This window comes from Rhinoderma darwinii, chromosome 3 (assembly GCF_050947455.1).
Source record: "Rhinoderma darwinii isolate aRhiDar2 chromosome 3, aRhiDar2.hap1, whole genome shotgun sequence".
NCBI classification, from domain to species: domain Eukaryota; kingdom Metazoa; phylum Chordata; class Amphibia; order Anura; family Rhinodermatidae; genus Rhinoderma; species Rhinoderma darwinii.
In genome coordinates this window covers 374,616,997-374,738,892 of record NC_134689.1, presented here as the reverse complement: position 1 = coordinate 374,738,892, position 121,896 = coordinate 374,616,997, and the positions used below count along the sequence as shown (strand labels likewise).

General features: G+C 44.6%; 2 protein-coding genes across 8 annotated transcripts; both read right to left on the bottom strand.

Annotated features, from left to right (window-relative positions):
- Positions 1–13,259: 13,259 nt before the first annotated feature.
- On the bottom strand, positions 13,260–64,889 carry LOC142750030 (cAMP-dependent protein kinase catalytic subunit alpha). Of its 5 annotated transcripts, none has more exons than XM_075858745.1 (11): positions 64,612–64,889; positions 59,521–59,628; positions 40,670–40,731; positions 40,058–40,186; positions 24,652–24,750; positions 24,221–24,303; positions 23,964–24,090; positions 21,105–21,200; positions 19,013–19,135; positions 16,718–16,882; positions 13,260–15,643 (listed from the first exon to the last, which is right to left on the bottom strand). In XM_075858745.1, exons 2-11 carry the CDS (start codon positions 59,564–59,566, stop codon positions 15,518–15,520), a joined length of 1,056 nt encoding a protein of 351 aa, XP_075714860.1. In that variant the 5' UTR covers positions 59,567–59,628; positions 64,612–64,889; the 3' UTR covers positions 13,260–15,517. The 5 variants fall into 5 exon arrangements, with proteins under 5 accessions (XP_075714860.1, XP_075714862.1, XP_075714863.1 ...); XM_075858747.1 differs by having other exon boundaries at positions 64,631–64,889; XM_075858748.1 differs by having other exon boundaries at positions 64,758–64,889.
- Positions 64,890–79,063: 14,174 nt separating this feature from the next.
- LOC142750029 (histone chaperone asf1b) lies at positions 79,064–112,447 on the bottom strand. 3 transcript variants are annotated; one of them, XM_075858743.1, is made up of 5 exons: positions 112,259–112,447; positions 104,255–104,399; positions 100,546–100,661; positions 82,631–82,807; positions 79,064–80,355 (listed from the first exon to the last, which is right to left on the bottom strand). In XM_075858743.1, exons 2-5 carry the CDS (start codon positions 104,361–104,363, stop codon positions 80,155–80,157), a joined length of 603 nt encoding a protein of 200 aa, XP_075714858.1. In that variant the 5' UTR covers positions 104,364–104,399; positions 112,259–112,447; the 3' UTR covers positions 79,064–80,154. The 3 variants fall into 3 exon arrangements, with proteins under 3 accessions (XP_075714858.1, XP_075714859.1, XP_075714857.1); XM_075858744.1 differs by having other exon boundaries at positions 112,268–112,447; XM_075858742.1 differs by having other exon boundaries at positions 112,126–112,261.
- Between the last annotated feature and the right edge of the window lie 9,449 nt (positions 112,448–121,896).

The following is a 121,896-nucleotide window of genomic DNA, read 5'->3' as shown; positions in this document are numbered from 1 at the left end:
CGACTTTTTGATCACTTGTTATCCTTTTTTTGGGAGGCAAGGTAACAACAAAAAAACAGCAATTCTGCCATAGTTTTTTAGTTGTTTTTTTTTTTTTTATACAGCGTCCACCATGCGTTATAAACTACACGTTACCTTTATTCTGCGAGTCAGTACGATTCCGGCGATACCAAATTTATAGAACTTTTTTATAACTTTTTGCACAATAAAATTACTTTTGGAAAGAGAATGTATTTTTTCTGTTGCCATGTTGTGAGAGCCATAACTTTTACATTTTTTCGTCGATGGAGCTGTGTGAGGGCTTGTTTTTTGCGAGACGAGGTATAGATTTTATAGGTACCATTTTTGGATACATGCGACTTTTTGATCACTTTTTATTTCAATTTTTGGAAGACCGTGACCAAAAAAACAGTAATTATGGCAGTGTTTTTGAGGTTTTTTTTTTACGGCGTTCACTGCACTGGATAAATAACATATTTTTATAGTTCAGGTCGTTACGGTCGCAGCGATACCAAATATGTATGGCTATTATTTTTTTCTATAATAAATGACTTGATAAGTGAAAAAGGGCGATTGTTTTATTTTATTACTTGAAACTTTTATTGTATGTTTTACAACTTTTACTTTTACTTTTTTTACACTTTTCTTTAGTCCCACTAGGGGACTTGAATGTCCAACTGTTTGTTTGATGTTCTAATACATTGCACTACCTATGTAGTGCAATGTATTGGAACGGTCAGTTGTTCACTGACAGCAAGCCGATCAGGCTCTGCCTCTGGGCGGGGCCTAATCAGCTTACGTAATGGCAGACAGGAGTCCATTGTTAGGGCTCCTGTTGCCATAGTAACAGTCGCCAGCCTGCCGATTTTCTACAAACCTCTAGGATGCAGCGATCACAATGGATCGCTGCATCGAAGGGGTTAATGCCAGGAATCGGAGCTAGCTCAGGTTACTGGCGATAGATCGGGGTGTCCGCTGTAACATACAGCGGACACCCACTGCTGATGACGCCGGCTCAGCTTCTGAGACGGCGCCATCTTGCCGATGGTACCGGAAGCCTCCTGGGCCCCGCCGACGACGGGGCATAGGATTCCGTTACTGGCGGACCGCGAGGTAAGCATTAGCCCTCCGATCGCCTTTGCAGCCACTGGCAACCCAGCGATCACGTTGCTGGGGTGCTGGTGGCTATAAACTCCTCACATGCTGCGATCTCTATTGAACGCAGCATGTGAGGGGTTAATCGGTCGGATCGGAGGCTAGCTCCGGCCCTGGCCGATACCTCAGGGTGCTAGCTGTAACATACAGCTGTCACCCGGCGGTGATGTCGCTGGCTCAGCTCCTGAGCCAGCTTCATCTCCATCACGTACAGTAACGTGAAAATGCGGTAAGACACCAGTTTTAATGACGTTACTGTACATGATCCGGCGGGAAGGGGTTAAGATAATAACAGAAAAACATCTCTCGTTTATTTTTTTGCAGTACAGCTAGAGGTTAAAGTTGTTACCAGTGGCTGTACACACAGGTACAGCACAAACCCACCTATAATACACACAGGTACAGTACAAACCCATGTATAATACGCACAGGTACAGCACAAACCCATGTATAATACGCACAGGTACAGCACAAACCCATATATAATACGCACAGGTACAGCACAAACCCACCTATAATACACACAGGTACAGCACAAACCCATCTATAATATGCACAGGTACAGCACAAACCCATCTATAATACACACAGGTACAGCACAAACCCATATATAATACGCACAGGTATAGCACAAACCCATCTATAATACGCACAGGTATAGCACAAACCCATATATAATACGCACAGGTACAGCACAAACCCATATATAATACACTCAGGTATAGCACAAACCCACCTATAATACACACAGGTACAGCACAAACCCATATATAATACACTCAGGTATAGCACAAACCCACCTATAATACACACAGGTACAGCACAAACCCATATATAATACGCACAGGTACAGCACAAACCCATATATAATACACTCAGGTATAGCACAAACCCACCTATAATACACACAGGTACAGCACAAACCCATATATAATACGCACAGGTACAGCACAAACCCATATATAATACGCACAGGTACAGCACAAACCCACCTATAATACACACAGGTACAGCACAAACCCATCTATAATACACACAGGTATAGCACAAACCCATATATAATACACACAGGTATAGCACAAACCCATCTATAATACACACAGGTACAGCACAAACCCATATATAATACACACAGGTATAGCACAAACCCATCTATAATACACACAGGTACAGCACAAACCCATATATAATACACACAGGTATAGCACAAACCCATCTATAATACGCACAGGTACAGCACAAACCCATATATAATACGCACAGGTACAGCACAAACCCATATATAATACACACAGGTATAGCACAAACCCATCTATAATACACACAGGTATAGCACAAACCCATCTATAATACACACAGGTACAGCACAAACCCATATATAATACACAGATCTCAGTGCTGAAGACCTGGCCACTTATTTTAAAGTTAAAATTGACAACATCCGGCATGATATTATCTCCCAGTCCCCTAGTAACATCGATCCCCTTCCCTCCCGCACTCTCTCTTCTTCACTTCATAATATGACCCAATAATAGAAGAAGTCTCTAGGCTCCTCTCTTCTTCTCGTCCTACTACCTGCCCCAGTGATCCTGTCCCCTCACACCTCCTCCGGTCTCTCTCCCCGGCTGTCACTGGTCACCTGACTAAAATATTTAACCTCTCTCTTTCCTCTGGTATCTTTCCCTCCGCTTTTAAACATGCCATTATAAACCCATTACTGAAAAAAAACAACTCTTGACCCATCCAGCGCTGCCAACTACCGACCAGTCTCTAATCTGCCCTTTATCTCCAAACTCCTGGAACGCTTGGTCTACTCTCGCCTTATCCGCTATCTCTCTGCTAACTCCATTCTAGACCCCTTGCAATCTGGTTTCCGCACACTCCACTCCACAGAGACGGTCCTTACTAAAGTCTGAAATGATCTCTTGGCGGCTAAATTGGACGGTAAATCCTCTCTCCTGATTCTTCTAGACCCCTCTACAGCCTTTGACACTGTAGACCACAAACTCCTACTTAACATGCTCCACTCTATTGGCCTCCAGGACGCGGCTCTCTCTTGGTTTTCTTACTATCTCTCTGACCGCTCATTCAGTGTGTCATTTGCTGGTTCCACTTCTCCTCTTCCTCTTGCTATCGGGGTTCCTCAGGGATCAGTCCTAGGTCCGCTCCTCTTTTCTCTCTACACAGCCCCTATTGGACAAACCATCAGCAGATTTGGCTTCCAGTACAATCTCTATGCTAATGACACCCAATTATATACCTCTTCCCGTGACATCACCCCTGCTCTAATACAGAACACCAGTGATTGTCTGTCCGCTGTCTCTAACATCATGTCCTCTCTCTATCTGAAACTGAATCTTTCTAAAACTGAGCTCCTTGTGTTCCCACCATCTACTAACCTACCTAAACCTGATGTCTCCATCTCTGTGTGTGGCACTATCATAACTCCTAGGCAGCAAGCCCGCTGACTCGGGGTTAGTTTGGACTCTGAACGTGAGGAGTAAAAGGTAAGATCGCTTACACGCTCCTGTCATTTTCACCTCAAAAACATCTCCAGAATCCGCTCTTTTCTTACTGTGGAAACAGCAAAACTCTCATTGTTGCTCTGATTCACTCTCGTCTTGACTACTGTAACTCATTACTAATCGGTCTTCCCCTCACTAAACTCTCCCCTCTCCAATCTATCCTCTATGCAGCAGCCAGGCTCATATTTATGACCAACCGCTACACCAACGCCTCTACCCTGTGCCAGTCACTACACTGGTTGCCCATCCCCTTCAGAATTAAATTGAAACTTATTAGTCTCACCCACAAAGCTCTCCACAGTGCTGCACCTCCTTACATCTCCTCCCTCATCTCTGTCTACCACCCTACCCGCGCTCTACATTCTGCCAGCGACCTTAGAATAACATCCCCAATAATCCGAACCTCCCACTCCTGTCTCCAAGATTTCTCTCATGCTGCACCCGTCCTCTGGAATGCGCTACCCCAGACAATCAGATTAATTCCCAATATCCACAGTTCTAAACGTGCCCTGAAAACACATCTATTTAGACAGGCCTATAACATTCCCTAATCTGACTCCTTTCCATGGCCCTCCATTTACATTAGTCATCAGAATAAGATTCCCTCACACTCCTTCTCTTCATGTCCGTCATACACGGATACTGGCTGGTGACCGGCTCATGCAGCTTTATGTTACCACCGCATGTGTATAAAAATGGCCGGACCATTGTACAGAACAAACACTGTTACACTTTGTGTCTCCCTTATGTCCTCATAGATTGTAAGCTCTTGCGAGCAGGGTCCTCACTCCCCAGGTTTGAATTGTAAATTAGCTTTGTCACTATGTAATGTCTGATATTGTTTGTTTCATGTCCCCTCTAAATTGTAAAGTGCTACGTAATGTGTTATTATTACACACAGGTACAGTATATACCCATATATAATACACACAGGCACAACATATACCCATATATAATACACACAGGTACAGTATATACCCATATATAATACACACAGGTACAGTATATACCCATATATAATACACACAGGTACAGTATATACCCATATATAATACACACAGGCACAACATATACCCATATATAATACACACAGGTACAACATATACCCATATATAATACACACAGGTACAACATATACCCATATATAATACGCACAGGTACAACATCTACCCATATATAATACACACAGGCACAACATATACCCATATATAATACACACAGGTACAGTATATACCCATATATAATACACACAGGCACAACATATACCCATATATAATACACACAGGTACAACATATACCCATATATAATACACACAGGTACAACATATACCCATATATAATACACACAGGTACAACATATACCCATATATAATACGCACAGGTACAACATCTACCCATATATAATACACACAGGCACAACATATACCCATATATAATACACACAGGTACAGTATATACCCATATATAATACACACAGGCACAACATATACCCATATATAATACGCACAGGTACAACATCTACCCATATATAATACACACAGGCACAACATATACCCATATTTAATACACACAGGCACATTACAAACCTATATATAATAGGCACAGGTACAATATATATATATACACACACACACACACACACACACACACTAGTCCTTCTCAATGAATTAGAATATCAAAAACTTAATTTATTTCAGTAATTCAATTCAAAAAGTGAAACTCATATTCTATAGATTCATTACACACAGAATGATCTATTTCCAGCATTTTTTTTCTTTTAATGTTGAAGATTATGGCTAACGGTTAATGAAAACCCAAAATTTAGTGTCTGAGAAAGTTAGAATATTCTATAAGCCCAATTTCAAAAATGATTTTTAATACCGAAATGTTGGCCTACTGAAAAGTATGTACAGTATCTGCCCTCAATAATTGGTCGGGGCTCCAACTCTGCATGAATTACTGCATCAATGCTGCGTGGCATGGAGGCGATCAGCCTGTGGCACTGCTGAGGTATTATCAATGCGTGGCATGGAGGCGATCAGCCTGTGGCACTGCTGAGGTGTCATCAATGCTGCGTGGCATGGAGGCGATCAGCCTGTGGCACTGCTGAGGTATTATCAATGCGTGGCATGGAGCGATCAGCCTGTGGCATTGCTGAGGTGTTATCAATGCGGCGTGGCATGGGGGTGATCAGCCTGTGGCACTGCTGAGGTGTTATGGATGCCCAGGTTGCTTTGATAGTGGCATTCAGCTCGTCTGCATTGTTGGGTCTGGTGCCTCTCATCTTCTTCTGGACAATACCCCATAGATTCTCTATGGGGTTTAGGTCAGGCGAGTTTGCTGGCCATCAAGCGCAGTGATACTGTGGTTATTACACCAGGTATTAGTACTTTGGCAGTGTGGGCCGGTGCCAAGTCCTGCTGGAAAATGAAATCAGCCTCTCCATAAAGCTTGTCCGCAGAGGGAAGCATGAAGTGCTGGGAAAGGTCCTGCTAGACCCTGCGCTGACTCTGGACTTGATATAACACAGTGGACCAACACTGCTGCTCCGTGTCCAAAGTCCTGTTTTCAGATGAAAGTAAATTTAGCATTTAATTTGGAAATCTCGGTCCCAGAGTCTGGAGGAAGAGTGGAGAGGCGTCAATCCAAGTGTCTTGCGGTCCAGTGTGAGGTTTCCACAGTCAGTGATGGTTTGGGGGCCATGTCATCTGCTGGTGTTGGTCCACTGTGTTATATCAGGTCCAGAGTCAGCGCAGCGTCTACCAGGACATTTTCGAGCACTTCATGCTTCCCTCTGCTGACAAGCTTTATGGAGATGCTTACTTTGTTTTCCAGCAGGACTTGGCACCTGCCCACACTGCCAAAAGTACCAATACCTGGTGTAATAACCACAGTATCACTGCGCTTGATTAGCCAGCAAACCCGCCTGACCTAAACCCCATAGAGAATCTACCAGGTATTGTCAAGAGGAAGATGAGGCACCAGACCCAACAATGCAGACGAGCTGAAGGCCGATATCAAAGCAACCTGGGCTTCCATAACACCTCAGCAGTGCCACAGGCTGATCGCCTCCATGCCACGCCACATTGATAACACCTCAGCAGTGCCACAGGCTGATCGCCTCCATGCCACGCCACATTGATAACACCTCAGCAGTGCCACAGGCTGATCGCCTCCATGCCACGCCGCATTTGTAACACCTCAGCAGTGCCACCGGCTGTTCGCCTCCATGCCACGCCGCATTGACAACACCTCAGCAGTGCCACAGGCTGATCGCCTCCATGCCACGCCGCATTGATGCAGTAATTCATGCAGTCGGAGCCCCGACCAAGTATTGAGGGCATATACTGAACATGCTTCTCAGTAGACCTACATTTCGGTATTAAAAATCATTTTTGAAATTGGGCTTATATCATATTCTAATTTTCTGAGACACTAAATTTGGGGTTTTCATTAACTGTTACCATAATCATCAACATTAAAAGAAAAACATGCTGGAAATAGATCACTCTGTGTGTAATGAATCTATAGAATATGTGAGTTTCACTTTTTGAATTGAATTACTGAAATTAACTTTTTGATATTCTAATTCATTGAGAAGGACTAGTATAATACATACAGGCACAACATATACCCATATATAATACACACAGGCACAACATATACCCATATATAATACACACAGGCACAACATATACCCATATATAATACACACAGGTACAACATATACCCATATATAATACACACAGGCACAACATATACCCATATATAATACGCACAGGCACAACATATACCCATATATAATACACACAGGCACAACATATACCCATATATAATACGCACAGGCACAACATATACCCATATATAATACACACAGGCACAACATATACCCATATATAATACACACAGGCACAACATATACCCATATATCAAATACACACAGGCACAACATCTACCCATATATAATACATACAGGTACAACATCTACCCATATATAATACACACAGGTACAACATATACCCATATATAATACACACAGGCACAACATATACCCATATATAATACACACAGACACAACATATACCCATATATAATACGCACAGGCACAACATCTACCCATATATAATACACACAGGTACAACATCTACCCATATATAATACGCACAGGCACAACACATACCCATATATAATACACACAGGTACAACATATACCCATATATAATACGCACAGGCACAACATCTACCCATATATAATACGCACAGGTACAACATCTACCCATATATAATACGCACAGGCACAACACATACCCATATATAATACACACAGGCACAACATATACCCATATATAATACGCACAGGCACAACATCTACCCATATATAATACGCACAGGTACAACATCTACCCATATATAATACGCACAGGCACAACATCTACCCATATATAATACGCACAGGTACAACATCTACCCATATATAATACACACCGGTACAACATATACCCATATATAATACGCACAGGTACAACATATACCCATATATAATACGCACCGGTACAACATATACCCATATATAATACGCACAGGTACAACATCTACCCATATATAATACGCACCGGTACAACATATACCCATATATAATACGCACAGGTACAACATCTACCCATATATAATACACACAGGTACAACATATACCCATATATAATACGCACAGGCACAACATATACCCATATATAATACGCACCGGTACAACATATACCCATATATAATACACAGAGGCACAACATCTACCCATATATAATACGCACAGGCACAACATATACCCATATATAATACGCACAGGCACAACATATACCCATATATAATACGCACAGGCACAACATCTACCCATATATAATACGCACAGGCACAACACATACCCATATATAATACGCACAGGCACAACATATACCCATATATAATACGCACAGGTACAACATATACCCATATATAATACACACCGGTACAACATATACCCATATATAATACGCACAGGTACAACATATACCCATATATAATACACACCGGTACAACATATACCCATATATAATACGCACAGGTACAACATCTACCCATATATAATACGCACCGGTACAACATATACCCATATATAATACGCACAGGTACAACATCTACCCATATATAATACGCACAGGTACAACATCTACCCATATATAATACGCACAGGCACAACATCTACCCATATATAATACGCACAGGCACAACATATACCCATATATAATACGCACAGGCACAACACATACCCATATATAATACGCACAGGCACAACATATACCCATATATAATACGCACAGGTACAACATATACCCATATATAATACGCACAGGTACAACATATACCCATATATAATACACACCGGTACAACATCTACCCATATATAATACACACAGGTACAACATATACCCATATATAATACACACCGGTACAACATCTACCCATATATAATACACACAGGCACAACATATACCCATATATAATACACACAGGCACAACATATACCCATATATAATACACACAGGCACAACATATACCCATATATAATACACACAGGTACAACATATACCCATATATAATACACACAGGTACAACATATACCCATATATAATACACACAGGCACAACATATACCCATATATAATACACACAGGCACAACATATACCCATATATAATACACACAGGTACAACATATACCCATATATAATACACACAGGCACAACATATACCCATATATAATACACACAGGTACAACATCTACCCATATATAATACACACAGGTACAACATCTACCCATATATAATACACACAGGTACAACATATACCCATATATATAATACGCACAGGCACAACATATACCCATATATAATACACACCGGTACAACATATACCCATATATAATACACACAGGCACAACATATACCCATATATAATACACACAGGTACAGTATATACCCATATATAATACACACAGGCACAACATATACCCATATATAATACACACAGGTACAACATATACCCATATATAATACATACAGGTACAACATATACCCATATATAATACGCACAGGTACAGTATATACCCATATATAATACACACAGGTACAACATATACCCATATATAATACACAGAGGCACAACATATACCCATATATAATACATACAGGTACAACATATACCCATATATAATACGCACAGGTACAACATCTACCCATATATAATACACACAGGCACAACATATACCCATATATAATACACACAGGTACAGTATATACCCATATATAATACACACAGGCACAACATATACCCATATATAATACACACAGGTACAACATATACCCATATATAATACGCACAGGCACAACATATACCCATATATAATACACACAGGTACAACATATACCCATATATAATACGCACAGGCACAACATATACCCATATATAATACACACAGGTACAACATATACCCATATATAATACGCACAGGCACAACATATACCCATATATAATACATACAGGTACAACATATACCCATATATAATACGCACAGGTACAACATCTACCCATATATAATACACACAGGCACAACATATACCCATATATAATACACACAGGTACAGTATATACCCATATATAATACACACAGGCACAACATATACCCATATATAATACACACAGGTACAACATATACCCATATATAATACGCACAGGCACAACATATACCCATATATAATACACACAGGTACAACATATACCCATATATAATACGCACAGGCACAACATATACCCATATATAATACACACAGGTACAACATATACCCATATATAATACGCACAGGCACAACATATACCCATATATAATACACACAGGTACAACATATACCCATATATAATACGCACAGGTACAACATATACCCATATATAATACGCACAGGCACAACATATACCCATATATAATACATACAGGTACAACATATACCCATATATAATACGCACAGGTACAACATATACCCATATATAATACGCACAGGTACAACATATACCCATATATAATACACACAGGTACAACATATACCCATATATAATACACACAGGTACAACATCTACCCATATATAATACACACAGGTACAACATATACCCATATATAATACACACAGGCACAACATCTACCCATATATAATACACACAGGTACATTGATGGCCTATCTCTAGATAACCCTTTTAAATATTAAAACTAATGTTCCGTGTTTGCATAGGTCACATGTGCGTATTTGTTCCATATTTTTTTTTTTTTTAACATCTATTTCTCCAACCACATTACAAAAGCAGCCAAAAGATCATTCATCCTTTAGAGTATGTTCACACGCAAAACAAGGAGCTGTTTTCAAGGGAAACCAGCCTCTGCTTTGCAGCTATTTTTTAAGTATCAAACGTTTTTTTAAGGCTGTTTTTGGAGCGGTTTTTCTATTTACACAATGAAAAACGGCTCCAAAAACGGCTCAAGAAGTGACATGCACTTCCTTTTATGGGGCGTTTTTTCAAACGGACGCATAAAAAATAAATTTAAAAAAAATAAAAAATCGCCCCATCTGAATGAAACGCCGTTTTTCCCATTGTAATCAATGGCCAGATGTTTGGAGGTGTTTAGCTTCTGGTTTTTTTCAGCCATTTTTCGAGGAGTTTATGGCCCAAAATACAGCTGAAAATAAGATGTGTGAATATACCCTGAACTAAAAAAAAAAGAATCTCAAATATGGATGACAAACAGACAACTCGCAAAACAATATACTGTAAACTATCGCATCGCGCAAACAAAAATGGGAAAAAAAAAATAGTAAAAAAAAAATAAAAAATGAAAACCTATGATCTGTATTGCAAATCCATATATTTATACGTAGGTGTGAATGAGCCCTTAATGTGCACGCAAAAAAAAACGGTCGGTGCATTCTGCGGTTTAGCCTTGAATTTTATGCAATTCTTACTGTTCGTGTAGGTGGTTGTAGGTATAAATCAGGTCGTATTACAACACGCCGTGCGCTATCAACACATAACGTTGTTCTTTTTTTAGGTCGACGCTGGTGGTATATATGAACTTTGCACGCCTTGATTGTTTTTGTGTGTAAGCTTCTGCTTGGGTGCAAGTTATAGGCACAAATGTACGATATAATGCAATTAAAAAAAAATATATATATATACATTAAATCCTATTTGTCAAAGTTAAATGAAGGTGGACATCGGATCTAAAGAGAATGGTAAGACAACTGCAATCACTAGGTCTGCTTTCAGGAAATAGATTTGGTGCGGGGCTGCACTCACTTTTCAAGGTGCGTAATCCATGTTTTCTAGATTCTATTTTTAACTTTTTTAAATTTCCAGCTTAAAATCATTTGTGTGGTCTCTCCAGTTCTGGTGATAATTTCACGTAGACAATACATGAAACGCGTATGAAATCTAAACTTCTATTTTTAGGAGGTGCGGTGCCTAATTTTTTTTTTTTATACTTGGGTCCCACTTTTAGCCACAAACAATTACATTTTTTGACTAAGTAATTACACGGACTCAAAATTGCAGGAAGGCACCTGTGCGCATAAAGCGTTGAAAGTTGTCCCAACTTAACAGAGGTGCAAAATGTGCAGAAATCCCTGGCAGCGAGAGAGTTTACTTTCTATGGGCCTGACGGAGATAACCCAATACAGCACTCGGAAAAACCTAAGGGTCTTTATATCCTGATACAAGTGGATGAGATACATGATAAAGTTATGTCATGACAGGAGTAGAATCTCACTAATATCGGGCGCGTAAAAAAACACGCGCAAAATAGTACATGTCACTTCTTGAGCCATTTTTCATTGACGCTCTAGAAAAACGGCCACGAAAAAAGGCTGAAAATCAGATGCTTTCTATTGAAAACCGCTCTGTATTTTCAGAAGTTTCTGATTTTGTGTGTGCACATAGCCTTACACTAGCAGAGTAGTAGAGAGCGAATGAATCTCTGCAAACCATGAAGTTATATATACCATTCAGGGTCAGTGGAAAGTTGGGGACACACATTTTTTAGGACTGTGCTCCAGGAAGGTCAATCTACTTTTGCTCCATCATTACCTTTCATCAGCGCTGACGGTTTCGTTACCCGTGGACCTAAGTGAATCCATCCTCAGGAGAATGTTGCACTACATGTGCTTTTTTCTATACACAATCAGGACTCCCCCTTGTGGTCAAATCAGAAAATCAATGTTGCTGTGAAATGTTCTTGGACCACTGAACCACTATACGTGTGCTAGAGAATTTCAGGATTAAGTGTAAATAACCATTTTCTTGTAATACACTCACCCCAAACAGTTTTATGCATTTCTGAATATTTCTTCTAAAATCTTGTCTAAAGCCATATTTCTAGCCCTGGATAAAATACAGAGAAATGATATCAGATTATATTCCATTTCTTCAAACACGAGCAGGGACTGAATGAAAAATGGACGTACGGCTTTTGATATCACTTTCATGCGGAACTTTTTTTTTTTAAACAAAACTTTATTGGTAATTGTCTCAAATGTTTACAGTATAACATGTAAGAAGTGAATGTGTGTGTATATATATATATATATATATATATATATATATATATATATATATATATATATATAAAGTTTATTTAAGTGAAAACGTAATAGAAATTCACAGATCTGCCCCCAAATGATCCCACTTCCCTCACCATCAACGAATTCTCAAAAGCCAAAACCCCCATGATGTCATAACATCACAGGTCAGAAGAGGAGCGGCCCATCGTTCGGGCCTCAACCAACATTATGATGGATAAACAAAAAAAAACACAAAAAAACACCACACTTGGGTGCCAACTAGCTATGTACTGCCCCATGACTCTAGTCTACTGGCCATGGGGGACCCACTTGAGAGCCAGAGTGGATTCATAACATTTCAAGATTTGCCATTTTAGTCTACAATACTCAAGGGTCTCCCGTGTCTACTAAAATTCTCAACCAAGGAGGTTTCTAGCTGTAGGGTCCCCATATCCACATCTTAATACTTTGAGCTGGCTCAGAAACTTAAAAGTGGCTGCACGAGATATGAAATACATGGCTTCTTTCTTCCAGAAACACTACCACTCTCATCATTGGGCTGTGTCGGGTATTGCAGCTCCAATCTTTTCTTCATGTAACTGCAATATCAGACACAACCAAAGGGCAAGGGTGGCGCCGTTTCTGTAAGAAACCAGTCTTGTTTTTCGAATCTCAAACAACCCATTCCAACATCTACTTAGAAAGAAAGAGCAAATGAACAAGCCTTCACCTCCACGAAGGAAATGGTGTCCTGTACACATTTTCAAGGCCATAAAGCCGACGTTTCTAGAGCTGCCCCAGACATAGATATCAAATAAATGCATATCTACTGTGATCTTCCCACTAAAAAGGTGACTACACATAGAAAACATGTAACTATGTCCACTAAATTGTCATCTAAGACTGTACTGCTAGCTTGTGTGATGGGCTGAAGGGACCTTCACCAAGGTATGGCCTGTATTACAATTGCAAGAGCCTATGGGGCGTGGTGGTGGTGGGGGGGGATTGCCGGAAGAAAAAAAAACGGAGCCCACTCGGACACCGTTCACTTCATTCGTGGCCTAGTACTTATAATAAATAGAAATGGGCAACCGTGTATAAACCTAGTCTACACTGGAAGACGCTAGAAGATGCCCTTTGTTGCATCTTCTGGTCTCAATTGATGGCATTAGACCAATAATTAATCTCTCAATGCTGTCTAAATTGTGAGCAAATCACCAAAACAGATGACAACCAGGCAGCTCTTGAAAACATTAGTGCCTCATTGCCTCCAGTCCAGAGTCGTGGCAAGTAGTAAGAACGTTAACCCTGTGTAAATATTAATCGCTCAGGACCTTCGCAATATTACCAACTCACTCAACAGATGGCCTTCAGGTCAACCAAAGCCTCAAAAACACTAACAACCTGCTCCATTTAAAAATATAACAAATGGCGTCATCCTGACCAGAAAAGTTTGGTTCCTCTCCTATAACCACTCCTTCCACACCAGATAAAAGTTATCCTTGTAGGAAGCCAATAAATATATGATTGGACCTACCAGAAGAAGGTTATGGCATCAATGATGGGAGAAGGGGTTAACTCAGAGGCAAAAATGTGGGTACGTGAACTTAACAGTTGTGTAAGGTGGGGGACAATGGTGGGGAATACGGGCGGGGAAAAGGGGTAAAAACTGGCACTTCAGTTTAAAAGTCATTCTAGGACAAGGAAAGCTGGGCAACAGGACAGTGATTGGCAGGGAGAAGAATTCAGATTAAAACAGTTCACAATTTATAAACTATGTAAACTAAATGATTAAAAACCAGTAGCCAAGCTCTTCGGATGAAAATGGTTAAAAAAAAAAACAAAAAAACATAGGCCGCATCCTGAAGGACATAGGCCCTGCCCCTAAGGTTCTGACTCCACCCTAGAGGAACCAGTCACATTTAAATAACTTCCTTGGCCCCTCTGATCTGTCAAGGAGAGAAGCAAAAGTGTGAGGGAAGTGGGGATGACAGACTGGGGATCTCCAGGACCAATCGAAACCAGCACCACCAGATCCAGGATAAAATAAGATGGCCGCCAAGTCGATTCTGCACCACTAATAAAAGCTAGAGAGGTGGGAACTGTGAAAGGGGAGGAGAAGTTTGTGTGCCGGTCAGCGGCATTCTCTCCATCGGTCTCGCTTGATCTTGGGAGGTCTTGAGTAAGGATTCCTCCTCTCAATGCGCTCTTCAGAACTCAGAGAATTCTTTGGCGCACTTATCTGTAATGGAGACTCTGATCTCCTCTTCTTCATAATCATCAAAATTACTGGTGTCACCTGGGCCCTTGCACTTCGGTATGAAGGGAGCCTCCACCTGAGAGAGACCGAAAAATAAGAGCGAATTGGTGAAAAATGAAGACACGAATAGTGCAGTTACCAGGATCTTCAGTGAGAACATTAAAGTACACGACACTCAGAAGACGTTCAGTTAAAAAATTTTTTAGAGGGGTTATCCACGAATTTATATTGGACTAATTGGACAGTTATGACACACACAGTGGTGCTTCTGTACATGCATTTGTATCTTGTACTGCAGGTCAGCAACTGAACATCTAAAAAAATCCTGCTGTGCCAGGGTTCTCCAGCAAGTGCCATGTCCACTTGGTTCTGCTGATCAAAAGGGTTGGACCCCCACGATCACACATTCATGATCTATCCCAAGAATAGGCCATCAAGGTCATGTTTGGAAAACCCATTTAACAGATCACATCTTTGATTACATGCCGGAACTAGTCCAAAGGGACGACACATGTGGCCAATCACAGCCTGTTTCAGTGATGTTTCATGAATAGTAAAGTCACTAAAGTGGGCTGTGATTGGCCAGTCAGCTCATGTGACATTATCATGCCAACGTGTAAACATCGATAAGTGACTGAGCCTAGCATGTTTTAATATCGCTTTAACAAATGTCTGACTTGTTTACAGTCATGTTATACACTTTGATTGCTGGTACAAAGGGTCAGAAGTGCTTAGCGCTGTACTCCTTTGCCTATGATTGGCTGATCCTGTGAGAGGCGGGGTTAGTCTTGTAGGGGCCTTAGACTTTCTTTGAGCCCCTACACTGCTTTGCTCTCCCAGGATTAGCTGAACAAGTCCAAAAGTGCGCAGCGCTCAGTTCCAGGACCTTCAGTCCAGTAAGCGACAATCTCAGGAGCTGGACCCCCACTGACCAAAACATCGGACATGTAAAAAGTTTGTTGAAACAGAAGGCACCTTTTAAAAGTTCTCATTTCTGAAAGACCCCTTTAAAGCTGTCAGTTATATGTCTGGTGGGTCACTTCTTCCTGAGGGTTCTCGCTAGACTGCCCTTTATAGTTGTCCTTGTGGTCCCATTTTGGGAAAACTTGACATGATTGGATGGACAATTAGTTATGAGGCGAGACCGTACCTTCTTCTGATAAACTGCAATCCAATCTGTGGTGCTGAACCATTTATGACCCTTGATGTCTGTCACACCATTCTTTAGGTTCCCAAATCTCTTGGTAAGGTCAACCTGCAAGAGGTTTCTGAGAAGATCCTTCAAATCAGAACTGAAGTGTGAAGGGAAACGAACCTGTTAACGTAAGAATATCCATAAAATGTAAAAAAAAGTTTCCACAGAACACATTGTGGCAGATCTATAAAATGTACAAACGCTGTAAAAAAAGGGGTGCAGGAAACCGCTAAATGTGGCATCTATTCAACACTGGATACATTTTTTTAAGCTACTTTTTGTGTTATCTTAAACAATAAAAATAGTCAAATTATCATTTTTGACACTTTACTTTATAGTAAACCTGATCATACTAAGCAAAAAACTTATGTCAATCCCACCCGGGACTATTACTAGATAACCTATACCTATGTTCTACCAATAGGGGGGCACTTTATCCTTAGACCCAAAAGGTTATAGAGGAGATCTCAAGTTACAAGTGGGATTCCCTGTTAACACGAGCGCCACTACTACACCACAGAGAATGACTACTCTCTCAAACATCCCTCCAACTCTAGATTTACAGTGAATTTAGAAAGTCTTCAGACCCTTTCAATGTTTACATTTTGTTATGTTGAGGCCTTGTGCTAAAGTGAAGAAAAAAAACAAACAAAAAAAAACAAAAACACATTTTTCCCACATCATTCTTCATTGAATACCCCATAACGACAAGGAAGACAGAATTTTTGACACTTTTTAAAAACAAAAAGCTCAAATTTGCATGATAAACAGCGTTTGGATATCTAGACAGACAACCGATTACTTAGAGGCTCTGTCACTAGTTTAGTAATGCCCTATCTCCTAGCTAATCTAATAGGTGCTGTCACACCGAGAACGCTAGTGAAAATTGTGTCCCCAAAAATCTCTTATTTAAAAAAAAAGTTATGAGCTTTTTTTCCCTACATATGCAAATGAGGCTATACTAGACAAATGGGCGTCAACACCAGCGATTCTCCTGGGGTGGAGCCTCCTCACAGCCTCTGACGCTGTCCTATCAGCATGAAGCTGCTTCACACAGTGTGAGAGACTCAGGCTGGAGGGAGGGGGATCACTTCAAACAGCCATATCTCCGGCTGTGGACCACCTAGAATAGCGGTACTGGTGTCATATGAAAGATGAGATTCTAATCTAATCAATAAATTCTAGCTGTGAAATAACCGGCGGTATCACCAGTTAAAACCACATTTGGGAATGGAAGCTGTATACTATATGCATATACAGTTCCCATTCCGGACTGTGTCTTTAACTGAAGATACCTCAGGTTGCTTCACAGCTAGAACTCTGAACCTGGTGGCATATTAGAATAATTAGAAAATATTAGATTCTCATCTTTCATATGCCACCAGAACCACTGTCACTCGAGCCTCAGTCTCTCACACTGTGTGAAGCAGCTTCATGCTGATAGGACAGTGTCCGAGGCTGTGAGGAGGCTCCACCCCAGGAGAATCGCTGCTGTGGACACCCACTTGGCTAGTATAGCCTCATTTGCAAATTTAGAAAAAAAGCTCATAACTTAAAATAATGCTAGTGAAAATTGCACCCCAAAACGTTTATTATCAGTGTAGTAATGTCCAATCTGCTAAATTAGTTAGGAGATTGGGCATTACTAAACTAGTAACAGATCCTCATTAAATAGTCGTCCTGGCTTGCAGCCTTCGTTTTGAGCACCAATATTGCTCACGTTGACAACACTTCAAGAATTATCCCCTCCCCCCACTCTTCAAAGAAAAGCAACCATCGTACATTATCAATGGGAACAACTCTCAGCTCCCACTCACTTATGGCACACATTATATCCTAACACAGCAGTTTGTCACTTCATTGGTTACAAGGGGTTCTCCAGCCATTTTCTATTGATGGCCGACCCATGGCCTCTTCAGTGTTTACCTGGCAGAGCGCTGTACGCATTTGTAGCGGCTGTGCCAGATCGCAGCTTGGTCCCATTTACTTGATGGAACCAGAACCACAATCCCAGTCACAGCCGCTACGGATGTGTATGGCGCTGTGCCTATAAACTGGGAAAAGGCTGCGTCCCCTTCAGCCAGCTAACCTGCGGGGGTGTTGGGAGTCGGACTCCCACAGATCTGATATTGATGGCCTATACTAAGCGTAGGCAATCAATATAAAATCTCTGGAGTACCCCTTGACAATAGAAGTAAAAAGGAGCTATGGAAGTCAAGATGAGAAAGTCAGATGAACTTGGACACTAACCTTCCCAGATACGATCTTTTCATAGATCTGAATAGGCTGGTCAGCAAAGAAAGGGGGATAGCCTGCGGCCATTTCATAAATCAGGACCCCAAGAGCCCACCAGTCCACGGCTTTATTATACCCCTAGAAAGTGGGAAGAGAGGAATCATTAAACTGTATACAAAGATAGTCCTCTGCAGTTTACTAGGCAAAGACATCACCCCAAGAGCGTAGGCAAACACGGGGCACCGAATGCGGTGAGCGGCCCACCGTTAGAAACGACAGTATACCTATATAGGACACAATTGCTTCATGAGAGGGGAGATCTATGCAATTGTGGCCATATTGATTAGGGAGAAAGTGGTCGTTTTTTATTTTTTGGATACGTATACATTTGCATAGTATTTATAGTTCGGGGGAAATGGTAAACATTTCAGCAAAATGCAATTTGGACAATGATTTTCTGACATTTATCAAACTGTAAATGTATTCTATTATACCAAACCGGTTCATTACTTAAAAGGGGTTGTGCACTCTGGACAATCCCTTCCAGTTAAAAGGGCCACCTTGAAAATAAGCGGATCACAGGGTGTCCTGCTGCTGGGACCCCCTGAGATTAGCTGTAATGTGTAGGATCACCAGAAAACAAGTGTTCAATTTTCCTGCAGCGCCATCACAGGAGAAATTAAATATTACACAATTTATTTTGAAATAAATTGACTATCCACGTAATGTATGGCCATGCTGGCCATCAAAACATGCTTTTTGCCTCTTCTGGTAGAATAGGAGCCTATGGGTACATTTAATGTACACGCTGGCTGTTTTTCCTTTTAAACCTACAGGCAAAACGCAGTGTGGAAGGGGCTGAGGTCTGGTGAATGACCCGGCCATTGAAGAATATTCCATTTCTTTGCCTTAAGAAGCTCTTCGGTTGCTTTCGCGGCTTGTTTTGGGTCATTATCTATCTGTACTGTGAAACGCCGTCCTGTTTTGCAGCATTTGACTATAGAGCGAGACTTTCTGCTCATATTCAAACTTCAGTATTCATCCTGCTCCTTCTATCCATAGTCACATCAACAATACACACCAGTGACAGTTCCACTGGCAGCCATTCATGCTCATGCCATAACCCTGCCTGCAACGCGTGACAGATAAACGTGGCATGCTCTAGATCTTATTGATCTCTTTATACAATTCTGGTACAAGTTCATCTTGTTTTCATACGTCCAAAGTATATTATTCCAGAACTGGGCGGCTTTTTTTTTTCTTTTTATTAAGCAAAGTCTAATCCGGCTTTCTGTGTTGGAGTATTACCAGTGGTGCGCACCGGGTGATGAAACCGGTGTATTAACATTCATGAAGAGGTCTCCGGATTGTAGACTGACAGTGATACGCAGCCTCCTCCAGTGTTCTTGACTTGTCTAGATGTTGTGAAGGGGATTTTTAAAAAAAAGAAAACAATTCTGCGGTCTTCTTCAGTAGTGGTCTTCTGTGGTCCTCCAGGCTTCTTTGTGTCGCCGAGCTCGCCAGTGTATATCTTCTTTTTAAGAATGTGCCAAATTGTGGATATGTCCGCTAACGTTTCTCTTATCTCTCTGATCGGTTTGTTCTGTTTTTCCGTCTAATGAAGTGCCAAATTCTCTTGAATTGACACGCATATTGAGAGTTCCCATGAACAGCTACCAAATGTAAATTCAACACTTGGATTCAACTTCTCTCCATTCACTTCAAATGGAGCTCAGCTGCAATACCAGACAACCCATGGACAGGTGTGGTGCGGTTTTTGGAATAAAAGCAGCCATATTTTTTTAACCCTCTACAACCCCTTCAATTTGTCACGAAATAACGAAGGAAGATGCCGCGTCCGGCCATTAAACTGATCATCAGTCAATTATCAAATTACTTTGGAGCCTGTGAAAATGGAGGGACGAAGTTAAAAATGGCTGTAACTCCTTAATGACTAATAAACCCCTTTGAATTAAAGTTGAAAGTCTCCACTTCAATCACATCTACACTGCTTTGTTTCAGATCCATTGTGGTAGTGGACAGAGGCGAAATGATGAAAATGGTGTCACTGTCCAAATGAAAACATTTACTGGAATCTGCTTCTCACCTTGCTAAGAATAATCTCAGGGGCCAAGTACTCCGGGGTCCCACACAGAGTCCAAGTTCTTCCCTTTACTCTTTTGGCAAAGCCGAAGTCGGTCACCTTGGTAAAAAAAAAAAAAAAAAAAAGTCAAAGTCAGTGATGGGCAGAGACACTGAAGATAATTCACAATGCAGGTACTCTACTGGGCACCACATCCACTGTGGGGGTACTCTACTGGGCACCACATCCACTGTGGGGGTACTCTACTGGGCACCACATCCACTGTGGGGGTACTCTACTGGGCACCACATCCACTGTGGGGGTACTCTACTGGGCACCACATCCACTGTGGGGGTACTCTACTGGGCACCACATCCACTGTGGGGGTACTCTACTGGGCACCACATCCACTGTGGGGGTACTCTACTGGGCACCACATCCACTGTGGGGGTACTCTACTGGGCACCACATCCACTGTGGGGGTACTCTACTGGGCACCACATCCACTGTGGGGGTACTCTACTGGGCACCACATCCACTGTGGGGGTACTCTACTGGGCACCACATCCACTGTGGGGGTACTCTACTGGGCACCACATCCACTGTGGGGGTACTCTACTGGGCACCACATCCACTGTGGGGGTACTCTACTGGGCACCACATCCACTGTGGGGGTACTCTACTGGGCACCACATCCACTGTGGGGGTACTCTACTGGGCACCACATCCACTGTGGGGGTACTCTACTGGGCACCACATCCACTGTGGGGGTACTCTACTGGGCACCACATCCACTGTGGGGGTACTCTACTGGGCACCACATCCACTGTGGGGGTACTCTACTGGGCACCACATCCACTGTGGGGGTACTCTACTGGGCACCACATCCACTGTGGGGGTACTCTACTGGGCACCACATCCACTGTGGGGGTACTCTACTGGGCACCACATCCACTGTGGGGGTACTCTACTGGGCACCACATCCACTGTGGGGGTACTCTACTGGGCACCACATCCACTGTGGGGGTACTCTACTGGGCACCACATCCACTGTGGGGGTACTCTACTGGGCACCACATCCACTGTGGGGGTACTCTACTGGGCACCACATCCACTGTGGGGGTACTCTACTGGGCACCACATCCACTGTGGGGGTACTCTACTGGGCACCACATCCACTGTGGGGGTACTCTACTGGGCACCACATCCACTGTGGGGGTACTCTACTGGGCACCACATCCACTGTGGGGGTACTCTACTGGGCACCACATCCACTGTGGGGGTACTCTACTGGGCACCACATCCACTGTGGGGGTACTCTACTGGGCACCACATCCACTGTGGGGGTACTCTACTGGGCACCACATCCACTGTGGGGGTACTCTACTGGGCACCACATCCACTGTGGGGGTACTCTACTGGGCACCACATCCACTGTGGGGGTACTCTACTGGGCACCACATCCACTGTGGGGGTACTCTACTGGGCACCACATCCACTGTGGGGGTACTCTACTGGGCACCACATCCACTGTGGGGGTACTCTACTGGGCACCACATCCACTGTGGGGGTACTCTACTGGGCACCACATCCACTGTGGGGGTACTCTACTGGGCACCACATCCACTGTGGGGGTACTCTACTGGGCACCACATCCACTGTGGGGGTACTCTACTGGGCACCACATCCACTGTGGGGGTACTCTACTGGGCACCACATCCACTGTGGGGGTACTCTACTGGGCACCACATCCACTGTGGGGGTACTCTACTGGGCACCACATCCACTGTGGGGGTACTCTACTGGGCACCACATCCACTGTGGGGGTACTCTACTGGGCACCACATCCACTGTGGGGGTACTCTACTGGGCACCACATCCACTGTGGGGGTACTCTACTGGGCACCACATCCACTGTGGGGGTACTCTACTGGGCACCACATCCACTGTGGGGGTACTCTACTGGGCACCACATCCACTGTGGGGGTACTCTACTGGGCACCATATCCACATTGCGGGTACTCTACTGGGCACCATATCCACAATGCGGGTACTCTACTGGGCACCATATCCACAATGCGGGTACTCTACTGGGCACCATATCCACAATGCGGGTACTCTACTGGGCACCATATCCACTGTGGATGTACTCTACTGGGCACTATATCTACAATGCGGGTACTCTACTGGGCACCATATTCACTGTGGATGTACGTGTATTGTAATGGGCCTTTTGAGAGGACACCGTTACACTACGATGGATGGATCAGTTATTCAAAGACTAAAACCTGGGAAAATATGTTACGTAGAATCTATCACTGAAAATTCTTTCTAATGATTTGCATTATTACAGAGCATTAAAGGAGTTCTACTAGACATTTATATTGATGGCCTATCCTTAGGATAGGTCATCAATATCAGATCGGAGGGGTCAGACTCCCGACACGCACACCGATCAACTGTCTGAAGGGGCTGCGTCCTATACAATGTTTACGAAGCACAGCACTGTACACATCCGAAGCAGCCGTGCCAGGGATTGCAGCTCAGTTCCATTCACTTAAATGGTATGAAATTGCAATCCTAGGCGCATCTGCTATGAATGTGTACAGCGCTGTGTTGGGTAAACACTGAAGGGGGGGGGCAGCGTTTTTCGCCGCAGCCCCTTCAGTCAGCATATCGGCCAGGGTACCGATCCGATATTGATAACATATCCAAAGAATAGGCCAACAATATAAAATGCCTGAAGAAACCCTTTGATGTCCTTCAAACCAAAAGCTACCCCTTTTTAATCAGCTAGGGAACTTCAAGTACCACCATGCCCTGCCTGTTACTGGAGCAGTTTTGTCTAATTCCATATAGCGTACACAATGTAAAATAAAGTACCTGTATGTAACCCTGCTGGTCTATAAGCAGATTTTCTGGTTTCAGATCTCTGTATATAAGATCCAGGGAGTGCAGGTATTCAAAGGTTAACACAATCTGAGACGCGTAGAAGCGGGCGTGAGGTTCACTGCATTAAAAACATTTTATTTAGTTATTACGAACGAGCCAAATTAGGTTAAAAATAAACGCCTGCCCACCAAGATCAGAATAATAAGTGCCCCAATGCCAACATCCGTACATTAACACTGCGTTAGTACCTGAAGCGTCCAATCCTACGCAGGTGAGAGAACATCTCACCCCCCGCTACATACTCCATCACCATGTACAGATTAGTATTGTCCTAAGAAGAAAAAACGCAAGGCGTTAATGATGGCACCAAAATATCAGCGGCGGGAGGGACTGAGGGGCGAGCAGACAGCGGAGCGGCGGGAGGGACTGAGGGGCGAGCAGACAGCGGAGCGGTGAGAGGGACTGAGGGGCGAGCAGACAGCGGAGCGCGGGAGGGACTAGCAGACAGCGGAGCGGCGGGAGGGACTGAGGGGGCGAGCAGACAGCGGAGCGGCGGGAGGGACTGAGGGGGAGCAGACAGCGGAGCGGCAGGACATAGAGATTGTGGATATGGGTAGACTGGCATATTTTTATGGTCTTATCACCAAACAAGGAAGAAAGAGGAGGTCACCGCAATCACCTTAAATGAATACTCCAAGCGCACAAGGAAAGGAAAGTTAACAGCCTGTAGGATGCGCTTCTCATTCAGCGTGTGCTCTATCTGCTTCAACTTTACCACCTGAAAGAAAAAAAAAGCAGATTATTATACATTATATCATAAGAGATCAACACTCCTATAATATTCGGTAATAACGGAGTGCAACATGGACATGTCTGAACGTCCCCAGTAATAATAGGAGACGGCCTAAACCATCACAGAAAGTTCTTCATAACACGATGCTGTCACGCAATGTTCCTGGCTGCAGGGAACGAGTACACCCAAAAAATGACACATCATTCCTGGAACACCTCACATCCTACATGATGGAATGAGCCGAATAACCGTAGTGTACGATAACTAGATCAGCAGATAATACACTCAATTCCCCTGATAATCATGGCATCCTCCTGTTATTTCATCATGTTATGCCCCATATTGAAATCGAAAAGGAGCTGGGGGGATTCTATGTTTGCCCGGACACCTTACATAGGTCCTCCATTACCCAGTCTCCAATTTGCAGGGGGCTGGCAGGCCAAATTAAGGAGAAAAGTGGACTTAAAAGGAAGGCGTCATGAAATTTTTTATTTTATTTTTTATCATATTGCTTTTAATATGATAACATACATTTGATGCAATTTTTTTTTTCATCTCCGTATGTGTCGATTAACGACATACAGAAATGTAATACGGCACATACAACCCCATAGAGAATGCGAACGGGAGCCGTTCCAGTCACTACAGTGTACGCCGTCTGTGTGGGAACAGCGCAGGCGCCGCTCCAACACAGACCAAAACAAAGCTCGTTCGCAGAGCGAAATCCGGCGCAATTTTCATGTGGACCGGAAGCCGCGGCCGGACAGTAAGACGACGACTTCTGGCCGCGGCTTCCGGCCAGATGTTCAAGGAAGCGAAGGCGCCAGGAATAGGAGCGGGGGCGGCAGGAGCAGGTAAGTTATGTTCGTATATGTGATGTGTGTATTATATTTGTGTTCTACTGTCTGCTAAGCCCTGTATCTAATCCTCCTACACTGTGCAGTCGCTCAGAAAATGGCGGCACACAGTGTAGGAGGTTTGAACATTCAACCCCCTCCTTTCTCCTGGCACTAGCCAGAATAAGGGAGGGGGGATCGTGTGAGGACACTAGAGCGAGTGTGTCTACCCTAAATTTGCAGCATAAAGCAATGAGGTTGCTTTACCACATTGACCATGCTGCAATTTTGGGAACTGCTCCCTCTAGTGGCCAGCACATGGAAATGTTATAAATTAGAATCTAATTTATAATATTTCCTGACTTGCGAAAAAATTAAAACAATGTGTAATCACTTAATTAATAATTGTTTAACTAAAAAAATGCCATGCTATGCGATTATGTGGGCTCTGTTGCGCTAGCTTCCACATACCTTAAAGTGGATTGGTCTTTAGATTTAGTGCTGCAACCCCGTCTAAGTTTTCCCTGCACAGTGGCGCTCCCTGTGATCCGCTGTGCAAGGAACCACAGACGGCTATATTCACTTGAACAGGGTTGTTCTGCAATTACCTGCACAGTGCCAAAGCCCCTTCTTTCTCAGGATCGGTGGGGGTCCAAGAGATCGGACCCACACCAATTATAAAAAGTGATGGCATATCCTAGCAATATGCCGCTATATATATATATATATATATATATCACTTTACAAGATGGGAATATTCCTTTAGGAACCCTTTGCACCTGCCAACCTGCTGTAGAGTTAGACATTATCAGGACGGATTTTCAGCCTCAGGATGTAAACAAAAATGTTTAAAATCTTTAGGTTCTTTAGCTTTCTCTGCTAGACTATACAGGAATTCAAGAGCTTGTATAAATTCTCGCAGTGTGATAGAGGGGGGTTTGCTTTCTCTTTGATAGCACTCTTTTTTAGGTGTTATGTCCCTTTAAGTTCACGTATACTAGTCAAAAATAACCTAAAAGCACATAAAAAACAAAAGAAAAAAACGTATTAAAGAAACACCTACACAAATATGTAACTCATACTGACTCATCTGCCTTTTCAAGATGTATCGTTATGAACATAGACCGTTTTTAATTCGCGGCCATAGCAATTTCAGAAGGAGGGAATAATTAAACAGGTAAAGAAAATGAGAAGTAAAACTTTATTTCTGATCATTTTCTCAGGACCATCACAAACTTCCTTCCAAGCACAGTACATAATACAGTATTCCGGTCTGGTAATTATATCTTTCACAAAAAGGTGGCGCCACCTACTGGACACTATGAGCAAAACACTAACACCAATTCTATTACGTATGTAACTTACTGGTTTAATCCCGTTTCATGTTCTGCTCCTAAACAATTTTTGCAGTAAATGTCACGAAATAGCGTCATCATTGTAGAACCAATTGTTACAGGATACTGAAGACAATCCAACGCAGGCTTGAAATTTGGGCCATTATATCTGCTCTCTATAAACCTCCATGACAATTCCCATACAAGCAATCGTATTTCTTAATGGGTGTGGCCTGAGATGAACGAGACCACTCCCTATTTATTTCTTTCTTTTCAACAAATTTTTATTGAACATTTTTACATTTAGGTAAAAGACATATATCAAAAACAGATTAAAATAAAATTGAATATAAACCATTTCACTCAATGAATTATAATGTTGTTATAAAAAACAAAATGACAAGCATTCGTGAATGCAATGACAGTAAATGCAGGATCAATATATGAAGAGGAAACATCCTATACAACAAGAGACAGAGGAGGGGGGAATAGAAGGGTTGGGAAGAATATAGCGGAAAACTGGGATTGGTAAGGGGGGAGGAGCCGGTCAGAAATCTAGAATGAAAAGAAAAGTCACTGGACTTAATAATCAGTGATCATATTGGCAGGTAAGTGAGGGTATGCGTAGCTAATCCAGGGCGACCAAAGCGACTCAAACCCGGCAACCCTATCTAGTAAGATTCCTGTGAGTTTTTCGTTCACAAACATCTGGTCCATTCTAGTTTTAACCCCTGCAAAAGTTACTGTATGTTTTTTCCAAGAGTGGGCTATAGTTATTTTTGCAGCCAAAAGGATATAAGAGAATAACCGAAATTGTGCGTTCGTAAGCTCTGGGGGTTTGTGATGGAGAAGGCCTATCTTCGGATCTCTTCTTATAATAATGCCAAACAGACTTTGGGCGAGACCAAATACCCTACTCCAGAATCGGGTAAGCTTAGGGCAGGACCACCAAATATGGAGCATGTCACCGGGAGAGTGGCAACCACGAAAGCAAGAGGCAGGGTAGGTGGGAAAGGCACGTGCAAGTCTGCTAGGAACCAAATACCACCTCATCATGACTTTATAAGCCGATTCTAAAATATTTGTGTTAATGGAGCAGTGTGATACTATACTCCAGATATTATGCCAATCTGCTGGTTCGAGCGTCACCCCCAGATCCCGGTGCCATCTATCCACGTATGTGTGGGGAACAGGTGTGGGGTTGTTAAGGAGCCATTTATACAAGACTGATATGATCCCTTTAGTGTTAGGGTTGTTTTCGCAGATTCGCTCGAACTGTGAGTAAGAGTCTGAAGCAGTCTTGTTGTGGAGAAGAGAAGTAATCCAGTTCTTAAGTTGTAGATATCGGAACACTTCGCCGATGGGAATCTGCTGAGAGGTCTGAAGCTCACAGAACGAGAGAATCCGGGAATGGGTGGGCGTTAGAAGATGATGGACTCTGAGTATACCACTAGTCCACCACCATTTAAAGGCTTGGTAATTGTCTGTACCTGGGGAGAATAAAGGGTTGTGCCACAGGGAAAGGAGGGGAAGATGCGGCGAGATCAATCTGCTAGAATATTTAACTGAGTCCCATACCGATAAAATGTGCATGAGTGGGGGTGAGAGGTGGGAGGAGCGGAAAGAGGGAGGTAACCAGGGCACTGATTGGATCGGGGTTGGCGACATCTCCGGAATATCCAGGTACACCCATAGAGGCATATTTGCAGAAGCATGCAATTTAGTTAAGGGTGCTATCATAGCTGCCTGGTAATATTTGGAGACATTCGGAACCCCCAGTCCCCCATCTGCCTTTGGTGAACAGAGGGTGGACCTGGATACTCTAGGGCGTGCTCCCTTCCAAATAAAAGATGAGATCCGATTCTGGATGAGGCGCAGAATGTGTGCTGGGATTTTGATTGGCAGGGTTTGAAACAAATAAAGAAGCTTTGGAAGGATGGTCATTTTGACTGCAGAAATACGGCCTATCCAAGATAAATAGGTGGATTGCCAGGATGTCATCAAAGATGTTATTGAGCGAATAAGGGAGGGGTAGTTAGCGGAATACAGCTGCTCATAGGAGGGAGTCAACTGGATACCCAGGTAGTTCAATGAGTGTCCGGCCCACTGGAAGGGGAAATGGCTTTGTAGTGAGTGCAGGGTTTGTTGTGATAGATTAACATTTAAAGCGATAGATTTTGCGGGGTTTATAGTAAGTCCAGAAATAGCAGCGAAATCTGATAGAGTTTGCATTAAGTTAGGAAGGGAAATAAGGGGTTGGGAGAGCATGAGTAGCATATCATCTGCAAAGAGGGACAATTTATGTTGCACTCCCCCTAACTCCAGTCCCCTAATGTTCTGATTCTGGCGAATCATCATGGCTAGGGGTTCAAGTGCTAGGATAAATAGAATAGGGGATAGAGGGCATCCTTGTCTGGTGCCCCGTTCAATAGGAAAAGAAGCAGACTGGTAGCCCGCGTAGCAGACTTTAGCAGTAGGGTTGGAGTAGAGGGCGTGCACCCATGACATAAAGTGGCTACCAAAACCCCACTTCCCCAAGGCAAAATCCATGTAAGACCAAGATACTGTATCGAAGGCTTTTTGAATGTCGAGCGAGAGAAGCATTGACGCCACATTTCTCTTGCGTGCTAGGTGAACCAAGGATATAACTCTCTTGGTACAGTCGCTTGTTTGTCTTCCAGGGACAAAGCCTGCTTGGTCTCCATGTATAATCCCGTCAAGGAAGCGGTTTACTCTAACCGCCAGGATTTTAGCTAAAATTTTTATGTCAGTGTTCAGGAGGGATATTGGCCTATAATTGGTAATTTGAAGAGCATCCTTTTGAGGTTTGGGGATCATTGCAATATGGGCTGTCAGGGTTGGTGTCCTAAGGGTTGTGCCAGTTCTGATAGTGTTAAAGAGTTGGGTCAAATATGGGCTTAGGAGCGGAGAAAGTTTTTTGTAATATAATGGGGAGAAACCGTCTGGGCCAGGAGATTTGGAAGGTTTTAATTCCTTGATAGCTGCCTGAACTTCAGTCTCAGATATCTCAGCTTCCAATGCTTCGAGATTAGAGGAGGTAATATCTGGAAAAACCAAATTAGCTAGCAAGCCTTCAGCCTTCAAGGGATCAAAAGGTGGGGGGGATGAGTATAATTTGGAAAGGAAAGTTTGAAATTGGGAAACAATCTTATTAGGGTCTGCTGTTATTGTGCCGGAGGCTGTCCGCAATCTAATTGGTTCTTTTGGCGCAGCGGGAACTCGCAGCTGACGTGCTAAAAGTTTACCCGGTTTATTGCTTTGCGAGTAATAGCGCTGCTTGGACCATCGTAGCTTACGTTCAGCCTGTTCCGTCAATAAAAGGTCAAGCTCTAATCTGGTAGCCTCAACTGACGCTTTATTAGCATGCGAAGGCGTCTGTTTCCAAGCATTTTCTTTTTGTGCTAGTGTTTGGTATAAGTCTGTTATCTTCTTTTCTCTGTTTTTTTTTTTAATAGACCCCAACCTAATGAGAGTCCCCCGCAGGGTGGCTTTATGGGCTTCCCATAGTATGATCGGCGAAGACGTGGAACCTACATTTAAGTTAAAGTATTCCTTAACCGCTTCTTCAATCTGTGCGAATGAGTCTTTGGATGTCAAAAGGGAGTCGTTTAGTCGCCAATTAAAGGATAGCCCCCGTGGGATTAGAGAAGAGAAGGAGACCTCAACCGGGTTGTGGTCAGACCAGGGTGTGCTAAGTATCTTTGCGGCGGAGCATAGTGGTAATGAACGCTGAGACGTGAATATGTGATCAATGCGACTAAAAGAGGAGTGGGGGTTGGAGTAAAACGTAAAATCTTTTGTATTGGGATGTAATTCCCTCCACAGGTCATGTAGATCGTGAGCCTGTAGCATGTCACTAAACATAGACGAGGAAGTTTGAGGTGTGGATGATGTCAGGGTCGGGGATTTATCTAAAGCTGGATTAATTACCAGGTTTGAGTCGCCCATGACCACTAGCAAGCCCTTTCGATTGGCATCTATCTGTTTAAATAAGTGAGAAAAAAACTCTGTTTGAAACTCATTTGGTCCGTAATATCCCACTAGGGTCACCTCTACATCAAATAGAGTACCGACCAGAATCACATATCGACCAGTAGGGTCAAGAATTTCCTTGTTACAAAGAAAAGGGAGATTCTTTCTGAAGGCAATAACTACCCCGCGTCGCTTTTCATGGGCATAAGAACAATGGAAAACAGGAAAGTGTGCACTAAGATGTTGTGGTTTGGAGGCAACAGAGAACCTGGTTTCCTGGAGGCAGACAATGTCCGCATGACAGGCTTTGTAGAAATGAAATGCCTTTGATCGTTTATGTGGCGAATTGAAGCCTTGGACATTATGAGAGATTATTTTCAAGGCAGAAGTAGCCATATGTATGATCTGATGATTTTATAATGAGTTCTGACCGGCAGGGGGAAAGGGAAAGAAGGGCTGGAAAGAGAGGGGAGGGAGAAACAGAATAGGTAAAAAGGGGTGTAGAGACAAATATGCATTTGGAAAACTGAAGAGGGAAATTCGTCCGAAAATCGACCGAAAAGGGTGGACAGTAGCACAGGGGATACTACTGATAGAGTTCGGGTTCGCCAACACCTGGGCACAAAGGTGTGGTAATGGCAATCTGTTGAGGTGAACTTAAACACCATGTCATGACATATAGGGGAAAGCAATGACAGAGAGGGGAAAACTAGCAAGGGAGTATGGGCCAGGGGGAGAGAACATTAATTTCCAGAACATTCTGCCCCAAGTAAGATGGCGGACCAGGCACGCCGAGTCGCGTTCAATCATATAACCAAAATTAAACATTGCCATCAATCAAGGCAACAATTACTTAGAATTATCTTGCCGGTTGACCTCCTGCAGGCCATACACACAGTGCCGCCTAAAGGCAAGGCAAAGTATGTCTAGCCGGCAGGACAGCAAAGCGACAACCACGTTAATAGAAAAAATAAAAATAAATGGTTAGTGCCAAGTTAATAAGCATTGCATCTAGTTAAACAGCAAACTTATTCCAGATACAGAATTTCCAGAACATTCTGCCCCATGTAAGATGGCGGACCAGGCACGCCGAGTCGCGTTCAGTCATATAACCAAAATTAAACATAGCCATCAATCAAGGCAACAATTACTTGGAATTATCTTGCCGGTTGACCTCCTGCAGGCCACACACACAGTGCCGCCAAAAGGCAAGGCAAAGTATGTCTAGCCGGCAGGACAGCAAAACGACAACCACATTAATAGAAAAAATAAAAATAAATGGTTAGTGCCAAGTTAATAAACCTTGCATCTAGTTAAACAGCAAACTTATTCCAGATACAGCAAAACATGGCCTCCACTACCGCCCGCCACTCAGCAAATAGATCAGTCCCCGCCGCAAGAGAACCAATATACAGGGTGGAAACATGTTAAAAGTACTCATCCATCAGTCGGGGTCATCTCGAATATCATAAACGGATCCAGATCTCCCGGGTGGTCTGCGGGGGGGGACCTTGCTCCAAATAGGACGTAGCGGCGGCCCATCACGACGTTCCTGAGAAAGTTGACTTGATCGGGCGGCGTCTGTCGGTAGAAGCTGTAGGGTGACCAAAATTTGCCGAAGCTCATCTGCCGTGCTGGCCGAATAATATTTGTTGGCTAGAGAGAATTGGAGCTTGAAAGGATATCCCCATCGATATTTGATATGGCGGCTTTGTAGAACAGCCAGTAGGTTTCTCATATTTCGCCTTTTCTGTATAGTTATCGGAGAAAGGTCCGCAAATATTTGGTACTCGTGGCCCTGAAACTTTAGGGACGATGTGGCTCTAGCCTTTTGAGACAGGGTTTCTTTGGTGGCATAATAAGTGAGCTTCACCACTATGTCTCGTGGCTTGCCATCTTGTCGTTTAGGGCCTAGCGACCTATGAACCCGGTCCATCTCCAGCCTGTCCACCGGGAGATCCGGTGCCAGCTCTTGGAATAGGGCCGTAATGGAGGAGTTAAGGTCCTCGTATGTCTCGGGCAGACCTCTTATCCGGAGATTCCCCCGTCGTGCACGGTTCTCGAAGTCCTCCAGGCGTAGCATCGTTGAATCCAGGTCTGCTCTCAGTGAATCAAATTCGGCATCGTGCGCATTCAAAACTTCAATGGTGTCGTCCATCTTAGTTTCCAAGACGTTTGTCCTGGCTCCCAGTTCACGTATCTCTTTGGTAAGATCTCTCGACAGCTTAGAAGCGGTGAGCTGCAATTCTTGCTGCAGGAGCTGTTTAAATTTCTGCAGCAAAGAAGCGTCCCTGGTGGTGAACTGGGGTTCAGGTATCTGCGAGCCGTCTTCTTGGGAGCCTGCAATAAGTTCAGGCGAGGCCTGTATGTCGTCGTCCGAAACAGCCGACATGGCGGGCGAAGTTGCAGTCTCAGGCTGGGGGGCAGGGACGGAGGACTCCGGTTTCGAGTCCTTTCGGCCCACTGCGCTCTTCCGAACCATGAACAATCCGGGCAGAAGATCCTCCGGAGGAAGAAGAAGGGTAAAAGGGCGAGTGAATTCACCTCAAATGTTTGCTTTATATAGCTGTTGTGCCCAGGAGTCGCGGAGCTACCTCAGCATGCGGCCATCTTGGTTAGCAGCTCGCGAGCGCCCCCCCTATTTATTTCATCAGTGTGACAACTCCTGCATGGCCACCCTTGTAGTGAGAGCTGGAATTGGGATCCCTGAGTTCTTAAAGGGAAGATTTGGCAGCAGGTCAGGGGATCGTGTGAATCTCTGGCCTCATGGCAGCACCACCGCGGAGGTCAGCGATTGGCTGCAACAGCATGGGACCAATGAACACCACGTGACCGCCGCAGGAGCTTCCGGAGCCGTGGGCACTTTAGGAGGTAAGTATCTGTTAGATTATTTTACACCATCCCTGCTGCCAATTTTGAAACATTCTGGATAACACCTTGGAGTTTAGTGGATGTCCCAATTACCATACCCTTTATCTTGTAACTTCTGGCACTCTCTGGGTAAAATTGATATGCTGCATTATTCAAAAAGACACCAAAGAGAAAATCCCTGTGTCATGCAGCCACTCGGAGCGCTCCTCCAAGTCTGGCCACCAGTCTAATTCACTACAGAAAGCTTACTGCATACAGATTTATCATTGAAGTCAATGTATAGATAGTATGCAATAAGCTCACATGCTCCATCTAGTGGTGGATGAAGGCAGCCAGCATGTTATCTTCTACATCAATGTCTATGTAGGGGATTTGGAGCTCTGTATCAGGAAAAACAAACACTTGACCGCAATAAAAATATAAGCGGAAATCATCAAGCAGAGAATTTCAGACCTAAAATAACAACAGGATGATAAAGGTTGGATATTCACTTTGAAATGATCAATACAGCTCAATCAGGCTTAACCCCTTAAGGACGCAGCCTAGTTTCGGCCTTAAAGGAACAGTGTCATCACAAATTATTTTTTTATATGTTAAAGATGTTAGTGCTTTATTAAAAACGTTTATATTCATTTGTGTGTTTGTGTTTTACTTTTTCTTATTTTTACACTTTTTCTTCCCTATGGGGGCTGCCATTTTTTGTTCCATTTCTGTATGTGTCGATTAACGACACATACAGACATGGAATACGGCAGCCACAGTCCCATAGGGACTGCGAACGGCTCCCGTCCCATTGACTTCAGTGTACGGCGTCTGTGTGGGAACTGCGCATGCGCCGCTCCCACACAGTCCAATTCGAAATTGGCGCCGTCCGGCGCCATTTTCCTGTGGACCGGAAGTCGCGGCCGGACAGTAATATTACTACTTCCGGTCGCGGCTTCCGGATTTGTGCACTTGGACCAGCGGCAGCAAACGGAGCGGACGGGCCGGAGGGAGCCGCGGCGGCAGGAGCAGGTAAGAGATTTCAATGTATGTTCGTGTTTGTGTGTGTTTACTACTGTATGTAAACCTTCTACACTGTGTGTTAGCTCAAAAAATGGCGACACACAGTGTAGGAGGTTACACCGTTCAAACCCCTCGTTTATCCCGGCACTAGCCAGGATAAAGGAGGGGGGGATGCTGAGAGCTCACTAGAGCGAGGGCTTTTTACCCAATTTTGCAATGCTGCAATTTTGGGAATAGCTCCATCTAGTGACCAAAAATGGGTAGTATTATAAATTAGAATTAATTTATAATATTTCCTGACTCGTGAAAAAAATAAAAAAAATTTGAACAATGTTTAATCACCCACACACTAAATGTTTAATTTAAAAAAAAAACACATGTTTTTCTGGCAACACATTCCCTTTAAGGCTCAGAGCTCATTTTTCAAATCTGACATATTTCACTTTATGTGGTAATAACGTCGAAATGCTTAAACCTATCCAAGCGATTCTGAGATTGTTTTCTCGTGACACATTGGGCTTTATGTTAGTGGTAAAATTTGGTCGATATATTCAGTGTTTATTTGTGAAAAATTTCAAAATTTAGAAAAAAATAGCATTTTTCTGAATTTAAATGCATCTGCTTGTAAAACAGACGGTTATACCACCCAAAATAGTTACTAGCTCACATTTCCCATATGTCTACTTTAGATTGGCATCATTTTTTGAACATTCTTTTATTTTTCTTGGACGTTACAAGACTTAGAACATAAACAGCAATTTCTCATATTTTCAAGAACATTTCAAAAGCCTTTTTTTTTTAAGGTACCTCTTCAGTTCTGAAGTGGCTTTTAGGGGCCTATGTATTAGAAACCCCCCATAAAACACCCCATTTTAAAAACTAGACCCCTTAAAGTATTCAAAACAGCATTTAGAAAGTTTTTTTAACCCTTTATGCATTTCACAGGAATTAAATCAAAGTGGATGTGAAATTTGCAAATTTCATTTTTCTTTCTGAATTTCAATTTTATTCCATTTTTTTTGTGTAACAGAGAAGGTTTTACCAGAGAAACACTACTAAATATGTATTGTCCAGATTCTGCAGTTTTTAGAAATGTCCCACATGTGGCTCTACTGCGCTCGTGGACTAAAACACAAGCCCCAGAAGCAAAGAAGCACCTAGTGCATTTTGAGGCCTCTTTTTTATTAGAATATATTTTAGGCAGCATGCCAGGTTTGAAGAGGTGTTGAGGTGCCAAAACAGTAGGAATCCCCCAATAGTGACCCCATTTTGGAAACTACACCCCTCAAGGAATTCATTTATGGTTGTGGTTACCATTTTGACCCTACGGTTTTTACTCAGCACGTATTTGAATTGGGCTGTGAAATTAAAAAAAATGACTTTTTTCCAATAAGATGTCATTTTTCATCAACATTTCTTATTTTCACAGGGAACAAAATACCCCATTTTGTTGCCCAATTTCTCCTGAGTGCAGCAATACCCCATTTGTGGCGATAAACTGCCGTTTGGGCCCGTGGGAGAGCTCAGAAGGGAAGGAGCGCTGTGTGTTTGTTGGAGTCCAGATTTTGCTGGATTGGTTTTCGGTGCCATGTCGCATTTGCAAAACCCCAGAGGTATCAAAGCAATGGAAACCCACCAGAAGTGACCCCATTTTGGAAACTACACCCCTCAAGGAATTCATTTATGGGTGTTGTGACCATTTAGACCCCACAGTTGTTGCACAGAATTTATTTGAACTGGGCTGTAAATTGACAAAAATTTAATTTTTTCCAATGAGATGTCGTTTTGGCTAAATATTTCTTATTTTCACAAGGAATAAAATACCACATTTTGTTGCCCAATTTGTCCTTAGTGCGGCAATACCCCATTTATGGTGATAAACTGTGGATTGGGCCCATGGGAGGGCTCAGAAGGAAAGGACCACCATTTTGCCTACTGGGGATTTCATGGTGCTAAGTCATGTATGCAGAAGCCCCTGAGGTACCAGTACAGTTGAATCCCCCAAGAAGTGACCCCATTTTAAAAACTAAACCCTTAAGGCATTCATCTAGGAGGTGTAGTGAGCATTTTGACCAGAGACATACACCCCATAAACTGTAATGTGGGTTCTCCCGGGTATGGCAATACCCTACATGTGGCTGTTATCAGCTGCCTGGGCACACAGCAGGGCTCAGAAGGGAAAGATGAGGGGGATAAGCTGTGCGGAGTGCATCAGGGTAAGTAAAACTGGGGTAGATTAAAAATCAAGGGATTTATGATACATTTTAAAACACTCTTTCATACAGAGTCTTAGTTTTTCGGGACACCTGTCACATTGATATATTGTGTCCTTCCTTATCCCCCTCTTATAAAAGACTTTGCACCTCTTTTGACTTTTTCCCTTCTTGCCAGTTTGGGGAACTTCTCGGTATGATGTGCACGGCCAGCTTCTTATACCACACTGCATGGCGCTGTAGGGCTTCGGTACTTGATCTGACAAGTCCACCCATCCCATGTACCTATTGTAGTCCAGGATGCAGTCTGGTTTGGGGGTCTCTGTACTGGTACCTCGTCCTGGTACATGGGTACTGGTGTGGCATCTCTCTTATCTTGTACTTCACACACAATATGTTGCTGCTAGATTGTGCCCTGCTCTCACCCCTTCTTGTTTGCCCAAGCAGAGTCTTAGGGAGGCCTCTCAGATTTCTTCTAGCAGTGCGGCATGCCGCAGGACTTCTGGAAGCGAGGCACTTGAAGAGTGGGACGCTGGTATAACAATTATCCAGGTAGAGATGGTAACCCTGGTCCAGCAGTGGGTGCACCAAATCCCACACAATTTTTGCATTAACTCCCAGTAAGGGGGGGCATTCTGGGGGCTGAATACTGGTGTCCTTCCCTTCATATATCCTAAACCTGTAGGTATATCCTGATGCACTCTCGCAGCTTATACATGTTCACGCCATACCTTGCCCTCTTACCCGGCAGGTACTGGCGGAATTGAAGCCTCCGTTTAAAATGTACCAGGGACTCATCAATAGAAATACACTTCTCGGGGGTGTATGCTTGGGAAAACCGGGCACTGAAACGGTCTAATAGGGGTCTCAGTTAATACAAACGGTTAAAACTGGGGTCATCTCGGGGTGGGTGCTGCTCATTATCAGTATAATGTAAGAAGCGAAGTATTGCCTCATTTATTTATTTTAGGTTCCAGTTCAGTTCTGAAGTTGCTTTGAGGGGCCCATATATTAGAAACCCCTATCAAACACCCCATTTTAGAAACTAGACCCCTCAAAGTATTCACAACAGCATTTAGAAGGTTTATTAACCCTTTAGGTGTTAGACAGGAATTTAGAGCAAAGTAGAGGTGAAATGTACTTTTTTTTTGTCAGAAAATCCTTTTTATTACACTTTTTCCTGTAAAACAGAAGGTTTTACCAGAGAAAAACAACTTAATACTTATTGCCCAGATTCTGCAGTTTTGAGAAATATCCCACATGTGGCCCTCGGGCGGTAATGGACTGAAGCACCGGCCTCCGAAGCAAAGGAGCACCTAGAGGATTTTGAGGCCTCTTTTTTATTAGGCACCATGTCCGGTTTGAAGAGGTCTTGTGGTGCCAAAACAGTGAAAACCCCCCAAAAGTGACCCCATTTTGGAAACTGGACCCCTTGAGGAATCCATTGTAGTTTTCTTGGGGTGCATGCGGCTTTTTGATCAGTTTTTATTCTATTTTTAGGTGGCGCGGTGACTAAAAAACAGTAATTCTACTATTGTTTTTTTATTCTATTTTTTTTTACAGCGTTCACCGTGCGCTATAAATGATATATTAACTTTATTCTGCGGGGCGATACGATTATGGCGATATCAGATGTTTATAGTTTTTTTATGTCTTATGGCGTTTGCACAATAAAATACTTTTTGTAAAAAATCATTCACTTTTTGTGTTACCTTATTCTAAGAGCCAGAACTTTTTTATTTTTCCATCAATAAAGCCGTGCGAGGACTTATTTTTTGCGTAACGAACTGTATTTTCCATCAGTACCATTTTTAGGGACATGCGACTTTTTGATCTCTTTTTATTCCATTTTTTGGGAGGTGAAGTGACCAAACAATTGTGATTCTGGTACGGTTTATTATTATTTTCTTTTACGGCGTTCACCGCGCGGGATAAATAACGAAATCATTTTGTAGTTCAGGCCGTTACGGACGCGGCGATACCAATTATGTATAGTTTATTTGTTTGTTTATATATTTTCATTAATAATAAATGACTGATAAGGGAAAAAGGGGGATTTTTACTTTTAAAAACTTTTATTTTCTTATTTTTACACATCTTTTTTTAACTTTTTTTAAACTTTATTACTTTGTCCCACTAGGGGACTTGAGGGCAGGAGGCCCTGATCGCTATTCTAATACACTGAACTACATGCGTAGTGCAGTGTATTAGAACTGTCAGCTACTCACTGACAGCAAGCATAGTGGGTCCTGACTCTGTCAGGACCCACTAGGCTTTCGTCGATGGCATAGCCGGACGCCATTGTTTGGTGTCCGGTTGCCATAGTCACCATCGCCGGCCGCTATCGTGTAGCAGGCCGGCGATGGCAGCTCAACCCCTAAGAAGCCGCGATCGCTATTGAACGCGGCTTCTGAGGGGTTAATCTGCGGGGACCACCGCGATCAGTCCCTGCACATTGAGCTGTGATAGCTGCTGTTTCCAACAGCAGCTATCACAGCTCATGAACGCGCCACACGCGAACGGCGCCGTGTTTACTCCATGACACACTATTATGTCATGGAGCGCGAACGATGCACTCACCATGACATAATAGTATGTCCTGGAGCGTTAAGGGGTTAAAGTCCAAAATATATATTTGTTTTTATATTGGAAAATCTGCGCAAGGATCCAATCCATTCCTGGGTGACAGAAGCAGACGTCATCATTAAAAGGGGTATTCCCATCTCAGACAATTATGGCATACCCACAGGTTATGCTATAAATGTCAGGCAAATGCAGGGCCCCCTGACCCTCCCCCAAGGCAGAAAAGTTACGGAAACAACGAGCTACACTGTTTCTGGAACTCACGAGCTGGCAATATCCCTTTAAGATCCTATGTATGGACAGAGTCTGAAAAGGAGAAAAACCTATCCAACCTCCGAAACCTCAGCCACTACTGAGGGATAATTTTATATGGTACGTCCATGACAGCATAATACGGGGACCCCTGAACAATGTATTCTGGTGCAGCAGACCACTGGCATAGGAACAGCGCACTAACCTTCTGCTTATCCAAGATCTTCATAGCATAGTGATGGCCATTCTCCTTCTGTCTGACGAGCATCACGCGACCAAATGAACCTGTGCCCAGAGTCTTCATACGCTCAAACTGGTCCAGGTGAGCATTGTTCTGAGGAGTAAGAGTAGCAGAGGTGAGTGCGCTGCAGTGACGGAGGCTGGACAGAGTAAAATGACTAAACCTGCTGTCCTCACTAGTGACGGCAAGACAGAGAAACTATATTCTCCCTGTACGCTTGGTTATAGAAGCGGCACCATAACCACAGCAGGCTATCCACACCACGGGTCAGCAACGTCCGGGACACCAGCTGTTGTGAAACTACAACTCCCAGCACACCCTGACAGCCTTTGTCTGAAATAAAGCCTTTGGCTCTTGGAGCATGCTGGGAGTTGTAGTTTCACAACAGGTTGCTGACCCATGAACCGCAGGTTTAGGTTGCGGTGGTTTCACCATCTTTTGGGTTACCAGGTTATCCACACTGTCCCCTGCCAGCGCTATCACGATCTATCTTACCAGCGGTTGTACTCTGCCAGCTGCTTCACATTATATGATGCCAGTGGCACCATATTATCTGTGCAATGAATGCTTCAGTACCTGAGCTGGGTTTTCCCATTTCTTCAGGAAGTCTTCCTTCGCTTTAGCCAAAAATTCTTTCACTGTAAAAAGATGGATAGAGATTAGAGAAAGTTTGGGCACTGCGCGCGCGCACACACACACACAAACACAAAGTCCATCTGACACTTACAGGGTTAACATCCTACCTGCCAGACTCATTATCCTAGGAGGTAAGCAGATCCTCTGCCATACGCCCTGGGCACTACAGACGCCTGGCTGCACCACCACGGATGGATCTTTCCACTAATCTAACTAGTAGAACACCACAGCAGACACGTTACGTGCATCCACATGGTGGACTAGTCACTTGCTCCTCGGACCACGGAATTCCTGGACTTTTCCGCTGTGTTGATTCTCAGATGCTGGACAGTGTCATGGGGACTTTGGCCTCAGCAAAGAATAGATCAACCGGCATGACCCTACATAGAGGGCCCTCCTCTACCAGGACATAAGGATGCATTAGATGACAATGGCTCCCTCTGCAGGTGGCTGTTTAGAACAACATCCATGTGTTGCAGCTATTCCCACTAGCACCAGTAGAAGAAGTGAGGTCCGAAAGCCGGACAATACAACCCTTAGCAAGCACTAATGCACCAAAATGATGACAATCTGCAATAGACATTTATAAATACACACAAGTTTGGGGATACAGCCTAAGGAATAGGAGCTTTTTTTCCCCCTGCTGGTAACTATTGTAATTTGAACCAAAATTTGGCCCCCCCCCTAAATACATGAATTGCATTCACGGGCTGGCAGAAATTGCAAACCTGGCTGGTCACCGGCATACTCTGGTATCACGAGACTGGAGTGTAATGCCGACCTAACCCTTCTGTGTGGTGAACTCCATGTACACGAGACTCCACCAGTACCGGACAGGTTAGAAAGCCATAGTGAAGAGCAACCATTTACCTATATGGATGTATTCATGTCAGATTATATAAATCATACCAAAATCCATGCGCCAAGTGGGTGTCCTGTAACAGAGGAATCTGAGCTTAGGGTGGCAGCACAAGAGATAAAGGGCTTGTCCAGGATTAGAAGAAAGGCTTTTTTTCCCCCAGAAACAGCGCCACTTCTGTCCGTGGGCGGTTTCTGGTATAGCAGCTCATCGCCATTCAATTGAATAAAGATTACCTGCAATACCAGACACAATCCATGGAAACAAGTGGCGCTGTTTCTGGGGAAGAAAGAGGTAAATAAGAAAAAAAAAGGACACTTTCTTCTAATATTGGACAATCCCTTTAAAAAGGAGCTCGCTGTTCTGAGAAAAAGACAAAGTGTCAGTAAATTATAAGACTGTTGTCAAGTCTATATCATTAGCAGGACAGTGGCTCTCCCTCAGTATTACAGAACACAGGCTTTATCATCATTAATTCCCCAATGCATCGTTCTGGGTGACAAATCAGCGAAATGCAAAATCACGTAATAAAAATGTGTATCGCTTCAGCCAGGAGCCTTAACTTTACTTCACACAGAATATTGTCATTTATCAGCCATGTAATAAGATTTCCCTGTGTATTATGCAGCCCAGCTAGAGGAGTAGGATACAGCGGCTTGTAAAGGGTTAATCCAGTGGTCTGGGAGCCACACGTGGCTCGCAACCTCCAGCTGTGTGGCTCGCCATAGGAGCTCTGAGTTATCGCCATATGCACGGGTTACAATACGACATCCAGACTGAAAATATTGCAGACACAACAGTGAAAAAAACGGCCATTAAAAACTGAACTGTCCGTTTTTCATGGGCGGTTAGCATCAGTGTGTCTGCATCAAATTTTCATCCATTTCCGGTCCGTCTTTAAATGGCCGTTAAAAAAACAAAAAAAAACACTGATGAATTTCATTGGCCAGGCTTTTTTGTCCCAGTCCCCTGAAAATACCCAGAGGAAGGTCACATGTTCACCTAGACACTATTTACAGCCCCCCTATATAGGATGCCACACCAGCCTCCCCTGTATATGATGCCACACACACCTCCCCTGTATAGGATGGCACACACGCCTCCCTGTATAGGATGCCACACACGCTCCCCTGTATAGGATGCCACACACGCTCCCCTGTATAGGATGCCACACACGCTCCCCTGTATAGGATGCCACACACGCTCCCCTGTATAGGATGCCACACACGCTCCCCTGTATAGGATGCCACACACGCTCCCCTGTATAGGATGCCACACACGCCTCCCCTGTATAGGATGCCACACACGCCTCCCCTGTATAAGATGCCACACACGCCTCCCCTGTATAAGATGCCACACACGCCTCCCCTGTATAAGATGCCACACACGCCTCCCTGTATAGGATGCCACACACGCCTCCCTGTATAGGATGCCACACACGCCTCCCTGTATAGGATGCCACACACGCCTCCCTGTATAGGATGCCACACGCCTCCCCTGTATAAGATGCCACACACGCTCCCCTGTATAGGATGCCACACACGCTCACCTGTATAGGATGCCACACACGCTCACCTGTATAGGATGCCACACACGCTCACCTGTATAGGATGCCACACACGCTCCCCTGTATAGGATGCCACACACGCTCCCCTGTATAGGATGCCACACACGCTCCCCTGTATAGGATGCCACACACCTCCCCTGTATAGGATGCCACACACCTCCCCTGTATAGGATGCCACACACCTCCCCTGTATATGATGCCACACACCTCCCCTGTATAGGATGCCACACACCTCCCCTGTATAGGATGCCACACACCTCCCCTGTATATGATGCCACACACCTCCCCTGTACATGATGCCGCAAGCCAACCTGTATATGATGCCACACACCTCCCCTGTATATGATGCCACGCAGCCCGACATGAACGCCCTACATAGTCACCAATGCAGCACTGTCTTCTTCAGGTAAGGTCTCTCTTCTTCACGGGATCTGCAAAGGCGGTGCAATGGCGTCATGTCATCGCCTTCGCAGAACCCGTGAAGACGAGAGACCACACCTGAAGAGGTCAGCGCTGCATCGGTGAGTATGTCATCGAGCCGCCGATAGCCAGCAAGGGAACCAGTAGTTCCCTTGCCAATCCCCATGTCACAGATCCGTTTTTAACAGTTGTTACATGTATTGACAGCCGTTAAAAACGGATCCATTGACTTTGTATGGGACATGTCCTATTATTTGATGACCAATATTCACGGGACGGTAAAAAAAAAAAAAACGGCAGTCTGAATACACCCATAGAACAGCATTGTTCTGAAAACGGCCATGTGCCGGCCGTTTTTCACTGTCGTGTGAATGTAGCCTAACCCCTTAACAGTTTTACAAAACATTACATTTTACACTAAAATATCATGATTTATTATTTATAATTTGTTCCTGCTTCCTTTTTTTTAAATTAATGCGGCTCCCGACTACCACCACTCAAAGTTGAATGTGGCTCACAGGGTACAAAAGGTTGGGGACCTCTGGGTTAATCTATTACAGGAGACAGAAGAGAAAGCGGTGACAGGATTTACCTCTGCTGCTTCTTCCTCCTCTAGCTGCTCCCTATACAGGAAGGCATCTTACATTTCTACTTCTCGAACGACATCCAGCATGAAGAAAGATAGCAGCAGAGATCTCCCCTGTGTACACAGCTGCACACTAAGGGTATGTTCACACGTTCAATAATAAAAAAAACCTAAAAAACGGCTGAACATTACGGAGCTGTTTTTCAGAGAAAACAGTCTCAGATTTTGAGTCATTTTTTAAGCTAAAAACGGTTTGCTTTTTAAGGCTATGTTCACACGGAGTATTTTGGGGGAGGAATATCTGCCTCAAAGTTCCAAACGGAATTTTGAGGCAGATATTCCTCCCCCAAAATACTCCGTGTGAACAGCAATTATCGCGACGTTTTTCGCCCGCGGCCATTGAGCGCCGCGGGCATAAAACACGCTTTCTCCTGCCTCCCATTGAAGTCAATGGGAGGTCGGAGGCGGAAGCGCCCGAAGATAGGGCATGTCGCTTCTTTTTCCCGCGAGGCAGTTTTACTGCTCGCGGGAAAAAGACGCCGACGCCTCCCATTGAAATCAATGGGAGGCGTTCTTGGGCCGTTTCTGCCGAGTTTTGCGACGCGGTTTCCGCGTCAAAAAACTCGGCAAAAGACCCCGTGTGAACATAGCCTTAAGGTGTTTTTGGAGTGGTTTATCTATGGACTATGAAAAAACAGCTCAAGTGACATGCTCCTTTTTACACGCGTTTTTTTTTTTTAAAAACAGCAGTGAAAAAAAACCGCGGCGTCTGAACAGAACGCAGTCTTTCCCATTGAATTCAATTTGCAAACGTTTGTAGGCGTTCACCTATAGTTTCTTTTAGGCGTATTTCAGGGCGTTTACGACCCGAAATACGCCTGAAAACCATGCATGTGAACATACCCTAAGGTCTCATGCACACAACCGTAGTGGTGTGCACGACCCATGATTTGCGGCTCGGACGCCCGCAGAGTCACCCGCAGGCCGCCCGCAAATCACGGGACGTGCACATGGCCGTGTACATTCATTTCAATGAGCCTGGACCGTAATAAGACATGTCCTATCTTTTTGCGGTCCAGGCTCCCGGGCAATGAGTGGACCGTGGAAACCAGTCGTGTGCATGGGCCCATAGAAACGAACAGGACTGCAATTCACCCGCAGATTTGCGGGTGAATTGCGGCCGCAAAAACACATTTGTGTGCATGAGGCCTAAGTCTCCCCCGTCACGGTGGACTCTCCGAGCTCAGAAGCAGGAAATCACACAGAAGTCAAAATCTCTAGAGACGGACTGCTCACTGCGGCCTGTGGAGAGTCAAAGACGTCTTAAAGGGCCAGAGCTTTTATATTTTGGTTTTCTACTACTTCATGAGGGGATAAGTCCCCTAAATTACCCTTCAGGCTAGAGAGAACGGCAAATAATCTGAATGACAACGCATCTCCATTTGTTACACATTTGCCCCCCCCCCAGGTCTTCTTTGTTATACACAGATCGCACATTACTTTCAATCCCTCTCATTCTTGTACAATTTTTCCCTTGTGTAGTTTTATTCCTCGCGCCATGTTCTCATTCTTTCTGCCCAAGACGAGGGTAGGGGACGTTTACTATAGAGGCGCAGTAGAAATTCCTTCCGTTGACCATTTCATTATTTGCGGCATCAAGTACATAGTTAGTAGTCACCCGGACAGGACGTTAAATGTTGCTAGGCAACCAAACCACATACACTACTATGGGAGGGCTTAACAATAGAGATAAAAGCAGATTCTGCAAAAGATCCCAACCAATAGTCAAGAGGAATACAAAAACATCAAAGCAGCTGAAAATAAGACGCCGATGTCCGAAAACCATTATACCTGCAAACAATAAGGAGCTAAAGATTCAGCACATTCGCTTACAACTGGCGTCACACGTGGTGAATATGGGCACAGTCTGATCATACTAAGCGGTTTATCAGTTACATCCGTTTCTGGGAAAAAGTAGTAGACACCCAATATGGCCACCATTACATCTCCCACACGGGGTCTGGATCCCGATATGGAAAACGTATGGCCAGCCGCAGCGAGTGGAACTTGTGACCCTCGCGACGCCGGTACAAAAAAGGTACCATACCCTCTTAACTCCCCTATATTGCTCGGTCAGCAATTTCGAGGCCTCAAAACTGCTGACAGATTCCCCTTTAAGGGGCACGGACCGGCAGAGGTTTGTCAGTTTACCTCCACGACCAGCTGTTATTGCCTGATGCAGCTACTACAAAAATTTCTCCTTCAGCGACCATTGCAGGGAAAATGTAGTCTCTCGCCGACAATTTGTATAAAAACGCCAATCACGTAGAACATGCACAAGCCAGAAAACCTCTCCTCGTGTGTGTACTGGGGTAATTCGTGACTATATTGCAGGAACCCATCCCAACCCTGCGAGCACCACTCTTCACTACAGGAGTGCGCCCCCATTACTTTGACATACCTTGAAATATAGTAGAGTGACATAAGCCTTTATGCATCCTGTAGGAAATGGCGCGGAGACTGTACCCCAAAATTTTCAGCGTCCAGGGGCATTCTTATAAACCCACATTCACACGGCACGGATTCGCCATAGTCAAATCCGCCGTGGATTCAAGATGATCTGCGGCTGAAACGGTTTCGTTTGCAGATCCGCATGAGCATTAGCCGCATTGTAATTCTATAGTCAACCTGCGGCCTTTCAGCGCAAAACCCGCTGCCATAATGACCATGCGGATAATGTGGATTATTCCAGAGCGTGTGAAAGGGGCATAAAACGCCCATTGTGAACGGATTCGGTCAGGAATTAGGCGCAGAATCCTCACCGTGTAAACATGGCCACAATCGCCTTAAAAATTTCAGCCTGGCCACTAAAAAAAAAAGCTCCCTGTACCTGGAGATAAGAACTTTCTATAAATTCCTTCCACAAGGTCCTAACAAGGTGACGCTGGCAGTGTGGCCACTTAACCCCTGCAGGGTGCTGCGGAGCGTGCTGGCATGGGGAACACAGCTCGCTATTTTTAGCAATTTTATTATATAACCATAGACCCACCCTTACAGGCTATAGCCACACCTGGCGGCGGCATAGGCAAACCATTGAGGCAGCTATGCCCATCCAGTGTCCGGGAGTGAGGGGTTTTACTAGGTAAGGGCATTCACATTATACGACATCCAGTGTCGAGCGCTTCCCTCGCAGCGCAGGGTGACATTGTGACACTGAAAACACACTGATAAAACCCAGTGGAACAACACAGGAAGCTGCAAGGAAAGATTAAACTGCAGAGCATCGCAGAGCAGCGTGTGACACCACAGATTGCAGAGCATTGCACAAACAGAAAGTTATTTTAACCAAACATTAAGAGGGTGCGATAACAGCGGCATGCAGGGCATTGCGTATGGTAGCCGCAGGCATGCCAGAAAAAGTAAGGCAGAGCATTGCATGACAAGCGTACGACAAGCACTCCGCAGACTGTCTACAAAGTGATTAAAACAATGCTATACTACTAGCATGGACAGGAGCAGAACATCGTAACCGTTCAGAAGGCAAATAGCGCTCCAGGCAGAGCGTTGCACAATATTAACGATTTTATGTCGCAGAACATTACGTCTCTGCCCCATGGCATTTAGGCAAATCACTCAGAAGAGAAAAAAAAAACAAAAAACAAAAAACCACACACACTAGGCTCCAAAAACAAGCTCCGAAATAAGCGCACTGAGCAGTCAATCATGGCTCCCTACCCCGCAGAGCATCGCGCACACTCACTCTCCCGATCCCAGCTCAGTACATTGCTAGGCAGGCTGGGCGGCTGAGGACTGCTGGGGGGTACCGGTTCCCTTCCCGATGCTGGAGTGCGGGGTCCGCGGCTGAAGACGCGCGAGGCAAAGCTCTCCAACTTCTGCAGAGCCGACATCCTGGAGCCACAACTCAAGTGAGGACTAGTGAAGCTGCCGACATTCAGAGCAGGAGGAAAGGTGGACTGAAGGAATAGACAGGTGCTCAGGTAAAGTGTTAGTGGTAGAACAAGAAGACGTGTAAGGTAACGGGGTGCTGGAGGAGGATGGTGGGCAACAAGATGGGTCTACAGAGGGGGATATGGTGGGCAGGCATGGCAGAAAGAACTTGAGAGAAAAGGAGCAAGTGGAAGAGGACAGAGAGTAACACAGAAGACGGAGAGAAAGACCATGTCAAGAATTAGGGAGAGGTAGGGAGGGAGCGCACTTCAATGAAGAAGCTGCAGGGCAAAGTGAGTGGTATAGAAGCAATGTACTAAGCATGCGAGACAGGAGGAGGCAAGACAGGACACGGAGAGACAGATGCACCACCGCTGAGAGAGTGCCAGGCAAAAGAAGCAGAGAGAGAGAGCTTGCCCTCTTATCAGTTGGTTGCAGGACTCTCTTGTTGACAGGGGGTGGAGGGGCAGTCTTGATAAAAAAAAAAAAAAAAGGGAGGAGTGTGGGTAGACGAGACCGACCTGGAGAGGAGAGAGGAGGGAGAGACAACTTGAAGAAGCAATGTGGTGAGTGAAGACAAAGAGAAGGTGAGAGGCCGAGTACTGGACGGAGAAATGAGATTGTCGGGGGTGGGGTTAAAAAAAAAAAAAAGGAAGAGCAGGTCAAAGATGAAGGTGACGACAAACAATGAGGTCAGGGATTTAGGTAAAAAGCACACAGACTACAGATTATGAGAAGTTAGGACGGTGGGATGGGCCATGCTTGCAGAAAGATGGTAGCATTCACCTTTACAAAAAAGCACCCCAGAAAAAGGATTGTGTAACCAACCACGAAGCTACAATGACTAAAAGATGGATCCCCAGCAGACATGGGTCCATACAGAAGATTGGTTCCTCTACTTTCATCTATTTGGGAATCTAGCAAATACAAACAGAAAGGGATGGGGCACCATTATGTTTTGTGGGCTCTAACGGAGCCCTGTGTATGTATAGAAAGGGTTTTATATATATATATATATATATATATATATATATATATATATACACACACACACACACACACACACACACAGTGAAGGAAATAAGTATTTGATCCCTTGCTGATTTTGTAAGTTTGCCCACTGTCAAAGACATGAACAGTCTAGAATTTTTAGGCTAGGTTAATTTTACCAGTGAGAGATAGATTATATATAAAAAGAAAAACTGAAAATCACATTGTCAAAATGATATATATTTATTTGCATTGTGCACAGAGAAATAAGTATTTGATCCCCTACCAACCATTAAGAGTTCAGCCTCCTCCAGACCAGTTACACGCTCCAAATCAACTTGGTGCCTGCATTAAAGACAGCTATCTTAAATGGTCACCTGTATAAAAGACTCCTGTCCACAGACTCAATTAATCAGTCTGACTCTAACCTCTACAACATGGGCAAGACCAAAGAGCTTTCTAAGGATGTCAGGGACAAGATCATAGACCTGCACAAGGCTGGAATGGGCTACAAAACCATAAGTAAGACGCTGGGTGAGAAGGAGACAACTGTTGGTGCAATAGTAAGAAAATGGAAGACATACAAAATGACTGTCAATCGACATCGATCTGGGGCTCCATGCAAAATCTCACCTAGTGGGGTATCCTTTATCCTGAGGAAGGTGAGAGCTCAGCCGAAAACTACACGGGGGGAACTTGTTAATGATCTCAAGGCAGCTGGGACCACAGTCACCAAGAAAACCATTGGTAACACATTACGCAGTAATGGATTAAAATCCTGCAGTGCCCGCAAGGTCCCCCTGCTCAAGAAGGCACATGTACAGGCCCGTCTGAAGTTTGCAAATGAACATCTGGATGATTCTGAGAGTGATTGGGAGAAGGTGCTGTGGTCAGATGAGACTAAAATTGAGCTCTTTGGCATTAACTCAACTCGCCGTGTTTGGAGGAAGAGAAATGCTGCCTATGACCCAAAGAACACCGTACCCACTGTCAGGCATGGAGGTGGAAACATTATGTTTTGGGGGTGTTTCTCTGCTAAGCGCACAGGACTACTTCACCGCATCAATGGGAGAATGGATGGAGCCATGTACCGTCAAATCCTGAGTGACAACCTCCTTCCCTCCACCAGGACATTAAAAATGGCTCGTGGCTGGGTCTTCCAGCACGACAATGACCCGAAACATACAGCCAAGGCAACAAAGGAGTGGCTCAAAAAGAAGCACATTAAGGTCATGGAGTGGCCTAGCCAGTCTCCAGACCTTAATCCCATCAAAAACTTATGGAGGGAGCTGAAGATCCGAGTTGCCAAGCGACAGTCTCGAAATCTTAATGATTTACAGATGATCTGCAAAGAGGAGTGGGCCAAAATTCCATCTAACATGTGTGCAAACCTCATCATCAACTACAAAAAACGTCTGACTGCTGTGCTTGCCAACAAGGGTTTTGCCACCAAGTATTAAGTCTTGTTTGCCAAAGGGATCAAATACTTATTTCTCTGTGCACAATGCAAATACATATATATAATTTTGAGTATGTGATTTTCTGTTGTTTTTTTTAAATATAATCTATCTCTCACTGGTAAAATTAACCTAGCCTAGTAGGTGGAACAATCTGATTAAAGTTCTCTTGAGCAGAGTATTTGGATTGAGCCCAGTCCACCAGCTGTCTCCCTGCCAGGGGTCTGCTTTCTTATCTGCCTGCACCGCCTGGTACGACATGGTTTATACACTGACAAATGTGAAGACCTCAGTGTAGCCACATAATACCTGGGCAGAGGGTCCTTCTTCCACACAGGATTATAAAGAAGAGCTCTATTATAACATTTTGAGAATACGTCAATCTTCGCATCACTTGCGGCATGAACTAAAGTTCTGAAAAGGTGAGTAGACCCGGGTACTATCCTGAACGAACGACGAACCACAATTTAGGAGATTTGAGCAAATTAGATTTTTGCATGACATTTTTACATTACTCCACTGTACTGCCCTTGGTCATATGTTCCTTGCTATGTGGTATACAGGGAGGTCCGGCACCCCTGGTATATATATGTACCTGCTCTATAACATCAAGTACGCCGCATAGTCTGCAGGGATGAGCTCAGGTCCAGCCTGATGGGATCAAGAGCAAACATGAGATCTTCCGATGACCTTGTCAATGTTCCAATGGCACAGGTGAACACGCAGGCTATTCTCCGCAGCAATACAGGTAACTTATAATGGAGGTCATACTGGATGTGCGCAGTGTGTATACCGAAAACATGTACCCAGACTAGACGCAGGCCAAGGAAAAAAAGGAGAAAAAAAACACACCGTAGCGTCTTATTACGACCGATGCGTATAAGAGGTAGTACAGGTCAATGGTGCACAGTTCTGGCGAGGTGCTTATAAAAAGACCAAACTTTAAGGGATTATCCGAAGAAAAAAAAAAAAGGTAAGAAATCCCCCATGGGATAGTAATAAGAACGTTCATAGACGACAACCTAAAGTTACGAGCCAGTGACAAATTTCTGTCTGACTCCTGGAATTTGTCCAGCCCTGGTCTACACAGAAGAGGGACCAGCGGAGGACCCCAACCGAAGATCACTTTCCTCTCAGATTCTTAGGGCTCGACCACATGCTGGGGAATCGCCGCATATTTTCCATCCGGAATTGCGGACAGAAAATACAGTAGCAGCAACGTGAGCGAGATTTAACAAATCCCATCCACACGCTGCGTAACTATTCCGACCAGAAATTGACCTGCGTATTTCTCGGACTGCAGCGTGCAAATTTCTGCTGCGGATAGTGGACTGAATCGCTGCGTTTTTCAGGAGATGTCACCATCCCCCAACATTGAGAAAAACGCTGCAAAATATGCACCATTTTCTGCAGTCAAAAACGCAGGAAATGGTGCGTTTTTGCCGCAGCGGAATGTCTGCTACTTTCAACGGAATTGCTGCAGAAATTTTCTGCAGCAATTCCGTTACGTGTGGACAAGTCCTTACATTCCGGGACATACACTGAACATCCACAACCCCCAACCCAAGGAATGAGACATGATATGCTACACACTATTTACAGAGAACCCTTTCACTCATACCAATGATGAGACACTGGGACCATTTTTGGTGAAGGTCCCTTTAAAATTTCGTGGACATTTTTATCCGTTTACTTCCGTATCTGGTCTCTCGTAGCCTGTCCTCTGGACCTTACTTCAATGTTATGTTCTCATTAGTGTGAAGGGGCATTTCTTTTAGGGGGTATAATCTATGCGAAATCCCTGGTGGCAAAACAAAGTCACCTGGGAGTAATAGAATAAATGAATATTTAGTGTATTGTCCATTGCTCAGCAGCAGAACAAAGATGAGATCAGACGGAGGCCATTCATTTAGTGAATCAGTAAAAATCTCTCTCCACTGCCACCTATGGGTGGCACCCTGTCAGTGATCTGCAACTTGTGGCACTCCAGGTGTTGTGAAACTACAACTCCAATTCTGGGAGTTGCAGTTTCACAGCAGCGGAAGAAATCTAGATTGACTTGACTTGCTATGGTCTGCAACGTAGGATCTTGACCTCGGCCGAGTTGACCCGTTGCAGATTTTACACTTTGCAATGCAAAAGGGTGAGACCTGCGGCAGATCTGCGACGTGCAAGACTTAAAGAGCCAGACCCCCACCACCACTCTAAGTGACAAACATAATACACATGACCTGTGGAGTCACATGGTGTATCACATGATCCCGCAGGCTGCAGCTGCCAGTCAGATTTTTACTTCTAGCAGCCTGGCAATAAGAACATGAATAGACCTCAATGTCAACCCAAAAAGTTGGGGTTAGTTTGGGGATAGACTATCACTGGTGATGACCCTGCTGCCGCCATGTCACATACCGACAAGGACAGCTGTAGCATCTCTAGTGTGGGGACCTCAAACAGATTCTTAGAGCTCAATCCTCAGCTTTCCTTTGAGTGAGACACAGGGAAAGCCCCGAGCCGTATTGTTATAGGAGCCTCCAAGGTTCTTCCATCCAAAAATAGTTTTATTCGATTAACGAGGTAACAATATGCACATCACGCAAAACTTTCACTTTTCTTCATTTCCTAGAACGAGTGTTACACAGAAGTTGAGTTCACACTTATACCACAGCGCCACCTAGTGGAACTGCTGCCTGTGGAAATTTCCAACCCTGGTGGAGTGTCAGAGAGGGGATGCTTGATTTATAGCCAGCGTTACCTGTAAGCAACCACTCCCAGGAGCGGCGAGGTCATGCACTGTGTACACACAAACATTCTGCCTTCCTCTATCACAGGCCTTCCTTTCACTACTAGTCTCATCCAGCTAACAACATGCCCACTGTCCGACTGCCATCCTCACCCAGGATCACACCTCTTCCCATCTAGAGTCTATTAATCGTTAATGGAAAAAGAAACAGGGTTAGGGCCTATTCAGACGAACGTTGTTTACGTCCGTGTGACAGCCGGTTTTTTTAACGCCCGTTACACAGCTACATGTATTTCAATACGGCCCTTGCTCAGATTTTTTTACTCTTAGTTTAGGATGCCGAACGATTGCTGTTGTAGACTTTCCCCAATTGAGCTCAATGGGGAAGTGAAATTCCGCAACTAAATGTTGCGATTTTTGTGGCTGAAAAACTGAGTACACAGCAAAAAAACGCAAGTAAAGAAAAAAAAAGTCCATACTCCTCTCCCCTGCCGTTCCCACAGCGACGCGTCCCTCCTCCCGGTCTGGACTCCGTGCTGCCGGCCTCCTGGTATTACGTTTTATCCCATGTGACCGCTGCAGCCAATAATAGGCTGCAATGGTCACATGGGGGAAAAGGTCATTCCAGGAGGCCGGTAGCACGGAGACCAGACGGGCAGGAGGGAAGCGTCGTTGTGGAAGAACAGGAAGAGGCGGGCATGGACGTTTTTTTATCCTTTTATCTGAAGCTCGGCAGCGACAAATTCGAATGAAAGTTCGCACCACATGAGACACGAGACAGGAGTTATCGGGGGCAGCTCTGCTATAAACCCACTGCCAAATAGAGGTTATTAGTGGGGATCTTCATTTAAAACTTCCAGCAATCATCCAGAGCAAAGAGCGTCTCTCACTCTGGAGGACCCAGCATGTCTGTGCATTACATGGACAGCCCATTTATTCTAATGGAAAACTGTGTAACGCTTCGTTTCCCCTGTGGTGGCGCTGCAGGGGACTCAAACAATTGCTACCAGGTTCCCACACGGATTTCAGCTGATCACTGGAGATTCCAAGCAGCACGACATATTGGGATCAGTTTATTTTGCTGGCACCCTTCTAACTAAAAGGCATTGTCCAAAACAAACAACCCCTTTAAAGTAGATGGTTAAAAGTGATATGCAACTCCGTACTTCGCTGATATTGATTTTCTTCAGTGCTGGCCACTCATTACTTTGCTCCGTTAGTGCCCAGGTACGATCCAGTTAGCTAGATTGTCTATTGGTTTTTGAGGTAGTCTAAAATTCATTTCTTGTTTTAGCAGATGGTCAGGATGCTGCTATATCCCTTATCCTTTACACTGCAGCTCTGCTCACGAATAGCTTTAGATAAATACAAGCTCACCAGCAATAATAGATTGATTATAAACGGAAAGCAACTAATCTACCAGTAAGGGTCGGTTCACACCTGCGCTTGCCATTCCCTCGTTTTGCTCCGTCAGAGGAGCAGAAAAAGGGAATAACCGGAAGCGCCAGTTCCGTTTCACCACGAACGTCGACAGAACCCATTGAGCCTGGATCCTCAAGATACACATTAGGCCTTCAAAAAGGGATACATGATTAGACATGAGAACTACTGAAGAGTTCTGTGAGACAGCGAATATATAGACATCGTAGAAGATATTGAATAAGGTTAGGCGGACCTTGAGCGGATACTCATCCCTCTCGGATTCCCAAAACCCCTTTGGTACTGCTCAATTTCGGTGACTGGGAAACATGTACAGGTAATACAAAGCTCCATTGCCTCTTGATCTTGGCCACTAGAGGGAGCTATGGAGCTTACAGCATACTGTTATACATGTCAAGTAATCCGTGAGCTCCCTCTAGTGGTGGCTGCAGGCTGCCAACAACTTATGTTTTGAATCTGTGTCTGCAGAGGATTTGGAGCTCTGTACCAGAAAAACAGCTGCAGCCGCTATCAAGATATACGACGAAACTAATCACCTAAAAACGAGAAGATGATAAAAGGTGGAGATTCGCATTAAATCAAGTGAACACAACAGATATCGGTAAGCACAATGTGTTGTGTACCCGCTGCCCCCTCCGCAGCTAAACATCCTATATTCCAGGGATTACTGAGAAGTTTATATTACAGGGAAAATCCTTGACATTCTGCAGAATCTCTGGTGATGGAGCCGCACATAGTAACTCAGCACTCTACATTAACCGCTTCACAACCAGGGAGTTTCCTGCCTTCATGACCAGGACAGACCTCACATTATTTTATTATAGTCATTCCCTCGCCTCCATACACATTTCACCATGTTACTTCAACCAATGACCATACCAACGCACTTTATCCTGGGTCTGACACAGCTGTAACGCGGAGGCAGCCATTTTGATTGTAAACAAACCGCCAAGACGGTATGCCAGTCATCAGATATTCAATGTCTATGCGGAGCTTCAACCAGAGTATCTATAAGATATTCATACAGTATTAGCAGAGCGCTATCCCTGGCAGCCGCATAGATCGTGAATGGAGCGGAGGCCGCGCACGTGGAGTACCGCCGCATTCACATAGGGCACTCTGATTCCCATTCTTGGGATCGGTGAGCGACACAGCCTGGGCGACGGCTCCATTCACTGCCTATGGGGCTGCCGGGGATACCCCAATCCTACAGTATCACAGAGATTAGTTACACCAGGAGCCTGGCTGCAGTTTATCTACCCTTTTGAAATAACATTCATTACAGTTGAAGATTTCAGTCTGGAATTTTGACCTGCCTGCACGCCATTTGCCACCTTTTTCGGCTGCGGCCATTGAGCACCGCGGGCAAAAAATGCAGCGAAGAGCACTTTCTCTGCCTCCTAATGAAAGCAATGGGAGGCAAAACTCAGTGTGAACAGGGCCGGAGTCTTTTCATTTGGGGTTTTCAATCTTAGACATTTATAGCATATCCAGACGGATATGCCATAAATGTCCAAGAGATGTGGGTACGACCTCTGGGACTCACACCTAACTATAGAAAAGGGCTCCCTGACCCTCCCTTCTCCTGTTGTCGCTGGGCCCTGGCCACTGAGTTCAGGTTGGTCGGAAGTACGGAGATAGTCAAGCATTTTACGCGGTTTCCATAGCTCCCATTCACTTCCTGAAACAGCATAGCCTCGCAAGCTCAGCTGTTTCTGTGCCTCCAGCTACTTCATAACTCAGTGGCCAAAACCGAGCAACAGAAGATAAGACGGGGGTCATGGGACCCCGTTTCTAGATATCGGTTCGGGTCCCAGATGTGAGACCCGCATCTATCTGACATTTATGGCATATCCTGTGGATATGCCATAAATATCGGGGATGGGAATGGTGTTGTCAGATCTTACACCACCGAGTCGGCTTAAAATATGCCAGTTCTACATGGTCAATGAATGCAGAAATCTTCTAGTCCTCATAGAGTCTGTGTCCAACCCCCCAGACAGGGGGCAGGGCGAGGTTTGACAACCGTTCCCAAACTCTCCCTGCAGATAGGCAACCCACCGAAGTATATCCACCAAGCAGAACCAGTGAAGACTCCAAATAAGTGACTTTAATGTGTAGAATCAGGGCCACACATGGCGACCCCCCCCCCCCCAACATGAGTAGCTGTTTCTGGGAAACAAGTCACTGAAGAATACACATCATATTGAAGAACACATGTATACCCCTATAATCAAATCACAGGAGGCAAATACATACAACCCCCAGACCACCATGATGTGCACAACCAGATATTGCCAGCGGTGTAGATGGTGCAGTGACTTTCCCACTGATAATGGGTCTGCAATCTCAACCATGTAGATCCCGGGACAATTATTTGTAGGCAGAAGGTGGATCTGGCCGGTGTATGGATCATAGTAACTCCCGCCTGCACTGTATAAGCGGACTATCTGGAATGCGATCCCATGGTGACCAGTCTTATACATAAAACCTCCCACAGGTGGCAATGAATCTAGTACCGTAGCGCTCGCACTCCTCTCGGTCCACAGGGGTCGAGGTGCTGGGCTGAGATGTAGCCAGTTTCCAGCGCCGAAAGATGCCCGCGGTGGAGGAGAGCATCGGCTATGTAGACGGAGCATCCGCTGTCAGTTGTTGCAATGCTCTGCAGAGCACTAAACAGGAGGTTGGTGAAGAGGGGGGGGGGGGCAGGAAGAGACGCAACTGCCCACTGCTGACCCTGCTGTGAGGGGACGGGCTAGCTATTTATAACTGCTAAAGGGGATTAACCCGGGATAAAAGCTCATTACAAGTGACCTGCATCGTGGCGCCATTAACCCATTGTTTACCAGGACTTGGGCAGTTTTGTCTGGTCATCTGTTAGGGCCCCCTACATTGCCCTTTTAACAGACTTACATTCCGGCACGTTACCCGTATATGTCTGCCATAGTCCCGATGCTTTGATTAATCCTCAGACGCGACTTACACAGAGACAGACTCCGTTAAATCCCCTCTCGCAAGAGACATGAACCGCTCATTGATTCTCACAATAATAACCTGTACACAAACCATCGTCGTCACAAATAGATTAACAAAAGGGAACGTGACGCCAGCCTGAAGAGTTACATAGGTTATGAGTGCCCGAGAGTTGCCACCTTACAGCCATGCAGACTGCACACACTAGACCCAGCCGGTTATTTGGCTCGTCCTCTCACAATATAGCAGCAGAGATGAAATGGGAAGCTCCAGACATGGTGCGACACAATGTACATGAATGGCAAAAGCAGCCCACAGCAACCAATAACAGCTCAGCTTTCATTTCTTTGACTGCTCTGGAAATATAAAAACTGCTCTTCGATTGGTTGCTATAAGTAACATGGCCAGTTTATTTTTCTTTAGACAGTTTTGATAAATGAGAGCCATGGCGAAGCCCAGACCAGACAATCCTAACTAGAGACTCAATGGTGAGGAATTCCTTCTAACCTTATTACTAAATAAAAAGAACCACGGATCCAAGTGAGAACCAGAATTAAAAAAAGATTGTCCGGTTTTAAGCAAATTAATGTTATTTATTGTGTAATGAAAAGTTATACAATTTTCCAATATACTTTCTGTATTAATTCCTCACGGTTTTCAACATCTCTGCTTGTTGTTATTCAGTTGGAACATCCATTGTTTACTTCCAGAGGATACAATTTTCTCCATGGTCATGTGATGGACACACAGGTGCACGGCTCGTTACAGCATGTATATCAGAGCTGTGTCTCCTAACGATCCCAGCACCTGTGTGTCCATCACATGACCATGGACAGAATTGTATCCACTGGAAGTAAACAATGAATGTTCCTGCTGAACAACAACAAGCAGAGATCTTGAAAACCGTGAGGAATTTATACAGAATATACATTGGAAAAATTGTATAACTTTTAATTATATTAATTATACAAAAAAAAAAACATTAAAAAGGATTTTCCGGTTTTAAAAAATTTAAAGGAAAGCAAATCCAATAGTCCGGAAATGCAGCATGTGTCAATTGCAGGCGTGCCGGATTCGTTTTAATGTATGAAAATGCAAGAATGAAGTATGGGCACATACGGACCGGCACAAAAAAAATAAAAAACACTCAATATATTCATCTCCATGGAGTAAAATCACAGGGAGCCGACCATGAACAGCTCATGGGTTGTAACAATGTACTGGCAGTATATGAATCAATCAAAAGGTCCCTTGGGCCACATTTAATGCATAGGTCCATATCAAAGATGAGATGTGACCCAACTATTCTCCCACACTACCTATGGACCAGTAGTGTCCCCAGGAGAGGACTACCACCAAATTCCAAACATGTCCTTCAGATAAAACCTTCAAACAACAACGTACAGTGATCAGTGACGTCCATCAAGTCCATAGAGGACGGAGATCCTACAGAATACATGAGATACTATCTAGATAAGTGGTCTACAACTCCCAGCATGCCCGGACCGCCACACACTGCTGGGACACGCTAGGAATTATAGTTTCACGACAGCTGGAGAACCACAGGTTGGAAACCACCATCTGGATTCTAGAGAATTCCAACACATCAACGGAGGGCTTGGTCCAATGCTGGGTACTAAACAGATAGTTCGATCTTTGATTTCAGATAAAACGCCTTTCATGAACACAGCTCTCCTGAAGACAGAGATGTCAAATTAACATAAATAAAGATGGCATCTATACCGTAGACCAGGCGTTTGTGGGTGACGTGAAATTAATAACTAGTCTAAAAAGATGTAGGATGTACTTACCACTTTCAATATCACCACCTTTCTTGGCCGTAGCGGCGTTGCCCATGGTGGGGGGCGGGCAGGACCTCTAGGATCAGGACAGGCGCCCCCCACCTATATTTCTAAAGCCTAAAATGACAAATCACAACGTTATCAATGTAGAAAACGAGATGGGTCTTTCTGTCTAGGAAATCTGGCCACAGACAAGAGATTTATATCAGTTTAATCGCTCAATCGCATCACAAACATTTACCAGAAACAACCGATGGACTAATCATACCAAGGAAGGGATATTCCCAGAATGGACAATTATTACCTATCTATAGGACAAGTGATAATGGTCTGATCGCTGGGACCCCACCAATTGTAATTAATGGGGTCCCAAACCCCCGTTCCTCCTTACTGCTGGACTTGGAACGAAGAAGTAGTCAAGCATGGGCGCAGCCGCTCCAATCAAAGTCTTCGGGAATGACGGAAATAACAGTACAGCCAAGTTCTCCTGATCGGTGAGGGTCCTCATGGTGTAGCCCCTAGCGATCAAACAGTTTTTACCTATCCTGTGGATAGGTGACAATTGTCGATTCTAGGAATACGCCTTTAACTACCAGTTAAAAAAAAAATAATCGAATATAAAAGATTCAAATTTTGACAGCGATGCAAGGAGATGTAAAGTCCCTCCATAAGCTTGCTCACCTACGTAGATATCCCTGTTCGAGCACGGGGGATCGGCTGCCATCTTGCTTCCTCTCCTGGGCTGGACCAGTAGGGCTGTTTGTGTACTAATATCGGCCCACAGTATTTGGAGCTAATGCAGGTGACACACAGATCACCCAAAGGCTACATACAGACGAGCGTCGGCAACCTCGGACGTGAAAAACAGACGTATTTCATGTCCGAGGTGCACCCGTGCGGGACGTGTTGTCACACATACCCTATAGACTAGAGTCTATGTAGGGATGAGCGACACGCAGTAACATAGGTTATGTCCTATTTTTTCACGACCCTCCACACGCTCTGTAGAAACAACGGTTGTGTGAACGGCCCCATTGTTTTAGCGGCCGTCACACGGACGCGATACAGGCTCGTTTGAAGGAGCCCTAAGAAAGTGTCACCCACAGGCCATAGCTGGTGTTATATCATGTCCTAAACATATTCAGGCTGCTGCTTAGCATCGGTCATGGAGGTATATACTGCAATATTGATGCTGCATGACTCAGGAGCGCCCGCTGAGAACAGAGGCCGATATCGGGAGCTTTATTTGTGCCCTGTATGCAAACGCCGGCTTCATTGTAAAAGCGCCATTACGCTTGTGCACAACAGCGTTAGCGCTTACCACACGCAAGAGCAGTGGCAACATGAGGGCATCTTTACAATAAGGCCATCATTCGCATACAGGGCACCCCCGGACATTGGCCTCTGTTCTCCCAAGTCACGGGTTATTTAACACTATTAGGGTCACTGTGTGGCTGGTACTCTTATGGGTAACAGTAAACCAGTTTCTGTGTTGTACCTAGTACAGGCCTGAGGGGGGCAGTGTATGACTGGCATTCTCTCTTTGGTGCTGTTTAAATTTCCCTTTCATTCACTGCCATCTCAGGCCCTACAATAGGTATAATGCAGTTCGTCAGTTTTACCCAGAGTGATCCTTTAAAGGGTAACTAAACTTTTTAACATCATAGCGACGTGAAGTTTTGATCAGTGTGGGGCCGAGCACGGAGACCACCACAGATCGCTAAAACGAAGCGGAAGAAGTGATCTAGCAAGCGCTGTCCTGCATAGTTTATGATCGGCTTTCCTCGGAGCAGTGTCCGAGCTCAATAGAAAGTCTATGAGACTGTACACCGCTCAGTCGGCTTTCCGAGGAAAACCGATCAGAAACTAAAGAGCACATCGCTCACTCAGTCAAAACTTTTTTTGAAAGAGTTTAGTTACCCTTTAAAGGGGTATTCCAATTAGAGATATTTATGGCATATCCCGGACCGGTACGCCAGGGAGAAAGTGGCGCGGTCTAGACGTGGCCATGCATGCGGTTTGCTCCATTGTAGTTTATGGGAGTTGCGAAGTGCCCCCCCAAAAAAGAACACCACCTGCCAGACTGGATGCTCTCATCCCCCTTTTGCATTGCAAAGGGTAAAATCCGCAATGAAAATCCGCGACATGTGCGCTCAGCCGAATTGCGGGCCTTGGACCAGAGAAGGTTGTGCACCCCTGAAATAGGGGGTCTCAAACCCATCATATAAACCCGTGAGCTACTCATTAGTCCATCTGCTGCTGTTGAGATCAAGGACAGGATCAGGAAGGTTGTGGGGCAGATTTATGAAATAGTGGGGTAACTCCCAGATTCCTGCTGTCCCTGGCACTAGTTCTGATAAATTTGCCCTGGTGGGCTTAGAAATTTGCTGCTGCTGCGACCTAACTTTTTTCTTTACTGAGGTCTATGGAAGTTATTATTGCGCGTTCAGAAAAAAAAAATCTTCTGCAGAATTCCTTCAGGAACTTTTTTGCCGCAGTTGTCACAGTATTTTCGCTGGCTGCCATGAAGCTAATGCAAGGACCGCGGGCAAAAGGCGCCGTGAAAAATGCCTGTAAACGAACGCCGTGGGTTTTTTCTGCTTCCCATTGATTTCAATGGGAGGTCAGAGGCGGGAGCTTCTGACATTTCTCTTTTTTTCGCTACACATTTTCTGCAACGCATTCTGTGGAAATTCTGCAGCATTTACAGTAGTCGCAAAGTCAATGAGATTTAGAAAATCTCATGCCCACGATGCGGAAAAAACGCAGCCAAAACGTTCATAAGTCGACCTGCAGACAGATTTTAAATCCGCAGCAAGTCAATTTATGCTACGTTTTTCTCATTGACTTCAACGGGGATGCAAAACCCGCAACAAATGGCCAAGTGTTCTTCCAGGCCGGCCCCCTAGGATGACGTTTCATCCCATGTGACTGCTGCAGCCAATCACAGGCTGAAGTGGTTACATGGGTTGGAGCGTCATCCCGAGAGGCCGGACTGCATGTCAACGGAGGGACGCATCACCGTGACGAATGCCAGGGTAAGTATAAACGTTTTGTGTTTTGTTTTTTTTTAACGCTGCTTTCCACATCGAAAAATCTGACCGAACAACTGCGGTGCAGTTTGTCGGACGGAATATGCTGCGGGTTCTAGGTCGGATACGCCGTGTAGTTTCACGCAGCGCATCAGACCCGCGAAAACCCGGCCTACATCCATCACTGCCAGACATATGCAATACGTCATGACTTTAAACACTTTCCGCGATTTAGAAAGGGCTAGAGCTTAGTATAATATTAAAGCACAGAATCTCAGTTTGCAAATGACACCAGACCCATAGGTGCTACACTTGGGGATCAGCACTCGTTTGAAGTTGGGGAGCAGGATGAAAAGTTTTACTTCCTGGTTTTGTGTCTCGGTAAGGGAGGAGTGGGGGAGGGGGGGGGGAAATCACAGCCGGTTAGGGTCCATTTATCTATATTGCAAATCCAAAACATAAAAACGACATGATCTGCGGCAGAAACCTGAGCCACTCCCCGTTTTCTGCACGTAGTCCTGTGATTGGCTGCAGCGGTCACATGGGATGAAACGTCATCCCAGCAGCCCGGACTGCAGGAAGAAGCAGAGAGTTCTGGGTAAGTATGATTTATTTTATTTTTTAAACAAAACCGCCGCAAAAGTCGTAACACTCGGCTTTCTGTTGCGGGTTTTGCACCCCCAACGGGGAAAACCTGCAACAGAAAATTAAAAAAACCGCTGCATAAATTGACATGGACTACAGGGGTAAGAATTTGAGCAGACCCCCTAGAACTCAACAGACCATTTGTTGCTTTGGAGGTTTACGGTAATCTGGATCACAGAGACCTCTGATTCTGGTGATTATGAGAAGATATGTAAAAAGTGACAGGTAGAAACTCTGCACATCTTAAAGGGGTATTCCGGTTACAACAATTACCCCCTATCCGTAGGGTAAGGGTTAACTTGGTGACCGGTGGGTGTCAGACAGCTCGGACCCCCACCGTTTACAAGAACGGGGAGCCCGAAAGGTTGCCCGAACAGAGAGGCAGGTCAGGTCGCTCATGCGCATTGCCGCTCCATTCATTCATTCTCTACGGCAGCGCCGGAAAAAGCCGAACACTGCACTCGGCTATCACCAGCGCTCTCATAGAGAACTAATGGGAACGGCAATGTGCATGAGCGTCCCGCCGCTCGGTTCAAACGGGGTTCTGGCAACTAAAGTCAATTTGTAAATTCATGACTTATCTTGTATTAATCGCAGAGCTGCATTAATAATACTGCAAGCTTCAGAGCTGAAATCTCCAAGTATGTCCTGCTTATGTAGAGATTGCTTTGGGGACTTACACCAGGCACTGTACATTTATTTGATATAGGAGAAAATAACTGCCCCCTGCATTATAGGAGTTCAGCGAAGTTGACAGAAATGTGTCTGACAACAAGCTTGCTGACTGTTTCCAGTATAAAACAGTAGCATTTTGAATGCAGCCTGCAATGTATGTAAATATCATCACATCAGTATATAAACTTTAAGATTACAGCCATCATTCATGATCACCTGCAAATATGACCTGTCAGATTTAGCACTTCTATTCCGGAACGATCGCCATCGCTGGCGTACTCATGTCAATATATATATATATATATATATTTTTTTATTCACACACTTGTCTGACTTGTAATCACTTATGAGTGGTGGTTGTTGCCATCACCTGGGAATTCTCCATGTTTGGTGATGCAAATATTTAATCGATGTGATTGTTGTGGATCGGATGGAGAATCTACGATCAGTAAGTGCAGATCTCCGATAATGAACACACCCGGGAGCGATCGTGTGATCACCGCCACTACAGGCCGGACCATCCCGTGATTACCTCCAGTCAGTAGCTGTCTGTTTAGGCCTCTCTGCCTCCTGTCATCTCTCCCACAGCAGCGCCGCAGTCACACAGGCCTCGCCTCCCCCTCCTGTAATGACCGGCCGCCCGGAGCTCAGATCCCCTCGTATTCAGGCCCCGAGAAAACCCAAATCCCCCTCCCGCCTGTATCCCCGCTAGGACGTTCCACCCAGGCCTCTCCTCCCCCATAGTTACCGTAAATAACCGTCCGCACCTCGGGGTCTCCTCCTCGGGCGTTGACACGTCCAGAGCCGCAAACAGCCTCCCCTGTCACCTCTAGGACCCGCAGGCCGCGGAGCCTCTTTCCTCCTCCTATGCGATACCTCTAGGACCCCGCTCACCTGCTGGCCACGCCTTCACTTGGCGTCATTCAATAGGCGCCTGCCAATAGTCGCTGGAGTCCCTCCCAGGTGTCGGAGGAAGCAACCAATCAGAGACGCTTTCTTTCCCTTCACCGTTGACACCTCTTTCCGGCCGATAGTCCTGCCTCCTCCTCCCTTGTCACCCAGGAGACGGTGAACCTGACGTCACTTCGCGTAGAAACCAATGAGAGGGCGTGGGAATCATGAAGCTCCACCTCCGATAAATCGTCATTGGCTCACAACACGACTGAGTGACAGGGAAGTGGGCGGGGTATTGGGATGTGTCATTGACTGGGCTTAGCTCTACGGTGTACGTCAACGGACTATTTATAGCAACAGTTACTCCCCGCCTTTTAAAGGGGACGTTCTGTTTAACCCTGTAAGGAATCTATTGACAATGAGTAGTATTCAGAATTAGGCGTGCCCTATGGAAAGGAATGAGTTAAAAGGACATTCTAATGTGAACTCCAATTGAAATAATATGACATTCTAACATTTCTAATGTAGAGAAGCTGAGTTGTTGTCTGTAGAATCCACTATAGACGGCATAGACATGTGGGCACTGCGGCTGTAGAGACTAGTCTTAGTTACTGGGGCTGGAATTCAGCACGGAGCTATTAAACGTAATACAAACAGTGCGTTTTTTTGTGGTGCCTTGTTTTATGTTGCGTTTTCCGGCTCAGTGTTTTAAAAAAAAAAAAAAAAAAAAAAAAAAAAAAAATCAGCACGGGGCTGTTTTGTTGTTATTTGAGGCAGTTAGTTAGTAATGTCTTCTCCCATAGACTTCCATTGTTGTTATAGGTCTTGGTTTTTTCACAATTATTCATTTGTTGCAAAGAAGAATCTTTGAATGCCTTGATTGGCAATGTTAAAAACAGCACATAAAAAACGCAGGTACTAAAACACTATTTTGAAAAAATTCCACAAAAAATCCCACAAGGCTGCGTGCACACGTTGCGTCATTTGCTACAAAAATCTGCATCAGAATTGAAGTAAATGCAGGTAATTCCGCAGGTAAAATCTGGACCTAATAGTACGTTTTTAGGTGCGGATGTTTCATTTTGATGCGGAAATAGGTGCGTTTTTATACTTCGGATTTCGGGGCGTTTTTTTTTAACCCCTTCCCGCCGCAGCCCTTTTTCAGATTTTCATTTTTTCCTCCCCACATTCCAAAAGCCATAACGTCTTTATTTTTCCGTCGATCTAGTCTTATGAGGGCTTGATTTTTGCGGGACGAGTTGTATTGTTTTGTAGCGCCATTTATTTTGCCATATAATGTACTAGGAAACGGGGAAAAAATTATTTGTGGGGTAGAAAATAAAAAAAACAGCGATTCCTCCATTGTTTTTTGCGCGCCGTTTTTACGAAATTCACTAAGCAATTAAAACAACATGTTATCTTTATTCTGTGGGTCAATACGATTACGGCGATACCAAATATATATAGTTTGTTCTATATTTTACTACTTTTACAAGTAAAAACCTAAGTGTAAAAAAGAACATTTATTTTGTGTCGCCAAATTCCGAGAGCCGTAACGTCTTTATTTTTCCGTAGATTAAGTGGTATGACGGCTTATTTTTTGCGGGATAAGCCGTAGTTTTTAATGATACCATTTTGTTGTACATGCGACGGTTTGATCAATTTTTATTTCATTTTTTGTGGGAGATGAGGTGACCAAAAAATAGACCTTCAGGCGTATACATATTTATTTATTTTTACGGTGTTCACCGTGCGGGTTAAATAATGATATATTGTGATAGTTCAGACTTTTACGGACGCGGCGATACCAATTATGTTTATTACGGGGGAAAATGGGAAAAGGTTTTTTTTTTAACTTTGAATTTTAATTTACATTTTTTACATAAAAAAAAACTTTACCTAATTTTTACTTTTTTTATTAGTCCCCCCTAGGGGACTTCAACCAGCGATCGTCAGATCACATGCACCAGATACTGCAATACTAATGTATTGCAGTATATCGTGATTCTGACAGGCAACTATTAAGCCCTGCCAGAGGCAGGGCTTAATAGGTGTACAAAGATGGCGGACCTGGGGGCGTTCATTCAGCCCCCAGGCAGCCATAGCAATCATCACCCCCCCCCCCCCCCACGCGCCATTGCTCTGAGCTGTTAGAGGGCGTCGCCCCCCTCTTTCTAACGATTTAAATGTTGCAGTCGCTATTGACCGCAGCATTTAGCGAGTTAAACGAGCGGGATCGCGCTAGAGCGCGATGCCGCTCGTTACTCTGAAGTGTCGGCTGTAACAAACAGCCAACACCGGCATCGTATGGAGCGAGTTCACTCCGTGAGCCCGTTCCATACTTCCCCTACCCGACTTTGGCGTTTGGATACGTCAAATGTCGGGAAGGGGTTAAACTAGTCAGATACAATTCGCAAGCAGAAATGCAAGATAAATTGACATGCTTCGGATTTTAAGATACGCACCGCAGGATTTACCTGTATTAGGTGCAATGCACACACTGCATTTTTCATCCATCCGTAAATACGGATCCATAGTCATCCGTAAATCATCCGCGTATACGGAAGGGTGTCCGTAAATACGTTTCGTAGTGCATCTGTATTTACAGATCCACAAAAAAAACCTGAGGAATCTAGGGTAATCCCCTGGCGTCAAATAGCAACGCTTCAGTAATTATGCACATCCGTAGCCGTCCGTAATTACAGAAGCGCACATAGATTTCTATGGGGAGTCCGTGCCGTAATTACAGACAAAAAAGGACATGTTTTATCACGGACACCCATCCATAACAATATGTAAAGGTGTCCGTAGCCAATACACATGAATGGATCCGTAATTACGATCTGTAATTACGGATAAAAAATGCGCATTCACACACAGCGTTTTCAGGGTTTTTTTTTATGCGTTTTCGTGAAAGTTTTGTGGTGCTTTTTTTTAGTGCAGAGAGATGTTAGGCCTCCTGCACACGACCGTAGCCATGTGCACGGCCGTGATTTCAGGGTCGGCCGGCCACGGAGTGACAGCCGCGAGCCGCCCGCAAATCGCGGACCGTGCACATGGCCGCGGCCATTATTTTCAATGAGCCCGGACTGCAGAACACGGCCGTAATAAGGCTTGCCCGTTCTTTCTGCGGTCCGGGCTCTGTGGCCATGCACGGACCGTGAAAACCACGGTTGTGTGCATGGCCCCATAGGAATGAATGGAGCCGCAATTCTCCCGTGGATTTTCAGCTGTCCTGCACTTCTTTTGACGAGGCTGTAATTTTACGCGTCGTCTTTTGACAGCTGTCAAACGACGACGCGTAAATTACAGGTCGTCGGCACAGTACGTCGGCAAACCCATTCAAATGAATGGGCAGATGTTTGCCGACGTATTGGAGCCGTATTTTCAGGCGTAAATCGAGGCATAATACGCCTCGTTTATGCCTGAAAATAGGTCGTGTGAACCCAGCCTTATGCAGTACTATGGATGCCACTGTAACGGATGTTATAATTATAGGGGCACTGTGTTTGTCACTATTTTGGGGAAACTGTGGCTGTCGCTCTTATGGAGCACTGTGGCTGTCACTGTTATGGGGCACTGTGGCTGGCACTGTTATGGGGAATCATGGATGCATCTTTTATGGGGCACTTTTGCCTTCACTGTTATGTTCAGAACAATGCCATCTTCTTGTTTTACAAGCTCCTACATTTATAGTTATCTCATGAGTCGCACTTCAGCAGCATAATTCTACGTAGCCAAATTTTCTTGGGCTATTGTTGGCACCCACAAGGGCATGGGTCCTCACCCAACATTGGCATGAATTAGTTGGCTTGGAACATGGGCATGAATTAGTTGGCTTGGATATGTTTTCAGTAAGTTATCAAACTAGATTTTGTTCCTGATCCTACTGGTCAAATGCCAAGCTAACCGGGGACATCATGGACAAGACGGGCTACCACACCATCACCACTGTGTGACTGCTGGAACGTTCTGCTTTACAGAGCAAATTATCCCAAATGGCGAACATCGAGTTATATGATGATTCCTGTTTTTCAACAATTTCTTTATTGTAGAGGATGAGACTATAGACCTGTAGGACTTTGGATGTTCTTTTGTGACCTTAAGGGCCCATGCTCACGGCCGTATTATGCATCCGAGTTGTGTGGTTAATTAATAGGGTGCCCATAAACTACGGTGGACCCACAATGTACTTCTGTGTGCCTCCAGTTTTATACAGAATTTATTTCTAAGTTGTCTCCATTTGGAGATAATGGCAGCCGAGAACCTAAGGCTATAACTTCTCTGATACGGTCTAGTAAGTGCTGTCAGTGACCTTATTGTCAAGCGGAATGGTAGTTGTCAATTTGTTCCTATATTTCCAGGAGGACTAATAGAGGGACAGTACAATGCAGAGCTCTACGGAAAGCTATTCCAGCATTGTTATTTCATGGGGAATACAAGTTTTTCCTAAAATGTAAGTAGAAGTGACAGGTCCTCTTTAAGGATCAGTATGTCAAGGGGAAAGTTTTTAAACCAAAGCAAAGTAGTACTATAAGTCCCAGTTTCCATGTTGTTCTCAGCCACACCTTCAATGTTATTTGGGACACCTGCACCCTATCCTCTCTTAAGCTGGTTTCAGATGGGCGTAATCCGGCTGTATTTTGTCTTCCGTATTATGACCGTTATACATGGACCTCCTGCAATGCTACAGAACGGTACTTAGATCACCATAGCTGAAGAAAGGGTCAAGTAGACCCCAAAATGTGTAACATTAAAGAGGTTATCCGAGTTTCCAAAATTGATGGCCTTTCCTTAGGGTAGGCCAATAATATTAGATAGGTGCAGGTCCGACTATCGGCACCCCTGCCGATCAGCTATTTGAGAGGTCCGCACGCTATTCATTGCTTACATGGTTTCCTTCTCGCTCGTACTTTGCATGCACATTTGTAGCGGCTGTGCAAGTGGTGCAATACCTTACACAGCCACTACAACTGTAAGAGCGTGCAAAGTACGAACGTGAAGTAAACAATGAAGAGGCTGCAGTGTTCATAGGGCGTAGGTACAGAGGAAGTCTAGGGGGTATAGATGGTGCTAGAGAAGCGTACCACAATATTCTACTTTATTTTGTAAGAGCAGACGAGCATTTTAAACCTATACAGGGCTTAAGGTGTGGCCTACTTGATGGGCGGAGTCTAAGATGCCGGACAATCTGTGCCTACGGGCTCTGAAGATGTAACTCTGATACGGTTTGTCTGTATTGGCCCTTTTATCTAAATAATCTGGCATTGGATCAAACTGCTAATCTTATAGACCTAGGACCCGAGGTACACTCCTCAACATTGAAATTTCAACACCAAGAAGGACGAGCCGTGAGGTTATGCACATCGAGGAAGGAGCAGGTGTCGCTAAGATCTGCAAATGATACAATTTTCAAGCTCCTAGCTCCAATCTGTGACATGTGGGAGGGGCATAAAAGACAGATTGCAAGCAACGTTTTTTTTAGTTACTTGAAACCTCAAAAATCGGATCAAGTGGTACGGGATGATTGTGCGATGCCTCCTGTTGGTCGACGTGCCCGTTATCTCCACTTGTCGCAAACTGAGAGGGACAGAAACCTCCTGTTGGTCAACGTGACTGTTATCTCCATTTGTCGCAAACGGAGAGGGACAGAATCTTTCAACTGAGAGACCTTGGTTTATCACTCCGGCAGATGGCTACGCGCCTAGGCCGAGATGTCAACACTGTTCAACGTTGCGTGTCCTGGAGGTTGGGAGAACAACAACAACAAACAGGAATGACAGCAAGATGTGCGCGGAGGTGAACCTCTGCACAAACGGGTCATCTGATTGGAAGAATTAGTGATCCATTCCGTACTTCAAGTGAAATTGGACGTCACATCCCAAGCCTAGGGCGGCAACCAGTGTCGACACAAACTACATTTGCACGACATTGGGCTGCAACGTCCAGCTACAGGTGTTCCATTAATCACATGCCACCGCTCTCAAAGGCTATCATGGTGCACAGCAAGACGGCAATGGAGCTTGGAATGGAGGTCCATCTTCTTCAGCGATGAGTCACGCTTTTGTCTCGGACCTTCACAAGGGAATGTCACAACGATCCTACTCCTGGGATTATGGTGCGGGGTTATGGTGAGGAAACAAAAGGATTGGACAGCAAAAGTACATCCTTTATCCCAGTAAAAGGGTATGTTCACACGTGGCTGAAAACAACAGAGCGGTTTTCAAGGAAAAACAGCCTCTGATTTCAATGTGTTTTTTTGAAGCTGAAAATTAAGCTTTTTTCATTTGAATCTTCTTTTTATTTTTTTTTAGGTGCTTTTTCAGTGTCCATGGAAAATCATTTTCAAAAACTCAAGAAGTGACATTGTACTTGTTTTTACGAGGCGTTTTTTTAATTCAGCAGTGTAAAAATATACCTCATGTGAACAGCACAGTGTATTTCCCATTGAATTCAATGAGAATCTGTTTATAGGCGTTTTGCTAGCGTTTACGCTCAGAAATACGCCTGGAAAAACTACTTGTGAACAGGCCCTAACAGTTCTCGGCTGAGGGTATGTCAGACCCCATACAAATCAGATTGCTGAGGGATCAGGTTGTTATTCATCAACAAAAAAATATTCATTTTTTTCATGACAATCATTTTCCTGGTTAGAAGCGAGCAGCTATTTACATTACTAGTTGCCGGGGTCAGTGACGGCGCTCTCCACAGCGGTTTGTGTGCTGCAGATGGTCGTCCTCCTTATATCACACATTTCTGTCTTCACTCCTGTTCACACACCAGCTTGCCTCACGCTGCGCATACATTAGCATGCTTTCTTGTGTTATTACACCCCCTGAGCTCTGAAATATTCAGCAGCTTGACAGTGTCTCTCATTCAGCAAGATGGCACATTCTGCTAGTCCACAAATGCTCGCCAGCTTGTACAAAGACCAAGTAATGACAGGTCGCGGCACAGCACGCAGCCCGAGCTCAGGAGCAGCCATGTTTATGAAGCAGCTGTGAAACAATTAGTAAGGCAGCGTCATATTGTAGAAAAGATACTGCAGGGAAACGGGAAGAGTATGGCGAGGTCTCGTCCCCTATTCGGGACCACCGTATCGTTCGTTATAGGACCAAGAGCATTTAGTATGCAAGGCCAATCCGCACGTTACGCCTCGATTTTATCCCTCTTGTTGAAAAAGGGTGAAATCCATGATAAAATTCCACAGTAGAAATTGACATGTTGCGGATTTTCAAACGCGCGCTACAGAAAAACTCACAGCATGTAGACGGGATTTGTTTCAACTCTCATCTACATGGCTAGTACGGATTTCCGCTGCGGCCTTTCCGCCCACATTTCCGCTCCGTGTGCATCGTTCATGAGATCCTGCTCGGTCTCAAATTGCAACCACAACCTCATTTTTTGTCCCAGGTCATTTCCACCTTCACAATCCGGTCTTTAGCTGGAAGACCACCGGCTGCCCCCACATCTGTCTGTCAACAGGAGGCATAAAATTGTTAAGCCCCTCCCCCTTGCCCAAGCATGACTATAAATGGCAAATCAAAGGGGTTAGGGCCCCTTCACATTACATTTTAAACAATGTTTATCTAGTAAGGAATTGCACAAAGGAGCTTGCAGTAACCCTGATAATGGACGGAGGATGAGCATCATAAGGCTGGGTTCACACGACCATGTTACGTCCGTAAAGGACAGAACGTATTTTGGCCGCTAATCCCGGACCGAACACACTGCAGGGAGCCGGGCTCCTATCATCATACTTAGGCCTCATGCACACGACCGTAAAAACACCCGTTATTGCGGGTCGTAATTACGACCCGCAATAACGGGCCCATAGACTTCTGTTAGTCACGGGTACCTTCCCGTTTTCTCACGGGAAGGTGCCCGTGCCGTTAAAAAAATAGACCATGTTCTATTTTTTCATTTTACGGGCCGTGCTGCTATGCTTTATAATGGGAGCACGGCTCGCAAAAGCGGCCAGCTGCCCGTGCTCGTAATTACGAGCACGGTCGTGTGCATGAGGCCTTAGGCATCATTTAGACGAGCGTGATATACGCGCGTGCAACGCACATCGCACGCACCTATATTAGTCTATAGGGGCATGCAGACAGTCCGTGAGTTTTGCGCAGCGTTAGTCCACTGCGTAAAACTCACGACATGTTCTATATTTCACCGTTTTTCGCGCATCACGCACCCATTGAAGTCAATGGGTGCGTGAAAACCACGCATGCCGCACGGAAGCACTTCCGTGCGAACTGCGCGATTCGCGCAACAGCTGTCAAACTCTGAATGTAAACAGAAAAGCACCACGTGCTTTTCTGTTTACAAACATCCGAACGGAGTGTCATAATGATGGCGGCTGCGTGAAAATTACACAGCCGCGCATCATACACTGATGACACACGCAGCAGTTAAGTGCCTTTTGCGCACGCAAAACGCACACGCTCTTGTAAATCAGGCCTTATGTACTACGCTAGGAGTCCCTGCCTCTCCGTGGAACTACTGTCCCGTACTGAAAACATGATTACAGTACGGGACAGTTGTCCCGCAGCGAGGCAGGGACTCCTAGCGTCGTACATAACTATGATGCTAGGAGCCCGGCTCCCTGCAGTGTGTTCAGTCTGGGACTTGCGGCCGAAATACGTTCCGTGCATTACGGACGTAACATGCTCGTGTGAATCCAACCTTAGATTACTCCATATAGCTGCAGTGCTTATTGCTAGGAGGGGAGGAGCGGATATACACACTTTGTATGAAGAATTGTGGAATCTTAGGCCTCATTCACACGACAGGGTTTCCCGGCCGGGTGCCGGCCGTTCATAAATCGGCCGGCACCCGGCTGCATTAGGAATAATAGACCCCTAATGGGGCTATGCACACGACCGATTTTTTGACGGCCGGGAAAACCGGCCGTCAAAAAATAGGACGTGCTCTATTTTCAGCCGGGTACCTGGCCGCCCGGCTCCCATAGACGTCTATGGGGCCGGGTAATACCCGGCCATCACCGGAATGTGTCCCGAGTGATGGCCGGGTTTTCCGGCTCTTGCGCTCTATCTCCTCCTCCTCACAGCGCAGAGTGCATGTGAGGAGGAGGAGTTGATGCCATTTGGATGAATGGCTGTACACTGTGTGGCAGGGCCGGGGTGTACAGCAGGTGGAGGGAGCGCTGCGCTGGCTCCCTTCCCCTGCTTGTTTTAAAAGCGCACTGGCCCGGCGACACCTTCCATGGCGCCGCTAGCAGCTGCTGCTACTACTACTGTAGCGACGCCACTATAGCAGAGCAGGGAGGTATCTCCCCGCTCTGCTATGTGCTAGCCCCACTTTAGCTCCTTGAAGGAGCGGAATCCCCGTGTGTTCGGGGATTCCGCTCCTGGACAGAGCGCTTGATGTCTCTGTCCATATCTGGGCAGTGACAACAGGGGAAACTCCTGAAGCGGAATCCCCGAACACATGGGGATTCCCCTTCAGGAGTTGCCGCTGATGTCACTGTCCAGATCTGCCCGGCCCGGATGCACAACTTTATGCAAACCGGCCGATACTCGGGCGGGACCCGGTCGTGTGAATCCCGCCTTATGCACAAAATAAGGGAATATGTGAAATTAACATTGAGTGTCGGTCGCATTGGGAGATCTGGATGAGTTTTATCTGTGCATCAGGAGCTTTTCATTCCAGTTAGGGACTCGCAAGTCTGGGGATCCTTGTCGTGGATTGCGAGCTTGCGTCCTTTTGGCCAAAATGATTACCAATACCCCAGGTATTTTTCATTATTACTTATATTTGCTTCTTTTGGACACAGCCGGGTCTTTGATGCTGGGAGAGCATGGTGTGTTGTTGTTTGGCATAGCAAGCAGGGTAGCCCGCTCTATGAATTATCAAGGCGTCACAAATAGGCTTCTACCTGGCTATACACATTGCGCCTCATGACTTACACACTATCCCTCCATGTTTCACACACTTGCACCCCATTATTCATTTATTTTTGAGGCACATTACTCATTACTGCCCCCTATATTATTACACTTGCATATACACTATTCATTTATTATTTCTTACTACACATCCCATGCACCACACACCACTCCCCTCAAGACTAGTGGGAGTGGCTATTATTATTTAAAGGGAATGTGTCACTAGAAAATGTTTTTTTTTTTAGTTAAACAGTTAGTGTATAGGTGATTAAACATTGTTTTCATTTTTTAAAATTTTTTCACGAGTCAGGAAATATTATAAATCAGATTCTAATTTATAATATTTCCCAGCGCTGGTCACTAGATGGAGCCATTCCCAAAATTGCAGCATTGCGTGTGGTAAAGCAACCACATTGCTTTATGCTGCAAAATTTGAGTACACACACTCGCTCTAGTGAGCTCGCAGAATCCCCCCCTCCTTTATCCTGGCTAGTGCCGGGAGAAACGAGGGGATTGAACGCTCAAACCTCCTACACTGTGTGTCGCCATTTTTTGAGCTAACACAGTGTAGTAGGTTAACATACAGTAGTAAACACACAGTAAAACACGTGTATACACAGAAATAACTCACCTGCTCCTGCCGCCACCGCCGCTCCCTCCGCGACTTCCAGTCCACAAGAAAATGGCGCCGGACGCCGTTCCCACACAGACGGCGTACAGCATAGTGGATGGAAGGGGCCCGTTCGCGTTCACTATAGGACTGTATGTGTCGTATTCCATGTCTGTATGTGTCGTTAATCGACACATACAGAGATGGAAAAAAAAAATGGCAGCCCCCATAGGGAAGAAAAAGTGAAAAAATAAAAAAAAGTCAAACACACAAATATTTTTTTTTTTTTAATAAAACACTAAAAGCAAATTGATATAAAAATTATTTTTTTCATGACACTGGTCCTTTAAAGCACCTGCTCGCTCTCCTTCTTCAGCGTTTCTGACCTGGCTGTGTCCATTTGTAAGTATGGTCTTTTTCGGTGTTTTTGCTAGGAGGGGAGGAGCGGATATACACACTTTGTATGAACAATTGAGGAATCTTATGCACAAAATAAGGGAATATGTGAAATTAACATTGAGTGTCGGTCGCATTGGGAGATCTGGATGAGGTTTTTCCCTCAAACTCTTTTCCTGGGAAATCTGATGTGGATGACAATAAGGGCACTGGGATAAACAGTGTTGAGGCGATCCGGTTTTTCTGATCGGTAGGAGGGGGATGGGCTGGTTTTGGGTACGAGGGAAGTGGCAGATGTCTGCTAATAATGGGCTATTGGGAGGAGGTGGTGGATCCCAAGGGAAGATGCCTTTAGTTAATGTAAACTAATATGATGTCAGGCTATACCTCATGAGGAGGGAGATTATATATATATATATATATATATACACACACACACACGCTGAAAAGCTCCAGTGACATAACTGTCCGTATAAAGACAGTTATGTCACTGGAGCTTCATGCACTGCCCAAGGACTGGCACCGGGGAAGCTCCGGCAGTCCACCCGGTGTTTGCTTACGAGCGGGCAGCATGTGACTGCTTCAGCCAATCAGAGGCCTTAGCAATGACATGTTGTATTCCTGGCATTATCATGCTCATGACCGGAATAGGAAACCCATCAACACTGAGGCCTCTGATTGGCTGCAGCCATCACATGCGGCCCGGATGTAACCATACTCGGGGGTGGGTCAGGGCTGGATAACCAGGGGCAAGTACCAATTATTGTAGGACATTTGCAGCTGTACCCCAAAAAAAAAATCATAGTCAGAAAACCCCTTTAAGGTTGAGGGTTGAGGCATTGGGTCCATTGAATAATATAAAACAAGTATAAACTATGGTGGTGTTTGAACATAGAAACGAAAGGGTCCTATTTTCTGGCAACAAGCCAGAAATGCAATCGATAACGGTCACAAATAATCTTAGTCATGCGTATTTTGCAGTTTTCACGAAATCCCGTCCAGGCGGTTTGCTGTAGATTATGGAAGACGATCAGCTCTGCATGGGCTGTAGTTCGCATGCGGCTACACAGGCCGCAGCTTCTCCTGTGGAAGTCCGTCCATGCGTCTGCTGGAGTATCTCGTTACAATGATCAGACACATTTGATTTTTGATAGGAAGAAAGTCACCTACATATCAATCTGTGTGACGTGTGTGTAACTAACCGATTAATGATGTCCCTCCTGATGACCCCTGGCTAAACGGTCTGCATTAAGAAAAAAAATGCAGAAAGTCAAATGCTGGACAAATCTTCATATTTAGTCAAATGGATTCTCTTCAGCCAATAGCTGAAGAGCAGGACGTGATGTGATTTTGACAACTTCCGTACAGCCCAGTAACACAGCCCAGTAACACAGCCATTTTGTTATTTCCTTTGGCGTGAAGGACTCATAGTAAACAGAGCACCTTGAAAACGTGCAATTGAGGGACCAGCATGAAAGAATTAATCCTTATAGGTCAACTAATTTTTCACTGATTATGAAAATTTGCCAAGCGCTCCGCTTTACAGAGGAAATCCAGTCAAAATGATATTCTGTTATTTCATAGATACACGAGGGATCACTTGGTCATGGACCATCACAGATTTTTTTTTTTTAAAAAAAAAAAAAAGGGAAGCTCTATAAAGCCCTAAATGAATGTCCACTTTTTACATTTTCAGGTCCAAAATTCTGTACTGATCAATTTCTTAATATAGTTTTTTAGTGGTCATAGCTCTGCTTTTCTGATACTGAGCACCAACTCCCCTGCATAGACAGCTGAATTTTAGGTTGTAAACCTATCTGCACCCCACATTAGAGGGAGCTTAGGAGCCAACTGCATCATGTCTGGTCTAGAGGATAATTAGCTCCCTCTAGTGGCAGCTGTAGGTAGCCATCATGTTATTGATTAAATCTATGTCCATGCAGAGGCTTTGGAACTTTATTTTTATTTAGAGAGTCCAACCACTATAAATATATAAAGAAAATCAACAGCTTAAGGCCTCATTCACACGGCAGGGTTTCCCGGCCGGGTGCCGGCCGTTCATAAATCGGCCGGCACCCGGCTGCATTAGGAGTAATAGACCCCTAATGGGGCTATTCACACGACCGATTTTTTGACGGCCAGGAAAACCGCCCGTCAAAAAATAGGACATGCTCTATTTTCGCCCGGGTAACCGGCTCCCATAGAAGTCTATGGGGCCGGGTAATACCCGGCCATCACCGGAATGTGTCCCGAGTGATGGCCGGGTTTTCCGGCTCTTGCGCTCTATCTCCTCCTCCTCACAGCGCAGAGTGCATGTGAGGAGGAGGAGTTGATGCCATTCTGACGAATGGCATCGCTGTACACTGTGTGGCAGGGCCGGGGTGTACAGCAGGTGGAAGGAGCGCTGCGCTGGCTCCCTTCTCCTGCTTGTTTTAAAAGCGCCCTGGCCCGGCGACACCTTTGATGGTGCCGCTAGCAGCTGCTGCTGCTGCTACTACTACTACTACTACTACTACTGTAGCGACGCCACTATAGCAGAGCAGGGAGGTATCTCCCCGCTCTGCTATGTGCTAGCCGCACTTTAGCTCCTTGAAAGAGCGGAATCCCCGTGTGTTCGGGGATTCCGCTCCTGGACAGAGCGCTTGATGTCTCTGTCCATATCTGGGCAGTGACATCAGGGGAAACTCCTGAAGCGGAATCCCCGAACACATGGGGATTCCCCTTCAGGAGTTGCCGCTGATGTCACTGTCCGGATCTGCCCGGCCCGGCACGGATGCATAACTTTATGCAAACCGGCCGGGCAGAATGGCCGATTTTACCGGCCGGCACTCGGGCTCGGACGCGACCCGGTCGTGTGAATCCCGCCTTAAACTTTAGCGCTTTAATTTAAAAAAACAAAACAAAAACACACAAATTGTGTCCTAGAGAGTAATGACCAGAAGTAAAAGCAACATACAGATGTATGCTACTGATAAGTTATTAGACCAGTGGTCAGACCAGGACTTGCGATCATAATAGGGACACCTGCAAGGCACAGGCGTATTATTGTGCCCCTATTATGATTGCAAGTCCTGGTCTGACCACAGCCAGCACTGATTGGACAATGACAGAGTGTATGGGGGACATGCCCAACTGAAGTGAAAATGGTAACACCCAATTACATTACCAGGAGATATAATAGAGGAACTGATTATGTACAGCTCAGAGAACCCTAACATTTACATAATACTGGAGCGCCCCTAGAAGTAGCTGTACAGTGTGAGAACGGCCGTCCGACCCTGTGAGGATAGCTTGTGGGTATCTATATTAACTTAACCCAAACCTGAATACTCCAGTTTATATGGGTCTCCGCTTTAAGATCTACATTATTGTTCAAATTTAATCAAAAGACATTGAAATCTTAGGGCACCTTGCTCAAGTGCTTTTATTTAAGTAAATCTAAATCACAAATATATAAAATAAGAAAATCAAAAATTATACATATTGAAAAAAAACATCCCATCGGTTTCTAAAGACAACACAAACAAAATGTAACATTATATAATGTGTGTGGGAGGGAGACATATCAAAAATCCTGCCTCTCAACAGACGTGTGGTATAAAGGGCCCAAATCTTAGAAAAGCCTTCCTTCAAATGGACAGTGTTTACAGTGCGACACTGCGGTGACCACAATAGACTTTCCATCATGGAGCAGGAGGTTTAAGTGCTAATGTTGTTCAGTAAAATGAAGCACCGAGATGATGAGGTTTACACTTCTGTGCACTGGAGACTAAACATGAATCTTCCTGGTAGAAATGGTCACTCTACGGGAAGCCTTTTGGCTCAAACCACAATGCAGCTTTCATTGGGCAGTGATCATCTCTCCTCAACTTGTCCCAGAAGAGACAAAGAAGTCTCAGTGAGGCTGTGCAAGGAGATCATCAGGTTGGAGGAATGCTGCTCCACCATAAGGTATATGGCAGCGTCTCAGGTGGGAGACGGAAACATAGAACGGCAGTAACAAAGGACTGTAGTCAGGACAGGCTCGCACGAGAGCGGAGCTATTCCATGGGTAATGATCGAGACGCACCAAACGCTAACACTGCTGCCAAGGAGGCCGGCTGCTGAACAATGGAGGAACCGAGCGCTAGGATCATTTATGGCCTACAATAGGATGCCAGAGCCAAGTCACTGTTTTCATATTGAAAGGCAGAAGCCTAAACAGCGTCAGCGCGAGACTAAAAAGAAGTATATACAGATGACGTGACCAGCGCAGTAGGACAAGGCAGGGTGTGGGTTTTTTCTATCGGCAGTACGGTTTTTATTTGCTTCTGGTTGAAGACACTGGAGTCCGAGGACATCACTCACAATAATAATAGCTGTGGCCAGGTAGACCGGAGCCTGAGGTGAGACGTTGGTGCTGTACTTTCTTCAGGATTCGGACAATGTGAGCTGTACGTAGGTTCCCTTTGGAAGGCTCACACGTGCCCCGATGCTGGTGTGTTCACATGCAGTCCATAGAGTTCTCTGGGATTGTGTTAAGTGCTCCAGATAGGCCCTTGGTAGGGGCACAAGATGGGGGAAGCATCGAGTGACAAGCAGGGTCCACATTCTCAATATCTTCCATCTTTGATTCGCCAGCGCTATCCCAATTGATATGAAAGCGTGTCACGCGTGGATTGGACGCTAGGATGTTCCTCTGGAGCTGGAAGAGATTGAGAAATTTACAAACACCAGCAACACAGACTGCAGCATCCTGGGTAGGATGAGGGATAAGAGATAAAGCAGGGGTGGAAAAATTACTGTAGACTTCAGGAGCAAGTTCTAGCCAGCCAAGAACAATCCCATAAACATTAATAGAAAACAAGCCAAAAAGTTAAGACACCAGCAGCACATGGGAGATTTATCAGAACTGGCGACCCTACAGACCAATCAGATTTCCCCGTGCATTTTGGGGTCAATAACTCCACTTTTCTTTTGCACCAATTTTAACAAAATTCCCTTATTGGCAAACCAGCTCCTCTGATGTGTCCAGCCGTAGGATAAAGCAAACTTACAACCACCTCATGAAAAAAAATAAATCGCATCATAATCATCCACATACATCCTTCTCCTAACACAAATCACACTTTAAAGAGGTTATGCAGGGACGGAAAATGATTCGCAGTGTACTCCCTGCAGTATGAGAGTAGACTCGCTAATATACATGCTGGTTCGCCATCGCGTAATTTTTGCAGCGCTGCCGGGGGACCGGAAGTCTAGTGGCAAGGTCTAACTTCATGACGACACGACTTGTCGTTATGTGACCGACCCCGCCATACGCTATGTAATTGCCTTACTACTGCCACAGCGACTACACAGCGTACAGCGGGGCCGGTCACGTGACAACGGGTCGTATCGGCATGAAGTTCATCTCTAACGGCCCGCAATGTATTTTACAATATGTTGGAAACAAACTACAGAATACTAAAATAATAAAGCAAGCAGTTTAGTCAGAGGGAGAAAAGCGGTGCCAGAGGTTGGAAAATCTTCACGTCAGATCAGGGCTCTCGTGCTGCTGTGAGGCCAATTTCCTGATGAGTAGGGCGCTTCAGACCAAATTTAAGACTAGCCAATTTGGAATAAAGGGAAAATATACTATAGTTTCTCCTTTTTCAATTTGTGGAGCAATCTAGTGTTCCCTATTATCAGCCATTTCAGGCTGGGGTTAGGCCGATTGTAGTGCTAGTGATGGGATTGCTGACAAGACCACCAGAAAAAGTAGTGATCATGGGGCAGTGATTTATCTTGTATCACTCATGCAGCTAAAGATTTGAAAACCAGAGATATGACTCGTTTGCTCACTTTTTAGGGCTAGTGACCCTTTTATTCCCTAAGTCGATGAAAGAGCTTGTTGTCCAGTCACTATACGAGAAACTGTACGCTCGCTGTGAGAGGAGGAGATGAAGGATCACTGCATAGGACAACATTAGGCCCGGTCCACATCACATTTTATCCCTACATTTAGCTTGTACGACAGGAAAGGTCCCGACCTACATGCTTCATTAGCCCGACAAAAACCAAGAGTGTCCTTTTTCTCTGTCAGGATGGTCAGTATACTGGTTTTTTTTTGTTTTCCTTTAAAAGAATAGAACAGCGTAATAGACTACGCTATACCATCACGAGGGTTGCAACAAAAAAAAAAAAAAAAGTATACTGCACAGTGTTTTTTATGAACATTGAAGTCTACGGGTGATCGCTCCAGACATCAGTGATGTTAGGAGTTTCCTAATGCCGGAGTCCCGGTATGGTGGCTCCTTACGTCACTGTTCATATATGGACAATGACGGCATGAGCATCCTCCGGGCACAGCACTTTATTTAACAGTCTGCCTGGAGGGAGGGGTTCAGGCAGCGTATCCCACTGAAAACCTATATACAGTGGGATCAAAGAAGAAAAACGAAGCCGCACTCAGTGAAGTGGGTTTATTCACCAAACATCCACTACAACGTTTCACCTTCTCAATGAAGGCATTGTCAAGCCTCAAAAGGCTTAAGAATGCCTTTATTGAGAAGGTGAAATGTTGTACTGGATGTTTGGTGAATAAACCCACTTCACTGAGTGCTGCTTCGTTCTTCTTTGATGCCTTATCGTGTAAGGAGAGGTCACTCCGTGTCCTGAAGCCTAGCACCGGCCTTATTTGGCGTATATTATGCCACAGTGCTGCTCCGACTTTGTTTTTCTATATACCGTTGGATACGTTTCAGCTTTCCGTCTAAGGTATAGATCGGGTGTCCTCTCGATGTAAACCTCCGGCGGAAGGCTAAAAGGTGATGTGAACAGGGTCTTATTGAGACGCTCTCTAAAATATTCAAATAGCAAAACAGAAGTGACCATGAAACCGTCATGGAGCTTCACTAGACTGTTCATCCACAAAAAAAGCTGGGTCACTCTATAAACCATACATTCTATGAAAAGCATTAGCCATACTGGAGAAATACCTGACTGAAGTCTGGCTTCAAAGGAGGATTCTCTCTCAATTCGGGGTCAGAATACTCGTTGTTGACGTAATAGCCGACTCTGATGAACTCCTGTCCTCTGTAAGTGCAAGTGATCAGGACGACTGTGACCCCCACAGCATCAGACTCTGGGATGAGGCTCGAATTTGGAGCATCTGCCTGCAATATTCAATATGTAATGTTATGAACCACAGAATTATAACATTCTCAGCAGAGGACCATTCAAGAGGTTTAAAAAGGTTGTTCCCATCAGGACAAAACCAGTCCATTTGTCCCATCAGGACCCCCTTATATGAGCCAGAGCCACTAACAAGCAGCAAACCTCGCTCTAGACTCGAGCTATCCATGAATTAAGATTGATTTACATGCAGAAGATTGTGACAGGAATTTCTGCGACCCAAAAACTTTTCCATTCATTCTATTGGAACGTACAGAAATCCATGCACGTGTTGCAGAAACAACCTCATTCAGATCAAGACATTTGTGACAGAACAATTCTATTTAACAAAATCTGCTGCGTGTGAATGTACCCTTACAAGGACGGCTATTCATTTCACCCGTTCGTGACCGCCCCATAGTGAGTGTTTTTACGTCGGTCACTAACGGGCTTTATTCCGATGCAATTGCCTTTCTACGTCGCTGCATCGGAATAAGTAAACAGAGCAGGGAGCTGTCAAATCTCCCTGCTCTGAGCTGCTAGAGGCAGCTGAGGGCTGGGGGTGTCCCTGCTCTGCCGTGTGAGATCGATATTAGTATAGATCTCACCCGTTTAACCCCTCAGATGCAGCGCTCAATAGCAAGCGCCGCATCCGAGTGGTTTTGGAGAGATGGAGGGAGCTCCCTCTCATCCCACTGACACCCGGCGATAAGATCGCCGAGTGTCTGTCTCTCAGATGGCAGCTGGAGGCCTAATAAAGGCCCCCAGGTCTGCCTGTAGTGAATGCCTGCTAGATCATGCCTCTGGCATGACCTAGCAGATGCCTGTCCATTTTACACGGACAGGCATAATACACTGCAATACAGAAGTATTGCAGTGTATTATAAATGCGACCTGATGATCGCATAGTGAAGTCCCCTAGTGGGCCTAGTAAAAAAAAAAAAACGTTTAATAAGTGAACAAAAAAAAAAAAAAAAAAGGGAAAAAAAATTAATTAGGAAAAACCCACTTTTCCCCCTTACAAACTGCTTTATTATTAAAAAGCAAAAGTAAAAAAAGTTACACATTTGGTATCGCCGCTTCTGGAACTATTAACTTATTACATAATTTAACCCGCACGGTGAACGTCGTAAAAAATAAAATAAAAAAACAATGCAAAAATTGCTGCTTTCTGTGAATCCTGCTTTAAAAAAAAAAATTGATAAAAAGTGATCAAAAAGTCGCATCTACTCCAAAATGGCACCAATAAAAACTACAAGTCGTCCCGCAAAAAAAAAAAGCCGTCATACAATTGCATCGGTGAAAAAAATAAAAAAAATTTATGGCGCCTCAAATATGGAGACACAAAAACAGTAAAAAAAAGAGTAGTAAAACATACAAAAACTATACAAATTTGTTATCGTTGCAATCGCAACAACCCACTGAATAAAGTTAGTGTTATTCATACCACACGGTAAACGGCGTAAATTTAGGATGCAAAAAAGTGGCGAAAATGCAGGGTTTTTTTCTATTCCACACAAAAAAAGTTAAATAAATTCTATGTACCCCAAAATGGTGCTATTAAAAATTGCAACTTGTCCCGCAAAAAAACAAGACCTTATACAGCTATGTCGACGCAAAAATAAAAAAAGTTATAGCTCTTGGAATGAGACGATGGAAAAACGTAAAACGTAAAAAATAGCTTGGTCATTAAGGTCTAAAATAGGCTGATCATTAAGGGGTTAAACAACCGCATGTAATACTACTACTGTAATAAGCAGATGAATGCAATTTCCCCCGGTAAAGCCCATTAGGTTCTCAGGAGCCAGATAAGTGGAGAGGACGCAGCTACCTTCACTACATGTATCAGCACCGCTTCACTCCTGTACTGGTTTCTAATTCTACAGCCCATGAGATTCTTCTCCCTTGTGCTGATAGACGCTGATGCAGAGGAGTGTGTGACCCCCCCCCCCCCCATGCAGACTCCTCTGGCGTGGGTTCTTTTTACACTAACCACGTGATTCCCGCTGCTTCCTGTCTACACTGATACTGACAGCCTGTGTGATCTGCCCTTCAATGATAACTTGGATGTTCTTCTCCCTCTGCAAATAGGTACAACCTCCTCCCCTTCCCTGCTGCTCTCACTACCACGGAGAGTAGGGTGGGGGAGAGCGGAGAGAGCAACATAGCAAGCAGCAGTGTGCTTTTGGATTCATATCAGAATTTGCAGGACACCAGCTTCGTACAGGAGTTACACAGACTCTACAGCAGCAAAATAGTAGGAAATTTAAAAGAAAACTATTAGAAACTTGCTACATTTTGCATTGAGGAAGCAAACAAAAACCCAAAAATTCAGTGCAAATTTGTCCACAGCCTTTAATTTTAACCCCTTGCCTACACATCACAATGTGGCAATGGCTCAGCAGCTTGGCCCGCACCATAAACGGCAGCCGTTTCAAACAGCCGACACCTGCCTACAATAGCTGGGATAGGGGATAACTCCAATTCCGGAAGTTTAAACCCTCAGATGCCATGGTCAATGATCCGTGCCATCTAAGCAGTTAGACGTGTTTTTACTCCATGTCTTTACTGTTGTGTGTGTAAAAGTAGAAAATCATTAACCCGTTAGTGACCGCCCATTAGTGTTTTTACGGCAGCCACTAACTGGCTTTATTCCAATGCAATTGCCTTTTTACAGCGCTGCATCGGAATAAATAAAGCAGGGAGCCGTTACATCTACCGGAAGTAGTCGAGGGCTGGGAGCAGCGCTGCTCGAACGGGCGAGATCGATATCCGTATTAATCTTGCTAGTTTAACCCATTAGATGCAGCGCTCAATAGGGAGAGGGAGGGAGCTCCTTCTCTGACACGACCAGCACCCTGCGTAAGATTGCAGGGTGCCGGTGATTTCTATGGCAGCCGGGGGGCCTAATAAGGGCCCCCAAGCCTGCCACTAGTTATGCCTGCTAGGCCATGCCAGAAGCATGGCCTAGCAGATGCCTGTCCGTTTTACATGGACAGGCACTAATACACTGTAATACAAAAGTATCGCAGTGCATTATAAAAGCGATCGGACGATCGCATAGTGAAGTCCCCTAGTGGGACTAGTAAAAAAAAGTTTCAAAAAAAATTAAAAAATAAAAACCCATGTTATACCTTACAAAATGCTTTATTTAAAAAAAAAAAAAAAAGTTAAAAAGTTACACATATTTGGTATCGCCGCGTCCATAACAATCCCAACTATACAGTCATTACATTTTTTTTAACCCGCACGGTGAACGCCGTAAAACATAAAACACATGCAAAAATTTATGTTTTCTGTGAATCCTGCCTTTAAAAGAAATGTGATAAAAAGTTATCAAAAAGTCTCATCTACTCCAAAATGGTACCAAATAAAAACTACAAGTTGTCCTGCAAAAAAAAAAGCCCTCCTATAACTGCATCGGCAGAAAAATTAAAAAGTTATGGCTCTTGAAACATGGAGACATAAAAACACAAATAAAAAATAAAAGTAGTAAAACATACAAAATCGATATAAATTTGGTATCTCTGTAATAGTATTAACCTGCAGAGTTTTTACCACACAGCGAACGCAGTAAAAACAAAACCTAAAAAACCATTTAAGGGAATTTTTTTCCCCCATTCCACCCCACAAATAACTTTTTTCAGTTCTCCAGCAGGTAGCGCACCGAGGAATAGCATGAACGCGAAGAAAATAGAGTGGGCATTGAGGTGTAAGCAAAGAATTGAACGGGGCAGGCATTGAGGAGGCGGTGGACCAATAGGATGCCTCAAACCCAGGACCTCTGACATATACCTGGGTTTGAGGTATCCTATTGCTCCACAGCCTCCCTAATGCTTTGCTTATGCTTCAATGCTAGCAACATTTTCTTCGCGTACATGTTATTCCTCAGTGGCCGCGAGCTGCTCTCCCTGATGGTATCTACAGGGATGATGGCGTGCGCGCACACACACACATATATATATATATACATATACATATATACACACACACACGATGGGGATTCCATATATACAGAGAGGATGATTATGGGGATTCCATATAGACAGAGAGGATGATTATGGGGATTCCATATAGACAGAGAGGATGATTATGGGGATTCCATATAGACAGAGGATGATGGGGATTCCATATAGACAGAGAGGATGATGGGGATTCCATATATACAGGGATTATGATGATGGGGATTCCATATATACATTTGCTAGCTGAGATGCAGTCACGTGATTCTGTGATCGTACGCAGAGAAAGCTGGTGGATGGGATCTAAAAGTAGAAGGAAGAACTAGCGGGGAGCGCCAATAGACAGAGGGGTAGTAGTAATTAGTAAAGAACATCCCTGTGTCGTTACGTAGGTCAGCGAGTTATCGACACGGGTCTGTGTGTATTCTAACTCTCGTGCACGAGCCTGTGTCGAAAGAAAAAGAAAAAAAAAGGACCCAGATGAAAAGCAGAACTTCCCGCCGGGCAGAGGTAGGGAAAATAGGAAGAAATGTGTTCAGATTTAATACAGACTCTAAATTAGGAACTTTATTCAATATTTACATAGATTATTAGTTAAAAAATTGTGTCCCTGGAAAACCCTTTTAACCCCTTAAGGACACGGCCAATTTTGGCCTTGAGGACAGAGCAATTTTTTTTACATTTCCCTCTTTGCATCCCGACGCTCATATCGCTTTTATTTTTTGTACCACGTAGTTGTATGAGACTTTGTTTTTTGCGGGACGAGTTGTACTTTATGTAGGTACCATTTTTTGGTACAAATACATTATCGTTTAATTTCTATAAATTTTTAATTAGATTAAAATGCAGAAAAAAAAGCAGTTGCGCAGCAGTTTTAATATTTTTTTTTACACCATACACCGATCAACAAATGTATACCATTATTTATGATGAACAGGTAGTTACGGTCGAGGCGATACCAAATATGTCTATTATTTCATATTTTGGGACTTATATTTTAAAAAGTTGATTTATTATAAAAAAATGTGTTTGTGTATTTTATTAACTTTTTATTTATTTACCATTATTTTTTTTTTAAAGGGATCCTGTCACCAGCATTTTAGCTATAAAGCCAGCAATACCTGGTGAAAGTGGGTGAAAAATCATTGTCATCTAAGCTATAAATATGTTCTAAGTAAGCTCTGTAGCTTTAGTATTCCGTTTTTCAGTGGTCCCACGCCGTGTGCAAATGAGCAGAAAAGAGTCAAATCTTCATCTGAAAAGAGTCAGATTTTCATTCCTCCAGCGTCTCAGAGTGGACTCCACCTCCTTCTTTTTGATTGACAGCTCCTTAGCCAGTCAGGGCTGGACAGGTGGTGGCAATGGGCGTGGTTAAGAAGCTGCATCCCAGAGGGAAAAATAATTACCATAAAAGGCGGGAAAAGTTTAAACGACTATATTTACTGACAGAGGACGACTTCAGGAAAGAAGAGAACAAGGAATGAACTCTGGACAGCTGCGGCCATTGAGGGGTCAGGCGAGTTTAACAGGTAAGATGTTGATGACAGGATCCCTTTAAATTCATTTAACTTTTTTTTTTAATCCCATAAAGGGATTTATCATTTTGATTTTTATTTTGCAACTGTAATGTACTGGCAGAGATCTATATGCCAGTCCATTAGCCTGTGCACTGATCGTACACAGGCAGTTGTTAGGGCATACTGAGGTCTGCCCTAACAACAGGAAATATGCTCAGACAGCCCTGGGGTCCTTCACTGGACCCTCGGCTGTCTGGCCATACGAGCTGTGGGCTTTGATCGCGTCAGTTATTTTCTGTGACGATCAATGTGCAGTCCCCTCTTCTTGAACGCCGCGATCAGCTGTCATCGCGCCGTTCAAAGGGTTAACAGCGGAGAGAAGATGTTTCTCTCCTCTCCGCTGTCAGAGCGGGGCCGTGGCTGTGTATTACAGCCGTTGCCCCGCTCTCGATCGCGCGCACAGACACGCGCAGGGACGGCTGTCACACAGGACGAGTATGCTCGTCCTAATGCGCGAAGTGCTCACCGCTCAGGACGAGCATACTCGTCCTATGTCGGCAACCAGTTAAAGAGGCTCTGTCACCAGATTATAAGTGCCCTATCTCCTACATAATCTGATCGGCGCTGGAATGTAGACAACAGTGGGTTTTTATTTTGACAAAACGATCATTTTTGAGCAAGTAATGAGTAATTTTACATTATTGCTAATTAGTTTAATGACCAACTGGGTGTGTTTTTACTTTTTACCAACTGCACAATCACGCTGGAACAATGAGAAGTGTATGAAGCCGATTGGTCACTGATTGGTTAGCGTCATACACTCCTCTGTACAACGCCCAGTTGGTAAAAAGTAACACCACGCCCAGTTGGTCATTAAGAAACTAATTAGCATAAAACTAAAATTGCTCATAACTTGCTCAAAAATGAAAACCAGTATTATCTACATTCCAGCGCCGATCAGATTAGGTAGGAGATAGAGCACTTATAATCTGGTGACAGAGCCTCTTTAAATGCTGCCATTAAAACTGCAGCTTGTCCTGCAAAATATAAGCCCGCATAAGGCAACAGAAAAAAAAAAAAGTTCTACCTTTTATAATACAACGATGGGGGGGGGGGGGGGGGGGGGGATAGAGAAGTGGTCTGCGATGACAGCCCTTGAGTGCTCTATAGAGCTCTTTCGTACTTCTCCATGGTCATAGATCTATGTCAGAATATAACATGTTAAGTGGGCCTGGCTGTCTATGTATTACATGATCAGACATTTGAATGGCTGGAAGTATTAACCCCTTCCCCTCATAACCATTTTTTCTTTTTTCCTCCCCACCTTCCTACAGCCGTGACTTTATTTTTCTGTTGATAAAGCTGTAGGAGGGCTTGTCTGTTGCGGGACGGTTGTAGTTTTTTGTGGGACCATTTATTGTACCATATAATGTATTGGGAAACTGGAAAAAATTATTTGTAGGGTGTGATGGGGAAAAAAAAAAACGAGTGATTCCCCAATCTTTCAAGGGGTTTAGATTTTATGGCTTTCACTGTACAGTAAAAATGGCCTGTTCCCTTTATTCTACCGGTAAATACAATTACGGCGATACCAAATTTATATATTTTTTTATGTTTTACAAGCAAGAAACTGATTATTAAAAATAAAATTTGTGTTTTGTCGCCACATTCTGAGGGCTATAACTTATTTTTCAGTCGCTTGTGCGGTATAAGGGCTTATTTTTTGCGGGGCGAGCTGTAGTTTCTATTGGCACCATATTGGCCTACATGAGCCGGTCACATTTTTTGTGGGATATGTGACCAAGAAACAGCGATTCTGGCGTTTCCTTTTTACGGTGTCACCGTGCACATTAAATAATGGTATATTTTAATAGTTTGGACTTTTACGGACACAGCGATACCGATTTTGTATTTTTTTGACATTAGTTCAGAGCAAAAAAAAAATGGGAAAAGGTGGTTTGTTTTTTTACACTACTAAAGACGTAACATTTTTTTTTTTTTACATTTTATTAGTCTCCCAAGGGGACTTGAACTAGTGATCGTTAGTACAATACACTGCAATACTAATGAGAAGTCAGAGGGGGCGCCCCTCCCCTTCTAACATCTTAGATGCTGCGATCAATCATGATCCCAGCATCTAAGGGGTTAAACAGCCAGGAACAGCGTGATCGCTGTTCCTGGCTGTTAGTCCCAGGTGTCAGCTGTAATACACAGCTGACACCCGCAGCGGACGAGCCCGCTCTAATCACCACTCCAACATGCTATTACGTCATGGTGCGGGTAGAGGTTAAGGTGGTTTTACACAGGCATAGGGAGATTTTTACATAGGGAGATGTGTTGTCGACAACGATATTTAATGCTGCATAAAAGATGTGATCAACTGATGAACGAGCGTTTGCTAGCTCATTGGCCGATCTTTGCGCTGTTTACACAGAGCAATAAATAGGGAATAAGACTACATTCACACGAACGTAGCCCACCTCGGACGTGAAAAACTGCCGTTTTCTACGTCCGAGGTGGACCAGTGCGGGACGTGTTGACAGATTCCCCACAGACTAGTTTATGGAGGGATGCGCGAAACGCAGTAAAATAGGATACGTCCTATTCTTCAACGGAGCGTTCACACGCTCCGTGAAAACAGAGGTCATGTGAGCTGCCCCATTGAAATGCATGGGTCCGTGTGACGGCCGTGGTTTTAGCGGCCGTCACACGGACGAGATTCACGTTTGTGTGAATGAGCGCTAAGAGTTCATACGCATACTTGTTCACCTAATTATTGGTCCATGTAAAAGGGCCTTTACATGTGCTTGCTGCTCCATTCTCAGTTTCAGACATGTAAATAAACAGACAAAACAACCTATGATGCGATAAGAGGCGGCTGGGGGAGAGTTGGGCCAGTTCACATTTTTGACGCAGAAACCGAATTGGAAAACGCACCAAAAAACTGGCGAAAAGGTCTCCCATTGATTTCAATGGGAGGCGTTTGTTTCCTTTGAGCGGAAAACCGTCTTGCGGGAAAAAGCAGCGACATGCCCTATCTACGGGTGTTTACGTCTCTGACCTCCCATTGACATCAATGGGAGGCAGAGAAAGCGTATTTCGTGGCGGTTTTTTGCCCGCGGGTGAAAAATGCCGCAAAAACCACGGTAAACTGTGTGCAGGCAGATCAAAATCTGCCTCAAAAACCCAGACGGAGTTTTGAGGCAGAATTTTCTGCCTGCAAAAAAGTGTGTGTGAACATAGCCTTTGACTTTGCTATCAATAACAGCCAAGGAAGCCCGCCTGGAGATAAGCTGCTCAGTTCCCAGCACTTAGCGCTCAATATGAACAGGAAATTCTGTGATGTGGAATGATTTTCCCAGCAGGAGACATCTCTAAGCATGCAGTAAACTAGTGTATCAGGTCTCTGCCGCAGACTTAACAGATCTAGAAACAGAACCCAACATGAACCTTACTATTAGACCAGCATAGAATTTAGTGGTAAGATCGTGGCAATAATCAGTGAGACTATGGCAGCCAGTCATTGTAACGGACGCCATGTAAACACTTTCTCTGCAGATGGTTTTTAATGTGACATGTACATGAGGAGTCTGATCACATCCATTGGAGGAAAAGGCAACACATGAGACAAGTTCTTAGGCATTCTGTGAGCTTATAAAAAGCAATGTAGAATATTCACGTGTAGCCGGAAAAAATTCCACTGGCCAAGTACATCATCCCAAGAGTCACTAGGAATGGCAATAGTATCTTTGTAATACATTATCACTGCTGTTTTAGTATTTTCACCTATCTTTATAGTGTGTGTGTGTGTGTGTGTGTGTGTGTGTGTGTGTGTGTGTGTGTGTGTGTGTGTGTGTGTGTGTGTGTGTGTGTGTGTGTGTGTGTGTGTGTGGATAGATATAACATTTTTGTCTTTACGGTTGCATCAACGTGCAGGTATTTTTAATATATTGTATCATTTTTTTCCATAAAACATTTTTTAAGAGGAAAAATTTTACCTTAACATTTTAACTTTTCTTTACTCTAATTTTAGACTTGGCCATTTGATCGCTTACATAACACACGGTCATACTCCTGTATTACACAAAAGGCAGATCTTTAGTCCCCCCCCAGCTGACGTCGCCACTCAAAGGCACCCCGCAATTGCATTGTCCGGGCATCGACAGGGAGGCCCCACCCTCTAACCTCTTAAATCTCCGATCCTGGTTGTCATCCCCATGCTATGCATTCAGAACGCTTGGAACTAACACAGCGCTAGTAATGCAAGTATGGCATTATGCAGCAAGTGGTTTAAAAAAAAAAAATAGAAAAAAAAAAAAGTACTTCTTGCTACCACTCATCACAGTAGAGAAATAACTAGTTGGAACGCATCATTTTGCAGACAGCAGGTGGCAGCAATTACAAATTTAAAACTAATTTCACCTATCTGAGTAATGCCAACATTGACAGCGTCACAAACACAATTATTTAATATGACACTAGAAAAAAAAAAATAGTAAACGACAAGACAAACAAACTTCATTCTTCATCAAAAGATTTCAGAGTAAGGCCTCATGCACACGACCGTAGTGTTTTTCTGGTCCGCAGATTCCAGGACCGTGTTCCGTGAAATGTCCTCCGCAGTTCATCCGTATGTAATCCGCAAAATGCGGATAAAAAAAAAAGCCTAGGTAAAACAGGATGACGACAGAACTCCTTCCCGGTCGTCGCCTAGCAACACTTCCGCGAATCCGCAAACTGCGGTTGACCCACGGAGGTGTACCCGCATTTTCCACGGGCCCATTGACTTCTATGGGAATGTCCGCATCGAATTTGCGGGCCGTAATAAGACATGTCCTGAGTTTCTGCGGCACGGATTTGCGGAAATGCGGAGACCCGTGAAAACACGGATAGTGTGTATGGGCCCATAGAAATGAATGGGTCCGCAATTCACACGTGGCTTTGCGGGGGGAATTGCGGATGCAAAAACACGTTCGTGTGCATGGGGCCTAAGGGGCTGTTCACATCTGCGTTGGAGTCTGTTAGGGGCCTCAGTCATTCTCAGCTTAATAATCATTACAATATGTGTAAAGAATTACTGTGAAACCAACAAGCATTTTATAGAGAACATGCAAATGTTAGTTTAAAGAGGCTCTGTCACCACATTATAAGTGCCCCATCTCCTACATAAGGCCTCATGCACACTTCCATCACCGTTTTTGACGGATCCGTGTGTCCGTTTTTGTTTCCGTGTGCACTCAGCTTCCCACGGACGTTGTGCTTCCGTTTAACCCCTTAGTGACCACCAATACGCCTTTTTACGTCGGTCACTAATGGGCCTTAGGCTAGGCTGACGCCTTTTCACGTCAGCCTAGTCTAAGTCCTGCACGGGTCTCCCATGCAGGCAGGAGCCGGGGCTCAGCTGTCTGATGACAGCTGAGCTCCTGCTCCAACGCCCGCGATCGAAGTTTACTTCGATCACGGCCGTTTAACCCGTTAAATGCCGCCGTCAATAGCGACTGCGGCATTTAACTTTGTCACCCATCAGCGGCCCGCGAATGCAATGGGGTGTCATGGCAGCCGGAGGCCTGATAAAAGCCCCCAGGTCTGCCCTGGACATATTCCTGTTAGGACGCGCCAGTAGGACGAAGTATACCAAAGCATTATAGCAACGATCGGAATATCGCACAGTAAAGTCCCCTAGTGGGACTAATAAAGTCATCAAAGTGAAATAAAGATTATTAATAAAAAAAGTACAGTAAAAAAAAACATTTTTTTCCATAAAAAGTGGTTTTATTTAGTAAAAGTGTAAAAGAAAAAAAAAGTACACATATGTGGTATCACCGCGACCGTAATGACTATTAATAAAGTTAATATGTAATTTAAACCGCAAAGTGAACACCGTAAAAAAAAACGCAAAAAACCATGGCGAAATTGCAATTTTTTTCCATTGTCCCCCAAAAAAGTCATAAAAATGAATCAATAATTGCCATGCACCCCAAAACAGTACCATTCAAAACTACGTCTTGTCCCGCACAAAACAATGCAAAAACAAATAATTTTAGTTCAAAAGTGTTTTTATTGTGCAAAAGTCGTAAAACATAAAAAACCTCTACATATGTGGTATCGCCGTAATCGTACCGACCCATAGAATAAAGGTAACATGTTATTTACGTTGCACAGTGAACGGCGTCAATTTAAAAACGCATAGAACAATGGCGGAATTTCAGTTTTTTTTATAATCCCCCCCCCAAAAAGGTTAATAAAAGTTAATATAAAAATTATATGTACCCAAAAATGGTGCCATTAAAAAGCACAACTAATCCCGCAAAAAACAAGTCCTCATACAGCTATGTAGACGAAAAAATAAAAAAGTTATAGCTCTATGAATGCGACTATAGAAAAACGAAGAAAATAGCTTTGTCATTAGGCCTAAAATGGGCTGGTCACTAAGGGGTTAAAAAACGGAAGGATAAACAGAGCAGGGAGCCGTCAAATCTCCCTGGTCTCAGCTGCCAGAGGTAGCTGAGGGCTGGGGGCGTCCCTGCTCGAACATGTGAGATCGATATTAGTATCGATCTCACCCGTTTAACCCCTCAGATGCGGCGCTCAAGAGCGTGCGCTACATCCGAGTGGTTTTGGAGAGGGAGGGAGCTCCCTCTCATCCCACCGGCACCCGGTGATAAGATTGCTGAGTGTCTGGGTCTCCAATGGCAGCCGGGGGCCTAATAAAGGCCCCCAGTTCTGCCTGTAGTGAATGCCAGAGGCATGTCCTAGCAGACGCCTGTCCGTTTTAAACGGACAGGCAGTAATACACTGCAATACAGAAGTATTGCAGTGTATTATAATAGCGATCATATGAAAGTTTAAAGTCCCCTAGTGGGACAAGTAAAAAAGAAAAAGTTGAATAAAGTTAATAAAAAAAAAAAAATAAAAATGAAAAACCCATTTTTCCCCCTTACAAAATGCTTTACTGTTGAAAAAACAAAATAAAGGAAAAAAAGTTACACGTTTAGTATCGCCGCGTCCGTAACGACCCAGACTATAAAGATATTACATTATTTAACCCGCACCGTGAACGCTGTAATAAATAAAATAAAAAACAATGGAAAAATTTCTGTTTTCTGTGAATTCTGACTTAAAAAAAAAAAAGAGTGATAAAAAGTGATCAAAAAGTCGTATCTACTCCAAAATGGTACCAATAAAAACGACAAGTCGTCCCGCAAAAAACCAACCCTCCTACAAGTGCATCAGCGGAATAAAAATAAAAAAAAAAGGGTTTTTACTGTGTAAGTAGTAAAACATACAAAATCTATACAAATTTGGTATTGTTGCAATCGTAACAACCCGCTGAATAAAGTTATTGTGTTATTTGTACCACACGGTAGACGGCGTAGATTTAGGACACAAAAAAGTGGGGCGAAATGTCAGGTTTTCTACACCCCCAAAAAAATGTATAAATAAATTCTATGTACCCCAAAATGGTGCTGTTAAAAAATACAACTTGTCCAGCAAAAAACAAGACCTTATACAGCTATGTCGACGCAAAAATAAAAAAGTTATAGCTCTTCGAATGGGACGATGAAAAACGTAAAAAATGGCTTGGTCATTAGGGCCCAGAATGCAAGCAGGGGGAAGGGGTTAAACTTGTAACCAGTTTCTGTTTGATCTCCATGGTCACTGCTGCTCTGTTTGTTTACATCCCTTGCTGTCTGTTACCTGTCTTGTAACCCACCATACCCATGATCCCTGGCTGCATCTGAGAAGACAGCTTACATCCCCCTTCCTCCAAAGCATCTCGGCTATTTGCATACTGCCCCTCCCCTCTATGTTCACAGGTCCTTCCCTGCTCTAATTCCAGGCAGCTCCCTCCCTGCACGCTGTCCTACACACTAATAATCATCATTATCCTTTGTGCCCCCATCTATCCCTGATCTAAGTACAGGCACCCATCTCCCTCCCCCGCCCCTTTCACAGCCTGATAAATGTAAGTCTGCCCACTCCACCTATGTCAGACATCTTGGTACACACAATCCAGTCAGCACATTTTCCTCACCTGCTGCTGGATCTATTCCAATAGATCCTGTATTAGGCCCTGTTCACACTGAGTTTTTGTTGGCAGAAAATTCTGCCTCAAAATTCGGTCTTGAAATTTGAGGCAGATTTTGACCTGCCTCCATGCCGTTTGCCACGTTTTTTGCCCGCAGCCATTGAGGGAAAAAGAAGCGGCATGCCCTATCTTCGGGCGTTTACTCCTCTGACATCAATGGGAGGCAGAGAAAGCGTTTTTTTGCAGCGCTCAATGGCCACGGGCGAAACACGTGGCAAACGGCGTGCAGGCAGATCAAAATATGCCTCAAAATTCAAGCGGAATTTTGAGGCAGAATTTTCTGCCTGCAAAAAAACTATGTGAACAGGGCCTTATAGTGAAGCAAACACCAAACAATGGTAAGTTTTATTTTTTTACATAATTTACTATAGATGTATTTAAGGCCCCATGCACACGAACGTGCTTTTGTGGCCACTATTCCCCTGAAAATCCACGGGAGAATTGCAGCCCCATTCATTTATATGGGCCCATGCACACGACTGTGGTTTCCAAGTTCCGTGCATGGCCCAGGAGCCTGGACCGCAGAAAGAACGGACATGTCTTATTACGGCCGTGTTCTGCGGTCGAGGCACATAGAAAATAATGGTGTGCGGCCATGTGCACAGCCCGAGGTTTGCGGGTGGCTCGTGGGTGACACTGCAGCCGGATGACCCGAAAATCACCGCTGTGCACATGGCTACGGTCGTGTGCATAAGGCCTTAGTGTGCCCCCCTGTAGGCAAGGCCACACAGCCCCGCCCCCTGTAGGCAAGGCCACACAGCCCCGCCCCCTGTAGGCAAGGCCACACAGCCCCGCCCCCTGTAGGCAAGGCCACACAGCCCCGCCCCCTGTAGGCAAGGCCACACAGCGAGAAATCCCTCACTTCACTTTCCCCGGGCAGAGCGTTGCCAAAGCGGTGGCTGGGGATTCCGCTCCTACAGGGAGCAAAAAAACACCCTCCTAACATGCACGTCGCACTGGAGGAGGAGAGAGCGAGCGGTGGAAGACACGGCCGTCACACAACACACCGACACCAAATAGTTAAAATGTGCGCATGCGCAATGGAAAACACACAGCCATATCATTTAACAGAGCATGCGTGGTGGAGTGTGTGTCAACCACGCATGCTCTAAGTAGATGGGGAACACGTGGTACAGTTACGTCATTTGAGACGTAACCGTACATTGTGAAAGCCGGAAACAGGAAGTTAGCTACGGAGTGAGTGGACGGGTATGCACAGGAAGTGCAAATTTTGGATTACTAAGCGGTCACGTGACGGAAGAGGGGATACGCCGCTGCATTCATCTGATCAAACGTAAGTACATTGCAAAGTTATATGTTTTCCATTGTTTAGTTTAACTAAATGTAATTTTTTTGCTTCCGGAAAACCCCTTTAATACTTTAAATAACCTGCAGTGAAGAACAGTAATGGAAGTCACTGGAAAATAACAGATAGCCTCTCTGCCTACATTACACAGAATATGATCGATCGATCAAGTAAAGAGGCTTTTTCTCTGGAAAGATTAGCGATAAACAGGCTGTTTCACCCTATCTGGCCATCCATAGACTACAACGCATGAATCCATTCTCCTATTGTGTATGCCAAACAAACAAAAAAATCCAATGTTCTAGAAAGTTGTTTAACCCCTTCCCTCAGTCACTTGTTTTTTCTTCTCCCCATTCCAAAAGCTATAATTTTTTTATTTTTCCGTCAATATAGTGACGAGGGCTTGTTTTTTGCGGGACAAGTTGTAGTTGTTCATGGCACCATTTATTGTACCGCATAATGTATTGGGAAGCTGAAAATTATTTGTGGGGTGAAATGGGCAAAAACCAGCAATTATGCCATTTTTGGGGGTTTTTTGTTTTTACAGCGTCCAACAGGCGGTGAAAACTACATATTCACTTAATGCTACAGGTTGATACGATTACGGCAATACCAAATTTATAGGTTTTGTTTTATGTTTACCGACTTTTTAAAAAATAAAACTATTTGCTAAATGTAAAAAAAAAAAAAAAACAACAACTTGGGTCGCCATATCCTGAGAGCCATAACTTTGTACGTACGTACATTTTTTTTTTTACGCCATTCACCAAGCGAGTTAAACAGCTATATTGTAAATGTTCGGGCTTTTACATCCGCAGCGATACCAGTTATGTTAACTTTAATTTTTTTTGTACATTGATTTAGGGAAAAAAGTGCGAAAAGGTTTTTGTTTTTTTAACTTTTAATACTTAAATTTTTTTTGGAACATAAAAAAGAAAAAACTTTTTTTTTTTTATTAGTCCCCCTAGGGGACTTGAAGCAGCGATAGTTGGATCGCTTGCATGATATACTGCCATACTAATGTATTGCAATATGTTGAGATTTTGAGTGTCCTTTGAAGCCCTGCCGGTGGCAGAGCTTTATGGAGTACAATAAATGGCGGACCTGGGTTTTTTTTTTATTAGGCCCCCAGGTTGCTTTAACATTGTAACCTGCCAATCATGTTGTGACGGCTTGTTTGAGGGGGCGATTGACCGTGGCATTTAAGGTGTTAAACGGGCGGAATCAAAGTGATCTTTGATTCCACCCGTTGCAGTAAGGCTGGGTTCACACGACCTATTTTCAGACGTAACGGAGGCGTTTTACGCCTCGAATTACGTCTGAAAAAACGGCTCCAATACGTCGGCAAACATCTGCCCATTACTTTCAAAAAAACGCAGCGAAAAACACGAGTTGCTCAAAAAACGTCTGAAAATCAGGGGCTTTTTTCCCTTGAAAACAGCTCCGTATTTTGACTCTACGTGTGAACATACCCTAAGAGGTTGGCTGTATTACATGGCCGTCACCCGCTGTGTAATCATACTCCCCCTTAACCCTTATCACGTACAGTTAGACCAATCAGCGTCATACACTTCTCATTGTTCCAGCCCAGTTTCTTTCACTGCACAATGTGATTGTTACAGTGTGATTGTGCAGTGAAAGAAGCTGGGCTGGAACAATGAGAAGTGTATTACGCTGATTGGTCAGTGTCATACACTTCACAACACCCAGTTGGTAAAAAGTAAAAAAAATACACCCAGTTGTCTATTAAGAAACGAATTAGCATAAATCTGAAAAATTGTTTATAACTGTCAAAAAGGATCGTTCTTCAAAATAAAAATCACTGTTATCTACATTACAGCGCCGATCAGATTACGCAGGAGATAGGGCACTTCTAATCTGGTGACAGAGCCTCTTTAAAGGGTTAAAGAGGATCCGTCACTAGTTTAGTAATGGAGAATCTGCTGGCTAATCTCATATGCGCTGTCACACTGATAATGCCTTTTTCTTAATATGCAAATTAGGCTATACTAGATAAAGGGGCAGAAACACTGCTCTCTGTGGGCGGTATCGTCTGTATGATGATGTCCAATCAGCCTCATAGTGTCTCCCCTTCCCTGCGAGATCTCAGCTTAAAAATAGACAGGTCACGATGTTTACATTTTCGGCCGCAGGTCCTTCACCACATCACCTATTCCGGAAGACTGTCTCTGCATCGACTCTAGCCACAGCAGGACTCCCCTGGCTTAGCTGGAGTCGATGCAGAGACAGTATTCTGGGACGAGCTCTGAGGCGATGTGGGAAAGGACCTGCGGCAGAAGACGAAAAGACAGCGTGATCTCGCAATTGAAAGATCACGCTGCGCAGGGAAGGGGAGACGCTGTATGAGGCTGATTGTGTTGTCTGTATGATGCTGTCCAAACACCACCCACAGAGAGAGCAGGGTTACTTCCCCTTTGGATGATATAGCCTTATTTGCATATTAAGAAATAGGCTAACTGGGAAAAAAACAAAACTGCTTTGGAACACAATTTACACTGGAATTATCAGCGTGACAGCGCCTATGAGATTAACCATTACAAAACTAGTCAACGGTCCCCTTTAAGTGGACAATAGATAAAAAGGATCTTCATTTTCACTTACTTTGGATCAAAAATAGTAACATCTAGTCATACAAAACAAAGAGGGATACCATTAGAGGCTTTTTATTTTTTCCCTTCTAGAACCCGACTGGCCAAAAAGACACATTGTGAGCACGACTACAGCGCTTTAGTGCTGACAGGAGTCGGTCACACACACCAGAGACGAGGTCTCTCTTTTCATGGTGTATGACCAAACCTGACAAGTATCGTGACTGTGCTCTGTTACATACAAGACGTGTTCTTACCTGAAAAACAAACATGTGACGCCCGGCAGGGACTGGACCCACTAATACTGAATCCAGGACCTGGTCATATTCTTCACTTTCTGCTGAACCCACATAAATTATTTTCCACTCCAGATCTGTAAAAACAAAGGCAGTTCATTAAAGACTGGTCAAAAACCATTACACTGCTTGGGCACTGACAATGACTTTTCGCCTCCATATTTCATCTGCACTGTTGACAGGTGATAACAGTTTCTGTAATGTAAAGTTCTATAGGAAGACAATTGAACATAGTCACAAAAACAGGGAAAGAAGATACCATAATAAACTCATATCAACTATAGTACACACACCACGGCAACTCACCCAACATGGATAAAATATGCCGTCCGGATCCCTCAGGACATCCTAATTCAGCTCTCTCGATTGTATAGCGTATGCCCAATCACATGACTTGTGTCCTATTTCCTACATAGTTGGCCAGTAGTTGCATCTTTGGCCTATACCATAATGCAAAGAAAGGAGGGGGGCTTTGGCAGTATGCGGCCCACATAAAAGTAGGTGTGCGTACTATTATAAAAGTATATTTTGATATTTTCTATATTTAAAAATTGTAGCTAAAGTTACAATCCATTAATATTGATGGGATTTTTCTTAGCCTGTTGGGAATCTTGTGTTTTAGATGGAAAACAATAGAAATAGGGGATGAAAATACATTTATTTTGTAAAGACGACAAGTCACAAAATCTTAGTGACGCTGCTATCATTTACAGGGTATTTCAAAAGACTGAAAAACAAAAAGAAAAAAGAAAAGAAAAATATTCCAGAAATATGACTAGGCACTCTTGGGTTTGGAGGTAAAACCTATATAAAGGAATAAAAATTGGGCTTGCCGAATATAAAATCTGGAAGGCTATATGGGTCTATGAATAGACTGCTTACCACTATAGATCCTTACAAAAATCAAGGATCTCTTTATTGAAATGGAGGGGAAAAATAACCTGCTGCAAAATCTGGTTCCCCAAGATACGAGGGTCATCCTCTTGTGATAAGTACCATACTTTATAACAAGATTCTTTTCAAAAAATTATTTCCAACCACATGAAATGGGAACTCTGGCCATTCCAAGGATAAAAAAGATATATTGTCAAAAACCGCAAGTGTGAATACAACCCAGCGGTTTTACTGAAATTCTTTTGAAATAATATATATACATTGTGAAGGTTATTTATCCTAGGGAACTTGATATATGTACAGAAGTTCCAATTGTATGGGTTTTCCTGGCCATATGTATATTTATACTTCCGATTATATCTGGAGTTCAAAATAAAATACTTTTGATAATTTTCTAATAACCCAAGAGTGCCTAGTCATATTTCTGGAATATTTTCTTTTCTTTTTGTTTTTCATAATTTCCTATCAGAAATGGCACCGTGCTATATTATCATTGCATTTTTGGGTTTTCATATTGGGTATGGTTTAGTTATAACCACATCTTTTTCTATATATTTCAAAAGACTGACAAAATGTTAGCTACTGAATACTGAAATAGAATCAATACCCCCTCACTGATGTCCCAACTGAACCTCGTAGGTTATAAACTACAGTAAAGGCTCCGGTTTATGTGACAGATCCCCTGACTGACAAATTAAACATTTAGTGACTGATATTTCTACAGCCATAGATTCAATCAAGTAAAGTCGGAGTGACGGGCAGGTTTGCTTATTGTAATTGGCTGCAAAAAAGAGCTAAGTGAGGGAGGGATAGGACTCTCTGGATGCCAAAGACATAAAAAGTGTTTCACAGTTAGAAGTTATGGCACATCACTCAGATATGCGGTCATGCGAAGAGAACAGAAACACAGTTACATTTACTTGAATGGAGCAGTGTTGTAAATCCCTGCACAGTGGCACGCCATCCTCAGGCTGAGCAGGGAAATAGCTGAAGCAACCGTGGTCCCTTAGTTCTTGGGATCCGTGATTTTCTGAGAGGTCAGATACCCAGTCTATAAATTTATGGCATATCCTATTGATGTACCATAACATCAGACTGAATACCCCTTTAAAGAGGCTCTGTCACCACATTATAAGTGCCCTATCTCCCTATCGGCGCTGTAATGTAGGTGACAGTAATGCTTTTTATTTTTAAAAAACTATCTATTTTCACAACGTTAGGAGCGATTTAGATTTATGCTAATGAGTGTCTTAATGCCCAAGTGGGCGTATTTTTACTTTCGACCAAGTGGGCGTTGTACAGAGGAGTGTATGACGCTGACCAATCGGCATCATGCACTCCTCTCCATTCATTTAGACAGCAGAATCGCGTTCTTACCAGAACATGATCTGCAGCCACATACACAGCGATTCTGCTTGATTTAACGTTAATAATCCAGCCTGGACGTCATGTGTATTCAGAATCCTGACTCTTCTGAATCTTTTCTGTGAAATTTACAGCAACGGAAACGAAATCTCGTTTACCTCCGTAATCTCGCGAGATTAGTTTCCGTTGCTGAAATCTCAGAGAAAAGAGTCAGCAGTGTCAGGATTCTGAATACACATGACGTCCAGGCTGGATTATTAACGTTAAATCAAGCAGAATCGCTGTGTATGTGGCTGCAGATCATGTTCTGGTAAGAACGCGATTCTGCTGTCTAAATGAATGGAGAGGAGTGCATGATGCCGATTGGTCAGCGTCATACACTCCTCTGTACAACGCCCACTTGGTCGAAGGTAAAAATACACCCACTTGGGCATTAAGAAAGCTCATTAGCATAAATCTAAATCGCTCCTAACGTTGTGAAAATAGATAGTTTTTTTTAAATAAAAAGCATTACTGTCACCTACATTACAGCGCCGATCTCCTTATATAGGGGATAGGGCACTTATAATGTGGTGACAGAGCCTCTTTAAGCTGCACAGAATTCTATTTTGGGGGATCCAGCAGATATGTATGGGGCCTCCATAAAAGTTATTATATATCCCTCCCCAATTTTTTTTTTTTTTACCTTTCACTTAGGACTTATGTAATTATATAGGCTAGAGAATAGATCTTGGTGGGATTGTGAGAAGATACGTGCTTGTAAACATAGATTTTAGCGGCATGTATGAAATCTTCAAATCTTGAACTTTTATTTTGTTGTGTTGTGCTTCTTAGGTTCTGCTAGGGTACAACCTTTGGCCACAAACATAAAATGTTACGGATTTTTTACAAAATGCTTTGAAAAAATGTCACGAAGGTGCCCATATACGTAAAGCGACAACGTGCTAGGTGTCTTCTTTCAGACACATATATAGGTATGGGGGAGTACAATATGAAGTTAATAATTCTAGTTTTGTGTATGCCAAAAGTATAAAATTGTCCTGGCAGCAATAGGCTTAATAACCAGGAACAACATGACAGCAGAACATCTAAGGCTGGATTCATAGGAGACTAAAACTATACAGATTTCCCGCAAGAAAACCGCATAATTTACACAACAAAGTATGAACGTTTTATGTTCATATTTCACCCAATCTACATGAAGGCCTGAAATCTGCAGTGAATATCCAGAACAGAATGAGTGCGCTGCATTTAGAAAATGCTCCGAAATCCATCTGGAAAACGTTCAGCAGCACAAGGATGAGATTTGTTTAAATCTCATCCACATGCTAGAACTGTAATCCGCTGTCAATTTTCCGCAGCATTTTCGTCCCGTGTCAATCCAGCCTAAAAGGAGAAAAGAGAAACTTACCATCCGGTAGATCTTCTATGCATTCAAAAGTGACCTCGAACTGGAAAGGATTACGGAAGGGGCATGGGTTATCAAGGACCACCATGTTCAATATCTGTACCTTTGCCATGATGCTGATAAGATTCTTCACACGCTGCTATAAACACTAGTGGGAAATTAAAAAAAATACCCATCAACAGCTCCTCTATGTCCAGCTAAATCTTTTCTATAGGCAGGGAGGGGAGGAGGGTGAACTGGGGTGCCATGGCATCTGTCATGCCTGGGTTGCCAGAGCATATGGAGTTTGTAGATTTTCCAGCATTCACAGGAAAAAGCTATGACGTCAGAATTCCAAAAAAGCAAATCTTTATGGTCTCACAGTATAGACACCAGCAACGTTTCGGCCTTTTTCAAGCTAGATTTTCCAGCATGTCACAAAGTCTCAATGAACAATATTATGAGCAATGGGGGTGAATTCAATCAATATTTCAACACTAGTTGACTGGAGTAGAAAAATGGCAAAAGGCCCAAAAGTTGCAGCATGTCAATTTATGCTGCGTGTTCGGCCCACAGACTTGGTGGAGCATATTGAAAAACTGTGAAATTCACCAATCTCAATGAAATCCTTCGCAATTGTCGAAAATAAAGAAATCACTGGAATGAAAATGGAATTCCTTAAAACGTAACTTTTACTGCGAATTAATTTTAAAAAGTGTATTACATAACACTTACACATTAAAGGCTATGTAAACCTTTGAATGGTATTTTTTTTATTATAAAAAAAGGTCAGTGTGATTGGTGCAACTTTATTCAAAATTATTTGTACTTTGAGATGCAGCTGCTCTGTATTCTCTATACAGAGCAGCTGTATCTTTCACTATGACCTGAATCCGTCAGTCGTGCGAGCCTGATGGGTTCAGTGACGAGTCCTGCGTGTCGGACATACAAAATCCACGTAATTTTTCACATCTAACTTACGAATGTAGATGCAATAGATAACAGGTGGATCCTGTGTCACAGACACGCAGGACTCGTCACTGAACCCATCAGTCCCGCGGACCTGACAGGAGCAGGTTTTAGCGAACGATAAAGCTGCTCTGTACACAGAATACGGAGCAGCTGTATCACAAAGTAGCATTTTTTTTAATGAATACTACTTAAGGCCTTATTCACACGAACGCGTTAAACGTCCGTGTGAAGCCCGTTGAAACAACGGCCGTGACACAGACCTATATAATTCAATGTGGCCGTTTCAACGGACCGTGTGAAGGGTCCGTGACAAAATAGGACATGTCCTATTTTTTCACGCTTCACTCCATAGACTCTAGTCTATGGGGGATACGTGATATTGCGTCCCGCAGCGCAGAGCACAAATGCACTTCAGGCGTGAAAAACTGCCGTTTTCATGTCCGAGATGTGCAACGCCCGTATGAATCTAGCCTAAGTGTTGAGAAAGGCTATGAAATCTGCTAGAGCTATAACTGCCATTAATAGCCTTGCAGTGGCACGGGAGGAGAGTAGCAAACTTGTGGCCTGAATTGTGAGAGGAGTGTTCACAGTGTCCGAAGTCATACTAAACTGGCATATTAATGCTCAATTCTAAAGAGGTTTCCCAGTCCCCTTGTTTGAGGAGCTGAATCAAGTACACCTGACATCAGAATGGGTAGGGGGGTTGATCATCCCAAAGGCTCTATTATTATATGAAAGGTGATGTATGGGGAAAAAAAAAATATATATAAAAAAATGGAGCACTTGTTTTGACAAAGGGACAGTGCAAAGAGCGGTTAAATATTTTTTGTACATTTCATTAGGTAGGAAGATATTTTTGAATGTACTACCAGATGTCTTCCTATGTCTATACGTGACATGGGAGAAGACATCAACTTCTTATGAAAATTGTAATATACGTTCAAAGTCTTTAAAGTGTAAACATTGTCTAATACACTTGTAAAAGGAATCCTGCCTATGGGAAAGTTTCTTCACCCCATTATTAGGATGTTTACTTGCACTTGGATAACTGACATGTTTGGTCTATTCAGTTCTGGTGATCACCTGAGAGATGTACATGTAGACATAGGTATAAATGGCATGTATGAACATCCTTTCATTTCTAGGGAATATCACATGCCTTTCGAACGCTGCTTAGGTCAGACGTTAAAGAGGCTCTGTCACCAGATTTTGCAACCCCTCTCGTGTATTGCAGCAGATAGGCGCTGCAATGTAGAGAAGAGTAACTTTTTCCTTTTTTTTTTTAAATGAGCATTTTTGGCCAAGTTATGACCATTTTTATATTTATGCAAATGAGGCTTTCTAAAGTACAACTGGGCGTGTATTGTGTTCATTACATCGGGGCGTTTTTACTTCTTTTACTAGCTGGGCGTTGTGAATGGAAGTGTCATCCACTTCTCTACACAACGCCCAGCTTCTGGCAGTGCACAGACACAGCGTGCTCGAGAGATCACGCTGTGACGTCACTTCCCCAGGTCCTGCATCGTGTCGGACGAGCGAGGACACATCGGCACCAGAGGCTACAATTGATTCTGCAGCAGCATCGGCGTTTGCAGGTAAGTCGATGTAGCTACTTACCTGCAAACGCTGATGCTGCTGCAGAATCAACTGTAGCCTCTGGTGCCGACACGATGCAGGACCTGGGGCAGGAAGTGACGTCACAGCGTGATCTCTCGAGAACACGCTGTGTCTCTGTGCACTGCCAGAAGCTGGGCGTTGTGAAGAGAAGTGGATGATGCTGATTCGTCAGCATCATACACTCCTAGTCACAACGCCCAGCTAGTAAAAGTAAAAATGCCCAGATGTACATACACAATACACGCCCAGTTGTACTTTAGAAAGCCTCATTTGCATAAATATAAAAATGGTCATAACTTGGCCAAAAATGCCCGTTTAAAAAAAACGTTACTCTTATTTACATTGCAGCGCCGATCTGCTGCAATAGGAGATAGGGATTGCAAAATCTGGTGACAGAGCCTCTCCTTAACCCCTTAGTGACCACTAATACGCATTTTTACGTCGGTCACTAATGGGCTTTAGGCTAGGCTGACGCCTTTTCACGTCAGCCTAGTCTAAGTCCTGCACGGGTCTCCCGTGCAGGCAGGAGCCGGGGCTCTGCTGTCTGATGACAGCTGAGCTACTGCTCCAACGCCCGCGATCGAAGTTTACTTCGATCGCGGCCGTTTAACCCGTTAAATGCCGCCTTCAATAGCGACCGCGGCATTTAACTTTGTTTACAGAGGGAGTGCGCTCCCTCTGTCACCCATCGGCGGCCCGCGAATGAAATCGCGGGTCTCCGATGGGGTGTCATGGCAGCCGGGGGCCTGATAAAAACCCCCAGGTCTGCCCTGGACATATTCCTGTTAGGACGCGCCGGAGGCACGTCCTAACAGATTGCCTGTCAGATTTACACTGACAGGCAATAATGCTCTGGTATACGAAGTATACCAGAGCATTATAGCAGCGATCGGCATATCGCACAGTAAAGTCCCCTAGTGGGACTAATAAAATAAGTCATCAAAGTGAAAGATTATTAATAAAAACTACAGTAAAAAAATAAATAAAACCATTTTTTTCCATAAAAAGTGGTTTTATTTAGTAAAAGTGTAAAAAAAAAAAAAAAGTACACATATGTGGTATCGCCGCGACCGTAATGTCTCTATTAATAAAGTTAATATGTAATTTAAACCGCAAAGTGAACACCGTAAAAAAAAACGCAAAAAACCATGGCGAAATTGCAATTTTTTTCCATTGCCCCCCAAAAAAGTCATAATAAAAATCAATCAATAAGTCCCATGTACCCCAAAACAGTACCATTCAAAACTACGTCTTGTCCCGCAGAAAACAAGCCCAAAAAATCACTACATTGATGGAAAAATAAAAAAATTACGGCTCTTGGAAAGCGACGATGCAAAAACAAATAATTTTAGTTCAAAAGTGTTTTTATTGTGCAAAAGTCGTAAAACATAAAAAAACCTCTACATATGTGGTATCGCCGTAATCGTACCGACCCATAGAATAAAGGTAACATGTTATTTACGTCGCACAGTGAACGGCGTCAATTTAAAAACGCATAGAACAATGGCGGAATTTCAGTTTTTTTTTATAATCCCCCCCAAAAAGGTTAATAAAAGTTAATATAAAAATTATATGTACCCAAAAATGGTGCTATTAAAAAGCACAACTAATCCCGCAAAAAACAAGTCCTCATACAGCTATGTAGACGAAAAAATAAGAACGTTATAGCTCTTTGAATGCGACTATAGAAAAACGAATAAAATAGCTTGGTCATTAGGGCCTAAAATGGGCTGGTCACTAAGGGGTTAAGCCACAGACATGACTTAATGCATTTGTTTATCCTAACACAACATTACACCTTAAGAAAAAATTGCTATGGACACCTTGGGTGACTTGTGTGTTTTTACTTAAATGAATTTTACTATAAAATTTACTTTTGTTAAAAACTTGGTACTATTTTAGCTTCTATGTAGAAGCAGAATCCCGTCCACAGCCGAATCTGTCAGCCGGTGAGAGCTCAGCCTGAAGCGGCTCCTGAGCCATCATCTAAGCTTCATACTGATGAAATCAAAGTTGATCAATACACAAGATAATTGTTTTTATTTAATAGTCAGGTTTTATTTGTGTATGTCAAAAGATTTTCCAACTAAATTTATACCTAGAAAATCTGATTAATACTGCAGCCTGAGATGGGGAATGATGTGGCGTGGCCGCTGCCAGGCTGATCCTCTGCAGTCAGCACAGCGCCAATCCTGCACATGTTGACCAGAATCCTGTGGGGAATTGCACCCTGAATCCACCAGCAGAACAAAGGCTTTCATTTACAGCAGCAGAATGTCAAAGTATCTCAGGTCTGCTGAGGGAACTCGGGGAATCTGAATCCCCCCCATGCATCTCTATATGCACTATGGTTGGAATGAGTTAATCGGTGGTCAGAAATTAGCACAAAAACACCAAAGATGACAACACAGACGGCAGCGTGTTAACAAGTGACCATATAATACACTTACAGACAGCAGAAAGCTGTATTAATACAGCAAAATCACTCAACTGACAGGTACTGAATGGGAGGGATTCATGTGCAGTCTCTGCAGGCACATTTGTGGCCATGAGTCAACCTGTCAGGGAGAGTGCCATGAATGACAGCAGGTGGAGCGCCAAATTCAAATGATGACTAATGCAGAATAACTAGGAGACATAGGTTTTATAACCCCACTCACACCTTCACAAAAAACATCCACATGAACGTGCTGCAAATATTTTTTCCCCTTCCCAGCATTTTATGTCATTTCTTTCAGTCAGGGGACGGCAGACATATTACAGCCGAGATCGAAGATCACGCCGATCCTGGCCGTTTAAAGGGGTCATCCGGGCACAATATGGTTTTTCATACTGTTGATCTATCCACAGGGCAAGTAATCAGTATACAATCGGTGGGTCCAAAACCCAGAGCCCGCACTGATCGGCTGTTCTAGCTGCCTCCGGGCACTGGTTGTTATGTAGAGTTCCAAAAAGATCATGTGGCCGGATATGTAGCAAGAATAGTGTTGTGGATGTGGCTACGTGTGATCCCTCTCAACCAATCAGCTGTGACTTAACCCCTTAGTGACCAGCCCATTTTAGGCCCTAATGACCAAGCTATTTTATTTGTTTTTCTATAGTCGCATTCAAAGAGCTATAACGTTTTTATTTTTTCGTCTACATAGCTCTATGAGGACTTGTTTTATGTGGGATTAGTTGTACTTTTTAATAGCACCATTTTTGGGTACATATTTTTTTATTAACTTTTTTTGGGGGGGATTATAAAATAAAAACTAAAATTCTGCCATTGTTCTATGCGTTTTTAAATTGACGCCGTTCACTGTGCGACGTAAATAACATGTGACCTTTATTCTATGGGTCGGTACGATCACGGCGATACCACATATGTAGAGGTTTTTTTTATGTTTTACGACTTTTGCACAATATAAACACTTTTGAACTAAAATTATTTGCTTTTGCATCGTCGCTTTCCAAGAGCCGTAGTTTTTTTATTTTTCCATCAATGTAGTGATTTTTTGGGCTTGTTTTCTGCGGGACGAGACGTAGTTTTGAATGGTACTGTTTTGGGGTGCATGGCACTTATTGATTCATTTTTATTATGACTTTTTTGGGGGGCAATGGGAAAAAATTGCAATATCGCCATTGTTTTTTGCGGGTTTTTTTTATGGTGTTCACCTTGCGGTTTAAATTACATATTAACTTTATTAATGGAGTCATTACGGTCGCGGCGATACCACATATGTGTACTTTTATATGTTTTTTTTACACTTTTACTAAATAAAACCACTTTTTATGGAAAAAAATGTTTTTTTTTACTGTACTTTTTATTATTAATCTTTATTTCACATTTATTATTTATTTCACTAGTCCCACTAGGGGACTTTACTGTGCGATCTTCAGATCGCTGCTATAATGCTTTGGTATACCAGAGCATTATTGCCTGTCAGTGTAAATCTGACAGGCAATCTGTTAGGACGTGCCTCCGGCGCGTCCTAACAGGCATATGTCCAGGGCAGACCTGGGGGCTTTTATCAAGCCCCGGGCTGCCATGACACCCCATCGGAGACCCGCGATTGCATTTGCGGGCCGCTGATGGGTGACAGAGGGAGCTCACTCCCTCTGTAAACAGTTAAATGCCGCGGTCACTATTGACGGCGGCATTTAACGGGTTAAACGGCCGCGATCGAAGTAAACTTCGATCGCGTGCGTTGGAGCCCAGCTATCATCAGACAGCTGAGCCCCGGCTCCAGCCTGCACGGGAGATCCGTGCAGGACTTCGACTAGGCTCACGTGAAAAGGCGTCAGCCTAGCCTAAGGCCCCTTAGTGACGAACGTGAAAAGGCGTATTGGTGGTCACTAAGGGGTTAACATATACATTTGCTCCCTATGAAAACATTTTTTGGAACGAGGAAAATACCCTAAATGTAATTAGCAAGAGGTGATCGAGCTGAAACCCAAAGGGCCATGAGATCACACGAGTGGGGTCCTAGCTCATCACCATCCCATTCAAGACCCGGTGGAAGACACTTAAAGCAGCTGTTGGCGAACTACAGTCCCCAGCATGCCCTGACAGCTGCAGGCCTTCAGGGGATGATAGAGGGAGTACCTTTGTAAAGGCTGGATAGTCACAGGTCAAAGACCACAACTTAGAGGTTTTTGGAGCAGTTTTTGACACGGAAACTGCGCCAAAAAGGCCTCCCATTGATTTCAATGGGAGGCTGAGGAGTTTTTCCCCCCGCAAGCGGGAAAAAAACAGTGTCATGCCCGCTCTTCAGCCATTTGTCTCTGACTTCCCATTGGCATCAATGGGAGACAGAGAAAGCAGTTTTGGTTTTGTTTGCCTGCGGCACCCAATGGCCACAGACAAAAAGCATGAAGGCGTCAGAATCCTGAAGGAATTTTGAGGCAGATCTTTCCGCCTGCAAAAAACGGAGTGAACAGGGCCTTAAAGTGTACGTCCACATCAGGAGCCAATTGGCAGGGTTTCAGCTGCTGCGACCTATCACTAGACGGCACCCACTGCGATCGATCTGGCTAATGACGGGGGTCCCCTGTCTATGGCATTCAGATGCCCTAAAAAAGATAACCCAGAAGCCCTATACGAAATAGAAAATTAAAAGCATCGACCTGATTGTTTGCTATGGGCAACTGCACCACCTTCACGAACATTAGTTTTGTCGCATTTTTTCTTTGCAATAACAACAAAAGTGATTGCTGGCCATGATCCCCTAATCCCAAGAGCTGACAGTCACAAGAAATAAACCACAACACACACTTCAGCCGATCATGACGCCACAAGACAATGGAAGGGGCGGTGACATTACCAGGTCAATGGTCCTTTGGTCTGATCTCCCGGTGATTCCCTTCGCCACCCGGTACCTCAGCTCCGCCGCGCAATCTTTCCCGCTCTCCGTTTGTCTCCCGCGCACAAACCCCTTTCTCCTGCGACAACCTTACCTCACACACCTCAGCCCCGCCCACTGCCCCGGCTCTACGTCATCAGCCCCGCCTTTCCGACCAACCGCGTCAAAAGTCCCGCTCATTCCTCTCAACGCCACCATATGCTCCGATCGCTTTCCCGCCTACTGCGTAACAAGCCACGCCTACCAGAAGAAAACCGCAACAAAATCTCCAGCACCCTACTACTCCCGACGTGCTACGTCATTACGTCGTCACACCCACCGGCCAATCGCGTTAGAAAGCCTCGCCCGTATTATTTATGCGCGGAGGGGTTTTTACGTCAGTATTTAGACAAAGATGAACACATTGCTAATAAAGTGCCGAGAGTGGTATTGATATCTTTTAACATTAGCTGGAATTAATTGCCCATATTAAAAATGGCTGCCAATGTCTCTGCGTAACAGGATGCGTCAGAGGCCTCCTGCAGACGTTTAGTCCCGCGCTGCGGTTGACGTATTTACGTGTAGGCGGAGTTTGTGAGTTGGTCTGTATGTAACGCGCACAACGATTGGGTTAGAAAAATGGAGCAGTCGTGGGTGTCGTGAGACATGTATTTGGAGGGAGTTTTCAAAGCGGTTGTGACTGTATATAGACTGTGCTGGAATCCTGCATGTCGTTCAATCCTCGGCTTACTGAAGCACACTCTCCCTCCTAAAATCATAATCAGCTGTAAATAGTTAATATCCAGCGAGTTGTCTTCTACTCTGAAGTCTATTAATATTGTGCAATTGTTACAAATGTATGTATTAGGGGGGCAAGCAATATGGCCGCCATTACATCTCCCACTGGGTTTGTCACTCAGCTCTCGTCCTCCCCATATCTCAATTAGCTGCCATTCAGGTTTGTAGGAAAGCTGGGTATAAACAGATACAGGAATACTTAATCTTTATAACACTCTGCAGCTCTTTACAATTCAGAGGGTTAATGTTCAGACGATATCAGACATTACATAGTGACAACTATTTACCAATTCATACAAGAGTGAGGACCTTGCTCGCAAAAGTTTACAATCTGAGGATTAAGGGGTGACACAAAATGCAGAAAGTGCTTGTTCAGTACAATGGTCCGGCCATCTTTTATACATATAGTGTAATACACATAAAGCGGCATGAGCCGGTCACCAGCCAGTATCCGTGTATGACAGACTTAGGGTGCTAGGAGTGTGGGGGATTCTGCTGACTGAGGGGGTCAGGTTCTGATGACCACATAGCTGCCAACAGTTCCAAATTTGCCATGACTGTCCCGAAGTTACAGAGACAGTCCCGGCAATTTACTGTTCCGGCAACTGCCACATTCAATCGTATCTGCATCCTCAGGACGCAGATACAATTGAATACTAGGGCAGAGCAGGAAACTATCCGCTTCCTGCTCTGCCATTCACTCCTGGAGTGGAATCCCCAGCCAGAGCGTTGCCGACACATGGGGAGAAGCCCTGACGACGTCACTTATGGACAGTGAAGTCAGGGGCTCCTCCTGGAGTGCTGGAATCCATGGCCAGAGCGTTGCCGGGGATTCCCGCTACTGAAAGAGCCCTTGGCATCAGCAACGCTCTGGCTGGGGATTCCCCTCCTAGAGGGGGCCACAATAGCTCTATCTACAGGGGAGGGGGCAGTGGCGTAACTACAGCCGTAGCAGCTGCTACGGGCCCCCACCATGGCCAGAGGCTCCGCTACCCGCCGCTATGGCTGCTACAGCGCGACGCCACTAAACACTACGGCAGAGCAGGGAGGTATCTCCCCGCTCTGCCATTAAACAGAATACATGTATCCCCTATCCACAGGATAGGGGATACATGTGTGATCGCTGGCATTGATAGGGAGGACGGGGGACTGAAAGTCCCCTGAAGTTCTCCATCACAAACCTCGGACTTCCGGGGTCTGTGTCGGCAGCTACGTAGAAATGAATGGAGCGCCGGTCGTGCTTGTGCGCATGCGTGACCAGCGCTCCTTTCATTTTTATTGAGCTGCGCAGACTCCGGAAGTCAGAGGTTAGTCATGGAGAACTTCGGGGGACTTTCGGTCCCCCGTTCTCCCTATCGCTGCCAGCGATCACACATGTATCCCCTATCCTGTGGATAGGGGATACATGACTTTTCTAGGACACACTGTAGGTCAGATTTTTTTGGGGGGTTGGGGCTGCATGGCGTTACCTACAGGGGGGCTGTATAGCGTTACCTACAGGGGGGGCTGTATAGCGTTACCTACAGGGGGGGCTGTATGGTGTTCTCTACAGGGGGGCTGTATGGCGTTCTCTACAGTGGGGGCTGTATGGCGTTAGCGCCATACAGCCCCCTCTGTAGATAACGCCATACAGCCCCCACTGTAGAGAGCGCCATACAGCCCCCACTGTAGAGAACGCCATACAGAGTCCCCCCTGTTGATAACGCCATACAGCCCCCTCTGTAGAAAACGCCATACAGCCCCCTCTGTAGATAACGCCATACAGCCTCCTGTAGATAACGCCATACAGCCCCCTCTGTAGATAGCGCCATACAGCCCCCTCTGTAGATAACGCCATACAGCCCCCCTGTAGATAACACCATACAGCCCCCTGTAGATAACGCCATACAGCCCCCTCTGTAGAGAACGCCATACAGCCCCCTCTGTAGATAACGCCATACAGCCCCCACTGTAGAGAACGCCATATAGCCCCTCTGTAGATAACGCCATACAGCCCCCTCTGTAGAGAACGCCATACAGCCCCCTCTGTAGATAACGCCATACAGCCCCCACTGTAGAGAACGCCATACAGCCCCCACTGTAGAGAATGCCATACAGAGTCCCCCTGTAGATAACGCCATACAGCCCCCTCTGTAGATAACGCCATACAGAGTCCCCCCTGTAGATAACGCCATACAGTCCCCTCTGTAGATAACGCCATACAGCCCCCACTGTAGAGAACGCCATACAGCCCCCTCTGTAGATAACGCCATACAGAGTCCCCCCTGTAGAGAACGCCATACAGCCCCCTTTGTAGATAACGCCATACAGCCCCCTCTGTAGATATCTACAAAGGGGGCTGTATGGCATTATCTACAGGGGGGACTCTGTATGGCGTTATCTACAGAGGGGGCTGTATGGCATTATCTACAGAGGGGGCTGTATGGCGTTATCTACAGAGGGGGGCTGTATGGCGTTATCTACAGGGGGGGCTGTAAAAAATGCACTATCTACAAGGGGGGATTGTGTGACACCCAGGGGAGGGGGCCCCAGTCAAAAGTTTGCTATGGGGCCCAGTCTTTCCTAGTTACGCCCCTGGGAGGGGGGCTATGTGGCACCAGCTACAGAGGGGGCTGTGTGGCGCTATCTACAGGGGGCCATGTGGCACTACCTACAGGAAGCCGTGTGTGGCAATCGGGTGTATCTAAAGGCTCATGGGCCCTGGTGCAAGAATTCAGCTTGGGCCCCTTATCTCTCCCCAACACCACCAGACCCCTGCACACACCTATGCCCAGCTGCCTTGCCCGACAGTCCCCATGGATGCCCCCACAGTATAATGCCCCCATAGCTGCCTCCACAGTATAATGCCCCCCATAGCTGACCCCATAGTATAATGCCCACCATAGCTGTCCCACACAGTATAATGCCCCCCATAGCTGCCCCACGCAGTATAATGCTACCCATAGCTGTCCCCACAGTATAATGCCCCCATAGCTACCCTCACGCAGTATAATGCTCCCCATAGCTCCCCACACAGTATAATGCCCCCACACAGTATAATGCCCCCATAGCTGCCCCACACAGTATAATGCCCCCATAGCTGCCCCCACCAGTATAATACTCCCCATAGCTGCCCACACAGTATAATTCCCTCTCATAGCTGTCCCCACACAGTGTAATGCCCCACATAGCTGCCCAACACATTATAATGCCCCCATAGCTGCCCCACACAGTATAATGCTCCCCATAGCTGCCCTACACAGTATAATTCCCCCTCATAGCTGCCCCCACAGAGTATAATGCTCCCCATAGCTGCTCCTACACAGTATAATGCCCCCCATAGCTGCCCCACACAGTATAATGCTCCCCACCTCTGCCCCACACAGTATAATGCTCCCCATAGTTGCCCCACACAGTATAATGCTCCCCATAGTTGCCCCACACAGTATAATGCTGCCCCACACAGTATAAATCCCCCACATAGCTGCCCCCACAGTATAATGCCCCCATAGCTGCCCACACAGTATAATGCCCCCCATTGCTGCCCCCACCCAGTATAATGCTCCCCATAGCTGCCCGACAGTATAATGCTCCCCATAGCTGCCCCCATCTGGGACTGTCCCACTGAATCTGGGACTGTCCCACTAAATCCGGGATTCTGCTCAGGCCATGGACCCTGCTGGCAATCCCACACCTACGGTACAGGCGCTCTATGACGACATCAAGGAGATCAGCGATCGTCAAGATCAAATCTTGCAGTTTATGAACACTTTGGCAACAAGTGGTTAATCCTTCTCCGGCCGGTGGTATGTCCCGGTGTCAACTATATTTGCGTCCTCAGGACCACCTGGATCTCCACACTGCTGTGCACGTGAACTTCCTTCTGCTACTGGTGTTGCTGGGTCTGACTATAGGGTGGGCGCGCGCGCTGACTTCCTGCATCTTAAAGGGCCAGCACGCACCAGTAAGTGTCCCCAGCCTATCCCTGCACACCCAGGGCTTTATAAGTGAGACTGCTCTCTGCCCCAGTGCCTGAGCAACATTGGACAAACCTTGTGTTATCTTGCGAAGGTTCCTGTATCCGATTTCCCTTATCCTGTGTCCATGTCCAGTAATCCAGCACCTGCCTGTATCCAGCTACCTGTTGCCTGCCCTTATCCAGCTACTAAGTACCTTCCAGTGGCCTGTTGCCAGCTACTACTCTCATCTGTGGAGTAGAACAGAGGGTCCACAACCCAGAGGACGTTACAGTTTGCTGAGGCCATGGACCCCGCTGGCAATCCCAAACCTACGGTACAGACGCTGTATGATGTCATCAAGGAGATCAGCGATCGTCAAGATCAAATCCTGCAGTTTATGAACACTTTGGCCGCGCAACAAATGGTTAATCCTTCTCCAGCAACTCCTCAGCCTGTACAACCACTTGCATCTTGTTCACACTGCAGCAGTTCTGCTATGCAATTGCCTCTGACTCCTCGTTATGATGGGAACTCTAAGGGTATGTGCACACACACTAATTACGTCCGTAATTGATGGACGTATTTCGGCTGGAAGTCCCGGACCGAACTCAGTGCAGGGAGCCGGGCTCCTAGCATCGTAGTTATGTACGACGCTAGGAGTCCCTGCCTCTCCGTGGAACTACTGTCCCGTACTGAAAACATGATTACAGTACGGGACAGTTGTCCTGCAGCGAGGCGGGGACTCCAAGCATCGTACATAACTATGATGCTAGGAGCCCGGATCCCTACACTGAGTTCGGTCCGGGACTTCCGGCTGAAATACGTCCGTCCATTACGGACGTTAATGTGGTCGTGTGAACGCATCCTAAATCCTGCCGTGGTTTCCTGAACCAGTCATCCACATTGACCTGCATGCACGCCTGTTTCTTTCTGACTGAGGTAAAGTGGCTTTCATCGTGTCTCTGCATTCTGGTGAAGCTTCGGACTGGGTTAACCCCTTGTGGGAATGAGATGATCCTGTAACCACAAATCTACAGACTTTTCTTGCTAACTTTCGTGCTGTTTTTGGAGAACAAGGACATGTCTTCTCTACTGCATCAGTCCTGCTCAGTCTATGCCAGGGAAATATATGTGTAGACCAGTACGCTATACAGTTTCGCACATTGGCTTCTGAATTGACTTTAACCAATGAAGCCCAGGTAGCTCCTTTCTGGAGGGTTTGGCTGGTCAAATCAAAGGCGAACTTGCAGGCAGAGAAATAACTGAGACCCTGGATGCCCTGATTACACTGGCTACCCGTATTGATCAGCGCTTCAGGGAACTTCTTAAAGAGACCTCCCATAAAAGAAGAGTACCACGGGTGGCATCCTCATTTCAAGATTTCTTTCTGGTCCTGTCTCCTGAAGTCCCTGAGGAACCCATGGAGGTTGAGCGTCTGAAACTCTCTCCTGTGCAACGCCAGCATAGACGCACAAACAACCTGTGTCTCTACTGTGGGGACAAGGCACATTATGCCCACACTTTGTCACCTTAAGCCGGGTTCCCAGCAGCTGGGAGTCTTAACTCAAGGTGGAGAAAATTCCCTTCCAAGGCTATGTGTTCCTATAACCTTCTCTTCTGGTAAAACCCATCTTCTTGTAAAGGCTTTCCTTGACTCAGGTTCTGCTGGCAATTTCATACACCAGTTGCTCGTCACCAGATACCTACCGTGGGTTTGCTGGTGGCTTCTGTCAATGGACGACATTTCCTTGAACCAGATCATTTTGTCACAGCACCCCTAGAACTCCAAGTCGGGGCTTCGCATCCAGAGAAGATTTCCCTGTACATCTTGCCTGATTCTGTCTAAGCTCTGCTCTTGGGGTTACCCTGGCTTCGCATGCATGCCCCACTTATCGATTGAGACTGAGGACAAGTTCTCCAGTGGGGACCTTGCTGTCTATCCAGATGTCTCACTTGAGTTCATTCCACATCCCAGTCTTCGGTTCAACAGAAATTTACCAGTCTACCCCGTAAGTCTGCTGATTTGTTGCTAAAGCTTCAACGCATCACGGTTTCCTCTCACGTTGGTGCTGTGGCGCCCCTGCTGGTCAAGGTGACGCCTCCCGATGACACCTTTTGGCCGGTGCCCAGGAGAAAGCTGTCAAAGGTTCTTGATGCTGTATCAGCCGGTGTTCCCGATACCAAAGATAATTCTGCTGGAGCGAGCCTACCAGACCCCTGTTGTAAAGGATCTGCCAGGCACTACGTCTGTGGATACTCCCAGGATTAATCAATCGACACCTGAGGCCGGACCTCTTAGACTGACTCCGGCTCCCACCAATCAGGGTGGCAGGCTCAGGAGTGGGAGAGCCTATCGCGGCCTGGTCAGTCAGAGTTAGCTCCGCCCCCTGTCCATTTATACCTGCCGTTTTCTCTTCCTCATTGCTTGTGATTCTTCCTGGTTTCCTGGCCCTGCTACAGCCTTGCTCCAGCCTGCTACTGCCTTGCTTCAGCCTTGCTACAGCTTCCGCTTATCCTGCTTCGCTCTGACCCCGGCTTGCTTCCTGCTCCTTGCTCTGCGTTCGTATACTTCGTGACATCCTGATTCTGACTGCTCGTTGACCACTCTGGTTTCCTCACGGTGTTCCGTAGGGCTACTGCCCCTTCCCTTGCTTGTTCCCTGTTTGTATTCCCTTGCACTTAGTCAGCGTAGGGACCGCCCAGTTGTACCCCGTCGCCTAGGGCGGGTCGTTGCAAGTAGGCAGGGACAGGGCGGTGGGTAGATTAGGGCTCACTTATCCCCTTCCCCTCCTTCCTGCCATAACACCTGTATCTTTGGCCTGTTCCTGATCTTCTTCTCTCCACCTGTAGCACTCGTCTCATGCAGAGAGATGTCAGAGAGGTACACAAACCTACTCAAGTCTTTCCTGCTTACTGGGCATCCAAAGTTGAATCTGAGTTTGAGGACATTTCAGACTCTGAGGAAGTGGATTGAGAAGATATTGGTTCTGATTACTCTGAGGACATTCTTGACTCTGAAGAAGTTGATTGGGAAGACTCTGATCATGAAGATGACAATGCTCTAGCCCTTCTCCACTCCGGATCTGAAAAGAGGGGGTAAGGAGGGGGGTCCTGTAGTCCTGGTTCTCTGTGCTCGTTGGTGTATTAACCTTCCCAGCAAGTGCAACAGCCAGGTTACCTTTGGTCCATGCTGTATGGTTCATGGATCTTCACACTGCTGTGCACGTGCCCTTCCTTCTGCTGCTGGTGTTGCTGGGTTTGACTATAGGACGGGCGCGCGCTCCCTTCCTGCATCTTAAAGGGCCAGCACACGCACAAGTAAGTCTCTGCCCTAGTGCCTGAGAAACATTCGACAAACCTTGTGTTATTCTGTGAAGGTTTTTGTATCCTATTTCCCTTATCCTGTGTCCGTGTCCAGTAATCTGTCACCTGCCTGTGTCCAGCTACCTGATGCCTGCCCTGTATTCAGCTACCAAGTACCTGCCAGTGGTCTGTCTTCTGTTGCCTGCTGCTACTCTCATCTCTGGAGTAGCCCAGAGGGTCCACAACCCAGAGGACATTATACTCTGACATTGTGGTTGCCAGGAGCTTAGACCACCATTTTTTAATCCGTGTTAATCAGTGATATTGGTAGGTAACTAGAGCAAAGTTCTGGGTCTTTCCCTTTCTTGGGGAATTATATGCCTCAAGGGCTTGTGCAGGCCTATAAGCCCCAGCTAACCGAATTACAAACCTTTAAAATTTGGGAACCAGAATGTCAGCAGATCCTTTTTAGTAAGCAATTGGGAACCCATCCGGACACAGACCTGTTGCTTGCCCTTATTCAGCTACCAAGTACCTTCCAGTGGTCTGTCTTCTGTTGCCAGCTGCTACTCTGATCTGTGGAGTAGTAGAGAGGGTCCACAACCCAGAGGACATTACAGTTTGCTCATGGACTCCGCTGGTAATTCCAAACCTACGGTACAGGTGCTCTATGATGTCATCAAAGAGATCAGCGATCGTCAAGATCAAATCCTGCAGTTTATGAACACTTTGGCTGTGCAACAAGTGGTTAATCCTTCTCCAACAACTCCTCAGCCTGTACAACCACGTGCACCTTGTTCACACTGCAGCAATTCTGCTATTCAGTTGCCTCTGCCTCCTTGTTAGGATGGGAACTCCAAATCCTGCCATGGTTTCCTGAACCAGTGTATAATCCACTTTGACTTTCATGACCACCTGTTTCTTTCTGATCGAGCTAAAGTGGGTTATACTAAAGAGCTGGTTGTGGTAGGATAATGCTATGGGGTTGTTTATCATGGGTCGACTTAAGGTCCCTTAGTTCTAGTGAAGGGAAATCTTAATGCTTCAGCATACCAAGACATTTTGGACAATTGTACGCTTTCGACTTTGTGGGAACACCGTGACTGTGCCCCAGTGCACAAAGCAATGTCCATAAAAGCATGGCTGGGTAAGTTTGGCGTGGAAGAACTTGACCGGCCCACACAGAACCCTGACCTCAACCCCATCCAACACCTTTGGCGTGAACTAGAATGGAGATTGTGAGCCAGGCCCTCTCGTCCAACATCCGTGTCTGACCTCACAAATGCTCTACTAGATGAATGGGCAAAAATTCTCACACACTCCAAAATATTGTAGAAAGCCTTCCCAGAAGAGTGGAAGTTGTTTTAGCTTCAAAGGGGGACCAACTCCATATTAATGCCTATAGAGTTAGAATGGGATGTCATAAAAGCTTCTGTAGGTGTAATGTGTATGTGTCCCAATACTTTTTTTCCATATAGTTTATCTCCTTCATAGTTCTGCACAGTTCTCTATATGACTAAAGGCCCTTTTTGCATTGGCAGATATATGCCGGTAAAGTAGCGCTGATCAACAATGTAGTATGTCGGTCCGCACTTGTTTAGCTCCATTTAAATAGAGCAATCATTAAACTGTATGGGAACAAATTAGATTGTTCGTCCCCATACAGTTTGCATCATTGTAGGCAGCACATCACCTATTTACATGGGAAGATGTG

Bases quoted from the DNA above. Each gene is read 5' to 3' on its own strand.
- LOC142750030 (XM_075858750.1), bottom strand. From the start codon at position 48,069: ATGTCGGCTCTGCAGAAGTTGGAGAGCTTTGCCTCGCGCGTCTTCAGC. The intron at 24,304-24,651 runs GTGATTGCGGTG...TTTTCTTCTTAG, and splicing joins GCTTGGAGTATTCATTTAAG to GACAATACTAATCTGTACAT. The intron at 16,883-19,012 runs GTTAGTGTCCAA...TTACGTTAACAG, and splicing joins AAAAGATCGTATCTGGGAAG to GTTCGTTTCCCTTCACACTT.
- LOC142750029 (XM_075858743.1), bottom strand. From the start codon at position 104,363: ATGGCAAAGGTACAGATATTGAACATGGTGGTCCTTGATAACCCATGC. The intron at 82,808-100,545 runs GTAAGAACACGT...TGAATATTGCAG, and splicing joins GTCACATGTTTGTTTTTCAG to GCAGATGCTCCAAATTCGAG. The intron at 80,356-82,630 runs GTATTTCTCCAG...AATCTCTTCCAG, and splicing joins TGAAGCCAGACTTCAGTCAG to CTCCAGAGGAACATCCTAGC.